This window comes from Opisthocomus hoazin, chromosome 25 (assembly GCF_030867145.1).
Source record: "Opisthocomus hoazin isolate bOpiHoa1 chromosome 25, bOpiHoa1.hap1, whole genome shotgun sequence".
NCBI classification, from domain to species: Eukaryota; Metazoa; Chordata; class Aves; order Opisthocomiformes; family Opisthocomidae; genus Opisthocomus; species Opisthocomus hoazin.
In genome coordinates this window covers 5,185,930-5,323,465 of record NC_134438.1, presented here as the reverse complement: position 1 = coordinate 5,323,465, position 137,536 = coordinate 5,185,930, and the positions used below count along the sequence as shown (strand labels likewise).

The window sequence follows — 137,536 nt, the reverse complement described above, 5'->3', positions numbered from 1 at the left end:
AACCCCAAACTGGCTTGCCTTTCCAGTTTACTGGGACCTTGAGGGACTCACTGGGATGGGGGATGGTCCAACCTCTCTGATCCAGCAAACTCCAGGGAGGGGGGCACAGCAGGGACGCTCTCAAACAAAGGAGCCTGGGTTAGAGAAGGACGTGGGGTGGGTCTGGGTCATGCTGCCCCATGAACAGAGCAGATCCCATTTGCTTCAGAGCATCCTGGGAAGGGACAGCCCTCCACAAACCCCTCCGACATGGCAGGGTGCAGGCAGCCCTTGCGGTTCTGGCCACCATCACGCTGGCCTCGGGGACCTCCTTGGGATATCGGCTGCCACAGCCAAAACTTGGCTGGTCCCCGTGCCACCAGGGCTGGGACTGGTCTGGCTGCAGGTCGTAGTGCTGGTCCCCATCTGCTGTGATGCCTTCAGCCAAACAAGCTGTTGGCTTCTCCACCTGCGGTGGGGTGGAGCATGGCAGTGTCCTGCAGGGACTCTGCATGAGATGGGGAGGAGGTTGGAGGAGGGGATGGGGACAGCAGAGGGAAAGGAGGCAGGTGAGGGTGCAAGTGAAAGCACTTAAGGTAAGAAAAGGAGGGGTGTGGCTGTGAGAAAATAAGGGAGGAGCTGGGAGGGGAAGAGGAGACACCAGCATTGGTCCTACAGGAGTAACTGGAGAGGAGCAATGGCCTTGAGGACACCTAAGGTGGCCTGAAGTCTTTGATGGAGGTAAGCGGATCTGAGGGGATGCTGAAAGTCAAGTGAGACCAGGAGTGTGTGCCTGGGGTGTAACTGGCCAACAGCACAGTGCACCCTGGCAGGGGTTTCAGTGCCCTGAAGTCCTTTCATCAGGGCTAGAGACCATCCTGGGGACCAGCAGTTACTGCCTGGGACTGTGGGCGTGCAGAAGAGCAAAGTGGGGTGCTGGGCAGCAGTGGTTGCCCCTGTGCAGTGAAGAGCAAACCCCTGAGCTCCCTGCTGATACTAAATGATAGAGAAATCTGCCTTTGGTGTTGGTGGAGTTTGGGGCTGAGCTGTTTCCTTCCCCTTCTCTTGCAGAGCCTCCTGAATCCCCACTTGCTGGCCCAAAGGTTGCCACAGCCTGGGAACAGAAATAGCAAAGGTGGCTTGTGACATTTTTGGGCTTTCTGAACACCTGGCTTGTAATGCAGAATGGCAAACCCAAGCTGCTGCTCACAGCCTTTCCCTGCCCCAGAGTGGGACCAGGCAGGGCAGGTGGTGACAGAGCCTTATTGGCGTCCCCAGCTGCTGTCCCCAGCCCTGGGTAGAGGTGACCCCCGGCAGGCTGAGGACAGTGGGGCTGGCACGGGCTCAGCCGTTGCGGGCTCTCTGCCTGCCCGTCCTAGGTAAGGTCCTGCTGGCAGCCCCAGAGATAGGGCAGGATTGGAAAAAAAACCACCACCGAAGGCAGAGCAACGTCCCGGGTTTGGCGTTGCCTCTGGGTGCTGGAGATGCAAGAGGTGACTGATGTGGTGCCAAGGTGTGTGAGTGCTTCTGCCAGCCCATCATGTCTTGTCCCGACCAGCCTCAGGTGCTGCTGCCGACTGGGAGAGTGCTGCCCACCTTGCACTGCAGCTACCATATTTGGTGGCCCCATGGATAGCGCTGCAGGGACCACTTCAGCTGAGGGCAGTGGGTGATGCCACTCTGTGATGGTTTTCCCCTGCAGCGCTGTCCCTAGGCTGGGAGGGACAGAGCTGGCACTGAGCTCCTGGGCTCAGCTCCCAGCGAGGCACTGGGCAAAATCGGGGCATCTCTGCATGGTTTTCTCTATTTCTCTCCCCTTGACAGCTCAGAGGAGACTCCTCCCATCACAACCTGAAAATAACACCCCAGAGGGGCCATTGCCCTGGTAAGGTCCCAGCTGGAGTACTGCATCCAGTTCTGGGCTCCCCAGTTCAAGAAAGATGAGGAGCTACTGGAGAGAGTCCAGCGCAGGGCTACGAGGATGGTGAGGGGACTGGAGCATCTCTGCTACGAGGAGAGGCTGAGGGAGCTGGGCTTGTTCAGCCTGGAGAAGAGAAGGCTGAGAGGGGACCTTAGAAATGCCTCTAAATATCTGCAGGGTGGCGGTCAGGAGGATGGGGCCAGACTCTTTCCAGTGGAGCCCAGCGACAGGACAAGGGGCAATGGGCACAAACTGAAGCAGAGGAAGCTCCAGCTGAAGATGAGGAAGAGCTTCTTCCCTCTGAGTGTGACAGAGCCCTGGCCCAGGCTGCCCAGGGAGGCTGTGGATTCTCCGCTGGAGATACTCAAGACCCTCCTGGACGCGGTGCTGTGCAGCCTGCTCTGGGTGACCCTGCTTGGGCAGGGGGTTGGACTGGGGGATCCCCGAGGGTCCCTTCCAACCCTGAACATTCTGGGATTCTGTGATTGGTGATGGATGTTTGCATCTGTGAGTCCTGCCCACATCTGGCAGCTCCCGATCCCAGCGGGCAGGTTGCCAGTCCAGGCACCCACTGTGCTGCTCCGTGAGTCGATGCCGGGGGACCCGGTGGTGGGTGAACCTGTTGCTCACCCCAGCTGATCATAGAATCAGAGAATCATATAGGTGGAAAAGACCCTTAAGATCATCAAGGCCAACCATAAACCTAACACTGCCAAGCCCACCACTAAACCATGTCCCTAAGCGCCACATCTATTCATCTTTTAAATACCTCCAGTGATGGTGACCCAACCACTTCCCTGGGCAGCCTGTTCTAATGCTTGATGACCTTCTTGGTGGAGAAAGGGTTATTGAGGATTCGGTGATTCAATGAATCAAACTGTGGTGATGCTGAGTGCTGGTGGTGTGAGCTGGCATGCAACTGGGATAACTCTGGAGCATGTGGCAGGGCTGCATGAACCCTACTTCCGCGCCCAGCAGAACCTCGGAGACACCCTGAATCGCGCTGGTGATGTCTCTTTGTTGCCTGGCTGGGTCTTCTAGACCAGACAAAGGAATTTTTAAAGCAATACTTGCTTAAAACTCCTGCCCCAGGGTGGCACTGCAACAGGCACTACCCCAGGGACTTTGGGAGAGGGGCTGAGCCCGTGTCCCAGCTCGGCCCCGGGAGCCCCTGCCTGTGGTCATTGCTTTGGGGTGAAGTAAGCGTCTCCTTGCGTGCGACACACAAAGTGGAAAGCTTGCTTACGTCCCAGCCCACCTGCTGCCTGCCCCGGCTGCTTGACTCAGCACGCTGCGAATATCGCGGTGACACGGAGGCTGGAAATGCTGCTGGGAGCCGGGGAGACGTGGTGCGGCAGGCAGGGCACTGAGCCGCCCCAAGTCTTGGCCCAGCTTGGCACTTGTGGTCGGCTGCTCTGCGTTTTCCATATGACCTCCCTGATTTTCTGGAGGTCTGATGTAAACCCCTGGAGAGGCACGGGCAGGAGGGGGGGAAGCAGCCGAAAGAAGGGGACAGCCCCACACGGAAACCATCTCCAGCTGCATCAGCAACCAGCAGTAATATCCTCCCAAAAGGGTTTTAGGCACCTCCTTTCTGCTGAAGTCCAGGGGTTTGGGGCATTTTTCCAGCCATTTGTGGTGTCTCTCATGGACTCACAGTCCACACGATTCACACAGGGCTGGATGTGGCCGTAGGGAGGTGGAGATGGCTCCTGCTCTCTCCTGTTGGGTAGCTTTGAATATATCCTACTGAGGAGTGGCAGTGGGAACCCTGTCAGTCCTTTGTGTCCCCTTCACCACCCCGATACAGGCTATGGGTGACTGCTCCTTGTTGAGATGTGTGATACCATCCCTTGGAGCCTGGCTCTGTCCTCTGCTCCGGTGAAGTGCAATGCTTGCACCAAGAACCTGATGATGCTCAGAACGAGTGGTGGCCCAGGTAACCACATGTGACATCCACCCTGCTGCTTTCACTGTCTTCCCGGGGTGCAAAGACCCCACCGGGCTTTCCAGAGATGTTCATGAGGACAGGCAAAAGGGGACAAGCATGGAGGATGTTATGGCTTTAAGAAGCCCTTCATTTATCCTGGACTTCTGGCATCTCTGCTTTGCTTTACGATGTGCAAATGGGGAGACCTCACCACCTCCTGTCTAATCCCCGAGCCCTGTTTTAGGGCTGCTCCTAATCTCTGAAAGCCTCCAGGATTTGTCCCAGCTGTCGGAGGCATCTCCTGTCTTCCCACAAGGACACATCAGCTGTTGTGTTGGGGAATGGCGCTGCCGAGGCTTCTCCCGTCCCACCTGGCAGGTCCTCGATGATGCAGTTTCCTAAACCGGTAAATCCGGGTGAATGGGTAGACCCGATGCTTTTGGGGTGCAGCCAGATTTATCTCTTTGCCATGCGGTCCTGTCAATAAGGTCAGCTGAAAGATGACCATGATGCATCTTTTGGGGGGTTTCAGTAACAGCGGCACGAGGAGGATCTGATCCTTTAAGGAAGAAATGAAGCTGTCATTATTTACACCTATGTTTTACCTGGAAGATAAATAAGGCAACATATCAATGGTGCAGAGGGCTGGAAATGTGGGTCAAAACCAACTTATAAAAAGTATCTTCTTCCTGTAGAGAAGAGATGTTTTCTTACTGATAAACACAAATACCCAGTATTTCAGCTAAATCCTGAAATATTTGGAGTTTCAGGCAAAAAATGTGTTGATATTGAAATGATCACTGAAATTTTAATGTTCAGCCTTCCCAAATGCCTGCAGGAACAGCCAGCACATCCCACTCCGTGTGCTCTTTGTTTTCATGCTGAGGTGGAGGAATCGCACTGGTGGGCATTTCATTTTGTTTCTGACACCAGACTCATTTTAGTTCCCTCACCCCAAGGTCCGGGGGCTGAGACACCCTGCTCCTGTCCTTGTTGGTGAAATGACTCCATGGGAGCAGTTTCTCCCTCCCCATCGCGCATCCACAAGTGAAGCCATCGTGGTGGCTAATGAAATCTTTGGCTCCCGAGTCTGGTCTCTAAGGGAATCCTTTTGACTTTGGACTTGGGCAACCTGCCACGATGCCTTTGTCATCTACAGCAGGCAGCACAGTGTTTCCACGCTTGAGCTTGCTCGACGTACGGCAGTCTTGCCGGCAATGTGCGAATAAACAAGATGCCAATATACTACGGTAACGTGGCCCAGATGAGTCTGGATGGTAAACCGTGTTGATTCACTTGCTCTTAACCTATGAGTCATCCCGTGAGTCAACAGAGAAAACAGCATCTAAACGTCACCGAGCAGGTTGAAAAACTCAAGTTTTAATCAAATCAAGAACTTCAAGCAAAATAATTGCATTGATGTTATTTTCCTGGGGAAAGTGTTTAATTTTCAGCTGCACTCACCCGAACTGAAATAGGAGAGAAATCTGACTGCTCATTTCCTTATGAACTAGAGTTTTGGTATTGATTTTTTTTTTTTCCAGAGCTCTTTAAATTGCTTTTCTTAACACATAATCAAAAGAAACCCTCTTTTTGTTTAGGTTAGACATCACAATCGCCTTTGGGAAAGAGACACAGAAAACTGCTGAGCAGAGTTGATGGCTGTGGGAGTCTGGAGGTGGCCATCTGATGGAAAAAGTCATCAAGGTATGGGCCATGTGAATGCTGAGGGGTCAAGGATGTCGCCAAGACCATCCAAGACCGGATGTCTTGGGTCAAGGTATGGAGAAAACAGAGCTTCTCCAATCCTTCCCTCTGGGTGCCAGACACACCAGGGAGACAAAGGCAGCTGGAGAAGGACAGACGGACAGTCTCCTCTCGCCCTAAATAGCTGTGCTGGGCAGGAGGGCTGTCCTCTCTTTTACCAGAACTGTTCCTGGTTCATGACCCACTTGGCACGTTTGAGCCACTCCAAGCTGCTCTGGGGAGCTGGAGGGTCTGCCAGTACCTATCCATGGCCCGCAGGCAGCAAAAATGGCTGGAAGCCCCGTGGCACCCTCTCCTCCTGCCTCAGGGACCTCATCCCTCAGGCATCCCAAAGGTATTTCGGGGAAGGAGGAGGCTCTATTAGTCATATTCCTCCTCACTGGTGAAAGTAATCGAGGAACATCTGGGTTATCACATAACTTTGGAGGAAACATGCCCTCCTCGAGATACTGATACCATTTCTTGGTGTCCTGGCTTTGCCCTGATGCCGAACGCTGTTTCTGAAATAACCAGAAGAGAAAAAATATCCCTCCCTGGAGCGGGAGGGTCGTGCTGCCAGGCTACAGACTCTGGACAGGATCAGAGCTCGTGGAGGACCAGGTCTGCACTCATGTTACCTGATCCCCATGTGATTTGCCAGGCTGGTAGCTGCGATGGGCTTTCTTCTCAGATTACAGGAGGAGCAGAGCTAGCAGAAAGCTTGGGGACTCCTTCATGCTCTTTCTGGAGATCAGCAGTCTGTCTGTGTAGACCACCATGGGCAGAGGTCCTTGGGTCAATGCCTTCATGCAGCCATCAGTGCTTGTCTGGTGCTGTCTTCCAGCCAGGAGCTGAGCCCAGTGTCTGGCCAAGCCTAGCACCCTTGTGACACCCTGATGGACCAAAAAACCAGCACTGCTGCCCTGGCCTCCTCTCCCCATCCCCTCTTCCCACCTGGTCCATGGCTCCTGCTCCAGCTGGGATGCATCCCTTGGAGCCATTCCTTTAAAGACCAACCTGGCCAATGTGGTTTTGCTCTTTCTTCTCTCCCTGCCTTTCCTGGGTGACCACAGCTCCCCCCACCTGGAAAACTACCCCCTTGTTAGCAAAGCTCAGATCATCTGGCCCTGTCAGAGCACATAACTTCATGCTCTGGCTGTCTCAGAGATGCCTCTTGACCGTGATGTCCATGTTTGGAGGTGTTTAATGCGGACCACGAAAATGTGAGCCTTTGGAGCAAAGCGCAGGACAGCCAGGCTTGCTTGGCTCCTCCATAGCAGCATCCCTGGAGACAGGCAAGTAGGTGGGGAACAGGAGAAAACACTTTGTCAACCTGAAATTGAGGAAGGTTAAGGAATTAGACCTTAGGTTACAGAGACAATTTTAGTAGCCTCTCATGCATAGCATGGCGAGAGAGGGGAACAAGTACAGGCAGGGAGTGAATGGGTTTATATCCTAAGGGACTAAGGGGGCTCTCCTGGGTCAGTGGGCGGCTTTGGGGCATATCTGAGTTGATGGGCTAACGGAAGGGTGGTGGGTGACAAGTCCTGGGGTGACCAGACTCCATAGACAAGGTCCTGGTCACATGGGTAGGACAGAGGCTCGAGGACGTGCTGCAGGGCTGGACAGTGATTAATCTTCTCCAGGAACGTGAGTCAGGGATACGGACATCTGGGTTGGTCCAGAGTTGCCTTCCAATGATTCTGGGACTGAGGTGGAGGCTGGGGGAGCAGAAGGATCTGGTGTTACAGTAGGGACTACAAGAGGACATGGAGGGGAGCATATGAGTTTGGGGGGGTCAATGCAGGATTAATAGGGAGGTTTGGGGTGGGGGCGGGTCTGGTGTTAATGCAGGGGCTGGAGGAAGGCATGGGCAAATGCAGGGTCAATGGGGGGGCTAAGGGGAGGACTTGGGAGGGCAGTGGGTGGCTGAGGAGGTGGCAGTAGAGGGGTTGGGAAGACCTTAGATAAAGGGGTGTTGGTGCTATGTCCCCACAGAAAGGTGACCTGGCACTGGCCTGCCCAGTCCCGTGCGAGCCCGGGGGGAGGGGGGATGGCGGGGGGGCCAGGACCATGTGCTGCAGTCCCATAGGAGGGGGTAGGGGCGTGCTGCTGAATGTGCAGGTCCCGGGTGGCTATTCCTGGCGGCCCCCGCCTGCGCAGGCAGATTGGTTTGCAGGGAGGTGACAAGTGCCAGCCGAAGCCTATAAAAATCTCCCAGCCCCTGTTCTGGCTCAGAGACCTGATTCCCCCCTCCCAGCACAGCCGTCCCAGAGCAGAGGCTGTCTGTCCAGAGTGGAGACGCCTGGTCCGGAGCCGGGACCCCAGCTTCGAGTCAAGATCCCAGATCTGGAGGAAAGACCCTTGGTCTGGAGCACGGACCCCAAAACAGAGTGGAGATCCCAGAGCAAAGACCCCTAAACATCCTCTTCTCCTGCCCCCAGGCTTTGCAGGAATGACGGGAAAAACTGGACCTCCAGCCACAGACCTGGCTCCTGCAGCTCCGGAGAAAGAGCCAGTGCCAACCCCAAAGGAAGGACCACCACCAGCCCCAGCTGCTGAAGAGCCCTCGGTCCCCACACATCCCCCTGCCACGGAGCAGCCCACAGTCCCCGCAGATGAGCCTGCTCCTGTCCCCACAGTAGAAGTGGCTCCAGCCCCTGAAGAAGGTCTCCCGGCTCCCCCAGCTGAACCCCAAGCCTCTGAACCTAAGCCTGAGAAACCAAAGGCAGGTGAGAACGGGACTGGACACTGAAGTGGGGAGGGGAGATATACAAGCCTGGGAGGGGGCATGTGGGGGTGCTGGGGTGAAGGGATGAAGTGATGAAGTCATCATGGATATTTTTGCAGTGGGATAGGGTTGAGGGATTAGGAGGATGGGGGAGGGGGTGGGGGTGTGAAGACCAGCACAGAGGTTGGGTGATTGCCCTCCAACAGCTCCAGTGCTCAAGAACATGTCCTCACATCTGCGTGTTTGTTACAGAGCTGCCCAGTCCCCCCTTGTCTTTGGCCGTGGAAGAAGTGAGCGAAAACTCGATTACGCTGACCTGGAAAGCCCCGGAGCAGACAGGCCAGTCGGGCCTGGATGGATACGTGGTGGAGATCTGCAAAGATGGAAGTAGGCTTGGGCTTTCCTGCCTCATAAGTGTGGAGAGCTAGTGTGTTGCTGCAGAGGAGTAGGATGGAGCTGGGCAGAACCTGGCAGCACTTTTCCCCAGGCACCATTTCCCTCTCTGTGCCCAAATGGGTTCATTTTAAATGGTCTTTCTTCCCCCCCGCCATGGAGCAGAGGGGCTTCCCATTGGCTTCAGATAGTAGTGCTGTCTTTAGCGGGGGGCTGGACCAAGTTTCATGTCACTACCATGTCCAGCTAGAGGGTGGAGAAGAGACCAACATACCCACTGAGGATGGTCTCTGATGAACTCCAGCTCTGCAGAGACCTGGGGTTGGGATGATGATGCAAGACCTCAGGAGGGAGAAGATGCAATTCTCCCATGTTTGCCCAAAATGGAATGCAGAAGGAATGGGGATAAGATGAGAGGATGAGAGAGGAGATGATCCTGGGCAGTGCAAGTGAGATGGGGCTCGAGATGCCTGGAAGGAGGATGGCTGCAGTGAATGGAGGTGGGCTGGTGGGTGGGAACCGTTACCTGTGGTTCTCTGGTTGCATTGCTGGTTGGTGGAATGGAGTAGGCAGATGAGACTTGTGTTTTGGATGCTCTCTTGAAGCCCTGCTTGGCTTTAGGGTGAGAGTGAGTGACCTGTGTGGCTGGAGGGATCTGCGAGGGAAGGCTGGGACTGGTGGACTGGGGGCTACATGAGGCTGGAGTGGTTTGGGAGACCCAGGTGGTCCGTGGGCCTTGGGAAACATGATCTATGACCCTTGGCTGTTTAGCTTGGGGCAGGCACGACCAGCGCCTGCTTGGCTGTGGGAAGCTTTCATCATTGGGCTTGGGGATCGGGGAGGTAACCATGGCTGGATGAGATGTGTGAGGAGGCCCTTGTGTGGGACAAGGCAAGATGCAGCCATTCCTGGAGGGTGCTGGCTGACAGCCACCCAAAGGTCACAGTTTTGGATGCTCTCCTAGCTTGCTTTGGACTTGGCTGGGTGACAGGAGAGCTTTAGTCATTAAATGAAAACCATGTGGGCTCTGTGACTGCTGTATTTGGGCTGGTGCGAGACTCTGGTTGGCTAAAATGCGATCAGATTTGAGTGAGGGCTGATTTGAGTAACGTCAGCAGTAAAGGGAAAGAAGAGCCGGCTGATCTGATAGCGTTTGACAGGAAAACCTTCTTGATTTGAAGGTGCACGTGGTGGCTTAGCAAATCTTTGCACACGTAGGTTGCTCTAGTTAATTGCCTGGGACACCCAGTCCTTTGGTGACTGGGGCAGTCTTTTTTCTAACTGGGAAACTTCTGAAGAGGCTCAGCACGTTGTAAGGCTGTGTCAGCTGGGTGATGTGGCAGGGTTTCTACATCTTGGCGGCAGGGTGAGTTTGAGATGCCCCCTTCCAAGCAAGAAGAGCAGTTGGAGAGGTAGAGCTGGCTGGTGGCAGGTGATGAGCAGAGCTTACCTGATGTGGAGAATGCGCTGGGGTGCATGGTGAGCCCCAACATGTTCTCCTGGGGCAGAAGGAGGAGTAGACTGGCTGGCAGAGTGGTCAGAAGATCTAAACTACTTCCAGAAATGCACCTGGAAGGTAAACAGGGACCATGTTTGCTGGCCTAATGCCTTTTCTTATTTACAAATAGCCTCCTACTCAACAGCTGAGCTTCTGCCATCATTTTATATCCCATGCTCCTTGGCAGGGTGGGCTGGACAACCTCCCCTATAAGATACCTTTTTCTGCTGGTGCCCCAAATCCTTCCATTTTTGCAAGGAAGGGGTTCTTTGCTTCTGGGTTGCATTCCATGTGGCTTAGTCCTGCTGTTTGGGGGTGTCTGTCCATTGCATGCCTGATGTGCTCTTTGGGGTTCGTTGTAGGTACAGACTGGACAGCTGTGAACAAGGAGCCTTTTCTTTCCACTCGTTACACAATCCAGGACCTCGGCTCTGGTGACAAGATCAATGTACGAGTGAAGGCTGTCAGCGCCAGTGGTGCCAGTGTCCCGGCTACTTTGGAACAGCCAGTCCTCATCAGAGAGATCCTCCGTAAGTACTGCTCCTGCCGTACGTAATTCCCCTGAGCTTTGTCAGCGGTACAAAGAACCCACAGTCCACCCTCGCAGCCTGAGCAGCCTCAGCCCTCTCACACACGGCAGTCTAGCCTTTGACCAAGATGTTATTCTAAATAACTGTGTCCAATCCCCTTGGGGTGGAATGGAGTAGCTTCCCGACCTCCACCACACAGGTGGTGAAGCTTTGAGGGTGAAGGACTCCAAATGCAGAGCCACTTTTTCCCATTTCACTGCAAGAGCTCAGAAGCAGTCTCACTTTTGTCCCACCTCATCTCCTTGGCCATGCTACATCTCTGATATGCCATCACATACACATTGGATGGCTTTGTTTATTTAGCTAAGGAAAGTCAAGAGCTTGTAGTCTGGAGCATGGGAACTTTAATCATGCCAAACTTGCTAATGAATGGCTTGCTCCCATGCTTAGCAAGACTCACATTCCTCCCAGGGTGCTGTGAATATGCTGAGGTTGATATATGATTGCAAGGTTGGTTTTCACTTATCAAACAGCAAATACAGACATTTTCCCTTTACAAGGCATTGTTAATGTGCAAGTTTTGCTGTTACTCAAAGAACACATCAGATGTCTCAGCTGCTTAAAAATAATAACAAAAGTTGTTCCAGGAACCAGCAGCTTTTCATAGGAAAAGGCTTGGAGAAGGCTATCAGCATCTGGAAAGGGTCCTGCTGAGTTCATCCTCTCAGTCTGCTCGGAGGAGGTGAACATGGCTTAGTGGTTGGTGTCTGCTGCTGAATTCACCTCCAGATCTCAAAGGCATCCCAACATACTTTGTGGGACTGGGGAAACTGCGGCATGGGGTACTGGCGTGAGTTGCCAAATACACAGCTTGTTCTTCCCACTTCTAGTCCTGTGCTGCACCCACCAGTGCAACCCTCCTGTCCCCGCTGCCTGAGCTTTGTCCCAGCCATCAGCTGAGAGGTGTAAAACCCAACGAACTGATAGACCCATGCACAACTTGCTCTTGCTCCATGCTAGCGGGGTTTTTCACTTCTTTCTTTTTGTTTTGCTCACTGAAACTCTTCCTCAGCACAGAGCACTTGCCTACTTTTGCATTTCATTTGAAATACAGCCCTGTGCACACTGCCTGGCTTTGCTGAGGAACAAACCAGCCCTCAGTGTCCACCTGCGTCCCTGTGTCCACCCCAGCAGCACTGGTGTGTGTCGGGTTCACGAATCCACTCCTCCCTGCCCCATCTGTTACCTTCTGGTCTTCACATTTTATTCGGGACTGCATTTTGTACCTCTCACCAGTTCATTTATAGCACCACAAGGGATTTTAAATAGCAGCAGTGCAGACGGCACAGAGTTTAAAAACAGGTGGGACGAGTGGGTTTGGGAAGTGGAGAGAGACGAGGAGAAACCAGATGAAGATTCGGTGTGGGAGTTGCGTTTTGCAGGGAGCTGGGGCAGGAAAAATGCCTTCCCACCCATGGCAGCATGTCACCTCCATGGTGGGATGCTCCATCCTCCACCCTCAGCCAGCCTTCTGCAGCTGAGCAAAGAACGCGTGAGCTGGGGAAAACACCCGTGAATTAACATTCCTCCGTCGAGGTCGGGTTTCTTTGCTGCGCTGAGACTGATGAGCCCAAGTGGCAGCATCGATGCACGGATCCCAGGAGTGAATGGCAGCAAGAGCAGAGGAGAGACTGTCTCAGCTGTTGGTCGGGCCATCTGGGACCGCCGGGCATCTCCCTGCCCTCCCCAGCCCACCACCGGCGTTTCACGCTCACAGCTGTTTAGCCATCGCTCAGTCCCGGTTTAATTCTGGCCGTGCCCCCTCCCCAGACCTAAGCTCCAGCATGTTTAATCCAGGCAGAGACACACAACTCTTATGAGGGGCTCACGCAAACCCAATGCCTCTCTAGAAGGATCACTGAGTGGCACCGAGCCGGTAGGGTTACACAGCTGCTATTTTCACCCCGGGAAGGAGACACACGCTCCATCAGCATGCTCTAGTGGGTTTTTTGCTTATCTTTGTTATGTTCCCTTGGGGACGATAGCCTTCATTTTAAGCCTGGGGCTTTCACGGCTCTGCTGTGAGTAACCATGCACCACCTTGGTCTTTCAATGGCCTTGAGCGCACAGCGAAGGTGGAGGTCTGGCAAGCCTTGTCTCTGCTCAAGGTTGGGTTGTGTAACTCTAGAAAGTCTGCTTTGAGCTGTGGGAGAAGTGCTTCCGAACTGGGAGATGCTTTCCTCTGCCTGGCTACCATGTAGGCTGTGTTGTGACTCTTCAGGTTAAGCCCGTGTTGGTCCCTGTGGCCTGGCTATAATGCTGGGGGTGAATGGTCCATCAGGGAGGTGCTGTTGGGCTGGTGACCTGGTATCTCAAGGATGGATATAATTTCGGGGTGCAGGCAATGCGTAGGCTGGCATGGCCCTGCACGAAGCAAGCACTGTCTAGGAGACGAGAGGGAAGAGGTGGCCATATTTCTGGGTGGGATATCCTGATGGCCAAGCAGAGGGTTGCGTGGGGTGGATCAGCCAGTTGGGGGCTGTGATTTCCTTGGCCCCATGACATGACTTTCTGGTTCCCAGAGCTCCCGAGGATCCGCATGCCTCGTCACCTGCGGCAGACTTATGTCAGGCGTGTTGGGGATGCCATTAACGTGATGATCCCTTTCCAGGTAGGTGGGCGATTTGGGATTTAATCCCCCAGGCTTTTTCACTGCAGGTTAGCTTCTGAAGTGACTTTTCTAGCCACCATGACATGCTTGGGGCCATCCACGGCCTAACTTGTCCTGGTCCCCACATCTCATGGCCTGAGGGTGGGAGATGGGGCAGGAACCCCTCTCCCATTCCTGCCTGGTCCCCATTTTTCTCCTGCTATGTCTTTATTGATGGTGCTGGTAATGGGACAACCCCAAACACACTAGGGCATGGGCTAGCTATTGCTGCTGTCTCAACCCATGAGCCTTGTTCAGCTCATGCTCCTGGCTGAGCCTGGCAAGGATCTGGCCACATACCACAGAACCCCACAGCACAACAGGGGGTTCTCCTTGGGGAGAGCAGCTGCCTTTAGAGAGCAGAGCAGCCCCAGGGCTGTATGATGGGGGAGGTGATGCTGGCACTGGTGGGCCAAGCTGGAGTTCCTCTCCTTGGCTGATCTATCACATACTGTCTGGGGCATCCCCAAAATATCTCCAGCGTGGCATCTGGGATGGAAAAAAAACAGCCCTGAAACACACTGGGGGAAGCAAGAGGCAGAAATCTGCCCCTGCAATGAGGGACATGTCCATGCCATGTCTCATAGGTGATTGGAGCCTGCGCTGGTCGTGCTCCAGGTATGACTCGGCCCTGGATGCTGAATTCAGCTTCTGCTGCTAGACTTGAACCTGGGCTCAGTGCCTGGGCAACAGGAGCACAGCTCTGCCTGCAAAGCCATGGGCAAGGAAAGCTGGGCTTGCCCCATGAGGGCTTTGGGGGACCAGCATGTTCCAGCATCATCCCTGGAGCCTGATGGCTTCCATCAGTGGGGCTGCCAGGAACTGGCTGTTTATTCCCTGGGGACTGCTGGAAGCGAGAGGTGGTATCCAGGCCACTGCTGCCTGGACAAAGTGGGATGGCTCTGCCCACCCGTCCTTCCCAGCAGGACCGGTTGGGACCATGTGCTTGAGTGGCTCCTAACGTGCCTGTGCGGGTTGCTCCAGGGAAAGCCACAGCCCGAGGTGATCTGGACCAAGGGTGGCCAGCCCCTGGACACCAGCCACATCAATATCCGCAACACGGACAAGGACACCATCTTCTACATCCGCGAGGCACAGCGCACTGATTCGGGCAAGTACGAGCTCACTGTGCGGATAAACGGAGCAGAGGACAAGGCTACTCTGGACATCCAAGTGATTGGTAAGGCTGGAGACTGGACCCTGCAGGGTCGTTTTGGGGCTCGTTTCTGCCCCTTGGTTGGGAGTAGCTCTTGTTCTGGGTGGGATGGGACAGGGCCAGCAACAAGGCAAGGGACTCTGGGGTTCCTCTTCCAGTGGGATCTTCTCCAGCATCATGGAGGTGAACTACTCTGGTTGGGGATGCAGGCTTTCTCCCAGCCCATGCCCATCACAACTTCTTATCCATCGTGTGCTGCAACAGGGTGAGAAGAGATTAAAAGCGAGGTGCAAGGGATGGTCAAGGCACAGAAAATGGGGGGAGCAAATTAAGATGCCTCTCTGTGCGGGTTTGTGTTTGCAGAGCCCCCGGGCCCCCCCCAGAAACTGAAGCTGGTGGATGTGTGGGGCTTTAATGTGGCCCTGGAGTGGACCCCACCGGCGGACAACGGCAACTCGGAGATCAAGGGCTACTTGGTCCAGAAGTCAGACAAAAAGAGTGGGGTGAGTCTGGGCACTCCTGGGCCCCCGTGCCCTGGTGCTGGGGATGCACTCATGGGAGAGGGGGAGCTGCACACCCTTGTCTCCCCCTACTCCTTCTTCATCCTTTGGACAGCCTGGTTTCCTCACTGCTCTCCTTTTAATTTTTCCACCCAGAAATGGTTCATGGCACTGGAGCGCTGCACCCGCACCAGCTGCACCATCTCCGACCTCATCATTGGCAACATCTACTCCTTCCGCGTGTTCGCAGAAAACGCCTGCGGGCTGAGCGAGAAAGCAGCTGTCACCTCTGGGGTGGCCCACATCGAGAAGTCAAGTGGGGTCAAGGCCCTGGCTATGCGGTTTGGGGTGGTGGTGGGCAGGAGGGGTCCTATTTATGTGGGGGCTAGTAGGGCTTCCTCGGTGCTGTGGTGATGCTGCTGGGCTGGTCCCTAGGCTGAGCCCTGCAGGGGTGAGGCTGTGCATCCTCAAGGCAGAGGTCCAGAGGTCCCCTGCCTTCCTTCTACACCTCCTTTCTCCTTTGGGTAAGGCTTGTGCCATGGGCAGCCCCCTGGGAGGGATCAAGGCACGGTCATCCTTGGGGTGAGATGGAAGCAGGTGCCAGGATGGGTGAGGAACAGCCCTGGCTTTGGCCCCACAGCTCAGGGCCAGCAGAAGAAGAGACCCCTGCAGTGGTCCATCTCAGGGCCAAATCTCCAAACCAGCATTCTCAGCCCCACTCTCCCTCCATCTGTTGCCATCCTGCTCCCTGGTAGCACACAGTGAGTTGGGGTCTATTTGACCTGCAGAGCTTACCTCCAGCTCCTATTTCTCTGCACTGAATTTTGGGGATGGAGTAGGAGATCCAGAGGGGTGCCTGGCCCTGATCTGACATGCTGCACATAGCATGCATCATGGTGTTGGTTTGCAGACTGGCATCTCCCGTGTCCCTTGCAGGGACTGGGCACTAACATGGCATGGTTGGATGAGAAGGGATTTATAGACAGGGCTGGTCTGAGCTGATGGCCAGGTCTTTGGGTCAGGCTAGATGCCATCTGGCTTATTTTGTGAGGGAGGAGAAGCATTTTGGAATACCTTGGGCTGAGTTTGTATGCTGGATAGCCCAGGAACCCTAGCTCTGCCTCAACCTAGAATTAATTATTTTCTTAGAAACTGCTTACCAGCCAGAGAAGATCCCTCAACGGGACATGATGGAGCCTCCAAAGTTCACCCAGCCCTTGACAGACCGAATCACCACCCGGGGCTACAGCACACATCTCTTCTGCTGTGTCCGGGGCTTCCCCCAGGTGAGTGGTTCCTCCATGGACAGCATAGCCTCCGTGTGTGGGCAGGCACCGGTGGGGTTTCTGCAAGGTGGCTGGAGGTTTTGGGAAATAGTTGGTCATGGTGGGTTAGGGTTGGATGAGGTTAGGGGGCTGCAGCTGTTCTTCAAGTCAAACTGGGGCAAGTTTAGGGTGTTTCTGCATGGAAAATGGAGGCTGGTCTTAATTCAAGCCATGTCCTTTTTCCTTCTGCATTGGGGGAGGAAGACTGGGGCAGTGGTTAGGGCTCAAGAATGGGAGATTTAGCTCTTCAAACTACTTCTGACTGTGAATTTCACCATGAGCACCAGGTTCAGGCAGAGCCAAGGCAAAGCCAGAGGGAGGTGGCTGCATTTTGGGGCCAGTTCTCGTTCCTCTCCCTGCTTTAAACAAATAAATAAATCCTGCTGCCTTCCAGCCCAAAATCATCTGGATGAAAAATCAGATGGAGATACGGGAAGACCCCAAATACATTGCGATGATCAAGCAGGGCGTCTGCTCCCTAGAAATCCGCAAACCCAGCCCTTTTGATGGGGGCATCTACACCTGCAAAGCTGTGAACGCCTTGGGGGAAGCCTCAGTAGACTGCAAACTTGATGTGAAAGGTAAGATTGGCTGAGGAGATAGAGGAGCAGGTCTCTTTGCCTGCCTTCTCCTGTTCTCATTTTCACTGTGCTGTGGTTTGTCCCTGTTATGGTGACAGGGGAGCCTAAGGACACTGGGCAGCCCTGTGGAGCTGGAGCTTCAGGCTTCTTGGGTTTATGGCCTTCAAGCATCTTGAAATCTCCTTCCCTCATTTTTGGCTAAAAAGTGGGGACGAAGCCAGAAACTGCAGAGCCAAAGGACCAGAGGTGCTGTTGGAGGCTGGGACAGTCTCTTGCTCCTCACTTCATCCGCCAGCACTTGTGTCCCAAGCCATCCCCAAGCCATGTGGGCGGTGCTTGCCGAAACCCCTCCTCTTGCATCTGGGTTGTTCTGATTTATGTTTTGGGATCCTGCACGGACTCTCCGGCTCACATTTCCCTGCCTCAGCAGAGCACCCAACCCAACCCTGTATGGAGATGCCCTGCTCTTCTCCCCTCGCAGACCCCTCTCCTGTGTGCTGCAGACCTGCCTCGGCATGCAGTGGGGTGCATGCCCACCCACCCACGCTACACGCATGTTCCTCAAGTAGCGGTGTGTCCTTAGACACCTGTCCTTTTTATTATTTCTCCTCCTGTGGCTTCCCAGCACACGCTTGCCCCGAGACATGCTCTGCCCTACTTCCCATGCAGGCAGGGCTCCGATCCGGCAGGCACCCAGAACTCTCGGTCCCTGCTGAAGCAACGGGGCTGCCAGTGTGGCACAGGGTCCATGCTTGGCTTTGCGGTAGCTGGTGCCAGGGCTTCCAGAGCGCTGACCCAGCTGGCCCCAGCCATGCTGCCCTGCAGGCAGGGCTGTCGGTGCAGCCATGCGAGCAGCACGGTGAAGTCAGCCAGGAGACTGAGCTTGTCGTTGTGCTGGGGACACAAAGCGCCCGGGAGTCACCCAGGCTGGGACCGTGGGGACAAGCTGGCCAGGAGCAGGCAGTGATGGTGGTGTGCATGACTGCTTGGAGCGTGGGTGCACAGGGATGGTGTGCGTAGGTGCACATTGGTGTGTGCGTGCAAGCGGGTTGGTCATGCCCTGGCTTGCTTTTGGAAGTGAAAAGGGGAGTGAAGCAAGGGGAATTCATGGAGTTTATATCTCCCGTGCTCTCCTGCAGTGCCCCAGTGAGGACAGTTTGGAGGGCAAGACGAAGAGCAAGGTAGGTCTGGGTCGGGGCTGTGGGATGGAGGGAGGGTGGATCACTTCATCAGGGATGGTGTGGATGGAGTGTCCTGCATAAGCCCTTGTCACCTGCTGATGGAGCCCCAGCTCAGGGCTACCTCATCCCACGGTTGGATGTGCACTGGTGGGGTGGGATGCTGCAGAGCCTGAGAGAAAACTGCCCCTTTGCGAGGTGGAGAGAGGACTGTAAGTATGGGCAGAAGGGGGAAGATGCAGCGGGGAGACTGGTGTGCCTGGCAGACATGTGGGCAGCCAGTGGGCAGAGCCCCAGTTTGCAGGCAGGGCTCAGAGGTGTGGGGCACTGAGTTGGATGCACATGGGGAGCAGGTGCTGGGACTGGGGCCAGGTATAAAGGAGTATGAAATAGGGCCGGGGGTGGAAAAACAGAGCTAAAAGGTTGCATCTGAATTTTGTGGGGCAGGAGAGGGTGGAAGAGCTGGGCTGGGTTTGTCTTGCATTAAAGCCATGGCTGGGATGTGGTTTCCCATCTCATCCCTGACCACTGGTCTCTCGGCAGCAGTGCTCTCGCAGGACTTGGGTCTCATTCCTTCACCCAGGTGGATGCTGCAGCTACTGTTCAGTACCATGGCACATGGTGATGCTCCCGGCCGTGACCGCTGCTGCCTCCGGGTCTGTCCCCTCCCTGGTGGTACCCCTGGGGACCTGCACCTCAGCCTGCCATGGCATGGTCCTCTCTGAATGTGTCCTTAGGTGTGACAATAAAACCAGCCCATCTTTGGTCCTCATAGAAAAACCTGCTATGTTCTGCTTGTTGTGGGGTTGGCTTGAGCAGGGGGAGGTAGTGGGGAGAGAGCTGCCAGGGATGCTACAGGTTCGCATAACATCCCACCGAACCATGAGTGGAAGAGATGGTTTTTGAGCTTGGAAAGAAAGGCCCAGCTTTATAAAGAATATATGAAGATGACTAAACCAGAAGCAACCTAACAAGGAAGAGGAGGAGGATGGAGAAAAGTTTCCTTCTGGAGCTGGAGAATTATTCTGGCTGTGGGGGGAAATAGCAACGTCAAAACTATGGCATGTTGATGCTTCTTCATCAAAGCACAATTTCTTTCTCCACATCAGTGATGCAATGATCCAGCCACGTGCTGCCACCAGCATCCCCTCCCCACAGTGTGAGACGGCAGGGGCAGGACATGCCCATGCGCTATCTGGAGCGGGAGGAATTGGCCCCGTTATCTACTGACAGCTCATGTATGGAAAGATGACATGTTACTCACGGCTCTGAGACGGCTCGGGTCAGATGCTGTTTATTAACAGAGAGCCCAGACAGATCCATCAAGTTGACTAAGTGCATTGCTAACCAGGGGTCAGCAGGGCACTGCAAATGTGGATGAAAAACCAGCCTGGGCACCTGCAGATCTGAGCCCAGTCTGCCCATGGTGCCACTGGAGAGCAAAGCCGGGCAGTGCTGATGGCTAAAATAGCTGACCCCTCTCTGTAGCGTCTGTCCTGCAGCCCCTCTGCTTTGCCCCCATCTGCTCTGTCACCACCTCTCCAGGCGTGGGAACAGGCTGCCCTGGGAAGTGGTGGAGTCACCATCCCTGGAGGTGTTCAAAAGATGTGTAGATGTGGCACTTTGGGGTGCCCAGTGACAGGACAAGGGGCAATGGGCACAAACTGAAGCAGAGGAAGTTCCAGCTGAAGATGAGGAAGAACTTCTTCCCTCTGAGGGTGACGGAGCCCTGGCCCAGGCTGCACAGGGAGGCTGTGGAGTCTCCTTCTCTGGAGATATTCCAGACCCGCCTGGACAAGGTCTGCTCTGACCCAGCCTGCTCTGGGTGACCCTGCTTCGGCAGAGGGTCGGACAGGGTGACCCACAGAGGTCTCTTCCACCCCCTCATATTCTGTGATTCTGTGTGACATGGTTTTGCAGGCATGGTGGTGTTGGGTTGATGGTTGGACTTGATCTTAGAGGTCTTTTCCAACCTTGATGATTCCATGTCCAAGTTGAAGCTCATGGGGATATTGCTGTTCCTAGGGGTTCAGCACCAGCCATCGTTTCCACCATCAGAGGGCATTGTCGTGTTAGTTTTTATCCCATCTGATGGTCAGACTGGTTTATTGAGGTGGCTGGGGTTAGTGATGATGCCGCCGGGATGGAGGTTGCGGTCTACCTGGCAGGTCGAGAACAGATCTTCCCCTGGCATGCTCACACCTGGCCTGGGACACTGATGGGGATGTCCTGGCCCCCTTGATGTCCCTGGCATGTTGGCACGTGGCTTTGTCCAGTGGGAGCCTTGGGGGACAGGGACTGGGAGCGGGTGGTGTTAGCAGAGGGTTTGCCTGTACAGAGGAGGAGCAGCATCTCCGAGACTGTGTCATGCTGCCCACTGTGCCCTTCCCAGACTCTTAACGCAGCTATACAGGACACAGACTGTGTTTGCAGCCCCACAGGGGCGTGGGATGTAACAGCTTCCACTTTTAGTGAGCTCTCCCCGGGAAAGGTCTGGAAAGCATGGAATGGAAAAATCCACTAGATGTTCTTTCTGTAAGCAATTGCTCACACGCCTTTTAATGTATCAGCATCCCAGTCACCGGGTTTCTGGGCACCTTAGCAGGGATCAGGCAAAGGCACCGGTTCCAGGAAAGCAGCCTCTTGCAGGAATAAGCAGCAAATGGAAATCAGACCCGTGCTCGGTAAACAGCAGCCCTGTCCTGAGGCCAAGCTACTGCTGTGCAAAGGGACCATGGACACGGGGTAGGGGAGTCCTCTCTGCAGTAGCCTGGGGTTGCAGCATCCTCAGGCACTACTGATAAAGGATTTTGGGTTCTTCCCCTCGAGGAGGCTGGGAGGGCGTTCAGAACTCCTCCATCACAATGAGGTCCAAGGGAAGGAATTGCGACTGTCCTTGCCATTGCTCTTCTGCTCTGCTCCCATTTTTCCCAGTGTGGTCTGAGCCAGGAGCCTGGATATGATATACTGAGGCTCTTGCAAAATGTGGAAGGCTGAGCCCCTCATCTCCTCTCTTCTTTTCTGCCCTCCTTTTCCTCTCAGAGAAATGGAGGAACACCCTCCAGGCTAAACAGACTGGCTGCAGCAGTGGGCGAAGGGGACACCCCGCAGCCACATTGCCTGTGCTACACGTGCATAGCATTGCTCTCCGCAGCCAGCTAACAAGCCACCCATAAATGTCACCCATCCAAGGTCCTTTTCCTCTCTGCACCCTCTCCCAGCCCCGGCAGGAACTTGCTGCAGTCACTTCGCCCGTTGGTGACGTCCGAGGGGCTCGACCCTCATGGGGCAGGGGAAGGGTCATCGGAAGTGTGTTTCCAATGGGAGGCTGGTGAACAAGGGAAGCTGATAAGAAAACAACCCCAATTAACTCAAATTAACTCTTCCCACCACCTCTTCAGCCCTGGAAGAGATCCTGCTGCAGAGCAGGGACTGGCAGCACAGCTGCCAGCATACATAGGGACCACAGAACTGGATGGGGGTGATGGTCCGTCTCCAGCCACCCCCTCCTCAAGTGCGACCAAGAACACACCCTGCCCATGGCTAAACCAGAGACAGACACATGGGGGTGAGAAAATGCCCCTGTGGCAGCATCAGCACTGACAAGGTGGCCTGCAGCCATCCCCCACTCACCCCGAGATGGGTGCAGGTGCCTCTCTGCTCCCCTGGACCATGGAGGTGGCTGCATCAACCCACAAAGTTTGGGTCGAAAGGGTTCGGCTGCACAGGGGGGGGTGGTAGGGAGTGACAGGGGAGAGATGAGATAAACAGGGCTGGGGGAGACTTGATGCTGCCTTTCACAGAAGACAGGCATGAGAAAAAGGGGGAAAAATAACTCAAAGCTAAAGTAAAAGGAGAGAGAAAACAATTAGAGGGGACACAGCTCCCTGGGTGTAAGTGACAGGGGCAGTGGGTGCTGCTGGGGTCCACGGGGACCTGTCAGGGCAGCAGAGGGTCTTTCTTGCAGAGAACTCTGTGGTTATGCTTAAGGGTTTCCTTTCCTCTCTGCCTACCTCTCCGGTAGCACTGAGAGTTGAGAGTTGGAGACCGACCCTTTGCTCTGTGGGGATGGTGGCTTCAGCACCCCGTGGGTGCTGGAATCGCCATGGGATGCCTTTTCCCATCTCTTCCCGTGTTTCAGCCCAGCTCACCTCTCCCTGGTTACAGAGGGGAAAGGGCGGGCTTGAGAGCTCCCAGCTTCAGAGCTGCAGAAATCACATTGCCCCAGGCTCTCCCGGTTCTCAGCAGCTTCGCTCCCACCAGGGCACCCCTTTGCCCCACTGCCCAGGTACCCCCATGGGTCCATGGATGTGGGGGCCAGAGCGTGAGGTGCCCCCAGCATCACCCACTGCTGCGCTCCAAGGAGCCAGAGGTCTCCATCAACGGCAGAGCACCTCCTGGGTGGTTTTTATCATTATATTTTATTTGCATGAAGATAAACTGCGCCTTTGTCTGTACAATTTCTCCTTAAATACTTGGCAATCCTTAAAAAAAAACAAAAAACAAAAACAAACGGGAAAAAAAAAAGAAAAGGAACAGTGCAGGCTACAATATCAAAACAGTACAATGCTTGTGAATAAATAACCCCCAGGGCAGCTGGGGCACACGGCTGTTCGGATTGCACAGGGCTGGTGAACCCAGCCCTCCCGGGTCCTCACCACCCCTTCCCCTGACGGCAGGAACGGCGGCCAGATGGGGACCAGGCGGGGCACGGAGGACTCCTCTCTGCTCTCCCCCAGCTCCTAGTTGCCCGGCTCGGCTGTGGTGGTGTTGGCGTTTTTGTTGGTTTTGCAGCAGAAGTACTGGTTCCAGATCTGCAGGAAGGCTGTCCGGAACTTCTTGATCCTGAAGGCGTAGACGATGGGGTTCATGGCTGAGTTGCCGTGGGTGAGGAAGATGGCGATGTAGGTGAGGATGTGCGGCGTCTCGCAGGACGGGCAGAACAAGGTGATGCAGTTGAGGATGTGCAGAGGGAGCCAGCTGAGTGCAAAGAGGAAGAGGACCAGTGCTAAAGACTTGGCGATCTTCAGCTCCTTCCCATAATACTTCTGGGGATCGTTGGAGCTGGAGGAGACCTTCTTGTTGAGTTGCTTGCGGATGAGGTTGAAGACTTCCAGGTAGATGAGCAGCATTAGCAACAGGGGAGGCAGGACCCACACGAAGAAGTTGAAGTACACCATGTACTCCATGCTGATGACCGTCTCAAACTGGCACTTGATGACAAACTCTGTGTGGCTGGCATTCAGTTCCTGAGCCGTCCGCATCTTGTTCAGGTTGTTCCAGCCAAACATAGGGGTCAGTCCCACCAGCAAGGAGACGATCCAACAGCAAGCAATGGCCACTGCTGCCCGCCGGGGTGTCACCATGCTCTTATACCTGTGGAAGAGACAATGAACGCAGGAAAGAATTAAACACAAGTGGGATGCACTGCCTGGGGGTTAAGACTGTTCTACATGGGGTGGCAGTGCCCGTGCTGAGATCGTATGATGCTCCTCACTCCTTTCCTTGGCAATCGGTAACAGCTTGTCCTGATAGATGTGTTAACAGATTGGTTTCTCTGCATGCCTTGAGGAACCTCACCATGTCTGCCACCACCACCTTCAGCCCCAGGGATGGGCTGAGACCTCAGACGTAATCCTGGAGCTCTGGAGGTTGATGCCAAGCCAGAAAATGCATTAGCAACCTGGAGTGTGCCTGTGTGTTCAACCCTTATATCTAGGGGGGGTTTCATGTCACTCTGGCAGCCCACCTTACATCTGAGCACCCTACAGCCAGAGCAGCAGATCACCCTTTCCTCCCCCCATGCACCAGCCATCCCAGCACCCTGTCCAAGACAATTGCCTCTGCTCCGGGGGAGGAAATCATCAGCAAAAGCTTCCTCTGGGACCTGCTGGGCTGGAGGAAGGATCTGCTGGTGCTAATGGACCTCTGGGGAAGCTTCTGGGCACAGCCTGTTTCATTTCCTAATGTGCTGGGCCGATCGACAAAACCCTCTTTCGTAATGGGCCAGTGCCAAGGGGTGGAGGAGCAGGAGGAGAGCTGTGCTCCGGCTGGGCTCTGCTCCCTCCCCTGATGCCACCAGGGAGCACGCGGGGGCTGGGCTTGTCTCTCCAGAGCTCTCCAAGCAGTAAGTGGAGCCTGCTAGATTGATTTTTCCCCCTGGCCCTCAAAGGAAACCTTCTCCTTGGAGGCTGAGAAGTTTCACAGCCCGTTATTGCTTTCCACCAGAGGGGATTGAACAAAGAACGTTTTTCTGACTCTTTGCTGGTTTTTTCAGTGATGCCGGTGTTAACCTGGCCATGGGGACCATGTGGAGGTGGCTGGCCAACCTGCATCTCCATCCTGATGCTCAGAGCTCCCTGCTGCATGTCTGCAGCCTTTACTTGTGGTGGAAAAAAGGAGCATTTCGCAGCTTTTTAATACAGCGAAGGACCCATACCCACTTTCCCTCCCGCTTGAAGGTCCCTTCTCAAGACCCATATCATAGGCAAGGTGTCAGGGTGGGAGCATGAAGGGGTGCAGGGTAGAGGGGTGGACGTCGGTCCCCAGAAGTCCAGAAGGTCCAGAGACACTGGTCCCCAACAGCTTTCCTGAATGAAACCCCTCTGCTCTGGGAAAAGATTCCTGGCATCCCGGAGGCAGCCAGGTCCCGTGAGAGCCGAGCCTGGAGCTGTAGGGTGATTTATTCCTTGTGTGGAGGAGAGAGGGCAGGAGACCCTGAGAAAGGCTCCAGGCAGGGAGAGCTGGGGCACGGGGAGGACGAGGGGTGGTGGGAGAGCACCAGAGCTGTGGGCCAGGCAAAGGGAATGGTGGGGGGGGGCCCATGGGAGCGGCGGGTAGCAGAGGGATACCAGAGGTTCCCGTGGGGCTGTGTGCTGGCCCGTGCACCCCACGTCACCGATAACGGCTCCCTGGGCAGGGCTGCTGTACCCTTCCAGCCGTGACACCCCACTCCCACCTCACCGGGCTTGAGTGGCTCAGCGGGGGCAACACTAGAAATAACAGCACCAACCCCCCCACCCCTCGCCTTCCCTCTTTGCAACCTCTGCAAGCTGTGTCCCCACTCCCAGGGGTTTCTAGGGTCTTCTACAGATTTTGCTGCACACGCTGCCATCCCGGGTGCTCCCTGCGCTGCAGAGCTGTGTGACAGCCATCGCTGGAGAGACGAAGCTGCTGAGCAGCAGCGGTGACACTGCGGTCCCCAAACACCCTGCCAGGGCTTGCAACCAGCACCCAGGCACAGAACTGCTCCCAAAGCACCCACCCCTTCTCCCCCTGCCCTCACGCCTGGGTTGGGGAGCACAGGGGGGAGAGTGAGCACCGAGACCCCGTTGTTCATCATGAGCCAGGGTCGGATCAGAGGACGCAGTGTTCACACTTGCAGCCAAAGCAGAGGGGATGGGGAACGGCTGCAGGGGGCCAAGTCCAGACAGTTCTGGCCCCCCGCAGCTCCAGAACATGGCGTGTTGCTGCAGATGGCTATCAGGACAGCTGCAGAGGTCGTGCAGACCTCAGGTCCCTGCATGCACAAAAGCTCGCACGGTCCGGAGCGTGGAACGCACACAGCAGAGCAACCTCCCCACACGCTGCTGGCTGCTCATCCCCCTCCCCACTTCAGTGCACATCCCTCCCACCTCCCCACTGCACGTCTGTCCTCCTCGCTGCCCATCCATCCCTTCTCCATACACATCCACCCACTGTTAACGCACATCCATCTCTCCTCTTCACTGCACATCCATCCCTCTTTGCCTCACACGGATGCCCCCACCTCGCTGCGCGTCCATCCCTCCCCCTCGCTGCACATCCGTCCCTCTGCTGTGGTCCGCATCCATCCCTGCTGGCTGCACATCCCTCTCCTCCACCTGGCTGCACACACCTGGCCTGACACACACAACAGTTGGAGCATCAGGACCTGGCTCTCCCCGCTCCTCGCTTCGCTTCACACCGTGAGGTTCAAGCGTCGCCCTGCAGAAGCAGCCGGCAGCTGAGAGCAAAACCTGTTCATGCATCCCCCTTCACGTGTGCACCACGGTCACAGGAACCATGGCTGAACCCAAAAAGTCCATAGAAAACAGCAACATTTGGGGCTGGGGCTTTTGTTCCTTTTGTTCCTTCAAGCCTCAAGCCGAGGGCAGAGGCAGCTCCAGCACCCAGCAGGGAGACGTGCTCCTGGGTGCCCACTGTCCCCTGTCAGCCCCACGTGGAGATTGCCAAAAGCCATAAAATGACTCTGAGTTCCTCCTCTGTCCGTCCCACAGGGTCTGGCCATGCAGCTCGCATGGGGGTCAGCTGCTCTGAAGGCTGCAAACCCTACTTAGAAGGAAGGAAACGCAAGATCCCACCCAATGCCCAACCCCACGGCACAGAGTGGGGGTCAATTAGCAGAGAGATCAGAAACAGACTTTGCTGTTCCCGTGTTTCTTCCTTGCTTATGTCATAGAGAAAAAGCCTTTCTCCTTTACCTCATTCTGCATTAATATGATAGGGCTGGAGTTTGGGACTGGACTGGGAGGCAGAAGCACTAGAAAATGTTGATAATGGCTCACAATTAATAAATAATCTTATTATTATCATCAGCACTGGAACAATTGCTACATCATTGCAATTTTATTACTCCTATTATTTTTGTTAACAGCTGCGACTAAAACATCCATGAGAATAGTCACCGCCATCATCATACAATTTGGGTTTGTTTCCTTTGTCTGTGGGGTTTTGAGTCTGACCATAATTGCCAGTTTTTCCTCCTGCCCTCCCTCACTTGTGGTTTTTGCACCATCCTTTCCCTACAGAGATGGGCATCACCCCAAGTCCTCCTGGACCTCCTGCCAAGGCCAGGAGAATGGAGCCTGGAGGGAGCACAGCAACCACCCAGCCTCATTGATACCCCAGTGAAATGGGATGGGCAGGAGCTTTGGTTTGCCGTGGAACAAAAATGTCTTTGAGGGTTTGGAAAATAATGCAAAGAGGCAAAACATCAGTTATTGATAGAGTGCTGTCTGCATCCCCAGAGGAAGGGCAAGAAGTGATGGATGGAGTCGGAGGCAGACAAATTGTCCCCAAGGGCTGTGCAGAGCTAACGGGGAAACATGGAGCAGGGTCCTCCAGGGAGAAATGCTGCCTCTTGGTGGGATGCTCCACATGTTGTAGCCAAACAAAGTTCCCTGGGCTGAGGATGAAGTCACGGGGGGAGATGCTGAGGCCCCTTTTCTCCAGGAGATAATTAAATAGTCCTCAGGCCCTCATCTTGAGGATACTAGCCACCCTCCTTTCCCTTTTCTCAGCACTCCCAGACTAGATTGAACTTCTGCCACGTCTTGATGTGGCCAGACCTCTGCATCCCTCTTCACTGCAGGCAAGAGGGCCCTGCTCAGCCCAGGACCTGCTCTTTAGGTGTCTGGCACTGGGTGGGTAAAGCCCCCATGGCCATCTAACATATCAAGACACATCTGAGAACAAAGGGAGAGCAGAGTATTCACTGCATTTCTATAGATTTCACTTTTGTCTTGGGGCCTGTCCCCCAAGAGAGAGATGAGGGCTCATTTTCCTAGATCTCCGACCCACTGGTCAATCAAATCTAATGCTCACAAAACATCCCCCCTTGTTTTGGTTGAAAAAGCTTCAAAGATTCCGGGTCTGGTTTGAATCAAATTTGTTTGGTTTTCAGTATTTCTGTGAATATCCTTTTTGTCCAGAAAATACTTGCAGTTGTCCAGGCAGCCCCGAGATGTGGCTTTGATGGTTCTTGCTCTGGTAGGGTTTATTGCAGTGCAGTTCCTGGGGAATTAATTCACTAATGAAGGCAAGGCCATCGCTAATGAAATGAAGCTGGAGCCAACGTGGTAGGAGGAAAAGAGGCCAAGCTGACATGAAGCTCGCCTGCACTATGAACGCAGCAAGGAAAAGAAGCCAGAGCGTGTCCTGATCTAATTGAAAATCTCTAGACAAAAGAGCTTTAATCTCCGAGGATTTTCATTTCTGCTCCTTTTTCCTGGCTGTATCTTTAAACGTGTCCTGGGCTGAGGGGTGCCAACGCCGTTTCAGCATGTTGCTCTCATGTTCACATCACTTCTGGTTTTCTACTTTGGAAGAAATCGGGGTTTGTGACCTCTGGTGGGTGTGTTGCCATGTGAACAGTGGCCTTGGGAGGGACAGATGTCGATCAACATCAGGCAAAGCTGGTAGCTGAATGGAGCGCTCCATGACAGCCTGTTCCTACAAATGCTCGGAAGGGAAGAGACTGGCCCTGTCAACATCTCCTTGGGGGATTGTCCTGATCCCAAAAATCCTAAACTTGTTGCTTGTCAAATGTCAGCTGGCAGGTGATGACGTAAAAGACTGGTCCAAAACCCATGGAGAGGTTTTCATGTGAGTCAGAATAGTGTGTCCTTCTGCAGCAAGGATGTTGCTGCTGGTTGGTGATGGAGCCCCTGTCCGACACCAGAATAGCCCAGCAGCCTCCATCAGCATATGATTTCACAGAATCACAGAATCACAGAATGGTAGGGGTTGGAAGGGACCTCTGTGGGTCACCTAGTCCAACCCTCCTGCCGAAGCAGGGTCACCTACAACAGGCTGCACAGGACTGCGTCCAGGCGGGTCTTGGATATCTCCAGAGAAGGAGACTCCACAGCCTCCCTGGGCAGCCTGGGACAGGGCTCTGTCACCCTCAGAGGGAAGAAGTTCTTCCTCCTCTTCAGCTGGAGCTTCCTCTGCTTCAGTTTGTGCCCATTACCCCTTGTCCTGTCCCTGGGCACCACTGGAAAGAGTCTGGCCCCATCCTCCTGACACCCACCCTGCAGATATTTGTAAGCATTTCTAAGGTCCCCTCGCAGCCTTCTCTTCTCCAGGCAGAACAAGCCCAGCTCCCTCAGCCTCTCCTCGTAGCAGAGATGCTCCAGTCCCCTCCTCATCCTCGTAGCCCTCCGCTGGACTCTCTCCAGTAGCTCCTCATCTTTCTTGAACTGGGGAGCCCAGAACTGGACAGAGTATTGCAGACGGGGCCTCACTAGGGCAGTGTAGAGGGGAAGGAGAACCTCCCTCGACCTGCTGGCCAGAGTCCTCTTAATGCACCCCAGGATCCCATTAATTTCCAACCTGACACCAACGTCCTACCACAGAGACACCTCCTAGTGCTCCAAAGGGACCAGGAAGACCCAGGTGCCCTATGCACTGTCCCCTCCCAGCACCTCTGGTTGGCTGGTCTAAAACAAATTTCAGCTGTGGGAGAAACCTGAGACATGCCAGCAGGCTCCAGGGACAAGAGGGGACAGGAGGACACAGTGGGAGAGGACAGAGCAGGTGGCTGTGGCAAGGCGGTTTGCACCATCCTGGGCTCACACTCCTCGCGTGACCTTGAGGAACTGATTTAAAAGGAGCTGAGGAGGAAAATCCCTGTCTGGCACCGTACCGAAGTCTGTTTGCTCAGGGTGAGTGAAAGCACAGCTGGAGGGGACAGTCGGGTGAGGACAACATTGGGTTTTCTACAGGTCACACTTCTGGTGGGTCTGCAGTGGGTTCCCATGGCAGGGAAGGTACCAATGGGAACCGACGCCTTTTACCCACCACCCCAAATCTCCACCTGGAACCTCTCTGGCACCCATCGAGACACAGCCCAGGTCAGGGCTGCCCTGCTCCCTTCATCACCAGCTGCCCCAGTCTGGAGCATACACTGGGACAGCCCAGGGGACTGCAGGAGAAGGGTGCTTGGTGCTCACTGAGCCATGTGCTGGAAGAAGAGGTGGGGGCAGGAGTTCCAAAGCTGGGAGTCTGTGAGCGGCTCCAGGGATGGATGTTCCTGATGGGTGCCAGGTGTCCCCCCCCATGCTGCTGTGAGTCCCCCTGTGTGCAGTGAGCTGTGATTTCAGAGATGGCTGTGACCACAGCTGGAGCAGGACCCTGCAGAGGGGCAGGGCAGGGCTGGAACCACCCGACCAAGAGTCAGAGAAGTATTTTCTCACCACACGTTGTTCTTTCTGCTTGGCATCAGCTCTAGGAGCAGCTGGCACCTTTCTAAGCCCTATAGCTCAGCCCACACATGGTGACCTGGAGTTACAGCAGCTCAGCACCCCAGGCTCAGCAGAGAGAGGAGTTGGGCATGACCAGCCATCTTCTTTGAGGAGCCCTGCTCCCAAAACACTTTGGGTCTCCTCCACTGCAGCAAGAGGAGACGGCACCACAGCACGAGGCTGCTTAATGCAAACCTTGCCCAAAGCCACCATAAGAGAGGCCAAAAGCATGTGCATGGGCATGTATAGATCCATAACTGCCCTGGGTTCTGTGCATCTCACTGAAGTCCCTCTGGGGCCAGTCCGTGTCCAGGGTTTGGTTCTACCATCCTAAAATGGTAGCTGTCTGTGCAGGAATTATTCTGCAACAAGTAACTGCAAAGTGCAAGCGGCTACGGTCTGGTAGAGGAGCTGGCAAGTCCACCAAATGTTTCTAACTGCTTTTAATAGCCAGTAATTCCTTAATGGATAAAAGTGAGGGTGATTATGAGGCTTATGAGAACAAATCCATCCTGCCAAAACTGACTGGTCCCCACACACCGAGAGACAGCGTCCCCAGGGCTTTGGTGAGTGCTTCGGTTAGCGGTGGGTGAAGCTGGAGCTGGCCACAGCTCCAGCAAACAGCAAGAAAGCGACAGAAAAAGGAGATTTTGTGCTTTGAGCTTTGTCAGAGCAGGTTGTGCACCGACCTGGACCTTTTGCAGCCCTCCTGGACCCCAGACAGGGTCTGGGGAGATGGTGTGGGTTCAGCCTGCCCTGACACATCTCCTGGGACCTTGGAGGCACCCTGGGGTCCCTGAGGACTGCAGAGAGATATGGACACATCCAAAAGCAGCCCTAGAGACACAAACATCCCCACAGGAAGCCAGGGAAATAAGGTAGAAAAGGGCTTTATGGGCTAAAATGCCTGGAAATGAGGAATGATGCTTCTACAGGGGCAGCCAGGCTGTGCCAGGGTATCTTCACCCCAGACTGGTAGTACAAAACATGAGAGTCCATCAGGGATGGCCTTCCAGTGGATGGACAAGTGTGGGAAGAGGTGTTCTCCCCTGGCTCCAGTGGTCCAAGGCCTAGACCCAGGGGCCAGACGCATCTCTCCCTACCTCCCCCCTCTCCACCTCTGCCCCTCTCCTGATGCCATCAGCCCTGTGGGATCAAGCCCCTGAGCCCACAGCACAGCTCAGTGCACCTTGAGCTTCGCATCTCCCATGGGGCAGCATCACCCACAGCCTTATGAGGCTGCTTGAGGGCTCATTTCCCTGCTCCCCAATACCCATACACATGCCTACACTGGCCATCTGGTTTTTGAGTCTAAACCTGCCATATTTCAGGTTCCAGCTAGGGGATCAAGTTAATTCTTCACCTGCTGAGCCAAAGAGACTTGTCTTCTCACATCTCTGGTCCCTGGGATGTTAGAAGCAGCCACAACATCACAACAGCCCGGATGAGTTCATTGCCAAGCAGTCACACACCCCTCCTGGGGCTGCTCCCGGCCTTGATGGAGAAGTAGCTGCTGGCTGGAGCTCTGCAGCCTGCTTTGTTCAGGATGGCTGTGCCGCTGGACTCCCCAGGCTCCAGCGGTGAATCACAACCCATCTCTGGGAACAAACCATCGGCTTCCAGTAACTGCAGAGCTTCTTTCAGATCACTTGCCTAGTTGTCTTCATCTCAGAGGTGGGATGTGGGTAACCTCCGTGGAGGCTCCACTGTGGACTTGTGCCATCAGCTTCCCTTTGGGCATCCCAGCAGCTCCCATGGCGACAGGATGCTGCAAGGGGGAGGGGGGGCACGGGAGGGCTGGAGATGGCAGCGAGGGAGGATGGAAAGCATGGGGACCTCACACACATCCTTCCCCTTTGGGCTCTTCCCTGGGTGTGGAGAAGACACTGCTGTTGCCCAAAGAAGGCAAAGGAGCGTGTGTTGTCTGATGCTGCTCAATGAGAAAGGCAATTTTTCTCTCATCCTTCAAGCAGCATCCTCCACCCCAGCAGCAAATATAAATCCTTTGTGAACATAAAGTTAATCTTCTTTCTAAACTGGGCTTGGTTTACAGCCTGTGGCTGGATCCTGACACGTTCAAGTGCTCTGTCACTGCGTAAGCAGCAGTTCTCGGCAAGGACCACTCACACGGTGCTCAGCTCCCTCACCCCAAATGTGGGTGGGCAGGGATCAAGCAGGCGGCTGGGGATGCCCAGGACATCTGATGCCTGATGGAAATGATAATTCAATTCGTGCCTATCGGGGAGTGCTGCCCTCTAACCCCAGGCAGACCCTTCATGCCCCAAAGGGAGCCGTGACACTGGCTGATGCTGTGGGCAGCACCGAGTGCATCCAAGGGTGCTGAGCGTCTGCACGGGGGTGGCCATGCCTTAGATGTGTCACCCTCCAAGTGACAGTCCTGAGGGTGCACCCAGTGTCCCTGGTCAATGGGGTACAAGTTGCACTGAGCCACAGATTTGCACCCAGGCAGCTTCAGGGCTCCCTTTCAGCTCCACCACGTGTGGTCACAGCCCTCCAGGATTTTCCTGGATCGCTGGCTTCTCCCTCCAGGACCCTGAGGTAGGTGGGAGGGAAACGATTTAACACTATTGGCAACGGCTGCAAAATCATGAAACAAGCTGCAGAATCTCAGAACTGGGGGAAAAAAAATGTGATGTTCTTGTCTTTTGGCTCCTGGTTTCAGCCAGCAGCATTTTTGAGCATTTCTCTGCAATGCAAAGCATGAGAAGTGCTGCTTGAAAAGAGAAAAGAAACAGAAGTGGAGTTTCTTCTGCAGCACCAGGACTTTGGGAATTAGGGCACAGAGAGAGGAGCAGCCCCGTCCCTAACAGACAGGGGGTGAAGTTATGCAAGTTGACTGCGTCGCTGATGGATGGCGTGCTGGACATGATGGACTTGTGCAATAAATTTACTGGACATTTTTGGTGTCTAAACAGTTTTGTTGTCAAAAATAGAAATCTGGTGTGCAAACATCTCCTTGGAGAGAAGTATGGGTCTCAGTCTAAGAGAGGGTCCTGCACACCCCCATCACACGGCTGAACCCCTTCTACGCTGGGAGCAACTCCTCCTCCAGCAGAAGAAAATTTCTGCCGGGCAAGAAGGTTTCAGGAGGAGACATTCAAAACCCACGTGCATCTCTCTCTGGACAGCATTCTGGAGGTGTTTCTCACTCAGCATTGTGGCGGGGAGATCGATGTACTTGGCCAGGAGTCTCAGGTCATCTGGCCTCACCATGCTGGACCGTTACCCTGTGGATCTGGCCACCTCAAAGGCTGTCACACATCAGCCCTGCCCCTGCCGTGGCGATTAGCCGGGAGCTGATTGTCCAGGCCTGGCTCTGCAGCTGGTCCTGCACGTCTCTGCGTGTCCCTGCATGTCACTGTGTGATTAGAGGAGTCAGGGTGATGTACTTACATAGCACAAAGGAGATGGGATAAAAGGCAGCTTTGGCTATCATCTTTAGCATAAATCCAGGACTTTGCTGGGCAAAAGCAATGTTTTTTTCAATTACTATTTGTATTGTACTTGAATTTTTCTAAGCATTGCATATTTTGGTTCTTTATGCAAAAGAACTCTCTTTGATTTGTCAAGCCCCCAAAATGGAGAAGGGAGGGGGAGAGGGGAGGATGAAGAAAGAAGGCAGCTTTAAAAGCCACTTCAGATGCCAAATCTGTCAAATGTGGGCTCTATGAGAAATGGAAATAAGACAGCAGATATAAAATGCCTGGTGTGACTGGGCTCCGAGAGCCTCGACGGCTCATACTCCATCCCGCAAAACACTGTGGCTTGCAGAAAGCTAGCCGTGCTAGGAGGAAGATGCCAGCTAAGGAAGTGTCTGGTACCATCTGCACAGCACCAGGGCACGTTGCCCTGTGCCACTGCCCTTCCCCGCACGTCACCATCACGCTCTGCGAACGCTGCTAATTCAAAGGACAAGATGGTACCCAGAGGAAATCTCCACCTGGGTGAGTCTGAAAAGCAGCGAGAGCCCTTAAGAGGCAGGAACAGATCAGAGATCCCGACTGGAAATCAGAGGGGTCTTGAGACCTGCTGTTGGCATTTCATCTGCGTTCAACGGCCCGGATAAATGGGAGGCAGGAAGCTGGAGATAGCATCTCCGGTGAAGAGGCATTAACCCAGCCACGAAGCAGGGCTGAGGTGGGTCTTTATCTCTCCAATGCAGAAGGACTCTTCAGAAAAAGAGATATCCTAAAATACAGCTGGAACAAGAGATTCGTATCAGATGTCTTTTAATTTCTTGGTTTTTAGACTCGTGCTTGCTAACCTGACTCTTGATTTTGCAGTCAACAACTGAACTCCTCGGTTTCTCAGGCTGCCACTTGTTATTGCTGTCCAGGACCCCGATAGCACGATTTGTCACTGCAAAGGGAACATTTCCTTTCTTGCACTTAGCCCGGTTCAAAGATTAGTACATTCAACCCTGAAAAATTGGCTGGAAGCTTGCAAAACGAGGGAGGTTGTTTTCTCTGCCTAATGTCTAAATGAGAATTAGGAGCGCCAACAAGATCTGCTGTTTCTAAACCTCAGAGGACATGGTAACCTAAACCAACCAGATCAGTGTCTTCTGTCCAATGCGTATTTCCCCTGATTAAAAGATCAATTTCAAATGCAAAAAGCAGTTGGATTAATTTAATTTTTTCTGCTAATGAGTTGGCTATGTGTACTTTCAATTAGTGAAAATCGTTTTGGAGATGGCATTTCGTGCTCTAGTTGACTTCCAACTTCTGTCCAAACACAACTTGCCACAAAGTATGAGTAAAACCTGTGTTATTCACCTCTCCACAACACCATAAAAATGGGAGAAGTGAGGATTGGAGTGCATATGTGTCAAGCTGTTAAGTTATTTATGTTGGGATGAATCTGTCCAGTGCAGATCCATATATCTCGATCAGCCAAATGAAATGCCAAATTGAAAGTGAAGGCTCCAGTTAACACCGCAATCAAATGTTCCCTCACTACAGGAATCGATCTTTCGCCAAGAAAACAAATAAAAAGTGGAAGTGCAAAGCAAACCTGAAGTTTATTACTTAAACTCTGTTTCCTCTTTCAGATTTAAAAGATTATTTATTCCCTTGAGGAAAACCGATTGACCTTGCTGTCTGGAAGGAAGCAGCTCAGTATTTCCATCGGGATGGCGGAGAGAAAGAGCTGAGACCAAGACCAGGAGTCACAGCAAAATGCATCAGTTGGGCATAAATTATGCCCTGCGCATCTTCCTAATTACCCTGGCAATTAAATCCAGGCAAGGAGCAATGGGCAGACATAGCCTGGGTCTGCCCAGGCAGCCTGGCTGGTGCAGGGCATGGAGATGAGGGATGCATCGGCCAGGCAGGATCGAGTCGTCCCCAAGCACAAGGACCGTGCTGGTCCCTGTGAAGCCTACGAGGGCGCCGGCATCCTCCTTCCCTGGTGCACAGGGGACAAGCAGTGCTGCAAGAAGGTCCCCAGGCTGCTGGAGGTGGAGCTGCTCTGCTGTGGCTGGACCTGTGGTGCTTAGGGCAGGGGATGGCCGTCGGCATCGCCGATGCTGTGAGCATCGTCGGAGCGGGTGTAAAAGCAAGATGTGGATGGCTGCTGGTGCCAGAGCATCCTGAGCTCCCTTTGAGAAAAGAGACCCCTCTAAGCCCATAAAGCACCTGTATCCCAGTAGCGCTGACTGTGGGGAATGATCTCCTTTAAAATAAACCCTGCTCGCCTGCGCCCACGCGGGCGTCCGCCTGGCTGTGTCCATCTGGACGCAGGCAGTGCTCTGAGCTCTCCCCCAGTCTCGACTGCTTGGTGCCGCAGGCCAGCAGACCCGTTTGCACTGAGACAAATGAGCGTCTCATTTTTGCGTGTTACAAGGTTCGAGTCACTGAGTGTTGTTACCAGTGCAAGAAAAGAAACAGAAATAATTTAGTCTGTAAGACTGCGCTAATTATGGCTGTGTCTGAGACAGCATTTCTCAGCATCGGCCCCTTGGTGCTTTCGGAGAGTTTGTAGCATCATTCCCTCTGTGAACAGATGGGGAAACTGAGTCGCCGAGGGAGCCTATGACATGCCAAGTGAAGCAAGATGAACTGAGCTGAACGAGAAAGCATCCCTGGCACCAGGAGCTGGCACTTCCCTTGGTTGAAGGAGGCCAAGAAAAACCATCCCAGTCTCTGGATGCAGGGAGAGAAATGGCCTGGAGGAGGCAGACAGACAGCCGTGCCAGCAATGTCCCAGCTTTCTCTGCTGTAGCCCTCCTTTGAGGAGCAATGGAAAGGTGTTATTGTCACCCCAGGCAGGGTCCAGAACTGGGGGATGTCACCTGCCTGCCTCTGTGTCCCTGCAGTCCTGCTGGGGCATGGCTGGTACCCAGGGGTCTGCATCCAACAGCACCGCAGCCGGTCTCAGGGACCGCACGGATGGAGGCTGGCGAGGCAGACAAGGGAACGGGGCCAAGGAGCAAATCCCCTTTCCTCCTCCAGCTCCTTTTTGTGAAGAGAGACTTTTGTCCTTAACAAAAATTCAACCAAAACATCCAAGACTGCAGCGACTGCTGAAAGCGGTCCCCTGCTCGGTGTCTGGGGGCGAAGCCCAGGCAAGGAAGCGATGGGGAGAAGGATGGAAAAGGCAGCGAGAGACGGGGCAAGGGCATAAAAGGGGAGCTGCTGTGTCCCACCAGGCTCAGCGCAGTGAAGGGCAAACCCAGACGCCGCAAAACTTTCCAGTGGCCGATCCTGCTCTGCGCTGCCCTACGTCACCAAAAATGGTCCCTCCTCCCCTATTCGTCCCCCATCACCCATCTGGCCCTTAGCCCATAGGTGATTGCTGCCTGTGCTCTATGGCAAGGAGGATCTCAACCCCTTGGGGTTATTTTACACTCTGTTGCTGATGGCACCACCAGTGATGTCTCCTTAAAACCCAGACCTGGCCGTTCAGCCGTCCTCCGGTTGGAAAGGCGGCTACGTGCCTGGTGGCAGGCTGCAGTGGGGCTGGGTGCTGGCGGAGCAGGGGTGCTCAGCTCATTGCTATTCTGCAGGACACCCCGCTGGCTGTGGGGCTTTTTTGTGGCCACCTTGGAGAGCATCAATTGCTCTTTCTTGCAACTGGGCAGCCTGTGCAAAAGCTGCGTGCCCACCCCGGCAGCTGGGCAGACATGCTGCCAGAGAAGGCATCTCCCTGCCAGGAGCATGGACAGCCTCTGGGCTGGCAGGTTTCCATTTCATGGGCTTGAAAGTTCGGGTCACCTTGGATGAGCTAGGCCTGATAAGGACCAGCTCCCTGGGACTGCTCCTCCCAGCCCATCAGCAGCCCGCACGCTGGGTTCTCCGCAGCTCCCAGCTCCTGCATTCATCCCTGCTGTGTCTGGTGGGATCACTTTGAAAAATCATTAATTTATCTCCAGGATAAACGAATGCTGCTCATATTAGCTCAGCTGTGCTGGTTGTCATTTCTCCAGGCTCTGAGATGGTGCTGTTGTCCCCAAGGGGACGAGCCTCTCAAGCTGTCCACGTGCCCCCCAGGAGTCTCTCACCAGTGTGGTCTCCTCCATGCTCCATGTCCCGATGCGATCTGCATCTGGGCTTCCCTCACACCCTTGTGGCCAGGACCCTGTAGGGTTTTTCCCTGTCCTTCCTCCAGCCAGAGGTTTTCTTCCAGACCATCCATTTCTTTCCACTCTGAAATGACTCCCGTGTGTGTCGCAAAGAAACTCATCTCCCAGGTCATTTCACCATGGTGCATCCTCCATGTTTTCCTCCTTTTTTCCATCCTTCTCTGTCAGGCAGTGACCTTTCTAGCCCCCCTGTCTCCACACCAGAATGTACACTGACTTTCTGAATTTCAGACCTCTCTTGACTCCCTCATGTCTGCTCTGACTGGTCCCACCAAATCCCCTCTCCATGCCAAGGCTCACACTGTGACCCATTGGGACAAGTCGTTCCTCCCCAACTATTTCAACCATGCCCATTTGGATGCAACAGCTCCGTGGCCCCCATCCCTGAGCCTTTGCCTAGACCTGCCTGCTCTGCCTGGGAGGCCAGGGGTTTGCAGGTCCCAGGCCACCCAGTTGGGTTGCTGCCATGTCCCCTCAGAGCACATCACCATGTCCAATAGTCCCTTGTGTTTGGGTACAAGCTGCTTTGAGATGTCATAGACAGGAAATCTCAGGTCTAGCTTCACTGATTGCAAATTGCAGCTGTGGGTCTGGGGGTCCCTCCAGATCAGACTTTAGAAATGGATTCTGGTGGGCTCTGTCCCAACTGTCTCCATCCAAGCTCATGGCCAAAATCCCTTTTCTGGTCAACAAAGTCAACCTGGCACTTTTGAGACACAGTTAAACTCATACTAACACCACGAATGGGCTAGACAAGACCCACTGTGATGCACCCTGGGGTGTAAAAGGAGCTGAGGGTGGCTCAGCTGCTGGTGGCCACATGGCACGTGTCGGACCAGAGCAAGACAGATGCCACATGCATATTCCAAGGGCTGGCAATGACACAGAGACCAGCCTGCAGCTCCAGAGCTGGTTTCTGGGGAGGGATTTGGTGCTGGCTCCATGGTAGAGGAGTGCCTGAGCCCGCCTGCACACCAGCCCTGACCCCATGAGTCACTTATTTCTGCTCTATCTCCTGCTCTAACCAGCAGCGGAGGTGGGACTGTTTCTGAAAAGACCAGGTGATGATGACACCTCCCACTGATGGAGTCACATTCTTCCATCTCAGGGGTGGGGCAAGACCCAGGACCCCCCATCAAAGGGCTCCTGCATGCCCTGAGCCAGCTCTAGCACTGAATGGCTGTGGTGACGGCACACACCATGATGAGCTGGTCCTGACTCACTCCTGACATGCTGCCTGCAGGGTCAGGCTGGGCTGGTGGGGACCAGGCAGGCTGAATCAGCAGCATTTGCTTTGGTAGAGGCTCCTTCTGTTGGGTGTTTCACTTGTCTTAGTGCCAGCAGCTGCACAGGGTCTTTGGAGAGCACTGGACGCCAAGCCCCAATGTGCATCACCATCGCCTCCACCAACCCAGTGTCCTTGGAAACACCTCAGTCACTCCAGAAAAGGGAAAACCATCTCCGAATTGTTCAGTGGTGCTGTTGGACGTGTGACAGTCTGTCTGGGTGTTCCCAGGTGATTCTGGGGCTTTGCCGCTCATCAACAGGTCTGATGGACTGTGGAAACAGGACTGTCACTCACTTGCAGTGAAGGACCTCACCTTACTTGCTACAGACACCTCCCTGTCCATCCCACCATGTCCAGGTGGCCCTGGCTGCTGGTGCTCCTCACCTTTGGCTCAATGGGGACAAGCTGGCTGGTGTCCCATCCACCCACTTTGAGAAGTAAGTCCTCTTGGGTTGGTGATACCCATCACACCTGAATCACTGCTATGTAGGTGGCAGAGCCTTGCTGGGTTCCGTCCACCCATCTTCACCTGGTTTGATATCCGTGTTCCCTGCAGGATGAGTTCATGAGCAGGAGCCCCCTCGCCAAGGGCATCATCCCTACAGATGTGCCTCAGCCCCTTTTGACTCTCTCAGAGGAAGGAGATGCTGTCACTTTTAATTAGGACCGACTGCTGAGAACAGTGACTTTTGGCATTCTTGACTCCAGGCTCTGCAGATCAGGGACTCGCAGCCCGAGAGGACCACCTGGCCTCCTGGATAACCCCACTTCATGGAGTCACTCCTGTACGGACCACCACGGCGTGGGCTGGGATCAGGGAGGAGCCTGGCTGCCGGGTGCCCTGGGCACAGCTGTGACAGGAGCCCAGCTGATCACTGCACCGGGCAGGAACAGAAGGGCCAGGTTGTCCTGGCAGAGCTCAGCTTCCATAACTGCTGTGCCCCAACCTCCACCCCTGCATGGTGGGGTCACCCTGAGTGAGCCATGGTGCTGCTCCGTGCCTCAGTTTCCCTGTCTGGAAACGTTCTATTGCCCTTGCTGGGAACATGCCTTCAAATTTACTGATGATGCATTGTGAAGGGTCAATGCTCTAACCTGAAAATCAGTAGAAACGGGAAAAAAAACCCAATGAAAATATTCCCAGAGCATGATTTTGGGGTGTAGCAGCTGAACACCAGCAAGAAGGACCAGGCTGTCGTTCTTCGCCCCGCAGCGCAATGCGGGCAGACGTGAGCTCTGCTGAGGGGACAGATGTCGGCTCACAGCTAACGGGGTCAGGGCGAAATGATGCCCTGGGCAGATTACCCAGCACGGGGACCACATCTCGCCCCGCTCAGAGATTCAGGAGCAGGGCTGGGATGAGACGGGGTGCTGCTGCCTAGGAAGCCTGTCCAGCATCTCTGGAGACCACGCATCTCCCACCGCCCCTCTAATCCAGAAAACTTGGGAATAACCCCAAATATCAGCAAGTCCGGAGCATCCCCGCACAGAATCCAACGCTCTTCTCCCCTTCCCTCTGTGCTACCGAGAACAGAGCATCCCACAGTCCGACCCTCGCTGCGTCCCAAGCTGGGAGACACCCGCAAACCCCAGCGTTTTCCCTAAGCGCCCAGGAGCTGGGGATGCTTCTTACAGCCCGAGCCGCTCCCCTCTGGCCGGCACGGCAGCGTCTGCAGCTTTTTCAAGTGACCTGATTTTGCGTCTGTCAGCAAACGTCTCGCGGCGCCGGTGCAGCAGCTGTGTGCGCTCCCGCCGAGCCTAATCCAGACGTCCCCTCGCCGAGAGAAGAGCCCTCGTGGCTTTGATCTCTGACTTAGCAGGCTCTTGGCTGAAAATTACTCTGTGGATCACAGAGTCATGCTGAAAACCGGCTCACCTGGGTATTTACCAGGACCTCAAGACCAACATAACTTGCCGGTAAATCCCTTCTCGTTTCCAAGGCTCTGAGTATTTTGGCGATACCAGAAATAGGCTCCTGGTCCTGGACCTGTGAGGTCCATCCATGCACCCCAAGTCTGGTTCGAGCAGAGCTTGGTGGGAAATGCTTGCTCTAATTTAGCACCCACACGCTGACCTGGTGTAGGGTGCTGGAAACTGCAGCTTGGAAACATCCTGAAGTCTCCAGCAAACCTCTCTGGACTGTGATTTCTGCCTTTTGTTCTCCATCCTTGGTTCAGATCTGCCTGTTCCTTGGGAATGAAGGTCTCCATAGATCACCCTCGTTTCCTAAAAATATACCTGGTGGAGGGCAGCAGGGGAAGAAACAAAAGAAGCAGCTGCAAAGACCTGCCAGTCCTCAGAATATCTGGTGTAGGAAAAACAGGAGTGTTTTCCTTGGACATTCAATCTAATTGGACTAATGGAGGTAGAAAGAAACCTAGAAGAGCTCCCAGGCACGAGAGCCCCCCCTGCAGCTCTCCGAGCTCACGTTCCTGGTTCTGAGTCACCTGGCTGCTTTTGAAATATTTCCTCTGAATTTAAAAATAAGCCTTGGAAGAGCCACGGTTGTGTTTATTGACTTGCCTGGCTGGGCAGGATCGCTCACCATTGCCCTCACTCCTGGGCTGCTGTTCTGGCCAGGCTGGCTAGAGACATCTCCAGTCACTCTTACCTCTCTGGGGACACATGAAACCCATCACCTGGCCAGCAAATTGCCCTCAGATGGAACATACATTTCTTTTCTTAATTTCATCCCATTGCTCTGAGTTGAAATATTCGTGCCAGCCTGAAAAATTCCTTCTGAGGTTCGATATCTCCGCATTTTGCTGGGTACCATCCCCAAGGGACCAGCTCCCACAGGCACTGGGGCCACCCCACATCCCAGCCCGGTGCAAAACCTCCCCACCCCTATCCTGGACACATCTGCTGGGTCTCAGAGCCCAAGTCTCTGGGGAAGTTTCCTAGCACTTAGTGTTGGGAGTGCTGGAAAGTCTTCCCATGGGCCTTTAGGTGCTTAAGTGCCTGGAAATTTGGGCCAAAGCAGGTCTAATCCCAACGTCCTCCTCATCCCCCATCCCAATAGGGTGCCCATAAGCTCTCCTGCCAAGATCCTCCATGAACTCTTGGAAAAGTGTGAAAACCATCTCAGGCGTGTGCCCTGCTCCATGACCCAGCTGGCCAAGGGCCACGAGACTTCCTAGGCTCCCCTGTGACCCAGCCCCAGCTGGCCCCACGCCTGAAGCTCTTGGCAGGCCTGGAGAGAAGGGGAAAGAGCGCTGCAATCCCGGCAAGAGCTCGAGCTCAGGCAGGAGCCTGAAAAACAGTGGACTCAAGGGGGAAAACTTCTCCTTTCCACTGCTGGGTCCATTCCAGAGCTTGCAGGCTACCCGCAAGTCCTCCTCACCTCCTGGCTTGTAGGTGCTGCAGTCCAGAGCCGAGGGATGCTTCTGCCATCCCTGGGCTGTTTTATCTCACAAGGTTCAGCACAGGGCACTTCTGAACCATCAGAAAGTGCCAGCGCTGTCCACAGAGCCACCCACAGACCCTGCTTTGCCCTGCTGCCCCCCAGCCTCCTGCCCTGCCATTTCCTAGCGATTTCCAGCCCGGTTTGGTCTGATTTCTGCAGCTCTGCAGCCTCATGCGGGTGTTTGAAACCTTCAGCAACACAAAACACAGCTTGCCCTGGCGGGATGCTCCTCGGGGTGCAGGGTGGGAATAGCAGGGCTGGGGGGGACACCCCAACATCGCAGCCCAGGCACAGAGGGTGGGGGTCCCCGCCACAGAGTGAGAGACCCCACATCTGAGGGCTCTAGCTACCACAGATTTGTCCATGTTTTCTCTTCCTGGCTCATGTTTCAAAGCATTTGAGGAAAGAGCTGGTGGTCCAAGACAAGCAGATGTGGTAGGATCCCCAAGAAAACCCTGAGATGGGACCAGGCTGCGTCCATGCACCCAGCCTCCCCGGCCAAGGGGCTGTGGTTCAGCGTGTCCCAAGGCCACCAACTCCTCCTGCCACGACCCTCTCCAAAAAGCCCAACACAGCATCTCAGAGCAGAGCCAGGGGACCCCAAGTCAGCCCCAGAGCGGAGGCTGATGCCAAAGGAGCTACATCCCCCCCACCCCCAACATCCCTCCGCCACCGTCCCCTCCAGCATCCTGCCCCTGATCGCTGCGGGGATGTTGAGGGGCCGGTTCCTGCCGGACACCCCCGGCCGGCTGCTTCCCCTCCCTTTGAACTTGTTTCATCTTCCCCCAAGCGTGGCTGCGAGAGGGAAGTTTGGGCTGGGCTGGGGGACCCTGCTGCGCCCGGCTGGGGGGGGGACGACAGGACGGGGGTCCTGCCTTGCCGCCGGGTGTGGAGGAAGGATGCGAGAGGGGAGATGTGAGCTTTTCCACCAGCACGAAGGCAGCGAACCTATTTTAGGTGGTTTCCAGCTGTTGAGAGCGGTTCCTGTGGAGGCTGGGGAGTGTGGTACCCTCTGCTCCAGCCTGCTCAACCCGAGCAGTGCTCTTGCACCCCTCCATAGTCAAGAAAAGGCCCCTTGGGTGGACGCAGCCTGCGCCAGACCCCAGCAGCCAGGAGGGATGCTGCCCAGGGGTTTGGGGCAGAGGAGAGGGTTCGGTGGGATATCCCGGTCCCCCGACCATGCTGGGTGTGCGCTGGGGTTACCTCTAAGAGCAGGAGGAAGGCGGTGCCAACTCAGAGCCACGCAGGACCCTTCTCCATCCCGCAAAATCTGCCTCCACCTTGCACGAGTGGCTCATGCGCCTCCGTGTTTCAGTGTCCACGGGAAACACGGCCGTGGGAGCGAGGAGGATGCCTGAGACAGAGCATTAGGTGTCACCTGAGCACCTCCTGCTGCCATCCCGAGACACGTTACAAATGTCTCTGGGCACCATTTGCTCAAGACGCGCTGTCAGCGAACACCCAACCCCAGGACTCGCTCTGCGGCCGGGTGCGTGGGCAGCGGACGGGTCCACGTGTTCGCTGGAAGAAGGAGCAAACCTGTAGGCTGTTACTCCCAGCTCGCAGTGCCCAAGGCCGGGGTGTGCATGGGCAGCCAGAGCCGGGCTGCGATGCACCATGTTCCCCCCCCTCCCTGCCAAGCTGCGCTCCCAGTCCCCGCTCTGCCTAATTAAACAGAGAGCCTAGAAAGTCCAGTGGTGACTTTGCTTCTCCTTCAGACAGCTCTTCCCAGCCAACAGTCCTGTCGTCCTCTCCCCCCAGTTGGCCAGTACGTGACAGGGACGTGGAAACCCTTGCACACCCCTTCTTGGAACCTGAAATACAAGCGGTGACTTGCTGGGGACCCCCGGAGTGGAGATGGCATTTGTGGGGTGGTCGGCAGGAGGACAGAGCAGGGGTGCACGGAGCCTCTCTCCCTGCTGCTCCCAGTCCCTGTTGGCTGCGGCTGTGAAATGCATTTCCCTTCCCCACTGTCCCCTCTCCCCAGCCTCGGCAGAGCTGGGGCTCCCTGTGAGCAGGCCGGGGATGTGGGGGTTCCGCGTGCACGACAGCCCACGAGACCCCCTCAGCCACGTGTAGGTCACGCTGGCAAGCACCCACCCCATGCCAAGCTCATCTGGGGACCTTCTCCGGCACAGGAGCGAGCTGTGGCGTGCACGCTGTCTGCTGACTCCATCCCCTCCGTGCCTGATGCTGGCTGGCCACGCGCCGCAGGGGATGTCCCTGCTCCATGTCCTGGCTGCCCTAGGGACATGGCTGGGGCAGAGATCCCCCCTCATTGCTCCCCACCTGCCTGTAAATCTTTGTGGGCTGCTATCGCTGCCCAGGACTGGATGCCATCGCTGCCTGTGCACCCCCAGGTCCCCGAGGTCTCCCAGGCACAAGTGGCCGTGTGTGTCTTGCCGGGGACCCAAGACCTGCCGAGTCGTCACAGGCTCTCAGCACCCAGCACCCATTTGCACACTGGTGGGTTCGGCGTTGCAGCAAGGAACGACCCCGCGCAGCTGCGGTTCGAGCTGTCAGCACTGTAAAAATGTTTTCGGTATCATCTTCTAGCATCTAGCAACAGGTTGGGAGAAACTTGAGGCATTTGAGGTTCAGGGGATATTATTTTGTGGCTTTTTCTGTCCTATCTGCGATCTCCAATGTTGTTTTGCTGTTGCTGTGTCTAGGGCACAAAAATCACCTAAAATCTCTGCCTTTGCCAGCCGACAGGAATTCACAACAGGGAAAGAAGGAAACATCCAGGGAGAAGCGAACAGGAGAGCTGGCAAAGCTGAACCCTTCTTGCTGAGGCTACGAAGCCTTTCAATATTAAAGTTGGCTACAAAAAGCCAGAGGGGAAAAAAATCTCACGACGCTGTGTGGTTGGGCACGAAACGGGACGACAAAATTCAGGGTCGATATTGGATGAGCAAACCCCACCCAAATTGCACAGGACAGGGAGCTCTAAGTTAATATTGCTTCTAGGAAATGCCCTGGGCTCAGGGCAGAAATCTCACCGAAAAGCCCGATTTGATGCTCAGAGGCAGCAAGGCAGGAAAAAGGACTGGGCTGGTTACAGAAATGACAGCCGTGCGCTAGGCAGCGTTGCTATGTATAAAGCCGCCGTCCTCCCACACCTGAATCCATCCCCACTGTGCAGGGGATGCAGAAGGACTGAAAAAGCACCGAGAGCAACGACAGGGTGAGAATCGCTTCGGCTACACCGACGGGCTGGAAGACGAGGATTTTTCAGGCTGGGAAAAAAAAAAATCACACTTTGTGAGGAAGTTTGGAACAGGCTGCGAAATCGCGTGTGGCAGGGAGGGGGTGGGCAGGGACCGTGGGCTTATTTTGGGCCCCCCCTCCAATCTTACGCTCCTTCGCCGAGCAGCCTGTGCTGGCCACAGCGGGGGGAAAATGTCCCCAAAGCAACAGATCTCTGGCCTGATCCGGTGGCCATGGGGACAGCGAGCACCCCGGAGCAGTCAGCTGATCCCCACGGAGGTGCCTCCTGTCCCTGTCTCCCTATCCGATTCCTGCCCTGGGAAGGGTCCTACGCTTGTTGAGCTCTGAGCAGCACCAAGGAGGTCTGGTACCTTTTGGGGGGGGTCTTGGCCCTGATGAAGGGTCGCAAACCGCTCCAGCAGAAGGGCTGGAGCCCATGTCTGCATTGGAAAGGTATCAGTGGGGTGACACGAGCTGTGTACGTGCTCAGCCGTCCTGGCTGGGCTGAGTTTTCCAGCAATGCTGCCAGGAGTGGGAGTCTGCCCAGAGCCAACGAGCCCCGCAGAGGTGTCCCTGCAGCCCGGGCATGTCCTCGAACAGAGCAAGCGGGACCAGTGACAGTGACCGCACAGCGAGGGGCCGAGCCAGGATGCATGGGCTGCGCTCGAGCAGCACCGATACCGATGCCGGCTGTCACCCCCCGGTCCCACTGCGACACCCCGGCCCCGCAGCTGCCTCCGGCGGGCAGGGAGCCAGACCTGAAGTGGTTAAATATCTCCTCCTGGAGCAGGAGAGTTCAAACACAGTGCGTCCCCCCCACTTACGCCCTACGGTATGTGCTTTGGGCTAGGCTTTGACAACAGATACAGACGATGAGAAGGGAAAAGACAGGGAGAGACGTCATTTGTGGGGCAGCCCCATAGCCAGCTGTCTCTGCTGGGTGAGCCTGCCCCATCAGACATGCTGGGCTGTCCCCTCTGGTCCCTCAAATCACCAAAGCTGTGTCCCACATGTCTGTGAGCAAGCAGGTTATCACCCCTGGCTCCCGGGCTCCCCACAGCAAGGGAAAACCTGGGCTGAAGACAATCGGTCGTCCCGGTTCCACTCCCTGAAGCACGGTGCTCTCCCCTGTGTGGTGGGACACACTTTGTCCCAGCCACAGGGACGCTATGAGGGGCCACTCTGCCCTGCCACAACGCAATCTCTGCCTGCACACCCAGCACCCCCCTGAACCCCCAAACGAAGCTGCCGGAGGCTCAGCGACACCCCCCAGCCCAGCCTGCCCTGACCGCTGCTGTGGCCAGATGCAGGAAAACCTTTCTCCTAGTGCTTCTCCAAGAGTCTGGGGCATCCTCGCTCCGTTCTAACCCCCACAGCAGACACCGCAAAGCCCAACCCGACACGTTTTCCTACCTGACGGGGATCTTCACCCGCAGGTACCGATCCACGGCGATGGCCAGGAGCGCCAGGATGGAGCTCTCGGTGAGGATGAGGACGGGACAGGCCACCATGAGGCAGCTGTAGAACTCCGTCTGCGGTCCGATGTTGATGATGATGGCCAGGGGGATGACCAGAGCCCCCACGGCCACGTCGGCCACCGCCAGCGAGACGATGAAGCAGAAAGTGGCATCCCGCAACGCCTGGTTCATCTTCACCGCCCAGATGACCAGGATATTCCCCGGCACGGACACCAAAGCGATGAGGACCTCGATGGAGATGTAAGCAGCCTGGAAGGCTGAGACGGGCTGTGCCATGGTGGCCGGGTCCCCTCCCGGCTGGCGCTGGGGTCCCTCGGTCACCTGCAGACGCGCAGGGAGGGGGTCAGCGAGTGGCATCGTTCTCCGCGCTGCGAGCCGGGCTGCAGCCTGTGGGGGGGGGTGGGGGGTGGGGAAAATAACCCACCTCTCCCGTGTCTGTGGCATCCCGTGGGGCTCCGGCCACCCCCCCCATCCGCTCCGGGGCTCGTCCTGCACCCCCCTCCAGCCCGCTTCGCAACCGGAGCTGCGGGGCGAGCGGGAGGCAGCGGCCAAGCCCCGGGGCGGGGGGGGGGGGGGCAGAGCGGTCGAGCTCCCCACCCTCACCTCCCCGCCCCACCCCAACCCCGGGGCCGTTTGCCACAGCCCCCGGGGCCGATACAGCCGGGTCGGGGGTCCCCGGTCCCCCCCCACCCACCCAGCCCCCGCGTCCTTCCAGCCGCCGACCCCGCACCGCGCCCCGCCCGCCCCCAACCCACCTCACCTCGTCCCGCAAACCGACGGCTTGTTTTGGGGTGTGCCCTCACCCCAAAACAGCAAGAGGTCTTCACCCGCAGGGTAAGGCGGGGGGCATGCTGGGGCGGGGGGGGGGGGGACCGGAGCGGGGCTGGGCTCGGTCCCCGGTGCCCGGCACCGTTCGGCTCCCGCAGGCTCCGCCGGCTCCCAGCCGGAGCGGGAGCATCACATGGTGCAGCCCTGCAGCCGTTTAAAGAGCGACTGACCCGATTTGGGGCTCGCCGGGGTCCGGGAAGCACCGGGGGGGGGTGGGGGGCAGGGCCGGGGGGGGTGACGGGGTGGGAGCAGCAGAGCCGGGGCCAGCCCCAGGCTCCCGGCACGGGTGGGCTCCCGGTTTGAGCACCAGAGCCCGGTTTTTGAGGTCGGGGGGGAGCAGAGGATCCGGGGAGGGGAGCAGGGAGGCAGAGCCGGAGCTGGGGGTGGGCGAGGACCCAGCGAGGACCCCGCAGTTTTAGCACCAGAGCCCGGTTTTTGAGGTCGGGGGGGAGCAGAGGATCGGGGGAGGGGAGCAGGGAGGCAGAACCGGAGCTGGGGGTGGGTGAGGACCCAGCGAGGACCCCGCAGCCGCTTCTGGGGTTCAGCCCCGGCAAGGGGCCGGCACCCCAAATCAGACCGTCACCAGCCCAAAGATCTGGGATGCTCACCTGGGCTCTGGCAATGCCTCACCCAAAATCACTGCTGGGGTGGGTCAGGAGCGAGCCCTGAAGCACCTTGCATCCTCCGAATGGCATCCCTGGGTGCTTGGGGGGGCTGCACCCCGTGCTGGGAGGGGGGAAGGCACCGGGCTGGCAGCATCTCTTGCACGGGGGGCTGTGCTGGCGGGAAAACAGAACTGCTGGGGCAGGCAGGGGGGCTTTCCAGATAAGGTCCGTGGAGGAATAATGGTCCCAAAATGGTGATGAGGATGGACCGGACATGATTTAAGGTCCTAGGAGCAGTTTGAGGAAAAATGGCCACCCCCAAAACTTCCCCCCTGAGCTGGGGGGGCAATGGATCTGGGGGCTCGCTCCGGCTGACGGAGCTGAAGCTGAGCAGCCAAGCCCTCTGGAGACCCCCCCAGACGTGGACCAGGCACCTGCAAGGCTCATCCTGCATAAATCGCTCCCCAGGAGCGGGACTGGGTTACCGGAGTGCTGCCGGGACCAGGACCAGCTACGACCTCAGGTTTGGGGCAAGGGGACTGTCCCACCCCCCATCTGCACCTCTCCTCATCCTTTCTCTCTCCTGTGATGACACGTGGGGCTGGAGTTGTCCCCTCCTGCTCTGCTCGGCCTCTGTGAGAGATGTCCCAACACCTGGAGCTGCCCCTTGGGCCTGACCCTCCGCCTTCTCCTCCAGCAGAGCCTGCACACCCCAAGGCAGGGATGGGACCAGCAGTGGAACCACCACAAACCCAGTGCTGGACTTCTCCATCAGCTGGTGGCCCGTGGGCTTCCCCCTTGCCTCCTTGGCCAAGTGGCCAGCGTGGGGCTGGGGGGATCGAGCATCCAAGGGCTGACTGTGGCAACGGGGCTGTGCCAGCAGCAGGGCAAGGAGAGCTTATTTGGGTTTGAACGATCTGTTTGCTCTGCGGAGAGAAAAATAAACCGAGGATGGCGGGCGCACGTAAACACCGTGCTATTTCTGGGAGGCGTTTGCTGGAGCATCTCACAGCGCATCTCCTCATGCGTCCTCCGCCGCGGCGAGGAAGCCACCACCCCGCTATAGGGCTCAAGCCCTGAAGCTGGAAGGCTTTAGGTGGGGTGGGTGCTCAGGACAGGGCACCGGGAGCGGAAGGGGCATCCCCAGAGACCCCCAAAGCCCCTCGCACACCGTTTTCCCAGGGCGAGTGTCCTTGCAGTCAGCCTCTGGCTGGGAGCAGAGCAGGAAAACCGGCAGGTTCATCACGGGAGTGTAATGCGGAAGCAAACGCGGGCAGGTCCCAGCCTAATTGTATGCAAATCTCCCAAACACAGAGATTAAAAACCACTCCTTTTCCTTAGTGGATTTGCAGTTCGTTCCCCTTTCCTGGACTCCTGCCCTAGCGTACTTAATTTTAGCAGCACCCCTAGAAAAACCCCCGTGTTATGCCAAAACCGAGCTGCCCGGCTGGGAGTCTGCCAAAGCGGGGGTAGGAGCTCTCCCACCAGCCCAGGCAAAGTGTCCCAGGGCCTTGCAAAGGCTCCAAAGATCGAATGAGCAAGCGCTGCTGCTGCTGGTGGCTGCAGGAGGTGGCACAGAGCCCGTTCCTGAGGGATGTGGCATCGTCTGCTTGTCCTCCCGGACACCAGGCTGGGGCTTGTGCTGGGCAAGTGTCAGCGATTCCTTAAAAACCCACGAAAGGCAATTTTCTGGTGAACATCAGGCACCCAGCAGGTTATTCAGGTCTTCCAGGCTTTTCCTGGGATTTGGAAGGAGAAAGTGGCCCGAGTGGTGCCACGGGTCGTGATGATCCCAACGAGGCGTCGGATGATGCTGCTACGGGCAGATACCCGCTGCCACCCGCGGTGCCGTGGGAGAGAAGGGATGAAGGGGGGCACAGAGAGGACACAGCGTGGCTTCAGCATTGCTGCTCACCTCCCGTGAGACAGCGACAGCAGCAAACCCGGGCCATGGCAGGAGGGAACGGTTCGTGGCCGGCTCCGTGCCAGCGTGAAGCACCGGAGAGTTCGGCGTGTCGGGGCCGGCTGAGCCATCCTGCCCGGCTGACGAGACCAAACCCTGACTGAGCACCCCCAGGGCTCGGCAGCAGACAAGAAATGCTTTTCCAGAGAGGCAAGTCAGGGCGTGGGTAGCTCATTTCCACCCGTATCTTCTTCAGCTTTGCTTAGAGGTTTGAGCTTTCCCCCTCCTGCCTCAGTTTACCTCCATGAAAAGCAGCTCCACGCAACCATCCCGGGTGCTCAGGGCGGGAGAAGTTGAGGGTTTCTCCACCTCTTCCACCATGGAGACCGTCCCACAGCCCTTCTGGTCAGAGAAAGGGGCCTCTTAATTAGGAAAGTTAATTAGGAGCATGACTGGAGCCAGCAGCACAGGGCTGTGTGCTTGGAGCACTGACATCTCCACGGGATGTTAATTAGGACGAGTGACCCCTCGAACGCCACGGTCCGGTGGGTCCAGACAAGATGGCACAAGGCGAAAAAAGAAGGAGCAAAGAAAGGGAAAACCCGGAGCTCTTCCATGGATGCCTCCGCTGCGCCGCTGCGCCGCGATGCTGCAGAGCGATGCTCCCCACACAGCACCAGCCCTGGGGCCACCGGTCCGGGGGTGCCGGGTGACACAGAGCCCCGGTGGGACTTCGCTCGGGATGCAGGGCTGCTCCATGGCTTGTGCCGGGTTTTTCTCCAGTTTGATGGGATACACGGCCCCGGGGAAGCAGTCTGGGGAGCAAGGAGCACTGCGCTTTTGCAGGGTGATGCATCCCCGTCTGGGCTTCGCGGCAGATACCCAGCAGCAATGACACAGCACAGAAAAAATTCCCAGGAGATAACTTGAACCAGTAAATCCCAGAAGGAACGGCAGCTTCCTTGTGGACTGACCCTTCCCACCAAGCGTGGCTGCCCAGAGCGGGTTTTAACGCAGGCTGGCAGCGCTGCCCACGCGCCGAGGGGGAAACCGAGTCACGGGTGGTGTCTGTGGTAGCCAGCAAGTGGGTGCCGGGGCGAGGACATGCCCCAGCTCCCCTCCACCTCGGGTAGATGCCATCTTCATGAGGCTGCGGGCTCCCACACGGTGGCTGAAGGGGCCAAGCCCCGCTCAGTGCCCTGCCAGATGCCAGCCAGATGTTGCCCGCAGGCAGCTGGGTCGCAGCCAAGCCGGGTGCCCTGGCACAGCAGGATGCGAGCAGGGTTTTGCGCTTCCCTAGCGGGGAGGAACTGCTGAGACATCGCTGGATGGAAGAGAAAACAAGTCCAAAACCCGGCGAGCTCTCCGCCAGCGCCGTCCTTGGCACGGCAGCGGGGTAGAGCAGAGGTCTGCCCCGCTCGCCGGCTTTGCGGCGCGGTCGGGACCGCAGCGGGGTGCCAGCGTCTGCCCCCACGCCCCGATCCAGGCCCTTTGCCTCTTCACCACTGGATCTTCCTCTCCACGGGCTGGGTTTATTTTAATCCCGCGGGAGCCCCGGCACTGTTATCACGCCAGGCTGCCAGCCAAGAGCTATTCCTGCCCACCGCGGCGGCGCAGGAGGGGGTTAAACCTTTCCATTGCCACAAATCAGTTTAGGGGACGGTTAAAACCCTTTGCCCCCGCTCCACAGCCAGCTCTTAAACAATCTTGGTGCTTTTTTAGCCTCCCTTTTTATTTGAGTTGGCCCATGGAAAGGCAGGACGGTGCTTGCTACCTCCGGTCCCGCGGGCACCGAGCCGTGCCCATGGGGAGGGAGGGGGGGGGATGCCGGTGGTGCAAGCGCTCTGAAGCACGCAGCAGCGATGACAGATCTTTCTGGGGCAAAGACTCGTGCGAAACAGCGACTTCCCAGGAAAGGAAAAGAAAAAGGGGGATGAAAAAGGGGGGGAAAACGTGGCTTCCGTGAGTCCTGGTTTGCTACAAGAGAGGAATGAGGGGGGCATCTACCCTTGATGGATCTCCAAGACGGTATAATCATTTTCTGACTGATCTTTGGGGAAATAGTGGGGAGAGGATGAAGAGCCAAGCAGTGCTGTGCCCAGAAGACCCCAGGGCCAGCCCTAGACCTGGAGCTGTGGTGACCTGGAGACAAGGGTTCTTACCCTCCCCAGTAATCCATAGGGGTGGTGGGAGAGGAAGATTTGGGGTCAGGGAGAAAGCAGGAGGCGAAGGAGTAACAGCGATGGAGGGAAGCACCTGAGGAGGACTGGGATGGGCTGATTCGGTGCCTCCGGGGTGAGGATGGAGAGGACCCCCCTCGTGTGGGGCGTAAAGGAAAGACACGTCCCCAAGGCTGCTGCTCCCCAAGTTTGTATTTCTCGCTTTAGAAACACGTCCCTTATCTCTATTTTAAAATTCTTTGTTTTTAGCTTCCAGCTGTCACTTATGGCATCTTTCTCAGCTGGCTGGGCAGCTCTCGATTTCAGTAACCGGGTTTTTTCCACCGCCCAAGCACTTTCAGACCATAACCACATCGCTCCCCTCCAACAGAAAAGCTTTTCTTCCATCCGACTCCTGCAGCCTCCAAGTCCTGCACTCTGCCGCTGCCTAAATTGTTTTCTTCCAATCAATCTAAGAATATTTTATTTCCAGAAACGAAGTCGGGACAGAAATTCACTGGGCAGGTCCGCTACATTGTAGGAAAAGCTGCTCAAACCCTTCCCACGCACCTAAACCTACAGATTCCTATTGAAGACATGGAAAAATCCTTATCAGCAGAGGCGAGCCACCTCCTGCCCTGTTCCCCTTCTCCTCTTCCAGCTGGGATCCTTTCCCCCGTGGGCCCGGAGCAGCACAAACATAACCCGAACCGTCTGAGCGCTGGTCCCCGGGGAATGGCTTCTCGGGGACGGCGACGCTGCAGCAGGACATGTGACATTTTGCATTGCACAGAGCAACCTCCGAGAGGATCGGCGACGACGTTCCCACAGCTGGCTGCCTTCCTCGGGGACGCGCGACCAGAAGTCCCCTGCCACGAGTTCGGAGCTGTCAGCTTCGACGGACACGGAGGCTGCTTCTCCTGCCTTTCTTCCCCTTTTTCCTGTGGGTGGGGAGGATTTGGGGCGCAGGATCCAGCCTGGGGCTCACCCAGCCTCGCGCTGGGAAGCCCCCAGGTGAATTTGTGCCCTGGGAGGAGGTGACTTGGTGCAGCGATGCCCTGTGGACCCACTGTCGCCGTGGGGTGCTGCATGGCTCCGGGGCTCAGAGGTGGTGGAGAAGCGGGGACCCTTCAGGGGAGGCTCAGTGCAGCACGGGCCAAGGGGTGTCAGCTGGGTGGCTGCAGCTTTTGGGGTGCTGAGAGCCCCCAGATGCTCTCCTAGCTCTGGGAGAGCAGAGAGGGGGCGGAGGGGGGTGGAGAGACCCCTCAAAGAAAGTTGCAGTCTCTCCCGGTGGGGTGAAAGCCAAGCTGCTCCCCAAGAGAGACTCGAGGGCAAGCGCGGCTGCTAGCGCTGAGGCCAAAACTTCCTTCTCTGGGACAATTTCACCTCCAGCCCAACACAAAAATCCAACGGAAAGGGTTTTCCGGGAAGTCCCCCCGGAGCCTCTCCTCCCCGGATTGGGATGTTTTGGCCCAAAAGATGAACAGGGGGCCTGGGAGGGGGCCAGGAACCGGAGGAAGCCAAACCCCGCGAGCTATTTTCAGTCCCCAGGCAGGAAAGGCACCTGCTGGGGTCATCACGCCGCAGGGAAAAAACAAACCTCGAGATTTTTCTCCCCGGGGGGTGGGAAATGAATAGCTGGGCTCATTCCTGATGGGGAATCGGTGCCGGAGATGGGGGGGGGGGGGCCACTCCGAGGGTTTCCAGGTCCCAATTCCCCCCCCACCCCCGCCTCAGCCCAGGGGCCAACGGCTGGGTCTGCACCCTGGGTCCTGCATAGGGAGGCGGTGGGGTTTTCCTTCCTCCTCCTTCAAAAAAAAAAAACGAAAGGGGGGGGTTTGGAAGGGGTCTGAGCTGCTGCCGGCCCCTGGCCGGGCTCGGCGGGCTGCGGGTGCCCTCTCCCGTCGGCAGCCCCGCACGGCCGCGGCGGCTGGAGGGGCTGCCGGCTCCCCCCCCCCCCCCCCCCCCGTGGGACCCTCGGGGTGACCCGGCCGAGGGAAGGGTGTTGGGGGGGGGGGGGATATCCTCGGTCAGAACCTCAGGGCTCCGAAAATTGGCGTTTCGAGGCGGTTTTTTTTCCAGGGGGTTGCGTTTGCTGAGTGGTTGAGGCTGGAGGGGGCTCAACCCCCGCGCGATGGGGTGTGGGGAGCCTCTCAAAACCTCATCCACCCCATTTCTGTTCCCTACACCAAAACCTTCCTCACCCCTCCCAGCCCTGCCTCACCCTCCCGGCTCTCATCTCCCCCTGCTGCGGTCCAGCTCCATCAGTTTGTTGGGGGGGGGGGGGGGGGTGGCACATCCCCGCGGTGGGTGGCCTGGGGACCCCCATGGGGTGCATGGCTGCCTGCCTGGCCCCGAGTGTCACCACTGCGGGGTCGGGATTATCCTCCAGCCGCTTGACCAGGCCGGACACCGCGTGCCGCGGCAGCCGACAGCTGAGCACGCGAGTGGGAGTTGGGGTGTTGGTGTGGGGCACGGCCCCCCCACGGGGCTGAACACCCCAGCGAGGGGGAAAAGCAGCAAGGGGTGGGGGGGGCCCAAGCCTGCGTGCTGATGGGGTGGGCTGAGCCGGCAGCCTCTCCCCGCGATGGGAATTTGCAGGGTGAGGCCCCCCCCGGAAGGGCTGGGTGCCCCTCCTTGGGGACTGGCTTGTCCGGCATCACCGCTGGCATGTCATGGGGAGGGTCTGCTGTCCCTTCTCCCCTTGGGCGTCCCACCCCGAAGCCACAAAATCCCCACAACCCTCCCTCCCCAGCTCTCCAAGTTACCGCAGGGTGCCCTACATGGTGGGGGGGGCACCCCTCCTTGTGCCGACATTTGCTGTCCCATGGGGTGGGGGCAGAAAAATGCAGGAGTCACCGGTTTATGCCCTGAAAGCCCCACATCGCTGTTACAGATTCCTTTTTCCTCCTGCTCACCGGACCCTGGTCCTGCAGCATCAGCCCGGGGCTGGGCCATGGGGGCTGGATGAGCCCCAGAGGGGACGTGCCCACCATGGGGACCAGATGATGGTCACCCACGCAGGAGACCTGGCTCCCTCCCGGCCCCCTCCATGGTCCCTGTGTGGCTCCAGGCATCCCTTCTCAGGGCTGTCCCCTGCTGAGGGACACCTCTGTCCCCGGGTCCCATCCCCGGGCCTTGTGCCACCCCCCTGGCTCAGGCAGCTGTCCCTCTCGGGGGGTCGAATAGCCACCATATGTCGCGGCTGAATCCCTCGCATTCATGGGTCTTCCTCCAAACACCCACCTGTCCTCCAGCTCGCCGCAGCCAGGCTCGCCCACCCTGGGGAAAACAGCCCCTTGTTGACAACCCGAGTCCCCCCAAGTGCCCCCCCGGTCCCTCTGTGACACCTGTGGGGACAGCCCGGCTGGTGCCACCACGCAGGGGATGGAGGAGCAGGGGGATGCCCCTGGCATGGGGGGATGCTGGATGGGAGAGTCCACAGTGGGGTTCGTTAGTGGGAGTCCTGCTGGGTGGATCCCTCCTCTGGCTGCTATTTGGGGCTGGGGGCTGGGAAGGGGAAGGGCCATGTCCAGGCCATGGGGTCATGGAGCAAGGGAGGCCATGGCGGGGTGGAAATGCAGGAGGTTTAGTGCTGGCAGTGGGGCAGAGCACCACCCTGTCAGTGTAGGCAAGCAGGGGAGTCAGGGCACCCAGTATGGTCCCTGGACTGGGAGCCACCAGGCTGGTGTGTCAAGGAACCCAGTATGGTTCATGAACTGGGCTCCAGCAGACTGGTGTGCTGGGGCAGCTGGTTTGGTCCCCAGACTGGGATCCACACTGGCATCCAACAGGCTGTAGGTCAGGGCACCCCTCCTATCCTCAGACCAGGATCCAGTGGACTGGGGACCCGCTCACCCACCAGCATCTCTCTGTTGATACCCCCCCCATCCCAGGTCAAACCTGGGGAAATAACCAATAACCAAAATACAGCCGTCCTCCAGCTGGACTTCACACCCACATCGTTATCCCTGACTTCATCGTGGGGAAACTGAGGCACAGAGACTGGCACCTGGGGCTGCGGGGGTGAGAGGCGAGGCGGGGACACCAAGCCCCACGGAGACACAATGCTGCGGGGGCACCAGCAGCCCCATCCCATCGCCCTCCCAACCCACCAGTGAAACCAAACTGGGCGAGCTGGCGCACAGGGGTGAGGAAGCTGCTGTTGGCCGGTCCTGCCACCACCGCTCCCATCCCCGCTGGGGACAGACAGCAGGACATCGTCCCCCGTCGCTCCCCATGGGCTGGACCTAAAACCAACCCTGAAGCCCCGGCAGGTCAAGACTTGGCTGTGCAAGGTCCCGGCTGGTGGGGATGGGGTTGGAGGGGAGGCTCTGCCGTGGCCCCATGGCGGCCGAGCAGCTGTCGCCGTCCCATATCTCCGGCGAGCAGGAACGTCGGAAATCCCGGGTGTCGGAGGAGAGGTCTGCACCGCATTCCTTGGCCGGGAGCGGGGAGAGGGCCAAGCATCTCCCCGCCGCCTGCAGCTGCTCCCAAATATGTTACGACTTGTCACCGCGGCAGGAAGGGATGGCGGCAAGCCTGGAAAGCGAGAGGGGACGCGGGGCGGCGGGGTGGCCCGGGGGACAGGGAGGTGGGTCCTGTTGGAGGTGGCATTTTGGTGGGACCCCTTTCCTGTGCCCAAATCCCAGCGGGATGATCTCTTTGCTGGGTCCTGGCCCCCCCTGCCCCGGCTTCTCTCCCCATCAGCGGGATGGTGCCCACACCCCGGGGGTGTAGATGCTGCCTCCACCACCCGGCTCGCTTCGCCAGCCCCTGAAACCTGCTGCTTTTGCTGCTCTTGCTGATGGAAGGAGCCAGCTGGCAGCATCCCCACCATCTCTGCTCCAGTGCGGGGACTGGGCAGCTCCGTGCACCAAGCAGGGGTGTGCAAGGAGCTCCATGCAGCAGGCAGAGACACGCACCGGGTGTGCGCAGCTCCGAGCACCAGGGAGCAGGGACGTGGACTGGTTAAGGCTCTGTGTGCTGGGATGGACACGCACCCAGTTTGCGCAGCTCCGAGCACTGGGAAGCAGGGGTGTGCACTGGTTAAGGCTCTGCGTGCTGGGACGGACACGCACCCAGTTTGTGCAGCTCCAAGCACCAGAGATGTACAACCAGCACGTGCAGCTCTGCGCGCCGGGCAGGGCCGTGCACCGGGCTGCAGCACGCTGATGTGCTGCCCCAAAACTCACGACCATCAGCCGTGGTGAGGAACACCCAGGGGAGCCCCCGGGCATCTCTCCGTGACCCCACACCGCGGACCTGGCCACCGGCTTGGGAAGCCCTGGAGCAGCACGGACAAACCCTCCTCGCTGGGATTTTTCTCAATGGACGGGTATTTTTAGCTCGGGGCTGGTGGCTGCCCGTCCCCGCTGGCTGGGACGGGGTGAGCCGTCCCCGCGAGGCCCCCGCCAGCCGGGGAAGGTCACCCCGTGACGGATCGCAGCACGTTCTGCCCGGGGCTCGCACAGCGTCGCCTTTGTGTGCCTCCCAGCCGCCACCATCCATCATGGGCTAACCTGACAGCCGGCAGCAGAGCCCTAATCCCCCGCCGGCTCCGAATCACCCGGCAGCCGCCGTGGGCACCCATGGGACCCGGGAAAAGCCTCCCCACTCATCCATTCCCCAGCAGTCATCTTTGTGGGGTGCTCAGGGCGGTGTGGGATGTGATGGGAGCCCTCCCAGTTGCCCAGACATTGGCGTCGTGGTGATGGCTGCTTGCTCGGTGGTTATGGTTATCCCTGATTTGATACCTGCTGGGATGAGCCCGCTGGACCCACGGACCCCAGACCCCGCTGTGCCCCCCCTGTTGTGTCCAGAATTAGGGTCATCCTTGGCAAAAAGCATCTGCTAGAGAAGCAGAGCGGCGGCTGGGCGGGCACAGCGTTGTCCCGACTCCCTGTCTTAGTGGCAGCGTGGCCAACCTGGATGAGACCCCCCAAAGGAGCGGGGTCCCCTTCCCCAGTCCCCATCCCGCGCTGGCACTGGCCGCCCTTCCCTCCGGGTCTCCATGGGCTGCCTCCTGCCCGCTCAGCCATGGGGACATGGTGGCCTCGGTGGCCCCGTGGGGCTGGGTCGACCCCCTTCTCCTGGACATGCCACCGCCGCAGCCAGCGCTGGCTCTGCTGGTGCTGCCCCTCTTTTATGAAGTGCTAAATGCTTGACTCCTCTCTCCTACGGGTCTGCCACATGCCCCGCGGGGCTGGTTATGTCACCACCGGGTTCCTCGTCCTCCAAACATACTCCTGCAATTAAAAAAAACCCCGTTTAGATGGTAGAGTCAGGGCGGTCCTGCAGGCATCCCTTGCCCAGGGACCTGGCTGCAGCTCAAGGGGCTCACCAGGGTCATGTCCACCAGCAAGCACCACTGAGAACGGTCTCCACAAGCAAGGCAAACTGCTGGGAGTGATGATGTGAAGCTGATGGGGAGCCCTGGGGCTTGGGTTACCCCCTCCCAAAGCTCTCCTGCCTGCTGCTGGCTCCTCTGCGTGCTCCCAGGGAGGAATCCTGCCTCTTCCTCACTGCTGCAGTGCTTTCTACGAATGCAGAGGCCAAGCTGGTGCTCCGATTTCTTCCCTTCTTGAGTATTTCGGGGGTTTGATTGATCGGGGAGCACAGCGGCTGTGCTGAGGGTGAGCCTCGAGGCTGCGGGTCCTGCTTTCTGCACTGCAGATTTTAATAGATACCAAAATCATGGGGAAAGCAAATCCCCAGGGCTGAGACCCCGGGAGAGCTGAAATCAGGGTGAAGACGTGCTATAAGGCTCCTGGCACCAAAGAAATCACTGGAAAGCGAGAAGAGCATTGTGGTGGTTTCCAAAAAGGCTAGAAATCCACCCAAAGTGAGCAAGGGTGCGGGGAATGCACCGCGGTGCAGCTCCTCTGGGAGGGGGGATTTGGGGAAGGAAAATCCCGGCAGGACGGGCCCTGTGCTTTGCTGACATTCTTTCCACTGACCGATCCCTCGGCTGGAATCTGGCCCAGGGCAGGAATAGGAGGAGATGGGAGATGGTTTCTGACGTTCCTGATGGAAAAAAAAATCCTGTCTGAATTAAAGACAAAGCTGGAGAGATGGGGTCGAGTGGCTGGAGCCCATAGGGAAGGGCTGGGGATGGGTTAAAATCCCGCCCACGCTGCTGCTCATGCCCTGTCCATGAACGTGCCCCAGTTTTCCCACTGGGAAGGTGGGAGCAATGTGTTTTTGCCAGGAGGGGGGTGTGGCAGGATGATGTTGGGGCTTTGGTTATCCACAGGTACAGAAGATGGTACTGGAGACCAGCTTGGATGAGACAGTGCAGGGGCAGGAGGGGAATCCAGCCCAGCTTGGCATCTCTGCTGGGGTGTGGGGACACATGGGAGAAGGGGTCCATTGGGTTTGCTGCACGGGAGAAGCCACAAACATGGATTTCATGCAAAAAATGCCAATCTGGCATAAGGGACTTGACCAGGGACCTTCAGGAAGCCTGTGGCGGAGGAAAGGCTGGGCCTGGTGTGGTCCTGCCTGCTCCTGCCTGCCTGCTGGCTCCATTCCTGCGGGACGGGCAGGAGGGATGGGCAGGAGGGATGGGCAGGAAGGATGGGCAGGAGGGATGGGCAGGAGGGATGGGCAGGAGGGGTGGGCAGCAGGGTGCAGGGGCTGGCAGCGGGATGCGTGCTGCATACCGTGGGGTGTCCACAGGGAAAGGGCTGGACCCCGGGGTGCTCCCTGCGTGGGGACATCCCTCCTGGGGCCGGATTCTTCTGCTTCTCCATGCCAGAAGCAGGATCAGGCCCTTACGCTGCGACGTGGGCCGTCACGATGGGGCCATGGGCAATATGGGGGGCAGAACGGGAGCGGTGGGGGGCCGAGCGGGGTGGGGAGGTGGGAAAGGCTGAGCAGCGGAGGATGCTGTGCCGGTGTCAGGTCTGACGGCAGGGAAGGCACGGGTCTGGGGTGCCGTGGGATGGCGGGGGGCAGCCATGGAGGGATGAGGGTCCCCTGGCCTGCCACGAGGCCACCGCGGGCTGCCCCCCGCCCGGCCATAACTGAAGGCACCAGATGATGCAGGAATGCGGGAGGGAGCTGGCAGCCACCCGCCCTCCTCGGTGGCACCCCTGGGCTCAAAGCAAGCCCTTGTTCGCGGGGCGGCCGAGCTGCCCTCCCCGCCGTGCCAGCCCCCCCGGACCCCCCTGGCGCGGCCGCGGTCCGGGCAGCGTAATCCCCGCGGGGAGAGCACATGAAATCAGATGGACAAGTTTTGATGTGAGGCAGCAGCTTAGAGTGGGCTCAGGTTTCCTTTGGGTTTTCTATATTTGTCTCCGTGATTTAATGCCAGCGCTGGGGTTTAAATGGCACCAACCAGTTGGCGTGGGGAGAGGGAGCAGCCGTCCCCGAGCCGCGCACACATCCCCGAGCCGCCCGCGCGCCCATGGAGCTCTTCGAGACCAACCCTTATTTTTTCCCAGACCAGAGGTTTTACGATGGGGAAAATTTCCTGGGTTCCCGTTTGCCGGGCTACGAGCCAGCGGCGTTCCCGGAGCGACCCGAGGTGGCCCTGTGTCCCGAGGGCAGGGTGGCTTTGGAGGAGAAGGACTCAGCCCTGCCCGAGCATTGTCCCGGGCAGTGCCTGCCCTGGGCCTGCAAGGTCTGCAAACGGAAAACGGTCTCCATCGACCGGCGGCGGGCGGCCACCCTGCGGGAGAAACGGAGGTTGAAGAAGGTGAACGAAGCCTTCGAGGCGTTGAAGCGCAGCACCCTGCTCAACCCCAACCAGCGGCTGCCCAAGGTGGAGATCCTGCGCAGCGCCATCCAGTACATCGAGCGCCTGCAGAGCTTGCTCAGCACCCTCAACCAGCAGGAACGGGAGCAGAGGGACCTGCGCTTCCGCCCCGCCGCTCCCCAGCCCGGGGTAAGTGCCTCTGCGCACCCCCGGGACCCCCGGACCTGGGCTGGGGACCAGCGTGGGCTGATGTCCTGAGGGGTGATGCCCTGTGGGGGTGATGCTCTATGGGGGTGACACCCTGTAGGGGTGATGCTCTATGGGGGTGACACCCTGAGGGGTGACACCCTATGGGGGTGATGACCTGTGGGGGTGATGCTCTATGGGGGTGACACCCTGTAGGGGTGATGGTCTATGGGGGTGACACCCTGTAGGGGTGGTGGTCTATGGGGGTGATGCCCTGTGGGGGTGATGCTTTATGGGGGTGACACCTTATAGGGGTGATGCCCTATGGGGATGGTGCCCTGTCGGGGTGGTGCCCCGAGAGGTGATGCTTTATGGGGGTGACACCTTATAGGGGTGATGCTCTAGGGGGGTGACACCCTATAGGGGTGATGCTCTAGGAGGGTGATGCCCTATGGGGGTGGCACCCTATGGAGATGATGCCCTGTGGGTGTGATGCTCTATGGGGGTGATGCCCTGAAGGGTGATGCTCTGTGGGGGTGAAGCCAAGCAGAGGCATAGGGGGCAGCTGTGGGGCACTGGGTCCTGCTGGCAGCAGTGGGACCCCCAGCCCTGGAGCAAGGCAGATGCTGTTGTTGTGGGCTGGTAAATCTGTCCTGCATGAAGGCTCAGGGCAGCGAGGAGCCTGTGTGCTCAGATCCCCGGGGAAAGGGGCTGATGGGGATCTCTCCCTGTGCACGGATGTCGTGGAGGCTGCGTGGTGCTGCGCTGGGCACTGCATGGAGCGCGGCAAGTGTGCCTGGCTTGGGAGGGATAATAAAGGCAAAAATGAGATGAGATAAAATAAAGTAAAATTAAAATAATTAAAATAAGTAAAAATAACATAACTTGAAATAAAATAATAAAATAATATAAAAATAGAATAGAATTAAATAAAAATAGAATGAAATGAAACAAAAAGGAATGAAATGAAATGAAATGAAATGAAATGAAATGAAATGAAATGAAATGAAATTGAATTAAATTAAATTACAGAAAATGAAATGAAATAAAATAAAAAAAAATGAAATAAATAAAATTAAATTCCCGTGCTCACAGACACATGCCCACACTCCTGGTTCTCCCTGTAAAGTCCCAGGGAGGCACAACCCACGGAGCCCCCGACCACACACCCCCACCCGCTGCATCCCTCTGCACCCCACCGGTATCAACGCTCCTGGGGGCAAAACCCGCAGCCTCCCCACCCTCTCCCCACTGCCACGCGACTGCCGGTGCCACCACACCCTGGGGCATGGGGACTGCTTGGACGGTCGGCGTGGCACGGCGCACCGGGCAGGGGAGAGGGCAGGGGACAAGGGGGTCGGTGCGGGGCCACCTCCGCTTTCTTGGACCGAAGGTGCCCGTTCGAGAGCCTGGCGAGGATGCTCGCAGCAGTTGCATCCTGCCGCAGCCCCGAGCGGAGATGCTGCAAGCCGCAAGATTTTTGGTGGTTTAACCAAGTTTTCGGGAGGTGTTTTTATCTGCCCTCTGCTTGCTGTGGGGATGTTGGAGCACGCAGTTCCCTGGAGCGCTGAGGCTTTGTGTATCGCAATGTATAGCTCGCTATAGCTATAGGTACAGATGACATAGACAGATGTAGATTTAGATGTACATATAGGCATTGATGATACAGATTATATAGGCAGATGTAGAAGCAGATATAGATGGTGTAGATATGGACATGGACATGGATATGGATAAGGGTATAGGTGTGGATGTGGATATGGGTACAGCAGGACTTTAGAAGAGGCACAGAGAAGTGGGATTCACAGAGATTCATCTCCTTTCAGACTAAGGGGTTTAAGGACCAAACCAGCAGGTATCCGGGTAGCCCAATATTTAGAGCTGAATAACAGACTGAAAAAGCTTATAGGGTCCATCCTATTCTTGGGAATTACTGATGTAAACCCAGTGTATCCACTTGGGTTTGACATGGGTGGATTTGTTGGCTGTCACTGCAAATGTGCCCGAAACCACGTTCCTGTGTCACTGCTGCTGCTCCGAGCCATCCCTTCTCCCAGGCATAGACAGGGGTTCACATATTGAGTGCAAAATCCAATATTTTGGTGAAAAAAAAATTGTATCTGTAAGCATTTCCTACTTCAGTGGGAAATAAATCCAAATGTTAATTAATTGGCCTGTGCTCGTAGAGCTACACGAGCTTGCAGACCCGAAGTGCCATTTCGAGTCTTCTACAAATAGTTGGGTCCTTGGGGTTGCTCCTATAAATTGTATTTTGGGTTTAACCTGGGCTGGCATCCACTTCCAGATAGACACACACGAAAAAGGCTGGTTCAGAGTTTTGCTGAGCAACGCGCTCATTTTTCAGGCTGTCAGCTCTTTTCTCTGAAATAGCCATCCAGCCTCAAACCCACAAATCAAACCGCCAAAAGATCTTCCCCAGAAATCCCCTTGGCATGGCCTCAGGGTGTCCAGGGTGTCGTTTTTTATGAGCCCGATGAGATGATTTTCAGCAAAAAGCCATTTTGCCCAAGGACTTTTGTCCGCCTCTAGCCTTTTCTCATAGTTACTGGGTTAAAAGACACTTCTTTTACCTGCAGTGAGCGGATGGCCCCGTTTCTCTTGTCTCCAGAGCCCTGAAAGGAGTTTTTTCAGCCTTTATGGTTAACGAAGCATCTGGCCCCGATGGGTCGTGGGGAGCCCGAATGCCGTCAGCACCTCCAGCCGCTTTGCCGGTGGGGAGGGATGTGCCCACCTCCGCAGGGTCGTTGTGCTGTGGTGATGGGGCACCCCGGGGTGTTTCTGGGGTGCCTGGTGGGGCTTGGCCGGGCTGGAGGCGGTGAGACCCACGGTCGGCATCTCGGCTCCTTGCAGGCGGCCAGCGAGTGCGGCTCCGGCAGCTCGTCCTGCAGCCCCGAGTGGAGCAGCCAGCTGGAGTTCGGCACCAACCCTGCGGGTAAGGTCCTCCCCGCGTCGCCCCGGTGTCCTGCAGCCCCGCTGGGCTCTGGGGGGGGACAGCAGTGGGGTAGAGCATGGCTGAGCCAAACCCTCCCAAGCAGGAAATCCTCGCAGTGGAGGACAAAAGGAGCCTTGTCCTTCTCTCCCCACCCCGCTGTTGCAGAGAGATGAGCTTCCCCCAGGCTCAGAAATCCCCCAGCACCTCCTTGGCTCGATGCTCAGCGAGTTCAGGCTTCTCCCACTGCCTGATCTCCCCGAGATGCCTGCTCTTAGGAGCTGAGAAACTGGACTGCAGCAGCCCGGGGGCCCAGTGACTTGGTCCCCATCAAGGGTTCCTCTGTCACCGTCCCTTGGGGGGTTTTGCCCTCTGCGGTGCTGAGCATTGCCGAGCATCGCTGCCCCAGGCTCCTTTCCCTCCCCACACCCCCTCTGCAGCTGCTGATTTTTTTTCCATTATTGCAGCTATCCACACCCCCTCCAAATCCACCTGTTTTTTCTCCCCAGAAGGCAGAAACTTAAATCTCATTTCCCAGCGGGGAATAAAACCTGAAAAGCGTCCAAAAGTTTCACTCCCTGTTGCCCTTTCCAGGGGAAGGTCTCATCCCCCCAGGGTGGGAGCTGGGAGCAGATCCCCAGGTGACTCTGGCCTTGTGGGGGATCGTGGTGTCCCCCCGGCACGGAGCCAGGAGCCATCCCCAGCACGCAGTCCCCGTCCCCAACAGTCGTCATCCCCTTGCTCTCCGCAGATCACCTCCTGGCCGACGACGCGGCGGAGGACCGCAACCTCCACTCACTCTCCTCCATCGTGGAGAGCATCGCCGTGGAGGATGTGGCCGTGACGTTCCAGGATGAGCGGGTTCAAAACTGAGCTGCCACAAAGCCCGGCGGCAACTCGAGCTGGTTATGGGGTGAGAATAAGATGCTGGAAGGGTCCAGCCGCTGGAAATCATATTTACCCCTCCGGCCTCGTGGACTGCGCTGCTGAAACCACTCGCCTGCTTCCCGACTCCTCGCGAAACGCTCCCGCCAGCTGGAAGATGACGATGGGGAGCGGGGGGATTTCGGCAGCGCCGTGGCCCCACGCTGGCGGCGGCCCCGGTTCCTGCGAGGGCGGCTGCCCGGCGCCGGGCTCTGCTGCGCTCCCCGTCCGGGGGCGATCGGTTTTTGGGGGCCAATGTGTGTGCTGGGTTCGCTTGCTGATTTTTTTTCCAAGATGCTCTTCGACCAACGTCTCTCCCCGGCTGGCATCCTGCGGGCGCTGAGCCCTGTGGAGGCTGCCCGCGCCGTCTTTTCTACTGAACGCTGTGTGGAGTTGCCATTTGTTGTTGTTTTTTTTTTAATTATTATTTTTGCTAACTTATTTGGATTTTTTTTTTTAAATAAAGGCATTCTTGTTTGAATTGCTTGGAGCTCCCTTTACTGGTGTCCCCCTCTGCGCAGGTCTCCCCTAATTCCCAAGTTCGGGATTTCTCTGTCTCAGAAAATCCAGCTGGACCTCAGCGCAGTCGCTCAGCAGTCGGAACTGGATGTCCCACGCTTAAACCAGCCCTGCAGAGACCAGTGATTTCACTGGTTTGTAACTGGGGCTCAGCCTTGTACCCCAGAAACTCTTGGGGGAGCTAAAGATTAATTATATTTTTAATTTGGGCTCTAGAAAGAAGGCTCGAGCCAGCACTGTTTTAAAATCCTGTTTATTGGAACACACATACATCCTTTCCTGACCCGATCCAGGGTTCGGAGTCCATGCAGTACCAATAATATGACAAAAGAAATAGGGCATTGATATAAAGGGCTCACCGACTCTTCAAATTAAAAAAATATTTAATACTGTATTAGGCAAATAATACACCGAAAAGACATCGTGACTGTATAGCCTCTCAGATATTGCACTTCCAGACAGCACATGATAAGTATAAGGTCATTCCAGCCATCAATAAATATCACATCAGAAATAGGGGCCACACAAGGCAAACGTGGCATGAGGAGACGAAGAGATCCTACCCTACGGGGGAGAAATGGGGAGAGTTAAGAGCCTCCTGGATCGATCCCTGCCCGTAGCGTGGAGGCAGGAGGGGAGAGCACCTCCTCCGCACCCGGAGGGGAAGGGATGGGCACGTCCCGGGGCGGTGGGTGCCCCCGCCGTGTCTCCCCGGGTGCCCAAGGAGGGTCCCCTGTCTCGTGGGTGCCGGGTACCGTCCCGTCCCGGCCGGCAGCGAGCCCTATGGGGCGGTTCCAGCCCTTTCCCCACGCAGCCCTTCGTGGCCCCGCCGCTCAGGCGCAGCCTCCCCTTGCGTGGTGTCTGGCAGCACCCCAAAACGCAGCACCCCGACCGCCCACCCCCTGGCAGACAGCCACTCTCCTTGCCCCCACCATGGCCTGTCCCCCTCTGTCCCATCAACGCTGGCCCCAGCCCCTCGGCCCATCCTGGGGGCAGCTCCTTGCCCATCCCCCCCGGCGTGAGGATCATCCCAAGCCTGAATCTTCCTCGGCTTCGACTCCTGTGGGCAGCGGTGTCCCTGATGCCTGGGGCTCGGGCGAATCAGTGCAACAGCCCACGGCGTGTTGGCAACGCGAACCAGGCAGGAGAAAAGTTTCCAAATATCGCAGCCCACTTTCGGGGCGTCTCTGCCGCTCCGCGGGGTTGCACCGCGCTTCCGCCGGCGACGGGGCGAGCACCCAGCGAGCGCACCCGTAGCCCGGCCGGTGCGGGGAGAGGCGGGCGGACAAGCCACGGGGAGCCGGGGGGAGCGGTGGGGTGCACAAGCAGAAGGGAGAGCATCCTTTCCGGTCCACGGCAGCGAGACTGCGGCGTCTGTTGGTTCGGGCCGAGGAACAGGCGCAGGCTGGGCTCTCGTCCCGGAAGGCAGCCAGCACGTGGCCGTACGGACAGTGGGGATGTGCTGAGAAACGAGTGGGAAAGGCCCCGTGAGGATCACAGAATCACAGAATAGTAGGGGTTGGAAGGGACCTTTGTGGGTCATCTAGTCCAACCCCCCCGCCGAAGCAGGGTCACCTACAGCAGGCTGCACAGGACCTTGTCCAGGCGGGTCTTGAATATCTCCAGAGAAGGAGACTCCACAACCTCCCTGGGCAGCCTGTTCCAGTGCTCCGTCACCCTCAGAGGGAAGAAGTTCCTCCTCATGTTCAGACGGAACTTCCTGTGCCTCAGTTTGTGTCCATTACCCCTTGTCCTGTCACTGGGCACCACTGAAAAGAGCTTGGCCCCATCCTCCTGACACCCACCCTTCAGATATTTGTAGGCATTTATAAGGTCCCCTCGCAGCCTTCTCTTCTTCAGGCTGAACAAGCCCAGTTCCCTCAACCTCTCCTCGTAGTGGAGATGCTCCAGTCCCCTCACCATCCTTGTAGCCCTCCGCTGGACTCTCTCCAGTAGCTCTTCATCCTTCTTGAACTGGGGAGCCCAGAACTGGACACAGTACTCCAGAGGGTGGCGGCTCTCCTCCACCCGTGCACCCACAGGCCAGCAGACCCAGCCGGAGTGGGTAACGAATCCTCCTGGCACAGGGGAGCCATGCCCCAGGGTCCCAGGAGCCTCTCTGAAGTGCTGGACTATCCTTCCTCTCCCCAGCAGCACCTCCCACGTAGGATGGCAACCTGGGGTCCCCTGGGGAGCTGTCTGTCCAGGGACTGGACAAACCGTACATGGTTGGGATGCTGAGCATCCCTTCTGCGTCCTCTCAGGGTCCTGTGAGCCTCAGGCAGCAGCGGGCTGCTCCCCCACCACTGAGGTCTCCGTGCTCCTCTGTGGCAAGCGTGAAGGCAGACACGCTGCCTGGGTGACGCTGGGCCTCACGCTCTCCTCTCGGTCCCCATCCAGCTCCGAGGCCTCGGTCCTTCTCACACTTACCCAGGGCTGGGCTGGTTCCCATCACGCTGACCCTCAGCAGGAGTACGTCCGGACCGTGGAGGTCTCCAGCCTTGGCGACCCAGAGGCACCAACTGGAAGCGAGTCAAAGAGCAGGGTGTGCAATTAGCAACTGCTCCAATTAGCCCTCGGCTTCCCTCCAAAGCATTTATTAGGCAGCATCTGTGCGCTGAAGCCCCGCGAAGATGAGGGTCAAAGGAAGGAGCACATTTGGCCAACTCTGATGCTCCCAGGGCTTCAGGGTGTTTGGAAGGTTTCCACCCGCCATCCCTACTCTTGGGCAGCGAGCAGCCTGCTGCCCGTGTCCGGGTGCTGTCAGACCTAGGGATTTTGCCCCTGGTTTCACTGTCCTCGGCTGGGTGGGAATTGCAGCTTCCAGGGATGGGGTGGAAAAGATTGAGCAGAAGTTTGACCCCAACCGCTGGATGGAAAGCTGTGAAATTTGAGCAAATCTGGAGACAGGAGGAGAGCTGAGCCCAGGGCTTGGAGTCAGGAGGTGAAAGCACAACTTTTTAATTCGCATTCAGTCATTTCTGAGCCTGCTGAAGCCAGCTCTGCACCACTGGGGACGTGGCAGGTGGCTTGGGACAGTGGCACCAAGGTACCTGACCCAAGGGACAAACCGGGGTGGCCTGGCTGGAGCCTGTGCCTCCCCACAGCTTTGGAAGGGACCAGGATACCTTGTAGAAAGGAGCTGTACGGTGGTGGGGCAGAGCCTGGGACGTGTGCTCAGCTAAAACACACCTGACACCCCGCAGCACTGGTAACAACCACGTCAGAGCAGGTCCCTGCCCGCCCTGGGACAGCGGCTGCTCGTCCGCGCTCGGACTGAATCGAGCTGTTAATCCAGACCCTTTGGGGACGGCTTCCAAAACACAGGAGGAACAAGATGGGCTGAGACTGGGCTGCTGCTTCCTGACAGCCCCCAGCGCTACCCCAGCAGGCTCTGATCTGGATGCCAGACCCAGCGTGGGTGACACACATCCCCGTGTCATGCCCTGACCCAGCCCTCTCCTTTGTCCGGGTGGTTTGAAATCACGCACCAGACCAGGGTCTGAAATAACCCTCCCAAAAAAGAATTTACAGCAGACAACAGCTCAAGGATCGCACGGATTCAGCATGGCAGGCGATCAGCAAGCCTCTCTCCCTCTCCTCTCGTGGTGGCACATCGTTCCCCACACACGCCATGAGGTCTGTGCTGGGGTGGGAGCGGACCCTGGGGAGAAGGGGGTGACCTACCTGTGGGAGCGGACCCTGGGGAGAAGGGGGTGACCTACCTGTGGGAGCGGACCCTGGGGAGAAGGGGGTGACCTACCTGTGGGAGCGGACCCTGGGGAGAAGGGGGTGACCTACCTTCCGGGGGCATTTTCTTGGCAGGGGCGGATGGAGGGGGCAGGGGCACCAGGCTGGTGACGCGGAAGCCGGCGGGCAGCGTCTCGGCCGAGCCGCTGAGCATGTTGATGCTATGGATGTCTCGTGGGCGGAAGCGCTTTCGCCAGGACGGGGTTCGACGGAAGGTCTTGTCGTCGCCCTGTCAAGGAAGAGCAGGTTACAGGCCCGGCATCATTGGCAGCAGGACCTTCCATCCCTGTGAGATACCAGCACTGCTTCCACCTAACTAAGGGCGTGCTGGTACAAGGAGACCAACTCAAACGGTGCAGAAGTATGTGATCAAATTGGGCCAAGGACATAGGAGACCTCTCTGGGATCCCATGATGTAGGTTTTATCTTTTCCAGCTTGCCTAGCTCTTCTCTCCAGCAGGCCAGCAAAGATGCCTTGGAGACATCAACACACAAGCCCCGATAAGGACCTCGAGGAATGCATCTAACCTCTTCCAGATAACGTCTTCTGGAAGTGACTGCTTCTCTCTATGCTCTAAAGAGTCCTGCCTAGCCCTGCTATCACATCTCATGGAGGAGAGCTACACGTAGGAGAGATCTAGATGAATTCCCACCTTCAGTGACTCAACATGAACAGCTTTCTGGCTGCTTAATGGGGCATCTCTAACCCACCAGCCCGCTGCAGATGTGTCATACCCAGAACATCTGCGACTCTAAAACACAATATTAAAGTAGCTGGCAAGGAAAGCCAGGTGAGTTTACTTCAAATTCAGCCCACCGAGGATGAAGCTAGAAATGATGCACGGACTCTTCCTCGTCTGCGTCCACAGCCTGGCAGCACATTCCTCACGGCCTTGTCTAATAGTTTTAGCTTATTCCATGGTTACCGCTCTTGCGACTGCTCTAGGGAGTCTGTGAGGCACTACTCGACTCCCTGGACAAGGAGGGAGAGAGCAGAGGTTCTGTCTCTCCCGTTTCTTGCACAGGAACACGTGCTCAGCATGGGGTGGACATGGGAGAGGTTTGGTACTCACATCGTCCAGCCTCCGATCTGTGCCCAAGGCAAGCAGGTTGTTGAACTCCCTCTCCAGCACTTGCCGAGCCTGAAAACAACAAAAAATGAGCATTCCCCATCGATGGAAATGGTTTCCAGCACAAACTCACATCCCAGGAAAGTCTGAGAATGACAGAGAAAAAGCCCGTGTGCCACATGAGCGCTCTGCTTCGACAGGCAGAGCTGGGTTGGTGGGACTGGGGGAGTCACACCGCAGCCGTGCCCCATGCTGGCCACCCTCCTCCAAAACCCCCCAAGGACGCTGCTCTCACCTGAGTGTTCTGCGTGGGGATCTGCAACACGAGTGCCAGACTGTTGTGGTCGAAGTTTTCGTCGAGGGCCAGGAGCGCCCCGTGCACCCCGCTCTCGACGAGGTTGTTCGCGTACTCGCGAAGCCCGATGGACTGGATCCAGTGAATGACCTGGTCGTTGGTCCACACCAACACGTCTGCAAAAGGGCAAGGGCACGACTCAGAGTCAGCTCCGACCACGCTGGTGGTGGTGCGGGGACCTGGTGACGTCCTGCAGCCCTCGGGCACAGCCCCAGGCAGGTCCTGGGACTCTCCTTCCCGAGCCAGCCGCAATGCCGGGTGCTCAAGGGCCAGGAACAGCTCGCTTCAATTTACCAAACTAAACGCTGAAGTAACAGGCAGAAAACAAGGGTGAAAATTAATCCTGAGGACCCACGGCTGCTGGTGTAATTAGGGACATTATCACTAATGAGATGTAATCTAAGCAGCAGCCAGATGCGCAGGGAATCTCAGGACAGCCAACAAGGGGAGGCTGAGCAAGCCTGGGGGTGATCTGAGCATCTGAAAGGGGCAGGAGAAGCCGATCTGATGCTCGGACTGGATCTTTTCTATCTCGACACCCTTCTCCCTCCTCATGCCTGACTGGGGTAAGCTGCATGAAGCCACTTGGAGCAATCTGTTGGGGAAATATTGACGGGAGGTCCCCCCTGGAGCACAGCCCTGCAGGCGTGGTTGCTCAGAAATAATGTCTTTCCCTAGGCAAACGCTGCGTTAAAAATAAGGGATAGGAGAGAGATCATCCCTGGGCATCCCTTGGGAGGTTCCTCATCTCCTTTTCCAGAGCTGGATCGTGTATGCTGCTGCTGACCTTTGATTTCATGCTGGGTCTCTTCTCGCCTCCTCTCGAGCTCTTTGCGGTCGTAGTTGAGCCTCTTCAGGCACATGATGCCGTACTGCAGGCTGGTGCTGCAAGGACACGAGATGTCACCCAACCCTCAGGAGGCTTGGAGGGACCTGACGAGGGATCCACTTCCCTGCTTGCTCTCCATGTGCCCACAGAATGCTTCAGTACAGGGTTGAGTCAGCACAGACACAACCCAAGGGGAAGATCTTAGCTGGAAAACGGGGAATGTCCCTCCCTTCCATGGTAATTCCCTGCTCCACAGTTTTTCCCTGTTCCACGTGCCTGAGCGCACGGATCCAAATAACAATACTCTGTGCTCGGTGGCTGGAGAGGGAAGGGAGAACCAGCCCACGGGGGCTGCTCCAGGCTGAGGGGTTCGTCCCCAGAGCAGGGAGGGCCCTGGCAGGCCCACAGACACAGCCCCATGGGTTGAGGTGGATGGTGGTACCCCGTGACAGGGCTGGATACTGGTGCTTGAGCAAGGTGGTTGGGATGGCATAAGCCTTCTCCAAGCTGGGCTGCTGGCAGATGACTGTTCTGCCTGCCAGTGGGGTACTAGGTGGGATGAGCCTTTATTTTTGCCTGTGGTTTGCTCCACAGCCAGGAGAAGGCTTGGTCCTCTGCAATTTTTCTGCAAGAAGTGTGACGAAGGAGAACATTTGCCCATATGAGCTGCCCGAGACCATGTGGTTAAGTTTAGCCTAAAAGAGCCATTCTCCAGCACCAGGTCTGGCTGGAACAGGGGAGAATCCCTCCTATCGCCCCATCCTCTGCTCCATGTGCAGACACTGCACCCCAGGGACCTCCCGAAGAAAAGGACTCACCGGTGGAAGCTGTCCACCATCTTCAAGTGCACTCTGAGATCTTTCTTGGTGAGGTGGTCCAGCATCCGTGCATCAACAAGACACTCCATGAAATAGCTGCGATACTGCGGGAGACCCAAACTGGGCAGCCACTCATTCCCAATCCACTCATGGTTCATGTCCCCATAGGCCAGTGTCTGCGGAGAAGCAAATGGAGAAGCTAGGAAGAAACCAGGGCTTGGTGGAGCTGCAGACTCCCAGGAGACCAGTGACAGTTCAGTGCTGCAGCCTGGGGGTCACAGTCCTGAGGACCAAACCTAGGCCAGAGGAGTTTAACCCTAGTTTGTACTGAAGGAGCTGGAGGGAACAGTCCTGTTGGCCATGGTCTCTGTCATGCTGATGTCCCTCAAGGAGACAAGGCAGTAGCCAAAAAGCAAGCACAAGGGATAGCTGGACTTTATGACCAGCTTCTTCTGGAAAAAGCATCTTCCTGAAAGCTGAAACAACTAACTAAGAAGTAGGTTTCAGTGCATTCCCAACTCGTTTTTAAGAGGCTTAGAAATCAGCAAAAGAATTACTTTACGACTTCAAAATGTAAAAAAAGTCAGTTTTGGGCAGAAAAATATCCATTCGCTTTCACTGCAAGCTGATTCTGGGTCTGGAAATGAAATAAAATCCACCAGAAGAAAAGTAAAACATTTGAGTGTGATAAAACCAGAAGAGATGGATCCAAGCAGGACTCAGGACTCTTTCCTTCCACCTTTTCAGTGCATGAAAATGGTCTATATCCTGAACTTGGGGCTTAAAAAAAGGTGAAAACTAAATGTCTGTGCAGGTGGAAACCTGCGTCCCACGCAGGGTGGCTGGGCACTCTTGGGTGGGGGTTTTTAACACAGTATCTGTATCTTATCAGGGCCAGTCCCAGACAAAGTCACTGCTTGAAGCAGAGAAGGACACTGCTCGACGCAAGGTCCCAGGAGGACTACCCGGTACTTGAAAGGGGGCTCAGAGGAGCAACCACAGGGTGCAGGGTCAGAGTCCCACAAGGACCTGGTGAATACTGCTGCCCCAAGCTCCCCTCCCGGCTGCCCCGTGACTGTCCAGCTCTCCCTCCCACAACCACCCCACACCCCACCCAAGGAAGAGGGTGACACGGGGACCTCACCTGTGCCCAGCTGCCTTCCTCTGTGTCCTAAGCGTGACACATGCGGCATGTCAATAGAAAGGACAGGTAAAGTCAGTACCCGGCGGCCCTGCACTGTGGAAGCGTGTGCCATGTGTGCTGAGCGTGGGAGGTCTCAGCACGGCGTGACCCAGAGGGGCCGGGGGCCGGTCTCACGGCTGCACGGCGCAGGGAGCTCAGCCTTGTTGATAGGGTGCTGGGGACACCCCAGCTCTGCTGGGCCCAAGTTTCACCCCGTCTCTCAGTCAGGTAAGGAGGGTACAGGATGGGGCTTGGGCTGGAGATGGCACAGACACCGGGGCTCACACATCTTTCCTGGGAAACACGGGTAGCTCTTGGGTCCCCCAAAGACAGATGGATGCAGAGAGAGACCTCGTGGGTCAGAGTCCCCAGAGGGGCTGCCCAAACCAGTTTGCCCATTGTGTAGCTATTTCTTCCCTTGTTAACCTGCACTGGTCCTGCTCGACCCCACAAAACTTGCCAAGGGAAAGTGTCACGGCCCTGCCGTAACACTGAGCTCTCCATCCCCAAAAGGCACCCACCAGTTACAGGTCTGTGCTACTCGACCAGCAGACACAACCTTCAATAAACTGCCCAATTCACACAACAAACCCAAAATGCTGCTCCCACTCGGAGACATGGACATGGGGTCCAGCCGCAGAGAGGGGCGTATGCCTACAACTGTCCAAAGGAGTCAGAGCTTTTGGGAGCACAGCTGCATCCCTCCAAGGGATCCCAAGCTCTCAGCCAGAGTCATAGGCACAGACAGTGGGGACAACATTTGGGTGTGCTAAGGTCAACGGGAGATTAGACAGTGCCTTCTTTGGCTGTAGGATAACCAACGTGGGACTCAGTCTCCTGCATCTATCGGAGACCACTCTTGGTTTTCGTCTTTCCTTTAACTCACAACCGACAGCCAAGCTACTCTAGAAACCCAGCAAAACCCACAAGGGTTTGACAAAGAAAAATACATCTGATGGTTTTTAAACCAGTTTTAGAAATTTTGGGGATATTAAAGGTTGAAAGATGGTTTCTGAACAGGTGTGTGGTGCTGGTCAAGAGCTGACACACGAGACGCAGCAAAGATCCCCTTCCCTCCCCGGGTTAGTGCGTTAATGCATGCCCGGAGCTCAGCTCAGTAACCGATACGCTGTGCGGCAACAGTGGGGCCAGCCAGCCTCACCGTCTTGGTGGAAGTCGCCATGTTCTCCATCTCCTCGTGGGTGACCCAGACGTTTCCGGAGGACTGCAGGGAAAAGAGCAGAGTGGTCAGGGTAAACCACCACAGAGCTGTGACCTCGGTTGACAACCGTGCTGGAAACAAGCCCAGCTTGGGCTGATGGAGGACCAGGCCACTCTTGTGCTTGGGGCTGTGCTGGGGAGGTCTCACAGTGTCCTTGCAGCTTGGGCTGGTGGCACCCTGCTGCTCATGAGGACCCTGGGATGTCCATGGAGCAGCGGAGAGTACAGCAAGGACCACAGACCCTTTGGCTGCCTTTATACTTTGGTGTTACGCTCAGGGGCCCTGCAGGCTTGTCTGTGACAGCTGTGACCCCAGCCACGGCCATCTGAGGGGACACAGCACGCTTGGGGCTTTTCTGCTGACCACATTTCTACAGATGTGTCTTGGCATTACTGGGGCACCATTAATCCCTCAGGGGTTTTGGGGACCAGCACAAGACACGATCCCTCCATCCGTTCCATGTCCTTTCCAGGACGAGGCTGAGATCTGAGGTTGCTTTGACTTGCCCGAGGAACTTCACACGGTCCCAGGAAAAGGCTTGTATGGAAATGATGGAGAAAACGGCTGCGCACAACCAGGCTGGCCCTGTAAATCACGTGTGTGCTGCCTGGGTGGGACTTTAGCTTCTCTTGGGCAGACAGTCCCTCAGCTTTGCTCTTTCACAGAATCATTGAATCACAGAATGTTCAGGGTTGGAAGGGACCTCTGTGGGTCATCTAGTCCAACCCCCTGCCGAAGCAGGGTCACCCAGAGCAGGCTGCACAGGGTCAGCCTCTTGCTGATGACCTCTGAATGTGAGGACAAGAGCATTGGCTGGTGCCTCAAGACAGGAAAGTGCTTCACACTCGATGACTGCAAATGATCTTTGTGCCTGAGGACACGTGTCTGCTGGTCTGACTGGTCCATGAGGGAACGTCACCCCCTCCGCGGCCATGCTTGCCTGGGACCCTGGGACTCCCTGGGGACTGATGGACCACTATAGTCCCAAGGAGCCAGGAAAAGGGGAGAAACTTCTGCCCCATGGAGGGTCTGTCTGGGGGAAGAGTGGGTCCATGGCATGGAGTGCTTACCGTCCGTGAGGTGGGTGGTGCTGAGGGGCTCGTGAGCGAGACCATCTCCTGGATGGCCAGACGCAGCTTCAGGCGATGCAGGGCATTGCTGATGCCAATCTCCCTCTGGATTTCAGTGTCAGACAGGGCTGACATGATGGCTCCACTCTTCACGTTGGCTCGGCAAGCGGCAACGTACCAGGCCGGCATCCCCACCCAGAGCTGCCAAAACAGGGCAAAGCCAGTGACTGTCCAGTTGATCTACCCTAACTTCCTCTGGTAGGTTCAAGGCCACCCTGTCTGAAGCTCAGTATGAAAGTTGGATAGCCAGGTGGGGCTCCTTTTTTGTTTGTACCTTGCACAGATGTCCTGCGGCCAGCCCAGCGTCCCTATATCTGAGGGACACAGCACACAGCAAGAGCACCCACTGAGCCTTTCAACTCAAAGCTGAGGTGTGGGCTTGAGGAAACTCCAAACCACAACTCTACAGAACATGTGAGGGATCTGGGGATCTGCTCTGCTCCCCCGGGTTTTGCAGCCACCAACCACGTGCATGGAGCAGGATGGCGGGACTGCGGGGTGCTGTGCCGCTGCCGGGGGAGCACACTGCAGACCGACGGCGGCTGCAAAGCTGTCGGTGCGTGGGGACAGTGCACGGGCGCGCTCTGCCTCACCTCCAGCCAGGAGACAACGGTGGGGCCATCCCAGTGAGCAAAGGGCAATCCTTTCCTCCGAGCTTCTTCCAAAAGTTCGTGCCTGGAGGGAACAGAAGCAGAAGAGTGATTTATTGGGGACTTACGGGGAAGGGAGCAGCTCTTGAAAGGGAATAGACCATGGGCAGTAAGCACCAGCTGGTAGCAAGGCAACCAAGGAGCTAAAAGGGCTCAAGAGAGGGTGAATAAGAGGAGCCTGTCCAGTAATTCCCAGCCCTGTGCCACGGTCTCTCAGCCATCAGGCAGGACAGTTTCTTTCTGGGGCAGGGAAGGAGGTTCACTCACTTCTTCCGCAGGCGCCGATCCTTCTCGGCCTGAGCACCCAGCTTGCCAAGTCCCAGCGGGTCCTGCATGCCCACTTCCACGTCGGTCAGCAGCACTGGGGGGCAAGCAAGACATCCTCACGTCAGCGTGATGTCCCATGGGTTCGGTGTGGGCACTGCCACCGTCCCCATGCCAAGGTGTTGGGGATGCACAGTCGCAGCACAGGAGGTGACAGTCTCCATCTCCAACCCACCCCACAGCCCCCTTGCATCCCTGGGAAGCCCAAGGGGACCCCCGCCTGCCACCCCTCCATTTCAAAATGCTCAACATCGAAGCAGTAAAGGATTTAGGAGTGGAAAAGCAGCTCCTACCAAAGGGCTCTGCAAAATCAAGAAGGTCTCATAGGGAGGGAAGCAGGTTTGGGGGCATTTCAGACAAGATACTGTGATGGGGGGGTCACTACCCTCACCGCAGCTCTTGCAGAGCATTAAGGCTGACACCATGCTCGGGATGGAACGGGCTGCAGGGCAGAAAGCACGGGGAGGCCGCAGGGACCCCTGAGTCAGTGGCCCCAACACCCCCAAATCGGCAGGGGTGTCCCTGCTCCTCCGCCTGTCACCCCAACAGCACCCCAACGCCAGGCAGTGCCAGGAGGCATGCAGAGAGCCCGGCCTGAGAGGAAGGACGCCCGCCCGGCACGGATGGGAATAGGGCTGCTCACGGACCCTGCCCCGTGGCCCCTTCTCTGCTCAGCTGAATCAAGCGACCCTTCTCTTTTTTCCCGAACAAGCGCCCGATGGAGGATTTGATCCCCTTCCTCTTGGAGCCCTTGTGCAAGGAGTCCTGGCTGCTGTTGCTGCTGGGGTTGCTGGCCTGCTCCTCCAGCGAGCTGGGGATGGAGGAGGGAGAGGAACAGCAAAGCCTTTAGGTTATTCCCGAGCAGCGCACAAGCCATGGCAAACCCCATCCCGTCCCACAGTCCCACGCTTGCCCCATGTGAATCCTCAAACCAACGGAGCAGGCACGAGTGTGAGATCCAAAGGGCGCTCCACGTACCTCTTCCCATCCTCCTGGCTCAGTGCAGGGTGGCCCAGCTTCTCCAGCCGCAGCGTCCTGGGGGAGGATGGGGGGGATGTCTCGCATTTGATGGTAGTTTTATCCTCCCGGCTTTCATCCCGAGCTGCGGGCGACTGAAAAAGCAGAGGAGCCATGAGGCGGGGTGGCCAAAGCCCAGCTCCATCCTTGCCCTGCTGCCTGCCTCTCTCTTGCTCCATGGAGGCATGGCCAAAAGAGCCACCAGGGCCCTGAGGCTTTGCCACGCTCCAGGATTAGCCTGAATGAGAGCTCTGGCAATGGCTCAAGATGCCCAAGCGGATGGGGAGGATGTGGCCGTATGGCCAAGATCCTGGGAACAGGGAGGAGAGAGGATGCAGCCCTATGGTCCAGGTCAGGGTGTGGGGACAGAAGCTGCTGTCCCTCAGCAGAGGTCTCTGAGGAGCACAGTTGGGAATGTCCCAAAGACACCCTGTCACCAGAGGTGGGACACAACGTTTGAGGACCCAGTGGCTTTCTGAACCTCCCCATGTCCTGCCAGACCCCCCAGGCTGCCAACCGGCACATCTCCAAGCACCTTATGGGATCCCCATGATCCTCCTGCTGAATCCCTGGGGTCCCCAGCTCCATCCCGCGCCTGCTGCACCCTGACCTGGTGTGGACAAAGCCAGGAGCAGGCTGGAAAAGGGGCTTGGACAAAAACCAACGGGATGGCAGCCACTCACTAGCAGTTTCCTCCGGTGCTTCCTCAAGTCGCTGGGCTGATTGCAAGGGGGAAAGCGAGAGAGACACAGAAAGGGGGGCAGTTAATGGAGAACCCCCGCGCAGAGCAGCCCCGGGGCCAGGCGTGCCAGGCTGGGAGACAGCAAACACGGGCACCCTCGTTCCACATCACCCTCCCGCACGCCCACGCGGATGCCAGGGCATCGCTCCCCCCCCAGGCAGCCATGCACACCCCCCCGTCCAGCCCCCCGTCTGCCCCATGTGCCTCCTCACCAACGTCATGATCCCCATGCGGTCGAGGTCCTGAGCGGCACTGCGGGAGGAGAGCTTGGGGGTGGAGCGGCCGCTGAGCGGTGGGGACGAGCTGGCCAAGGACAGGGCCGTCAGCGAGGTGGGGATGGAAGCCCTTTTGCAGAGCTGGGTGAGGTTGAGGCCTTCCATGCTGCCGCTCGTCACGCGGGTCTCCAGTTCCTCCGCGCGGAGCTCGGTGGACTCCTTCTCCTCTTGGATCATCCTGGGGGGGCAGTGGGGCTCAGGGCTCCTGGCTCCCCACCTTTCTGGGGAGTCATCTCACACCCCACAGCCGCAGGATTTCCCTACCCTGGGGAAATGCACCTTGGGGGCTGTGCCTCAAGCCCCTGACCTCCAGGAATGGCAGCAAGACCCATCGGGATTCACATAAACCAGAGCTGAGACACACCACGACGGCTTTTAATATTCAGGGGGGGCTTTTCTTAAAGTAATGAGCCAGCACTGGTGCAGCTGAGGGGCAGGGGTCACATGCAGAAAGGACCAAGTCGTGTGGCAGGATGTCCTGGAGCCATTTCCCTGGCTGAAGCTGGACCAAGACCTCAATTTTAGGGCATCAGAGACTCCTGGTGCCCCCCTGCCCCCCTGGAGCCATTTCAGAGCAAGGCAGCTGTGGGTTTTGGCCATGGTTGCTACCTGATCTCCTCGTTGATGGCATCCAGTTGCTCCTGGAGCATCATGGCCAATGTCTGGGCGTCCGAGTGCCCGCCGGGGGAGAGCACATCCATGGAGCTGAAGAGCGTCTCGCGGTCGTCCTCGTCCACATCGGAGATCTCGGGGTCGCTGTCGAAGGCGTGAGGCCCCGTGGCCAGGACGCTGCCTGCCTGGGCCTGCTCCCAGTCCTGGGGAAATAAGGTCCACTGGTCCCACACGGCACCCCCATGTCTCCAAAAGCCAAACTGGATGCATCCACACAACAGTTACACCTCAACGTAATCCCAGTGGGGAAACCATTCCTACCACATTACCTCCATCTACGCACCAGGTTAAGGAAATCGCCCCATGTCCCCACACTGGGGACAGGTGAGACCAACATGCAAGGCAGGAGGAGACCCCCACCCCAACTCTGGCCCCATGCTGGCATGAAGATGGATTACCTTGGCTGGCTCCTCTCGCCGAGCGGTGAAGCGGCCCTTCTGCGCCCGAGGCAGGCCCGGGGCTGCCCCAAAGGGCTCGGCGGGGGCATGGACCACGGCGCTCAGTGGGAAGCGCAGGTCCGTGGCGCTGCCCATGTGGGACCTGGGGAGGAAGAGCCCTGTTGTGGACATTGCTCCATGGAAGGATGCCTTCTTTCCCAGGCTGCTCCCCTTGCAGCCCAGGCTTGCTCAGGACAGAGGAGGAAGATGAGGCCGCTCTGGGATGCCCACCCCAGCGATGCCTGCCTGCTCGGCGTGAAAGGATGTAAAACCAGGCTCCAGAAAAAGGTGTCCCATTCTCCCCATGCTGGCCCTGGAGATGTGCTCGCAGACTGTAGGAAGCTCAGCCCTGGGCCCTACCCGGCTGCTACCTCCCACAGAATCACAGAATGGTCGGGGTTGGAAGGGACTTCTGTGGGTCCTCTAGTCCAACCCTCCTGCTGAAGCAGGGTCACCTACAGCAGGCTGCACAGGACCTTGTCCAGGTGGGTCTTGAATATCTCTAGAGAAGGAGACTCCACAACCTCCCTGGGCAGCCTGGGCCAGGGCTCCGTCACCCTCAGAGGGAAGAAGTTCTTCCTCATGTTCAGACAGAAACATTTCGCTGCAGTTGCCACTGGGGCATCCAGCCAGTTCTGGCCAAACCCACCCTGCACAGTGGGTCTACTGGGAAGCCGTGGGCTGAACAGTCCCCTCCTGTCCTCCCCTTGAGACCAGCTTGCACCTCCCAACATGTACAGCACATCTTGTGCCTGTCTTCTCCATCCCCACGGCACAGAACAGGGGCCAGCCAGGGAGCTTTTCTCCTTTGTTTTCTTCAATATTTTAATGAAAAAAACCCCCAATGAACAAAATCCCATTTGAAACAGATCTTCCAGGTGTCAGGACATGAGCATCGTTTGGGATCTCCCAGCAGAAACTGGCTGGGACTTCTTCATCCTCTTCCTCCTCCTCCATGCTGGGGCTGGTGCTCAGGAGCGGGTCCCCATGCCAAGGAGCAAGGCAGTGGCTGTTGCTGGGCACGAGGCCACTTTTTGCCACTCATGGTACTCGTTGCTTATCTCCACATTGCCTGGTTGCTCTTCCTCACCCTGAAGACCCAGCCATGCTGAGGAGCAAAGCGTCTTCCCGGAGCACGGGGTCATTACTCCCTGTATGCACTGCCACAGAAGGTATGAGGGTTTTTTGATTTAAGATGACAAAAGCAGTTGTACAAGGCAGATCAGTGTTTTTCCACCACGGCAGGTCCGGTTTCCAGTGCAAACACAGATCTGGGCTCCCTACCCCAGCATCCTACTAAACCCAGGAGAAACCACTACCACGAGCAGCTTGACTCGGTGTCAGCTTGGTGTTCGCAGACGAAGGCACAGCCCAAGTTTCAAGGGGACTTCAGCTGCGGAGCTGCTGACAAGCTGCTCCCGAGCTAAAAACAGATAAAGGCGCCTTAGACAAAAGCTGACATTTCAGCTGGGGGGGATTATTCTGGCCTCTGTAACTCAATCTTTCTGCTGATTTTTCCTCTAAGAAATAAATAAATTAAAAAAAAGTCCATCCTGTTCTTACAGACCCCTACAAAGAGGTCCCACACATGCTCCAGCCACTCCTCTGGCACTCAGCTATCCTTCATCTTCACAAGCTCTTCCTCATTCTCCCTGTGTCTTCTCTCCACGACAGACATGGGGCCTTCAGGCCTTCTCCTCTCTGCCACAGCTGCTGACAGATTTGAAGCTCCTTTCCCTTTTTCCCAGTCTTCTTGAGAGGTGAATTTTCCCCACGGGTGGTCCCTCGCATTGACCCCTCGTTGCCTCCAACCCACATCAGAAGTGCTCAGGGGAGGACGCGGTCTCTCAGGCAGATGCAGCAATGCAGCAGGGTGCGTGTCATGCTGGCACCCTCCTTTTCTAACCCCCTGGTCTCTCGCAGGGGTGCTGGGTATCCCAGTCAGTGCCGGAGGCTGAGACCCGATGGATTCACCTCTCCTCCTGGAACTCTGGGCTGGGACCTCCCTAGCTCCCACCTGACTTTAAATGAAAGGGTGTGGGAGAACCATTGCAGAAACGAGGGGGTGGTCATTCTCCTTTGCCTGCAACACCTCGAAAGAGACTCCTCCTTCTCCACCAGCCCATCCCCAGCACACCACAGGGGGAAAGGCGTTTGGTGAACATCCAGCTTGCACAGAAAACTGAACCCTAAGCCCTTTGTGCAGAAAAAGAAACTACACACAGCGGGTTTTCGCCCTTAGAAGAGCAAATGTTGGGCCAAACTATGCTCAAAGGTCTGTGTCCCACCCCAGGACACATCCAAGGTGGAGACGGCACAGCCGGAGGTGACCCTGCTGCGATGAACCACCCTGCAGCCCGGCACTGAGGCTTGGTGACACCAGAAATGCCTGATGCCAACAGCATTTTGGGGCCCTAAAAGCAAAACGTGCCCAAAGCCGTGGGTGCAGGATGCAAGTGGGGCATGCACAGGCTGGTGGGGTTTTGGCAGACGGCCCTTACCTTGTGTGCACGCTCTCCACGAACACCCCGCTTCTGGTCTTCAGCTGATCGACCTCCAGCCTCAGTTTGTCGATCTCATCGGACAACCGTCGCTGTTCGGGGCGAGACAAGAGACAGGCAGGGGTTGGTTTGCTCTGAAGAGCAGCCAGGTTTGGGGCAATCCCCATCCTTTGCTATTTCCAGGTTTATATTCCCTTTAGAAATCCCCATTCCAGGTTTAAAGCGCCTTTGACACATCGGTAAAGAAACAGCTCATGCAGGCGACAGCGAATGACGACGCTGGGGCGATGCCACGAAGGGAAGGACAGACAGACAGACACACGCGTGCTCGCGGCGATGCCGGTGTGTGAGGTGAAGGAAAACCGGTCCCACCAGGATGCTCTGGTTTTGCTCCAGACCGCAGGCCACCTTTGCCTTGGCAAAGGGCTGGCGGCGAGGGACCCGCCAGCCAAACCTGGCGCTGGCCCTGTCCCTCCCGCTGCCAGCCCTGTCCTCATCGTGAACCTGTGCCCGCGCTGAGCGGCCGGGCTGGCCTGCGGGAGATGAGAGGGGGGAGGCAGGGAGGGAGACGGGATCCCCCCGGCACGGCAGGATCCAGTCCTGCGGGCAAACAGGCTGAACCAGGGCGGGCAACGTGCAGGCAGCGTCGCGCGAGTCTCCGAGCTTTGCCTGTGCCTGGAGCCGAGCAGCCGTGGCTGGGAAGAGCAAGCGGTGCCCGCACATCCCTGCCGTGGGCAGGGAGTGTCTGGCAGAGCAAGACCCTAGGCAAGGGGGAAAGCAGCCCCCCGATCCCCCCAGTCATGCATGAGACACGGGCACATCCCAAAAGCTGCCGTTGCTTCAAAAAGCTGCAACCCTCCAGCATTCCAGCACAGGCCAACATGGACTTGTGTTGCAGACTCTACTTTGATGCTTTATCTGAGGGCAGGGGAGGTGCGAAGACCTCCAGGGCCTTCTGCAAGCTGGGCGTGGAGCAGATCTTCCCCCCGGGTTCGAGTGAGGGGGTTGAGAAAGCCTTGGGAGCGAAGGGGACGTGGCTGCCCGAGCAGCCCTGTCCCTCGCAGCCAGGCTGCACCGAGGAGCGCTGGGGTAAACCCTCTTCTAGACACACAGAATCACAGAATCACAGAATAGTAGGGGTTGGAAGGGACCTCTGTGGGTCATCTAGTCCAACACGGGCAAAGCCACCCCGGCCTTGCTGCTGTCCTCGCCGGGGGGCTGGAGACGGATGAGAGCGAGAGAAATACGGAGACGGGACTGAACGTGCCTGCTAGGGAACCAAACTGGGGGTCTCTGGAGAGGTGGGTGGCAGCTTCCATCCAGCCACTGCGTGGGTTAGTGTGTGGCCTCCGGCTGCTGGGCGCTTGGGGATCCCAGCTCCTCCGAAACTGGGGCATTTCAGGAGGCGCGACTGCCACTCGCTGGGGACTGGGAGCGAGGAAGCGCAGTCGCTAAGGCAGGCTCCCTGCAGCGGCATTTACCTTGTCGTGCTGGTGTTCCTCTATCTGCTTTTGGGTATTTTCCAGCTCTTGTAACAACGTGTTCTTTGAAAAACGAAACAAAAGAAAAGGGAACAAAAACAGGAAAGAAAAAGAGAGACCGTTTAGAAAATGGCTGTGCGGCCTCCCGGGAACGGCCAGCGTGGAATCGCCGCGTGGACGGTGTGAGGGACGCCTGGCAGGAGGGACGGCAATGGCTCCCCCATCTACTCCTCACCTACCTGCCCGCAAACCAGTCTTCTCTGCAAACGTCCTGCTCCTCAAGCAGGGCTGCCGTAGCTCAACTCCTGCCCCACACCGGAGCCGGGGCATGGCCACGGAGGGCAAGGGTGGTTAAAGATTTGATGGGCAGGGCTTGAAGACCAGGAAATTCATCTGAGAGGAGATCAACTCCTTGAGCAGCTGGATCAAGGGCAAAAATGTCCCCTACATCTAAGCTAGGGAATACACGGGGGAAAAGAAAGCGTGCTTGCAACTGCCTGATCTAGGGCTCTTTTTTGGGAGGTGCTGGCAGCCAAACAGGATCATTTCTGCCTGCAGAAGACCTGGAGAAACTCTTTGGGTGAGCCAGTGCCGGCAGCAGGCTGGGGAGCAGAAGATGCCCCTTCGCCAGGTGCCACTGCTCTGGTCCCTGTTGCTTGCTGGGGTGGGAATTTGGACTCAGCCCCATGTGTTGGGTCCTGCTCTTTACCCAGAGCCACTCAGACCTATCTGCTGAATGACTGGACACGCTGGCACAGCCGGGTCTGGTTGGGGACGGGAGGCTGGGGACAGCAGGGGAGACAGACCCAGTCCTGGAGGCATCAGCTGAGGGATGCAACCCCTCTGTGCTCTGACTTGCTCAGGGGAGCCTGGTCCCTGCTGGAACCCAGACCGAGGTGAATTATCAAGGCTGGATGTCCCGTTGGCACTGCGAGGTTAATCCTTGCTCTGAGCCACCCGCTTTCCCAGCTAATTGCACTCACGCTGGGGCCGCAGCAGCTCCCACTGGCTCCTCAAAGGAAAGCCCAGGAGGAGCGAGGTGGGAGCTGGGAGGCTGCTCATGGACTCTGCCCTGGCCTGGAGAAGGCGGGTCAGTCCAGGTTTGGGGGACAGGCAGGTTTCAAGGCAGCATATGGAAGGGATGGGCAGGTGGGAGAGGATGAATGCTGCATTTTCTCCTGCGAAATGCAGTAGGGTTGTGCTCCGACAGCCGGGCGCAGGCTGCAGTCGAGGCTGCGCCAGAAAAGACACAGGGAAGCGAGGGGATGGAGGACAAGTCCTGCTGCTGTCGGAGATGAAAGGCACTGGGGAGGGGGTCTTACCGGGCGAGGGCTGGCCGGAGGCAAGGGTGCGACGCAGAGCACGCGTCCCTGCGCTCCCACCAGCCCCAGCGCCCGGCTGGCATCCTGCATGTGATAATTTCTCCATCCCTGCACACGTATTTCCAAATCCCTGTGCTGTGCCTGGCTGAGGCTACGCACCGGAGGGGCTGCGGACCCCTCGAACCCCTCCCAGCCCCCCAGAGAACCCCTTGCCCCCCAGCCACTACCTTCTCCTCCAAGGCCGCCATCCTCTCCTTGAGGTGCAGCTGCAGCCGCTCGTTGGACTCGCTCAGCAGACGGTCCACCGTGTCCGAGAGCCGCTTGTTGTGCTCCTCGTTCATCTTCTCCCGCTGGCGGGCCTGCAACGGCAACCAGCGACCGGCCACGTCAGATCCAGCGGATCTGCTCCTCCTGCCATCCCGTGCCTGCTGGTGCAGTCAGAGCTGGCCCATCAGGCCCAGGTTTTGGGGACAAATCCACCCCTTCCAGCACAGATCGGACCCTCCGCTGAGCTCTGCTGGTCTCTGCCATTTCCCAGCATGAACAGGAGAGAGGATGGGATCCAAAGAGATCCTGCCCGCCTGATCCTCAAGGAAGCTTCACCTTGTGCCTCTGCCAGGGACAGGCACACCGGGGTCACACTCCAGACCCCAAAGGGTGCCGATCCTCTGGATTTGCAAAGGTGTCTCCAAATGGCTGCCCTGGGCCACAACAACCAGGGGCTTCCCCAGGGGCACACGCTGTAATGCCACCCGAGTGACCGGAGAAATGGGCATCGCAACCTCCTGCGTGGCAGCCCAGCCACCGGCTCAGGAGCACAGCAGGGACTGTGCATCCCCTGACACATCGGCCACGTCGCTGTCTTTGTCAGGGGCAGCACCCTTGGGTCCCAGCACCCATCAGTCTCGCCCTGCTGCTGATCCAGGCTGGGGGGCAGAGCAGCTGGAGCTTCCCCCTCCGCCCTGCATTTGGGGCCCCAGCTTGCCCCAGGAGGTGACGCTGGGAGAGGAGTGGATGTGGCACGCTAACAGCAAGACTTGGATGCCTGGGAGAGGGGGAAATCACAGCAGGGAATGTCATGAGCTCCTGGGTGACTCTAGATGAAGAGATCCTGGATGGGAAAGGATTAACCAGGCCCTTCTCTCCATCCTGCTTCAGAGCAAGCCCACCCTTCATGGTGTGCCCAGGTACCCAGCCACCATGGCAAGGCAGAGCCAAGGCTGGATGATGACCCGCATGGACCCCCGGTCCCGGCTGAGCCGCGCTTACCCTGGCCAGCTCCTGGTTCTTCTCCTCTAGCTGGCTCTCCAGCTGCCGGAGGTGCTCCTCGATGCTCCCGTGCCTCTCTTCTGCCTGGGAAAAGCAGAGCAGCCCTCTCGGATGATGCTCCCCAAAACCACGAGGGTCCTCCTGCACTCCTCCCTCTGCCCCTGCATCCGTGTCGTTCCCCAGGGATGCGGCACTCTCTCCCACCGCCTGCATCCCCGCCGCGGTTCACTGCGTGCTGTGAGCCACAACAGCCCTCCTGGCAGGGTGATGGGAGGTGGAGGTGCTCTGTGAGTGACCTGGCACACGTTCCAGCGCCTGGGAAAGGCAAGGCTGGCTGTATCCACACATCCCTCCAGGCCTGCACCCTCCAGATCCAGCCTGGGTCCTTCCTTTTCCTCCTCATCCCAGAGTTGCCCCAGCAGAAGCTGAAGGCTGCTCAGATGGACAGGGCCATCTCTGTCTTGGAGAAAGGAGCTGAGGGAAGGGAGCAAACCCCGCGCATGGAGGACACATCAGGAGCTTTAAAAACCATGCATTGTCCCTGCAGTCATGGGGGAGGCAGGGGACAGCAAAGCTCAGAGGCTGGGAATAAGAGGAGGGTGCTTGGGGCTGCCAGGGGCTCCATGGCTGCAGGGAGCAGCCAGACCTTCCTCTTCCTCTGGCTTCTCTGCTCTCTCCTGCCCCGGCTGCTCCCGAGCTCCCCGCACGCTTGCCTTGGTGAGTGCTGCGATGCGCTGGGCCAGCTCCGCTTCCACCTCGGGCAGCGTCTCTGCCTTCCGCATCGTCTGCTGCAACTTCTGCTCCGCCAGCTCCAGCAGCTCCTGCAGATGCCGGGCTTTCTCCTCGCACTGCGGAACAGGGCAGGATGGGTGCCCGGCACCGAAGCTTGCCTGCTTGTCCCACCCCCAATGCCTGCTTCTCCCTCCCAGGTCCCTGGGGTGGTGGGGAGTCTTTGGGTCCAAGCTCTGGTACCTGGCGGTGCAGGGACTCCTTGTTGGCCAACTCGCTTTCCAGCTTGTCATTGAGGTCATGGATGGAGGTGGCTTCTCGCTGGGCTGCCAGGTAGCGTTTCTCCAGCGTGGTGATCCTCTCCTCCATGTCTTCTTTCTGAGCCAAGGCCTGGGGAAGCGATGGGGCTGTCACATCCTGATCTGTCACCACCAATTTGGGAACAACTGGGCCACCCAGCTCCTGTGAGCCTGGGACATCCCCGAGTCCAGGCATGCAATGAAAACTCTGCTCTGCCCAGGAATGAGGGACAGCAGAGTGGGAGATGAATAATGCAAGAGTCAGGCAATCACAGAAGAACCTGCCCACTGCCCCAGGTCTGCAGCACACCTGGGTATCTCGGTGTCTGCTTAGAACCTCAGTGAAGTCCTGCTGATGGACTTGGGGACAACCTCCCAAAGGCAGTGGTCTCTTTTGGAGAACACTGGCCTTCACCCTGCATACAACAGGGGTCACAATCCCTTCCCAGCCCAGAGCATGTGGAAGCTGCTGTCAATGTCTCTGCAGCTGCAACAGGCTTGGCAGTGTGAGAGGGCAGGGTCTAACCTCTCGGAGGTCCCTCTGGTACTTGCTGCTCATCTCCTCCGATTTGATCAGATCCTTCCTGGCGGTGCCCAGATCCTCCTCCAGCTCGGCGACGCTGGCAGCCAACGCAGAGATGCGCTCCTTGGCCTGGACCACTTCGAAATTCTGCTTCTCCAGGAGCTCCTGCAGCTCCACCACCCGCCCTGCCTCATCGTCCGGGTGGACAGAGCCGTTGGAGAGCCGCTGCAAGGCAGCAGAGAGGGAGGCGGATGCCGGGCTGCCCCAGAGCACGGGCTGGCATTGCGTGCAGTTATGCAATGGGAGAACACGGCCCTGCAGGGACCCAGGGAGGTGGTGGGGAGTGGGGACGTGGGGCTCTGGGACCCCCTGTCAACAGTCTCCACTAGCCAGGGATGTGGCTTCTCACAGGCACGATGGAATAGGGATGGCTGAGGGCTTCCCCACAGCATCTCAGGGAAGCAGAGCCCCTAGGAGCGCCCGAGCAGGAGCACAAATTGCCCTCCACTCAGAAATGGCCTGTATCCACCGGGAAGGGCACTTCCCAGGGGGCTGGACCCCGGGGAGAGGGAAAGAAGTTTCAGCACCCTGGAGCCTGGGACAAGGGAGTTGGAGAAACGACGGCCTCGGTAAGCACGGTCAGAGCAGGGGTTTCTGGGGCTCTCACCTTCCAGGGAAGCTTCTGAGCTGGCTCCTTGGGCTCCCTCTCATCCCGCTCACCCGCAGGGGCCTCCCGCACTGCGCCTTGCTGCAGAGCTGCCACCTGCGTGACAACAGCGATTAATTAATGAGAGAAAGCAAATGAGAGCAGCTGGTACGGCCGGGGGTGAGGCCAGCCCTGGTGCACCCAGGTCTGCACCCGGCTTCCCGCTGGCTTCCCCCCTGTCATATTCAGTGAGTGCCTATGGCTGGGGGGGGACTGGAGGGACAGGGTGGAGAGGAGAGGGGAAGGCAGAGATGCTGTGAAGGCTCAGCACTGGTGGAGGATGAAGCCCCATCTCGCATGGACACCATGGTACACAGAATCACAGAATCACAGAATAGTAGGGGTTGGAAGGGACCTCTGTGGGTCATCTAGTCCAACCCCCCTGCCCAAGCAGGGTCACCTACAGTAGGCTGCACAGGACCTTGTCCAGGCGGGTCTTGAATATCTCCAGAGAAGGAGACTCCACAACCTCCCTGGGCAGCCTGTTCCAGTGCTCCGGCACCCTCAGAGGGAAGAAGTTCTTCCTCATGTTCAGACGGAACTTCCTGTGCCTCAGTTTGTGCCCATTGCCCCTTGTCCTGTCACTGGGCACCACTGAAAAGAGTCTGGCCCCGTCCTCCTGACACCCACCCTTCAGATGGGTGCATCCCACACACGCAGAGCCTGAGCCCTAGCAGTAAGGTTTTCCTGGCGAGGCCTCAGGGACCTGAGACCTCCATCCCCAGACTCCCTCCCAACTCGTTTCACTCCTTTGCAGCCAGCCAGACTTCAAACCCGGCGCAGACACAGCCAGCAGGAGCAGGGGATAAACACCGACACTGCACCCTGCTGCGCTGGGGGAGGATGGGGAAAGGTCCCTGCGAGGTGACCGAAGGCCGGGCACTGCCTCCCCAAGGAGCCTGGGCAAGCACCACGAGACACATCCTGGGAACGGGAAAGAGGAGTAAAATTTGGCCAGGCAGAGGCTGTAACGATGGCTCTTTCCTTCTGGCGGTGGTGGCTGGACACAAACTTCAGGAAGGAAAGCGTGGTTCACCACCTCCAAGATGGACAGGGCTAAATGCTGGGGACAGAGAAGTCCCCTTGCCAGGGCCTGAGCAAGGAGGGGAACGGGGGACGCAGGACGGGGTGCTCCGAGCAGCGGGGTTTGGGTCTCTGCTGAGGCAGGGGAAAAGTCAACAAGCAAAGTCACTCTCAGCCCCTGTAAATGATTCAAGGTCAGGTTTCTTTTGTCAGTAAAACGAATACCAAACAGCAAAACAACAGAGGAAACCTTGCCCATGAGACAAAAGTTTTCAGAATATTTACAAGGTTTCCTTAAACACAGGCAAGCCTCCATGCAAATAGCAATTTTAGAAGAAAAGCCTTACATTAAAAATGCCCAAATGCCATTTCTCCAATCTGCACGCTCATTTGAGGGTGGTATTTCAGCAGATTCAACGTGAATTCACAAACGTGGCAGGGAGCAGCCCCAGCCCAGCGGGCGCCGCAGCAAGGGCCCAGGGCAGGCTGCCCCAATGCCTCTTACCTGCCGATGGGCATCCACGAGCTGCTCCTCCAAGGTTGCCACCCGCTCCAAAGCCGCTCGCAAGCGTTCCCTGACCTGCAGCCGTGTAAGACAGCAAGAAAAGCCATTTTTTTTATCCATGATGAGGGTGTCCAGGACCTAGGCAAGCTCCCAGCCCCTTTTGTCTGGCTGACAGCCAGGCTCAGGTGGATTCACGTCCAGGGGACAGGCTTGGGGATGCTCCAGCCCATCACCTGGGAGAGCAAAAGCATGTTGGAGAGGAACAGCCCAGACCAAACTGATTCTTGCAGGAAACCCATGGCTGGGGCAGCTTGAAGATGTCTTTTAGCAAAGCAAGGAGCTGCTCGAAGTAAATGAATCAGGAGGAACAGTATGAGTTGTAACGCAAAGACTGAACCAGGGTGCCAAAAGCCAGTGCTCACCACCACCATGTGAATGACCAGGGAAGCCAGATCCCCATCCCCGACAGCCTCAGACCCACAGCATCCCCTCAGCAGCCCCACTGGCTCCTAAAACAAGGGTGCTGCAGCTTTTGGATACCCAAGTCCTTCCTCCTGAAAGACCCCGTCACCGCCCAGCTTAACAACAAAAAATGGCAACCAGTGGGAGGGAGAGGGAGGGCTGGGAGAAGGTCAGCGCTGAGCAGGGGATGCTCATGGAGCGAGCCAAGAGAGAGGTCCCAGCAGCCTGTCTCACCTTTTCATCTAGCGCCTTGTGATGCTCAAAGAGTGACTTGAGCGCCTTGAGCACCTCGACCTCACTGGAAACCCCGGACGGCGACTGGGCCTGACGCTTGACCACGGTCATCCTCAGGGACCGCTCATGCCTCGACACCAGGCACTCCAGGTGCTCCAGCAAGAGCTGCAAGAGGGCAAGCGTGAGGCTCTCACCACCCCGGGGGCTGGCGATGCCGGAATCAGCCCGGCAGCCTGCGGTGTCCCACATTTCTGGGGGCTGAAAGCCAGAGAGCAGGTTTTATACGCTTACCCGGGTGTTATTGCGCTCGGCTTTCAGCTCGGAGATCTCCTCTTCCCGCTCCAGGAGCTGCTCCCGGCACGCACTGAGCTCCCGTGTCAGCGTTGCAAACTCCTGCAGAAATCAAGGCATGGCCGTGAGCAAGGAGAGCTGGATGGAGACGGAGCCAGCAACCTGGCCCCACTGCTGGGACCTCCAGAAGAGACCATTTCCCATCCCATCCCAACCAGTGAGAGACTGGGAAACCAAGGGGAACACTGAGAAATGGGTGGAGAAGCACAGCCAGGCTGGAAGGTGGTCTATTCCTGGCTTGCCTAAGTGCTTTGGACAAGGCAGAACACAGCATCCCAATATTTATCCATTTGGTTTGATGTCCAATAACACAAGACACTGCTCTGCAGCTCCAGAGGTACCTGATGGCATTTAAAGCATCCCAGTCAAGGTCACCAGCATGCTCCCATCCCACTGCTCCCTTGATGCAACCCTGCAAAGCACCCACCTTGGAACATCCCATCAGGCTAAAACTCACTGCCAAGCCACAGCCGGGCAGGATGGGTCCCCTGCCCCCAAGCCAGCCTCTGCCATGGCCTCAGGACCTGGCATCACCCAAAACCTCCTTCCAGAGGAAAGAGCAAGACCTGCCCCAGTCCAGCATGTGCAGCCCACTGAGCTTCCTACGGGGCACCCCCAAGCCCTGAATCCCAGCTGAGAGAGATGGGGCACAGCAGGAGATGTGGCGGGTGCCACCAGTCCTTGCTCCAGCACCCCTCCAGGGTCACCAGTCACACTCTGGTCACCTCCAGCAAGGTGAGAGCCAGCAGGGAAGAGCTGTGCACAGAGCAACGCCAAAGCAGAGCTGCAAAGTGGGGGGAAAGGAAACCCACTGCGACGTTCCTAGGACGCAGGAGACTGGTCTTTAAAAAATGAAGATGACTGCGTTGAAAAAAGGAAAGCCAAGCACTTGGGTTAGCCCAGGAGCACTCTCCCACTGCGCCCAGTTGCTCTTTCAGTCGCCAAGTCATGCCAGGACTAAGTGACATTTTGCAGCTGGGATTTTTTGGGGTGAAAAATGCAAATGCGGAAACACTTCATGAATTTACACCAGTTTCACAGTGTTGTTGAGAAGAACTTCAAAAGGGAGAGGGTTTCAGAAGAAGCTGAGAAGGATTTGATTGAGCATTAACAAATCAGATTTCCACTGGGGGCTGAGAGCGGTTTTAGAGAGTGAAATTCTCTTCCACTTCAATTTTCAAGTTAAACAAATAAAACCCCTTCAAACTGCAGCAAAACGTTGAGGTTTATGTTGAATCAAATGCTCTGCTCAGCTCAAAGTGAAACCTCTTGCAACAGCTGACGTTCCTCCAAGAAACCCAGAGCTTTTTAATCTCTGTTTTTCCCCAAATACCCCTCTCCCTTCCTACCCCACACTGCTCACGCTGGTGTGGTTTTTCGCCCGGGGTTGGCAGGGACGGTGGTGTCACTGGTGATGCCGAGACCCCACAGAGGGACAGGACCCGAGCACGCCGCAACGTGGAGGAAGAGCAAGAGCAATCGCAGCGGTCGAAGTCACTCATCGTCCCTACAAAGAGCTGCTTTTCTGCCCATCACCGTGCCTCAGGGCTGCTGCCACCCGGCATCCTCGCCCCAGGGCTGAGTCCCCCGGCTCCTTTCCTGCCCCATCCCTTCCCCAGGGACCACTCCAGCCCTGGGACAACCGCTGTCCCCATCTGTTGCCCCCCAAATCGGTCACAGCCCCCCAAACCTCCATCACCAGCCCCTGCCATGCCCAGACACCACCCCACGCTTGCTCTCGGACCACCCCACAGCCCCCCAGAGCGCAGAGACCCCCGCTGCAGACCGCTGTGCCTGTCCCGGAGCCGCGCTCTCCCCGCCGGTGGGGATTCAGGCTGGGCACAGCCCAGCAGCACGCACGCGGCCAGCGCACCGCTGGGTCACGCAAACCCTGCGCGCAGGAGCGAGCAGCTCGCGAGCATCCCCACGGATTACATCGGGGCTGGGAACGCCGGTGAGCGGAGAGGCAGCGAGAGGGGTCAGATTAGGTGCCCGCGCACCGCTGGCTGCTGCACATTTAGAGATGTCACTCCCCGAGTCCTTCGATACGCCAGGAGACAGGCAGCAAGGCTTAAGGAGCTCAGCAAAAGCATCCTCGCAGGCGTGATGGCCCCAGGAACGTCTTCCAGCAGCCCAAGCTATACCAGCAGGTGACACATTGGCTGCCAGCACCGGGGCAGGGACCCAGTGGATCCAAAGCCCCCCGATCTGCAAAGGGTGGAAGCCTCTTGCTCTGCCCCGTGGCTGTCAGGGGAAGCTGGGGCTGTGGACGCGGGACAGGCGGCACAAGGCATCCGAGGCAGCACGGGAAGAGGGATGCCACGCTGGGAGCCCTGATCACCAGCGCTCAGCCCTCGCCACCCCACGTTGCCCACACGGCTGGCCAAGCTGTACAGATTGCGCCTGCAATCAGGCTCTCATCCTGACAGGCAAGGGGATTAAAAGAGAGAGAAAATCCGCCGGGGAGAGACAGGCAGCCCCCACCCCGGCCAGCCCGCTGCAATCCACGGGTCAGCGGGTCAGAGGGGGCTCCCGGGCACAGCACAAAGCTCCTGCCCGGCCCCGGCCCATCGGGGTGCCCCTCTCCGAGCCCCCCACCTGCCAGGGATGGCTGGTTGGATCCTCTGCTGTGCACCCCCGTGAGGCTGCCAGGCCTGGAGCATCCCGTGGCAAATAAAAGACACCACGATAAGCGTCCTTCCTTGGGGAAAGGCTGCAAAAAGGAGCGTTTACCACCAAAAATAGCAACACCCCTGCAGCGAGATGGGACAGCAGCGAGGGTTAGCTGAGTACACAGGGCGGGGGGCAATTGCAAGCCTGATTTTGATGCCTTGGGAATAAAAAAAATGGGAGTAAATGACTCCAGCACCCGCCTGTAGCTACCCCCATCAGCCCCAGCTGTGCCAGACATCTGCCCTAGCACTGCCACCTTGCTCCAGGGCCACCGGTGGGCACCAGACACGTTTGGGGACCACGAGGACAAGCTGTCCCCAGCTCCCAGCTGCAGAGTCTCACTGTGGAGCGCAGCTTTCACCCCCATCTGCAGGTTTGCCATTGCCCTAAGGCCCAGGGAAGCGGCGATAAAGAGGATCCGGGTGATTTTCCTCTGCCCCGGCCACGGCCAGGAGTCTTCCAGGAGATGCAGAAGCGTCTGCCCCTGGCTCTGATAAGCTCTCAAACTAAGCAGGGACACCTATAAACGGATTAGAAAGTGAAGGAGAAGTGCCTGATCTTCAATCAAAGGACACATGATGAGACACAGCCCTGGGAGCCCTGCGGGAAGCCCAGCAGCCCGGGAAGTGGCTAATTTGGATTAAAACCAAACCACCCAAAGCACAACTGCCTGGGCTCAGCCCCAAGCCCCAGCACAGGAGGGAGAAGGGTGGACAGATGCTGCTTTCGCCGTCGGAGCAGGCAGGGAGACCCGGAGCACCGCACAAGGGAGTGAAACGGGGCGTTGAGGCTCGGGGCTGGGATCTTCGGTCAGCGCCAGCCGTGTTCGGGGTTCGGGGTCTTCCCCTTTGGCTGCGTCCGTAGGGAAGGCACAGGGAAGAGCCGGAGGGAGGCCAGAAACCAGCTACATGGAGACGGCTGGGAAAGCAAGGAGCAGTTTAGGAAGCTCAGAGGGAGAAGGCTCGTAGCATGAAAAAGCTGAAATGCGAAAGTCCTCAGCCCAGAGCCATCTCCTGCCTTCCCCCGTGCTGTCCGCAGCACAGACAGGATTCAGTGAGATTGCTCCAAAATGAGCAAAATTCCCCCGTTTGTGGCAGGAGCGCAGCTGCTGCTCCAACGCACCCGAGCCTTGGGAACAAACTGGCTCCGGCTGCGGGATTAATGGCATTTTAAAGCCCCTAATTGGAGTGATTGCTCCTGACGGGCCAGGCGTGCGGCGGAGGGTGGTGTGGGAGGACGCCCGCGCTGGGAAATCAGCCCTGCTGCCTCGGCACACGAGGGATGGAGCCCCACCTGTCTGTCTGTCCACACTGGGAGGTGGCAGACCCACCACCCCGGTTTCTCCTTGCTGTCCCAGGAGAGGTGCAGAATTACGAGAAAGCCCGAAGTCACAGTCAAGGGGACAAACACAACCCCAGCACCGTGTACCATGGGATTACAAAGATTAAATCCTGCCGGGTAAACCCAGGCCTTCGACCATCACCCACCCTCAGCGCCGGGGAGCGCGGTGGCACGTCCTGGACCTCTCAGCTACAGCACCACGACCCTGCGGGGATCATCCACGGGGAACTGGTGTCCTCCCTTCTCAACATGTGGTCACGATGTGTATTCCCACCCAGGATTGCTCGGGGAGGAGCTTTGTGCAGTCGAGCAAGGAGGAATCCAACATCTCGGTGCCCTGGTCTTGTGGGATCGCAGCCAGCTCCAACGGCTCAACACTGAGCCACCAGATCCTTCCATCCTTCCCCAGAATCTTGAGAAACTTCAAAGGTCTCACCCAGTGGGTGCTTTCCCCCCGCTTGGAGCTGCTGAGGTTCCTCTTTTCACAAAGCTTCTTGTAAGTGTGAACTTTAGATGTATTTTAAAGTAAAATGGGAGCAATTTGGGGTGATCATTTGATGCCAGGAGCTTTCCCAGCTCCTTGGGGACCTCCAGGGAGCTCAGGGGGTCTTGGGCAGTCTGCCCACCCCATCAAGCCCAGCTCTCGGCTCCCTAGAGAGCCCCAGGCAGCCCCAAGGGGCAGCGAAGGCGCAGCAGAGAGGGGCCTGGAAGGAGGAACTGCGGGAGGTTTCCATGGCCATCAGCAGCCCTCAGCACGGCAGCCCCTGGGAAATCTGGGACCCTGTTCTCCCCCTGACACCGCTGGGGACAGGAACTCCTGCCAAAGCCCCAAGGCCTGGCAGGGCAGGGAGAAGTGCCAACCCAGGCAGGACCCTGATCTGGGAACACATCTGGATACACCTGGAGCCTCGCATTTCGCATCCCCGGGTGGCACCTTCACCCAGGAGAGCAAGGGGGGACCGAGCTGAGCGGCCAGGCAGGAGGGAGCCGGCAGCCATGCCAGCACCCCGGGAGGCTGCCGAGAGCACCTGGACCCTGGGCAGGGCTTGGTCCTCGGCCGCATGCCCCCTGCACAAGCAGGGAGGGCAGAGGGATTGGAGCCGAGAGCTTTCAGCCCGATTAAGTCGCATTCAGTGCTCCCACATGAATAAATAAATCATGTAAGAAGCATTAAGGCAGCTTAGTCTCCACGGGAAATCGCCCTGGAGTTCTGCCTTTTGGGGGCTGAGGGATGCCCCCATGGACTAGAGACGGGGGCGGCTCGGCCACCAAGCCCCGCACGGGCAAGGGGGAATGGGAGCTACAGGCAGGAGCATCCCTGGAGCGTCCCTGCCTGCCCCGCGCGTGGGTTTGCCCCAGACACACACGTTCCCTGCCTGCCCCATCGGTGGCTCTGCTGGTGCTCTGGATCCCGCGCCGATGCGGTGGCATCCACCTGCCACTGTGCCCTGAATCACAGAATCACAGAATGTTCGGGGTTGGAAGGGACCTCTGTGGGTCATCTAGTCCAACCCTCCTGCTGAAGCAGGGTCACCCAGAGCAGGCTGCACAGCACCGTGTCCAGGCGGGGCTGGAATATCTCCAGAGAAGGAGACTCCACAGCCTCCCTGGGCAGCCTGGGCCAGGGCTCCGTCACCCTCAGAGGGAAGAAGTTCTTCCTCGGGTTCAGGCAGAACTTCCTCTGCCTCAGTTTGTGCCCGTTGCCCCTTGTCCTGTCGCTGGGCACCACTGGAAAGAGCTTGGCCCCATCCTCCTGACCCCCACCCTGCAGATATTTATAAGCATTTCTAAGGTCCCCTCTCAGCCTTCTCTTCTCCAGGCTGAACAAGCCCAGCTCCCTCAGCCTCTCCTCGTAGCAGAGATGCTCCAGTCCCCTCACCATCCTCGTAGCCCTCCGCTGGACTCTCTCCAGTAGCTCCTCATCTTTCTTGAACTGGGGAGCCCAGAACTGGACAGAGTACTCCAGATGATGCAGATGACTCTGAAAGGACGCAGAGTGCCACATCCCCAGCCGCCATCCACCCAACCCTCCCCAGGCGCACGTCCTCCGCATGGCTGGGGCTTGGCTCCTCGGTGACACTGGGGAAGGGCTTCCAGCCTCGTGGGTGGTCACTGATAAGCCCAGGTGACCCCAAAAAAGGGTTTCTTCAAGCAATCCAGCCCGAATCCCGTCCCAATGGGGTCTGACACATTGCAATAAGCTGCTGGGCTAAAGGGCTCACAGAGAAGGAGGAAGAGGATGGGACAAGCCCGTGGAAAGCAGCACCCCGGGGAAGAGACTCGCCGCGTCCCACTTACCTGGTACATGCACATGCTGGGATTAATCCCATTGGGCAGGTGAGCGCCGTTGGGTTGGCTCCCCGCGTTCATGCCGAGCCCTCATCTCCCACGAGGGCGGCCGGCACAGCCCCGAGGGTGAGCGGCACCGTGGGCACCGGGGGCTGCCGTGCCCGGGCGCAGAGCCCCCCTGCCCGCCCCGGGACCGGCAGGGCAGCGGGAGGCAGCGGGACCCCAGGGAAATTCCCCATCCGTCGCTAATCACATCCCTCGTCGCCCCGGCGGGAGCGGGGCACCCAGCGCTCGTGGGTGCAGGCGCTGCCACCGGGTCCCGCTGCGCTGACCTGGTTTGCTCCGTCTGCACCGAGCCACCGAGGACCCTTTATTGGAGCAGGAGCGGAGACTAAATCCGTGCGGTCCCTTAATCCGAGGCGGCTGTGGCGGGGCGGGCTCAGGGTGACCTGGCTTGCTCCCTGCGGCGCATGCTGGCTGGGGAGCTGGGAGCAGAGGGGACAAGAGCCCCTGCCACAAGAGAGGTGGGGGAGGGGGCCCTGCATGCACCCAACGCTTGGGCACGTCTCAGCGCATTTCTGAGGACAGGGGGCAATTCATCCACGGGGACCCCAGGAGCTCTCGGGGAAGCACTGTTGGGTTTTTTGCTTTCAGCAGCCTGGGCTGTCCCAGCTCTGTGTACAGGGACACGGGCTGCCTTCCTCCTGAGCTGCTTTCCCCCATCCAGAGCGGAGAAGGGATGCCAAGAGCTGGCCGACCACCAGCCCAAGCTCTGTCCTGGCTTGTGCCACCAGTTGTGATCCAGCAGTCATTGCCCATCTTCCTAGCCCCAAAGCCCAGCACCCTCACAAGGAGGGTCCACGATCTCAGCACTGGCACAATCAGAATAAACATTCGAAGCCTCCTGCTTCCCCTCTTTGCTGGGCTCCTCCCCACATCACACCCACAACGGAGCAGTGCAAAAGCCCCCCCAGATCCTGCTGCCCCCGACTCTCGGCCCTGGGATGCTGTGTGCTGCCCTACAAGGGCAGGGAAGGTGGGCAGCTTGGATGCACCCTGTGCAGCTCCAAGACGTTGATCTACCCCATCCTCTTCTGACCCCAGCAGCTTTGCAGAGGCCGAGCTCAGGTCCAGGTCTCTGGAGTACCTGGAGTGGGTCCTGCAGGTGGAGGAGCTGGGAGCAAAGCAACGCCAGTCTCTCGGCAGAGCCAGAAGCCCCAGCAGAGCCATGGCAAGCCCGGATTTCCCCATAGCCTGGGCTGCTTGCTCAGCACAGACCCCTGGCAGCCTCCCTGCCCGCTGCCCAGCTACTCTGGCTCAGGGAATAAATGGGCCCATTGCAACACCCCGTTCCACACTCTGCACCCAGCTCTGCCTCCAGTGTCCCCTCTCAGGACCAAGCTCGAGACAAAGCAAGTCCCATCACCTCACCAGGCGACGGGGCTGATGGAAGGATCCCTCCTGGCAAGGGAAGAGGCAGGGAGCAGGGGCTTCCCTCCAACAGTGGGGACGGAATGTGGCTGATGTCCCCATTCGGGGACTCTGTAGGTGCCAGTGGGGACTCGTGAGACCAAGGACTGCCTGAGGTCCCAAGGAGCTGGCCGGAGGCAGAGAGCCAGATCTGCTACCCAAAACGTGTTGTCTGCTCCTTAAATACTCTTTGGTGCCAATGGGCAAGTGTGGTCTCTGCATCTGCCTCCCTGTTGCCCTGGGGTGTCCTCAGGAAGGTTTTGCCCCTTGTTCATACCCATTCCCCTGTGAAAAATGGGGGATTACGGCCTCACACCTCACTGTATGAACTCACAGACCAACGAGGGGCAGAGAGAAGGAGAGATGTTCCAGCTGGTTGTGGCTTGGCCTGGGAGAACCTGAAGGTTTTACTATTGGCATGAGGTCCAGCGCACCCAGAAGCATCACCACAACCACACCAAGCCAGTCTTCCAAAAGGCATGAGCTAAAAATCACATCCGAGCAGCCGACCACCCTCGTACGCCTCCATGAAGGCAGGAGCTCATCCCAGGGCCGGCTCCTTACCTGTGGGAGGGCCGAGTTGAGTTGCCTCTGGAGCTGGTCACGCTCCCGCAGGGTCTCCTGCAAGCGGCTCTGGGTGACAGAGAGCGTCTCGCGGGTCTCCCGCAGGGTGTCCAGCAGCTTGTCCCTCTCATCCAGCATGTTCACCATCAGCTGCTCGAAGTCGGCGTCCGCCTCGGAGCCCTGCGGGGGACCCAGAGGGTCCCCCTCGCTGATGGTGGGCATCACCTCGCACATCATGGCGGGGTGCGACGGGCAGGCAAGAGTCCTGGAGGTGCCCGGTGGGGTGAGCGGTGGGTGCTGTCGAGCTGCAGGGCCCCGATCACATTGCTACGGGCTCCTGCAGGTCAGGGGAGCCAGCGCTGGAGGGGGCAATGGGCTGGTGAGGGTGCAGGGATCCCCCATCCCTTCTTCCTGGGTGCTAAAGAGAAGCTGGCATCACTCCAGTGGGGACGGACGGACGTCCTTGGCCACCGACAAGGTCCTCGCAGTCTTAAATCCCCCTGCTCGACTACTTGTCACTGCCAGGGTCCCTTGTGTCACCTCTCTGATGCCTTTCAGAGGGGCCGGAGCATCAGTGAGCCATGGGGATGTTCAGAGGGGGACAAAGCGACCCCTGAGGACTTGTCCTGACGGGGAGCCCAAGCTGGCAGCAGCACAGGGAGGGTCCGGGGGATATTTGGGCTGCCCGGGCATGCTGAGGAGAAGGCTGGTGACAGCGGGCCGTTGTCCCCAAGGCTGGATGAGACGGTCACTGCTCAGCTGGGAGCGTGCCTCCGTTCGGCATCACAGCTCTTCAAAAACACAAGTGGCGACCTAAAGGAGAGGGGACAGAGATCAGATCACTCCTGCTGCCCTCAAAATGCCCAGGGCACCTGCCCAGCACCCTTTACCCCCCCACTGAACCCAGGAGGGCTGCAACAGGCGGGCTCAGCACCCACCGCAATGGCCTGTGTCCAGCTGCTCCACCCTGCACCCATGTGCTCACTACACCACATCCAGTGTGGTACCAAGCTGCAGGGAACAGGATCCCCGGCACCCAAAATCCTGCCATAGCCTTTGGCATTCGCCCACCCTGGGCCAGGACCCCATCCCCTCTGCGGAGCGGCTGGCTGCCGAGGGTGCCCGTGGCCCACGTGCCCTCCAGCTGCAGAAACTCTCCATTCGCAGAAAAATCAGGCTCAAAGCTGAGTTTGGTCCAAACCTGGTGTGAAGTCACAGCAGCAAATGAGTTGAACGATCAGGTTAACGTTCACTTCCGCCTGTCCCCGCGGCGTCAGCGGGGACACAGGCGGTGGGACTGGCTGTTCCGTGTTAACTGAACTTCAGCGCGTCCTCCGTCAGTCAGACCCCGAGCCAGGGGACGGAGGCAGCAGCATTCCCGAATTACTGCCCGAGCACAAGCACCGTTCTCCAGCTGGGGCCAGAGACGAGAGGCTGAAGGGCAGAGGCAGAGCTGCCAATTTGGGCAGCAGCCTGGATTCAGGCTGGATTCAAGCACGGGTGGACCCAGGGACTTGACCTCAGAGGGGATGCTGGTACCTGGCCTCCATTTCCACAGCCCAAAACGACCGGGGCGAGAGGCTGCCATGTCCCCCATCCCTGCCACAAGCAAGGTGCCAAACGGGGATTTCTCCTGACGCAGCCCTTTGGGTGGGCTTCAGCCCCCTCCAGCTGGACGAGGGTCCCCAGCAGCGGGGGTCCGTGTGCCGCTGTCACCCCAGCCGCCCTAGGGACCTGCGAGGCTTTGTCTGCAAGGGGACAAACCACAGGCAGGACTTGAGCCAAGCATCAAAACACGACGTGGCAAGCTCAGTGCGAGGGCCGCTGGTCTAATGCCGGTGCCGGGATAGTCCCCATAAAGTTTTCAAACCTTTACAATGGATGTAATGTTTGAGGTTAGGTCTGAATATCCTTATATCACCCCGCTTTCAAAACACACACATGGACAAAAAGGACCTGCACGCAGTCATGGGTCAGATCAGCCCGCTCTGGCCCCTTGGACCGGAATCAAAGCTCGTGTTCAAAGGCTCGGCGGGACAGCGGGGCCCTTCTCCCCTCCTCAAAGGCAGCGTGCGCATCGAGACGCCTTTGTGCGCACCCAGACGCGCAGACCCGCGTTGCCGGGGCCGGGGGAACCGTAGCTCCGTTCTTGGGGTGACATTGGCTCATCAGCTGATGGGAAGTTTGACACAAAAAACCCTCTAAAAATAGAGAAGCTCTGGCAAAAGCACGAGCCCCTCAGTGTGCATCCAGTGTGTTACGCTGAAAGCCAGCTCCCGCGTGCTGGGGACGTGGGACAGGGTGTCCCACAGGTGTCTGCCCCACGTCCTCCTTCTTTACAGATTTGAGTTCCTCAAGTGGGATAAAACCTGTTACGGGCACGTAACGTTGTCCTGAACCTTCGAGGCTTGTTCACGCTCCTTCCTGGCCCTTGGGACATGGATGACGGGATAACTGTGTCTGATATCCCATCCCCACGGCATCCCTGCAAAAAAAGAGGCTGGTGGAGGAAAAGCCACGGAGCGAGGGACCACTCATGCCCCCTGCTCTCCTTGGGCTGAGTAGGACATGAGCCCTGTTCCCATAATGAAGCAGGTAAGATGTTTTCCAGTCCTCCTTCCCGTAATTAGCAGCCCCAGTGGTACCCACACATGAGCACGGCCTCGCTGCCAGCCTTCCTGGAGGACGGGTGCCCCAGGCTCTGGGGAGACTCGGGGCCAAGCAGACCAGAAATCAGCCTTACCCCAGGGCTAAGCCCCACTAATTTGGGTGCAAAACCCAAACGAGGTGACTTTCACACCCCATCTTGCTCCTGTGCCTCTGCTTGTGGAACGAGCGTGGAGAAAGCATGTCCATGCCGTGAAGAGCCAGATAGCCCCACGAGCATAACGTGAAGAGCAAAATCAGCTGCGTGGCCACGTCCCCACCTCGGCTGCTGGTCAGGAATTGCATGAACTAAGAGGTGAATTAAGAGATATCAACGAAGGCACGGAGGGAAGAGCCCTGCAGGCACTCAGGGAGCAGAAATGCTGCAGGGAATGGCCAAGACATAAATCTGACAGGAGTGATGATGGGATGGAAATTCATCCCAGCTGCAAAGGAGAGACTTGCTTACCATGAGGAGACTCTGCAGGCGCCCATCCCAGCAGGGCCGTGGCAACTCCCTGCACCCCAGGGAGGCAATCCACAGGGCTGGACCCACACGGTGCAAGAGGAGGCACAGATTTACCCCATGCATCACCCAAGGGCTAATTATCTTTTTGCTTCCCCCACAGTTGAGCCCGTACATGGGTGGTTGGGGTGGTTTGGGTAAGCCCTTGTGCTACTTTGCTTCACTGCAACCTGCTCCTGTACACAGTTATACCCTGTTATATCTGCTGTGCTTGGGAAGGGAGGCTCGGCATGAGGAGCAAACCCACCTCAGCCTGGGGAGGGTGATAACAGCATCACGGGGACCTTGCACGGCACTGATGCTGGCCCAGGACAGACTCATCCCATCCCGCTGGTCCCCAAAAGCATCTGTGCTCTGCCCTCCTGAGCACGCTCAGCAAAGGCGTGAAACAGCATAAAACTAATTCCCTGTGACAGGCACCGCCGGTCTCCCAGTGACCCAAAGCTCCTCCACGCCCAGGGCTCGGGGGACGTCTGCACTGGAGGGTGGTCACCTTCTCACCTTGCATCCCAGGCCACCAAGCGTGGGTAGTATGGAGGATATGCTCTGGCATAAGGCAAGGAGAGCTGCTACAACCCTCTGCAGCTGGAGAAGCACTACAGGCAGGGGTGAGACTCCCTACCACCACAAAGAGCGTGACCTGGATAGGCTGGAAAGCTGGGCAGAGAGGAACCTAATGAGGTTCAACAAAGGCAAGTGCAGGGTCCTGCACCTGCGGAGGAACAACCTCATGCACCAGTACAGGCTTGGGACGGACCTGCTGGAGTGCAGCTCTGTGGAGAGGGACCTGGGCGTCCTGGTGGACGACAGGTTAACCATGAGCCAGCAGTGTGCCCTGGCTGCCAAGAAAGCCAATGGGATCCTGGGGTGCATCAAGAAGAGTGTGGCCAGCAGGACGAGGGAGGTTCTCCTTCCCCTCTACACTGCCCTGGTGAGGCCCCATCTGGAGTACTGTGTCCAGTTCTGGGCTCCCCAGTTCAAGAAAGATGAGGAGCTACTGGAGAGAGTCCAGCGGAGGGCTACGAGGATGATGAGGGGACTGGAGCATCTCTCCTATGAGTAGAGGCTGAGGGAGCTGGGCTTGTTCAGCCTGAGGAAGAGAAGGCTGAGACGGGACCTAATAAATGCTTATAAATATCTGAAGGGTGGGTGTCAGGAGGATGGGGCCAGACTCTTTTCAGTGGTGCCCAGTGACAGGACAAGGGGCAATGGGCACAAACTGAAGCAGAGGAAGCTCCAGCTGAAGATGAGGAAGAACTTCTTCCCTCTGAGGGTGACGGAGCCCTGGCCCAGGCTGCCCAGGGAGGCTGTGGAGTCTCCTTCTCTGGAGATATTCCAGCCCCGCCTGGACAAGGTCCTGTGCCCCCTGCTCTGGGTGACCCTGCTTGGGCAGGGGGCTGGGCTGGGTGACCCACAGAGGTCCCTGCCAACCCCTGCCATTCTGTGATTCTGTGATTCTGTGAAAGAGCCGCCAAAGGCCCCCTCGTCCCCGCCTGAAGCCCCTGGGGAGGTGGCAGGCAGCCAGCCCAGGGCTTTCAGGGCTCTCCGCATTCCCCGTGACACTGCTGCACTGCCAGCAGGTCCCCGGCAGGTAAATCCAGGCTGATGCTCTGCCACCCCTGTGAGTGGCTCTGGGAACAATTCCGCCACATGTGCTCAGCTCCTGGTTGAAACCACAGCAAAGCCCCAGGGCAGAAAACATTCCCTGCTCAGCGGAGGCACCGGTCACCTCCATAACTGTTACCGACACCGAGCCGCCTCGCATCGCTGTCACAGAGCTGTCCCACCAACAGCCAGTGGGCAACTCTCCTACCCCACGGACACGGGAACGATTATTCCTGGGTACAACCACAGCAGCTTCACTGCAAAACCAGAGCAACAGCAAAACCACAGTGCCAGGAGCTGCCCAGCTAACGGGAAGGACCATCACCCGGGGTCAGGGCGCTTGCAAAGCTCTTATTTGTGATGCCAAGTGAGGAAGCCAGGACCAGGCTGGGTTTGATACCTGCTGTCTTCGAGCCCTTTAGAGTGGGAAGTGTCTGGAGAGAGTCCAGCGGAGGGCTACGAGGATGAGGAGGGGACTGGAGCATCTCCCCTACGAGGAGAGGCTGAGGGAGCTGGGCTTGTTCAGCCTGGAGAAGAGAAGGCTGCGAGGGGACCTTATAAATGCTTACAAATATCTGCAGGGTGGGGGTCAGGAGGATGGGGCCAGACTCTTTCCAGTGGTGCCCAGCGACAGGACAAGGGGCAATGGGCACAAACTGAAGCACAGGAAGCTCCAGCTGAAGATGAGGAAGAACTTCTTCCCTCTGAGGGTGACGGAGCCCTGGCCCAGGCTGCCCAGGGAGGTTGTGGAGTCTCCTTCTCTGGAGATATTCCAGCCCCGCCTGGACGCGGTGCTGTGCAGCCTGCTCTGGGTGACCCTGCTTGGGCAGGGGGCTGGGCTGGGTGACCCACAGAGGGCCATGCCAACCCCTGCCATGCTGGGATTCTGTGATTCTGTGATTCAGGGAGCAGCAGGCACGGGTGAGCGTGGCGGGGGGTGTGCACAGGCAGGGACACGCGCACATACAGCAACACGCATGCGTGCAGGGACACGCACACACATGCAGGAGGCTCCTGCCTAGGCTCAGCTCCCCTCGACACAAGCACCCCTCATGTCCATAGCACCCCAAACCTTGGCATTTTCTCCGTTCTCCAAAAGCAACAGCAAATCCCCCTTTCCCACGCGCCTCTTCCCCCCGCAGCCCATCCACAAGATGCCCTCCCCACGCAGCGAAGCTCAGCATTTCTTGGGCAGATCTGCACGTCCAGCCGGTCGCTTTGAAGGACCTTGGGGCTGTCCGTGTGGAGGACGGCCTAAACACATCACACCCTTTGCCGGCGACTTTCGCAGCCGCGAGGGCAGACCCAAAGCAGCCCTTCGGCGCTCGATGTCGGAGGGGTCTGAGCCGGCTCGCAATTAGCAGCAAAATGCTGCCTGTGAATCTCAACCTTTGGACTGTTTCTGGTGAAACTACGTAAATGCTGCTGCCTGGGTTTAGAGGGCCTTAACTGATGGGATAATCATTGGGTAGAGGAGTGAGGATGCGAGGAGACAGCTGGTGAGCTGAGAAAACAGACAGCGTGCAGCTCTAGCCCTTTCCTGGGTATTTTTAGTCCCGCGGGGCTGCCAGGCACAGACTTGCTGGAAGCAGGTTTGTTGCCAGTGAAAACGTGCTTGCTTTCCTATCCTTTCCTCCCTCTCAAAACGATGCTTTCCCCATTCTTTGGGATGGAAAACAGCACAGCCACGCGCTGCCCGCCCGGAGAGGCCGGTTCGCAACGATGGTGCCCAGACATGGAGCAGCTGACGAAGAGCAGAGGGGTTTTTGTTTGCCCTTGGGCTGATAATTTGCTAGGCATGGCTCTGTGGCAAGCCACGCTGCCTGCAGGATGCTCGGTCCGCGGTGCAGAGCACGGCACCTGCCCAGCGCCCACGGAGCACCCCGGCTTTCCCTTTTCCACGAGCAGCACACCCAGCGTTTATCTACACGCAAACCTGCCTGTGCACTGAGGCAGAGACAAGCTCGTAGTTTTTTCTCTGAACAGCTTCACTCTCATCTCAACCCTGACAAGAGAAAGAAAAAAACCACCATGGCTCTGTCAGCAAGATCATCACCCCAGCAGGCAGCTGGCAAAGAGGGTTTAACGCGCACCTCGGAGGCAACAAGCTCCCGGAGATTGATCATCCCATAAAAACGTCAGCTTGATGTTTTCTGCTCCTGGAAACTCCTCATCAGCCGCCCAACCTGGCCTCAAAAGAGCAGCGCGGGCACAGCGGCAGAGCCCACACCAGCGGCCGTTGCTTGCAGCTCTCGGGCGCGAGGACGGCTTCCCCTCTGCTGAACCCCACGTCCCGCGCTGACCCCTCCCCAGCCAGACTCGGGAGGACAAGAAGGGTGATGCCCTTTGCTGCTGGTTTTTCCTTGCAGCACTTCTTTGTTCCGCTCTTCCCTTGCGATGCTGCGCTAAACGTGACCACGTGGACAGGCTGCGGAAGGGCCGTCCCCTTACGTTGCCAGCAAGCTCGTCGCCATCGCTGTTCCCGCAGACGGAGCCACGTCCCCGCATCAGCCCTTCCCACCCTTGGTGGAGTGGGACACTGCTCAGCACACGCTGAGCCGCCGATCCCCCCGCTCTGCCCCAGGGAAGGGCAAGTCCTGACCCACCGAGCCACGGGACGGCTTGCGGATGGCGGAACAGGAACATCCTCAACATCTCCACCACGGAGCCCGCTTTCCGTTTCACCCTCAGTGCGAGACGTGGTAATTAGAGGGTGAGAAAATGGAGGTTATTCCTGCGCAGAAGACAAAAAAGATGCTGAAGTGCCCTGGCTCAACAGTGGAAATCGCTGCTTTAAGCACAGAACCTAGAAATGGAAATCTTCACCTGCAGCAAGTCTCGGAGATGCCTCTGCCAGACGCGGGCCACGGGCTGAGATTTCACCTCCCAAGGCCTTTCTCTCCTGAGACCGTAGGAGAGCTGCTGCTCATGCCTCAGTGTCTGGATGGGGCTTGTCTGCATCGGAGACGGCCAGCTGAGCTCCACGTGTGCCAGAGGCTCCTCGCATCCCTCTCCACAGCCCCACAGCACCCGAGGGTCCCTCCTCATCCTTCCTTTCCTCACCTCACCCACATGCTTGGTCACAAACCCTGTTTACGCTCCACAGGATTCTTAAGTTTTACAAGCCTGGACCTGAGCAGCCCTGCCTGCAAGCTCAAGCACCCTGGCTTCTCCATCCCGGGCGATCCACAGGGAAAAAGCTGCATTTCAACAAGAAAACCAATCGGCAGATAACGCCTCATCCCAGCATCTCTCCTGAGTCCTTACATTTACTCCTGGGATGCACTGTGGCCTCTGGGGACCTCCAGTCCCCGGAGAAGGACGAGGAAGATCCAATTTACCACGGGGCCCATATGGTGATGGTGCCTCCACATCCCCTAACGCAGCCCCGCCGACGGCAGGGCGCCGCGCAGATGGTACCGCGCTGACGCCAGGGACAGCCCGCGGCCAGGACACCCGGGGATAATAAGGGAAATGAGGCATTCTGGCTAGAAATAAGGTGCCAATTATTAGCAGCAAAGCTTTAGATTCACATACTAACGGGTGAGATGGATTCGTAGAGGGAGAATCACCACTGCGGAGATCTGCGCTATGGATGTGACTGGGACCTGAGAAAAGATGTAGCGGTGTCTTCTCTCCCGTCCAGGCATGGGAAGACACCCAGGGTCCCCACACCTGCAGCAACGTGGCCTCTGCTCCCCAGGGGACAATGCCCAACTGGTCCTTGCTGGAGATGCCACCCTGGCAAGACAAGACACTCGGACAGCATCTCCAGGTTTTGGACCCGTCTCAGAGGTGGCAGGGAAGCAGCGGGTGCCCCTAAAGCATGAGGACAGAGGACACTGCAAGCAACAAAAGACAGCTACTCCCAATCTCTTACCTTAATGGGCACGCTTCTGCCCCAAAGGCTCGCTCCAAAACCAAAAAATGGTTCCTATCCTCAGCCCTTGCCCACCCCAACCCCTTAAGCCAGAGGAGAAATGTGGAGGAAAAATGTCCAGATCTGGCTGTTTCTTTGCAGGGAGCGGTAAGCGTTGCTATTCTACTGATATTTATAGTTCCCTGTGGGAGGGGAGGCATTACACACCACTTCCAGTGGGTATTTTCAGAAAGCCACCTGCTCCTCGCCATTGTGCAGAAACACAATTGTTCCGCCACAAAAAGCTCGTCAGACGATGAGCCGCAATCTCTGCCGGGTGCTCCGGCGTGGGTACGGGGTGCACGGCGCGGAGGACGGGGACCACCCCCAGCAGGGGCTGGCACCTAAACTCGGTCACGCACGCCAGTTACAGGACTGTGTCTCCCCTTGGGGAGTGTTGCATCGGTCATGTTATGGTTCCTGACTCAGTTTCCCTGCTTCCAAAACGGGCTATGTGTCCTCAGCTGACCCCAGAGCAGGGCCTAATCTGAGTTTCTTGCAAGAAGGAACCTGGCACGTGAAGGGACTGCTGGGGTGAAGACACAGCAACACGCAAACCTCCTGTCTTTGCACTTTGGGGTGAGATGACAGACGGGAATGAGCCTTGGAGGGGCTCCAAACTGGATGATCCCTCTGACAAGTGGGATCCCACAGCCTGGCCAAGAGACTCAGCAAGTCCAGACTCACATTCAAACTTCATCTCTGGATTTGCAACAGCCAAAAACACGAGTGAGGGGAGAAAGAACAACAGGTCTGAAGGTGCTGCTAAACCCCCAAGGATCCCAGTGTGGCCAGGAGCTCACATGGGGTCCCAGCAAGCGTGCTGGTGAAGCAAGGGAATATGGTCACTGGAACAAGCACACGAGCTGGATTTCACCCTGCTGCAGACCTGTCCCAGCAGACAGCAGGGGTTACCCAAACCCATCAGAAATGCAAACCAAATCCCCCAAATCCTGTCACCACAATCCCACTCCAGTGACCCGCACCAGTAACACGTTGTAGTGGATTTCCACAAAAACCCGGCAGCATCGCTGAAACAACGGGACTGCCGGCAATCACAGAATGACAGAACCCAGAGTCCCAGCATGGTCGGGGTTGGCAGGGCCCTCTGTGGGTCACCCAGCCCAGCCCCCTGCCCAAGCAGGGTCACCCAGAGCAGGGGGCACAGGACCGTGTCCAGGCGGGGCTGGAATATCTCCAGAGAAGGAGACTCCACAGCCTCCCTGGGCAGCCTGGGCCAGTGCTCCGTCACCCTCAGAGGGAAGAAGTTCTTCCTCATCTTCAGCTGGAGCTTCCTCGGCTTCAGTTTGTGCCCGTTGCCCCTTGTCCTGTCGCTGGGCACCACTGGAAAGAGTCTGGCCCCGTCCTCCTGACCCCCACCCTGCAGATATTCAGAGGCATTTCTAAGGTCCCCTCTCAGCCTTCTCTTCTCCAGGCTGAACAAGCCCAGCTCCCTCAGCCTCTCCTCGTAGGAGAGATGCTCCAGTCCCCTCCTCATCCTCGCAGCCCTCCACTGGACTCTCTCCAGTAGCTCCTCATCTTTCTTGAACTGGGGAGCCCAGCACTGGACGCAGCACTGCAGATGGGGCCTCCCCAGGGCAGAGCAGAGGGGGAGGAGAAATGCCCGCGGAACACCGATTCTTTCAACGGGTGAGCGGTTGGGAAACCACTCTGTGCCACGAGCTGGACTCCCCGGAACAGAGGAGAAGGACGCGCCTGATGCACGGCACCGAGCTCACCTCCCTCCTCCGGGATGTGGTCTGCACTCGGATCCACCCACAGAGACAAGGAGGGGTATTAACAGCAACCGGTCCGACCCCAAAAAGCCACAACACTGGTTGCCATCATTCCCTGTATCAATAGCTGGTCCGCTCGCCGTCCCTGTGTGCCCATGCGGCTGTTTCATCCTTATTTTCTATAACTTCGCAACCAAACCCCACGTCCTCTGCTCTGTCAGGACAAAGCCTTTGACTTCTGCTTCGTTCAAGGCTCAACAAACAGCAGAGGGAAATGCAAGCACCACGGCCCTTCCAAAAAGGGCAGGTCGAGGTGAACCAGCCCCTGGATGAATGTGCAGGTGAAGGTGAGCTCTGGGATCCAGCAATCGGGCTGGTTTCCAGCCCAAGGTGGACGCAGACTCCTTTGAGAGGGAACAAGGCATGGGCAAGCAGCCTACAACCACAGGGACAACACGGTGCGCTCATCACAGAGACGGCATCACTGCCAAAGTCCCCTCACCTTTGGGAAAGTGAGGCTTCGTGGCTCAGTTTCCCCACTAGCAGGGTATAACTTCAGTCATCGCTGAGACTCGGAGGGATGGCTGGTGATTTTCCACAACTTCACTTGAGGTTTTGCCACGGGTACATCCCTCCCACCCCCATGACACTTTTGATGAGGAGTTATTTATCAAGAAGAGTGTGGGCAGCAGGACGAGGGAGGTTCTCCTTCCCCTCTACACTGCCCTGGTGAGTCCCCATCTGGAGTACTGTGTCCAGTTCTGGGCTCCCCAGTTCAAGAAAGATGAAGAGCTACTGGAGAGAGTCCAGAGGAGGGCTACGAGGATGGTGAGGGGACTGGAGCATCTCCCCTACGAGGAGAGGTTGAGGGAACTGGGCTTGTTCAGCCTGAAGAAGAGAAGGCTGAGAGGGGACCTTAGAAATGCCTACAAATATCTGAAGGGTGGGGGTCAGGAGGATGGGGCCAAGCTCTTTTCAATGGTGCCCAGCGACAGGACAAGGGGCAACGGGCACAAACTGAAGCACAGGAAGCTCCAGCTGAAGATGAGGAAGAACTTCTTCCCTCTGAGGGTGACGGAGCACTGGAACAGGCTGCCCAGGGAGGTTGTGGAGTCTCCTTCTCTGGAGATATTCCAGCCCCGCCTGGACAAGGTCCTGTGCAGCCTGCTCTGGGTGACCCTGCTTGGGCAGGAGGGTTGGACTAGATGACCCACAGAGGTCCCTTCCAACCCCTACTATTCTGTGATTCTGTGATTCTGTGATCTGGGAGCCTGACGGCCCGGAGCCGGGGGCTCTCCCCCTCGCTGCCAAACCAGCCCCTGCCCTGCTTTAGTCACACACCGTGAGCACTCACTGGTGCTAATTTATGCAGCGACGGGGGAAGAGTCACCAGCATGAAGAGGGTGGGGGGGGGGGGGGTGCTGAAATCTGCGCCGCGAGTGCACCCGAGCCCTGTGAAAAGACGCAGAGGTGCCTCTTCACCCACCCAAGCCCCGGCACCCACCCCGCAGCAGGCAGCTCGGGCTTCTGCGCGCAGCCCGGGGGACGCGGGCGAATGCTGCTTGTGAAGAAACCCCACGGCAAGCCCCATGGGCGTCCCAGCACAGCGGCCGCTGCCCTGAGCAGCTTGCGTGCCCCATCTGCCCAAGATCCAGGGTTTCCACCGCGTCGCCCAGCGTGCTGGCATCTCTTCCACACCCAGGAGCACCTCCTGCACCCGATGCACGGCCCGCTGTGCAACGAGCCTCAGCAATCATGATCGCTCCCACACATCTGCTGCACATCTGCCCACTTCCCATCAGGAACTTTGGCCACCAACCCCATGAACGGTGGAAAGGGAAAGCGGCTCGTTGAGCTCCCCGGGGTGCAGACGGCACCCGCTCCCTGCCCAGCTCAGGTTGGTCTTCGGCATTTTGCCACTATCCTTCATGGGATCACAGATTTTGTGTGGTGCTGAGGAAGAGCCCGGGGGGGGGGGGGGGGGTAATTTGGAGAGCCTGAGAAGAGGCAGCCTGGCCTCTCAGTGTGAAATTTGGGAAGGATTAGCAGGTATTCGGAGCTGCAGAGGACAAACTGGGGAAATGCCCAGTGCTGCTGGCTCCAGTTTGAAGCACAGCAGATGCGGAAAGCAGCCCCTGCATCACATTCAGGGAGGTTTTGCAGCCAGCACAACCTGAAAGGGAAAAGCACGACCTGGAGCACGACCCACACCACGGGGAGGCCTCCAGAGCTCAGCAATTCACCATCGACCACTTCAGCACACCAGCAGAGATAACGGCGGTGAGCCCTGCGCCCTCCCCGTGCTCCCCAGCCCGCCTGCAGGCAACGCAGGGGATGCATCAGGACATCGCTTTCATCCATCCTCCCAAAATACGAGAGGTTTCAGTCCTCCCCGTTCAAGAAGAATGGTGACATCTTGGCTTGGGCATTGGATGACCCCAACCGAAGGCAACTCAGATGGTTTTGGTAACTCGAAAGATTTGGAGGGGGTTCCCCTTGTATCCATCCCTTCTGCTTTCCCTTGTGCTAATTAACTTTCGCAAGTTATTTAATCCCTTCGCTGATGGCGCAGCTAATTACTGAGCAGCTTTCGCCGAGCTGCAGACGTGCCTTGCTGGGGAGCGGGATACCAGCGTGATTCTCGGCTCCGTGCAGTCACGCTCCAAGGACGGTTGGGCCAGATCCAGCACCAGGGCAGCTCTGCAACATCCACGGGGAAAATAAAACCTGACATACTCCACGCATCTCCACCCCTTCTGGGACATGGGGGTGGTTGGGACCTCAGAGCTGCGGCTGCTCAGCTTCATGTAGGGCAAGGCAGGATCACAGAGTTGAATCCTTGCCTGGTCGAAACATGCTCTTCCTCCCAAGCATCCTCATGCCAGGGATAACCACAGCCTTCCCCGGCCAAGCCGTGGTCCTTTGGTGCCTTGGCTGTCCCCTCGCGTGGTTTGGAAGGGGTGGGGGCAGCTGGCAGAGGAGCACAGATGGCAGGACCTGTCCCAGGAAGGAGCAGGCAGAGATGGAGACAAAGCACAGCACGGCTCCCATCCGCCCCAGCCCCGGCTGGAAGAACCCTGCGGCCGCTCCCACGGTGGCCGTGCCCGCGGGGACCAAGCCAGCCGGGCGTCACCTCCCGGCGTCTCGTCCCTGCGGTTCACGGCAAGTGACAGGACACGGCATGGCAGAAGCAGCCGCGCGGGGACATCTGAGGACAGCGACATTTGAGAGGTGGCCGGGGGCAAGGCGCAGACACTAGAGCTCTGTCTGCTCCTGTCTCACCCGCGTCAAGCAAGGCCGCGTCTTCAACCCACGCTCTTTGGCTACGCAAAATCAGCCCACAGACGAAGCTCGCCGGGCCCACAGCCTCCAGCCATAGCAGCAGGAAAGCACCAAGGGCCGGCCTTGGCCGGACAGCACTGCAGGAAGGCTTCTCCTGCATTTATCTTGCTTTTTAAGCCGTGTTTCGTACAAGAAGGAGTTTTTGGTGGTCCTGTCTGTCCCTGCACTTCTCCAAACACCACGAAACAGAGGGCTATGTTCCCAGCTCACTGCGCCAGGGTGGAGGAGGTCCTGAAGATGCTATGCTTTGAGAACGGAGTTGAGAAGGAAAACCCAAGTCGTTGCCCTTTAGGAAAAAAGTGTGGCAATAGCTCAACCCTTATTAGCCATCAGAGAAACCACAGAGAGCACCTCAGAAATACCCTGCCATGGAAGAATCACAGAATCACAGAATCACAGAATCACAGAATAGTAGGGGTTGGAAGGGACCTCTGTGGGTCATCTAGTCCAACGCTCCATCTGGAGCTCACTCCTCCTGGATATAGCCCACAAGGAAGATATAAGGGATATATAAGTCCAGTTCCCTCCAGAGATCCCCAGTACTGGAGAAGATCAGGAAGAATAAATCAAGCTTTTTGTGAACGACGCGAGCTGCCTTAGACCCAGCAGGGAGCTTTGAGCAGAGCCCCCAAGGGCTTCACCCAGCTCTACCAGCCCCCTCCTTCCCAACTCTCTTCAATAACTGCACCCCCGTACCCCAGCTAATGACCCCCCTGGCTTATGGGGCAGAAAGGCCACCTCCTGCAGCCCAGGCAGGCAGAGCAGGACCGGGTGGCCTGAAGAGAAGAGCAGCCTTGAACACCAGCCAGCTCCTCACCCAGTGTGGTCCCAGCGTGCTGGTGGCTGAGCCACCAGGGACGGGGTTCCCATCCCAGCTGGGAGCCTGGGTGTATCAGTGGGGAGGGATGGGGTTGCCGCAGGGTGACTGTGCCCTCGAGATGTCCCCAAAGAGGCCAGGGAACGTGCCGGCACTACGGGGCATCCAGGGATAATGCATCTGGGATGCATTCAGAGGAGTGTGGCCAGCAGGTCAGGGAGGTTCTCCTTCCCCTCTGCTCTGCCCTAGTGAGGCCCCATCTGCAGTGCTGTGTCCAGTGCTGGGCTCCCCAGTTCAAGAAAGATGAGGAGCTACTGGAAAGAGTCCAGAGGAGGGCTATGAGGATGATGAGGGGCCTGGAGCATCTCTGCTACGAGGAGAGGCTGAGGCTGCTGGGCTTGTTCAGCCTGGAGAAGAGAAGGCTGAGAGGGGACCTTAGAAATGCCTCTGAATATCTGCAGGGTGGGGGTCAGGAGGACGGGGCCAGACTCTTTCCAGTGGTGCCCAGTGACAGGACAAGGGGCAATGGGCACAAACTGAAGCACAGGAAGCTCCAGCTGAAGAGGAGGAAGAACTTCTTCCCTCTGAGGGTGACGGAGCCCTGGCCCAGGCTGCCCAGGGAGGCTGTGGAGTCTCCTTCTCTGGAGATATTCCAGCCCCGCCTGGACGCGGTGCTGTGCAGCTGCTCTGGGTGACCCTGCTTGGGCAGGGGGTTGGGCTGGGTGACCCACAGAGGGCCCTGCCAACCCCTGCCATGCTGGGACTCTGTGATAAGTGAGCATGCTCCAGCCCACGCTGTCGCCATGGCCATTCGGTGATCCTGGCACTCATCCTGCTTGCCAAGGTCCCAACGGCAGAGGCCAACACTGACTTCACCCCTGTTCCTTTGCACCAGCACCCGATCTAGCAATGCTCAGCACTGTGCTGGATGAGCAGAGAGACCGGCCAGAGGAAATATCGTGCCCCAGCACCACTCCCCTGGTTTGGGGGATTTGCAAAAACAGCGTAAGCTTCTAATTGAGGCACCTAACACGGAACCGCTCCAGACCGCGTGGGGAGTGTCGTGGTTTGCAGTGGGGTGGCAGCTCTTCTCTGTGTCAGCAGAACGCTCATCTGAACATTTATTGTCACGAAAAGCAGCGCTGGGCATTAGTTCAGCTCAATTTCCAACTCGTTCCCTCTTAAAATCTCCGCTCCGCGGAGCTAAGCTAACGCAGTCAGCTCTGCGTCCTCGCCGCCAGCACCCAGTGCCCCCGGGCAAAGCCCCGTGCCTGGCACCGACAGCCCTGGGAGCCTGTGCCCTCGTCCCCACTGTGCTTCCTGCAAGGCCCCACGGCCACGCCGAGCTCACCCAAGCAAGGTGGTGGCCCCAACCATGCCATCATGGAGCCTGGCCTGTGTTTCCATCCATCACCCCCAAAGGGCGTCCAAGCAGCATCCACCCCCATCACACTCGTCGGCACAAAGCCCCTCGACACCGCACTTTGCAACCCCCCCCCCCCGTGCTTCGAGCCGCTCCTGCACACGCTGAGCTGCGGGAAGCGGCCCCGTGGCCAAGCACTGGTGCCAGGGACGATCGCCCGAACCGCCCCAGGAGGAGCTGAGAGCAGGATTTGGCTGATCCGTGGGAGACATCACCAGGAGAGGGGGGAACCGCGTTTGCAGCTCAGCAGGCTTTTAAAGAAATTAAACGTAGGTAATTACGTTGGTGCACGAGTGGCTGGAAGAGACGCGGGCGCGGTGGTTTCCATCCTGGTCCCTCCGTTCGAGCACTGCTCCTGTGGGCCAGGTAACCTTAAAATCTCTGGAAGGGGGATGAAGGGAAGGAGATGACCCATTGCGTTGGCAACACATGTGCTGTCTGAGCTGCCAGTGTCACGCACCTTCTCTGTTCAAAGCAAGCAGCAAATTAAAGCTCACAAGCACACGGAGACGCACATGGGAGTCCCTCTCCACACCAAACTCCAGCACAGCAGCTGAGCCAACATTTTCTAGAAGGTTTAGTGACCATTTTTGCAGACAGCTTTAAATTTCTTGCTTCTTTACGACACGATTTTGGACCCTGGGCATCCTACAGCGCCCTGTTCCTGCAGATGTTAGCCCAAGCAGAACCCAGCTCCGCCAGCGCTGGCCTAGGGATGGCTCAGCCCGAAGCAGCCCGTCCCCAAGACCCACCACGTCACCGTCGCAGTGCCAGCGCTGTGCTGCAATGCTGCAGTCCCTCCAGGGCAACGTAGGGGAAAAAAAAGAACATGTGTCAGGGGTTGGTGGGATGCTCACCCGAGCAGAAGCAGATCCCTGCCCGGCCTCCCGTGCCGTGCCCTCCTCACACCTTCTCAAGCTCCGACAGTGCCCGCAGCCATCAGCCCACCTGAGATGACCTTTACCTGCCGTGCAGATAGAGGGGCATTCGCCGAGCGATGCTCAGGACGTTCACACCTGATAGGGAGAGCTCTCTGACCTTGTCTCCTCCAGGTAAACGCACCAATTTATCTTAACCGGTTTTGGAAGGGGCCTGGTTTGGACAGCCGCAAGCCTTTCCCTGCTGAAGTACGGTGACTCAAGGCCAGCTCATCTGAAGCGATGCTTGCTGCTGGGTTTCACCTTGCTACCACCCACAGTAGCACCTTCAGCCTGGGCAGACAGAGCAGCAGCACCTCCCTGACGCAGAAATCCACACAGCGCAGGAGCTCAAAGGGATTGAATTTACCCTGGAGCCAGAATCCCGACAATGGGAGGTGGGATTTTTAAGCACTGTCCTTTGCAAAGGGCTTGGGCCTGCTGAAGGACGTGGTGGACTTCAGGCTTGACTCGCTCCAGGCACAACATTGACGGCAGCGCTGGGTATGCACAGTAACACCCACCCTGTAGATCTGCCATCACCATGGCACAGCATGACGTGCTGTCCAAGGACCCTTACTCCCCTCCAACACCACAAACACACCCGCCAGTCACCACGTTCCAGCTCAGCAGAGCCACCTCCACCTATGTGGACCTGCTCAGAGCTGACACCCCGCAAAACTCAAGGGCTGGGGTCATCTCCAGCGATGCACTGCATTCTTAGAAGCGATGCAGCACACAAAGCCTCTCCCGAGGTGCTCCCACCCCAGACATGGAGTCAGCCTGAACAAGACTCTTCTCTCCCTACAGCCAAAGCCACTTTCCTCCCAGGAACTGGGTCCCTGTGGCACCTTTGTAGGCCCAAACCCCTCCATGCATGGAGTAGGCAGATACGAGCCACCTTGCTCCTAGATCTCAAGGGATTTCCGAAGAGCACTGGCCAAGCCTGAGGGCTGAAAGACGAGAAGGACCAAATTGTCCAGAGATATGGAGGAACCTAGCTCCTGAGGCCCAAGAACTGAATACCCTCCCAGACTGGGTCTCACCATCTCCTCTGCCCTTCGCGAAGCATATGGCCACCCTCTAGCTGTGTTTGATCTGGTGAACGTGGGGCAGGACAAGACAAGAGAGTTTCTGGGTCAGTCTTGGTCTCGTGAGGGGAAACAGATGGGATTTCTGGTGGGACTGATGTTCTGAAAAGCAATTACACATGAAGACATCCCCAACAGACGATGCTGTGCTCTGGCCCAGAGCCCAAGTCATCCTGGGTTTGGATTTTAATTAGACTCGTTTTGGTATATGTTCTCTACTTCCCTCCAGATAATGATTTAATTATTACAGAGATGTCTTCAAATTAGCAGCTTCCTCAGTGGATTATTCAGCTGGGATCTCCTCAATTACAGAGTCCATCTCACCGCCACCAAAAGAGAGGCTGGAGAGAACAAAGGAAAACCAAAAGCCTTCCCAGAAAGAGAAACCATGCAAGCACCCAGCTCCTGAGCAGGGGCCACTGTCAAGCCCTTCTCGTACCGCTATTCATGTCTCACACTTGGTTAAGAAACATGAATCTAAACCACACCCCAAACATCTGCATCATGCATGACCACGGTGGCATCAAGGCTGGTCTTGTCTTCCCACCACCAAGCCTTCTTACCCCGCAGACCGCAAGCAGGAGAAGAAACCAAGCAAGGTGAAAGGGATGCGCCATGAGCTAGGACACAGAGCCACTGCTGTGTGTCCCCCCTAATGGGATCGCACGGTGAGGATCCCCTAGGAGAAGGGAGCCCATGGGGACCCGGTGAGACCCCGCTCATTGCTAGGCTACAAGTGCCCTCGTGCTCTCTGCAGGGCTGGTGCCACCCAGCAAGCCCCTCGTGCTGGGAAGGACCACAGGGGAGAGGGGAAGGCAGGTGGGACCAGGCAGGGAACGAGGCACGGCCCCTGACGGCAAGCCAAATCTCCTCCTCCAGCAGCGGGACTCGGCAGTGGCCATGCAAGGCTCCAGGCCTGAGGGACGAAGGCTGAAGAGAGAACAGCAGGACAGGTTGCCCAAAAGAAATACCAAATGTATACGCAAAGTGAAGGACACGGCACGGTGAGTGTAAAACCTTCAGCGTGCAGCTCTGCAACACGAGTTGGTGCCAAGAAGCAGTAACTCACCCGCAGAAAAGCTCAGTCCCCAGCCAAACTGCCAAGCAGACAGGTTGCTTCCCCACTGCGAGACCTGCGCAGAGCACCTCCATGCTGCAGGGCTTCAGCAAACCCTCCTCCCCAGCCGGGCACGATCCCCCTCCCCAGGTAGGCTGGGAAAGGACGGGACACGCTCATGAGCAACCCCATCCCCTGGTGCAAAGGGCAATGAGCTTCAAGGACACACCAAGCAGCACTTTGGTCCTTTTCCACCCACGTACTTGAACTACCAACTGCACACTGTGCTTCTCCCAGGATCCCCGAGATTTCCGTCACCAGTACTACCAGCGAAACAGATTCTGCAGCAGCCACTGGAAAAGCTCTACCACCTCTCCCTGCTGTAGCACCGACAGCCTTGGGAAATCTCCGCAGGCTCCTCTGTCACTGCAGCTCACACTCCAACAGATCAGCTTAAACCAGCTGCAGCTCCTGCTGCTGCAGGAAGAGCCCTCGAGCACAGCCACGCGCCGGTCTGCGGCTGAAAACACAGCCCAGGTCTCTCCAAACCCAGACTAACACCCCGTCGGCGAGGCCAGAGCGACTCTCCTCCTCTGCTTCCCTTCCTCCAGGCAAGAAAAGCAGCCAGGCAGCAAAAATAGCCAGGCCACGCAGCCCGTTATCCCAGCTAACGCGCTTGGGGATACAGCCCCGGTCCTCTCGGGCTCCCGGTGGGATCCACAGCCCTGTTCTCAGGGTGGTGAGCCCCAGCCCATGGCACCATCACCGGCCCCCTGCCCCGCGCCCGCCGGGGCATCGCCCGGCTCTGTCCTCCCCGCCAGCCAGCACAAGCCCCCGGGTGTGCCGAGCTCTCCACCCCACCAGAGACACCAACACGTTCGAGAGCGAGCGGGGGGAGAGAAAAGGCCGTGACGACACAAGCCCTTTAGTTTCATTTCCTTACGAAACCAGGCTAAAGAAGATGGGAGTGGAAGCGACAGACAAGAGAAAGAGAGCAGAATTTTCATTAACCCGATCAAACTGCCTGGAATACGATAACAGAGGCAACGACAGACACCTCCCCTCCGGCCGAGGACAAAGAAAGGCTTCCTAGGTAGGAAGAAGAGGAAGAAAATTGGAGTAGGAGAAAGGAAATGACTCAAAAATGGCTGAAATGTCAGATGTTATTAAAAAGCCTTCACCTACAGAGAAATAACGACTGATGAGAACAGGGATATGACGGGGGAAGCCGAACAGCTGGAGCACAAGCGGAAAGGGGAGCAAGCACCCGAGAAGGTCTCCGCTTGCCACCGAAAGCTGCCCTGGTGTCTACAGTGGTGGGCTGGCTTCTGGAGGCGTGCCTGGGGCGATCTGTGAGAAATGTGGGGTGCGGAGAGGCCGTGCCGGCAAGCAGGGCAGCGGCAGCCGCAGGAGACGGCAGCCCCGGGCTCGCCTCACCCCCCCGCAGACCAGCGAGTCCCCTCGGAGCTGCGGTTAAACGCCTCCGGCTGTCGAAGCATCCTCCACCGAGGTCCTCGTCCTGCTCTCTGTCACCCTCGGGTCACGCTGCCGCGGGTCCACGTCGCAGGGTCCCTGCTCTGACTGCTCGAGGAGCGCGGACGCTGCCTCGCTTTCTCAGGGTACTGGCAGCGTCGTCAGCACGGCCGGGAACCCAGCTGGCAGAATCCCGAGCGGAAAAGCAAATCGAGCAGTCCCTCCGGCACCCCTGCGAGGGGACACCCACGCCTGCGACCCCCCCAGGGACCGTCCCACCTTCAGAGCCGGAGCATCCGCAGCCGGGGCCGAGCGGAGCCGCAGCCGCCCGCTGCACCCGGTGCCCACGTTAAGCAAGCGTGGCCCTCGCACGGCCCCGGCTTTTCCAGGCTGCGGCCATGGCGAGCGGGGAGAGGAGCGTCCGGGCGGTATCGGGGTCCTGTGCAGCCTGCTGTAGGTGACCCTGCTTCGGCAGGGGGGTTGGACTAGATGACCCACAGAGGTCCCTTCCAACCCCTACTATTCTGTGATTCTGTATCGGTGCCACGCGGCACTGCGGGCTCACCGGCTCCCGCTCCAGACCAAGGCAGCTCCATCCCAGCCCGGGAGGTTGAGCCGAAGTCGCGCTGCTCTTGCTCTTCCAGTGGCGACGCAAAGCCCCTTCCCCGCTCCCGGCGCGGAGACAGCCGGAACCTCCCCGGCCGATCGGCCTCTCCGGCGTCTCACAAGCAGCGGCGCGAGAGGAGCTCTGCAGGCAGGAGCGACTCGGATTCCCCGCAGCAGCCTCCCCTCTTGGCATCTCTCTCCACCGCTTCCCCAGCCGCCCGTGAGCTGCATTTGCAGACTACATCCCACCGAACCCCCCCCCTCCGGCAGAGACCCCGACGTGCCCACCCCCAGCTCCCAGCCCGGCTGTCCGCGGGGGCACACACACGTGTGCCCAGCCTTGCTTTGGCTCCGCGTTAATCTGCACACAGCACGGCCCGAGTTGCTCTGAACCTGACCATATTCATTTTTTTGGAAAACAAGAAGAAGTGAGAGCCAAACCGCCCGCGTCTCCCCGCTGGAGCAAGGTCGAGGCCGGCAGGGAGCCGGGAGCTGCGGCTGCGCAGAGACCGGACTCTTTCGAACCCAGACCATCACCTCTGGAGGAAGACACGGAGGCCATAAAGCCGTCACAGTGGCCACCATCGCCTTCTTAGCAGCATCCTCCTACCACCACCAGCCTGGACCAGGTCTCCCCAGCCAGCCGGCTCTGGTTACTGGTGTTCTTAGCACCCATCCTGTGCCCATGAGTCCTCACAGATTTATGAAAGCTTCGGGTGCCACCAAGTGCGCTTGGCAGCTGCCTCAGAGCAGATCAGCCTTAATCCAAGCCAGTGGGGATGGAGAGCGGCAAAAGGAGACCATCAAGGTCTCAGCTGCCCCAGAGACTGGTTAATCTGGGTACTCCCAGTCATTTAGGGACAAATCCTGCAAAATCTCACGCTTTTGGGAGAACAGGCTCAGGCAAACCTCCAGCTCCCCAGTGACTAGGTGGGAGCTGACCCATGGTCACTCTCCTCATGTACACACCTGCACTGCAGGAAAGGTGAAAAAAAAGCTCAGGGTGAAGGCAGCAGCATGGGAAGATCCTTCTGGTTCCTTCTCCACAACAGGTTTTTGGCATTTCGAGGCACACCAGGTCAGCCCACGTGGAGCCAAGAGTCCTTGGAAGGAGAAAGTCCAGGCACTGCGCGATGGAGGACCTGCCACATCTTGGTCGGACAGAGCAGGGTGGCTCTTCCTGATCGGCCACTACACTCGTCCCCACCCTGGGGCAGCAGGAGCATGTCTGGGGTGTCTCCAGTGGTTGGATTTCCTCCTCCTTGCAGTGGAGAGAGGAGGAAACCACGTGGCACCAGTGTCTGCCAGCCCCGTGGGGTTGGTGGCTGGTTTCCTCCCTTTTCAGCCTCCAAAATATAAAGTTGTGGGTTTTTTTCGCAGGACTGGGGGAATCGTGTCCACGGCTTGAGCATATTGCAGCAGGGTGGAGAACTCCCAGCCACCAGCCAAGCCCGTTGGCTGTGCGTGCCTCGAGCCCGTGCTCACCCACCGCTCTGGGCTGCATTTCCAGCTCGGAAACGAACCCACCCAGCAGCGTAAGGGTTGATCGCATGGAGAGATGAGAACCCAAACAGCTTCAATCCAAAGTCTCCTAAAGAAACGCATCAGCTTAGAGCATCAGTCACGTTTTATAGCCTCAGCACCTCCCAGCGATGCTGAAATTCAGTTCTCACATCCGTCGCATCCAGCACTGCTCCAAATCCCTGTCAGCGCCACCAAGCCCGTTTGCTGCTTCACCCCAAGATGACAGCAAGTGACATTCGCCCTTGGCTTCACTCACCGAGCAACCGATGAACTCTCCCTGCCCTGCCAGCAAGCCAGGAAGGTCAGGAGGCTGAAATCCGCTGGAGAAAGGCCTGCTTTCCTCCGAGTCACGCACCAGTCTCCCCAGTGCTCTGTATGAACTGAAACCACCAGCATGCCCTCTGCATTCACCCGTTAAAGAGAGACCCAGCTGCCCAAACCAAAGCAGTCCGGCCCCTTCCCCGTATTCCACATCTCGCAGCCAGACTTGTAAATGTAAATTCCATATTTACTGCAAAGAGGATGGAGCAGACACCTGGGACACAGACGTGGAGGGTTAATGGTGATGAAGCACAGCACGCTGCAGTTTTCAACAGCCTCTCCAGCACGCAGCTATTTGGACCCAAGAGCATCCTCGTGGGTAACGCCGGCCAGACGGGCAATTCACCTCCGCTCTCCTCCTGGCAGGGACAGCTCAGGGGCTCAGAGGGCTGGAAGGGATTTTGGAAGAGCCTTTCCCATGCCCTGACCTGAGATGGGAACAGCCCTTGCTGGCCACCACCAGCACACTTGGCCAGCCCTTCCCCGGGAAGGTCACCAGCAACGGTGGCATTTTATTTGGCAGCCGCTGAGGGTCCATCTCTTTGGTGACAGGATGAATTCGGGGGGGGGGGGAGATTTTGCTTGATGCCACATCAGGGATGAGTTTCCCCTCCTGGATCCTGCTGCCCTGAACGCCGCTGCACCCCTGACTGTCACACCTCGCAATACCCAGAGTAAAAGGAATAAATGTTCATTTATCCCGAAGATCGACACTGCCACTGCATTACTTAAAGACCAGATCTCAAGAGCAGAATTTCACCTTTTGCAGCGTTAACAGATGTCCTGCACTGAGCCACGCAGCAATACTTAAATAAAAAACGGTGGCTGTAAAATAGCCAAGTCATTTGAGAATTAAAGCACTGGTATTTTTAGGCAGCGGGAGTACGTGTGGGAGAGATCTCAAAGTGCAGGCTGATGCCATTTGCTGCAGGGCAGTTAGAATGAGATTTATTGACGACATGTGATTTGAAAGCGACACCAGCGCTTATGAAGAGCCATGCAGTGATCAGCAACGCTGGGGCTTATCTCCACTTCATTTTAAGAAACAAAATTTCTTTATATATGTGTAAACACAAAGGACGTGCAGAACGAAAGCCATTTCTGCTTGCAGAGATGCTCTGATTGCCACCTCCAAAAATGGCCACCGCTAAAGTCTTGTTACTAAATTAATTAGAAGCAGATGATCACAACGGGAAAAAAAATGCTCTTTTTTGAATATGGTAGCCCCAAAATGTTGGCAACAATCGAGTGATTATCATCCAGGTTTTGATGCTGGGGAGGAGGAAGGAGAAGTCTTGTCTCTCCGTCAAACACTAGCTGCTCGCTGGATGTCAGACACGTAACAGCAGCGAAGCAAAGCCTTTCCGGATCTGGGCTCGAAGGAAAGACAGCCCAGATCGGGAGGGATGAGCCTTCTGCCTCCAGTTAAACACTCAGTGGGTTAAAATGAGTTAAGCCATGTTATTCTGCACATGGTGACTGGAGAGCCCAAGCCCCTGCAGGGGTTCAGGGAGGTGTCTCTCCAAAGGATGCTGGCAGTGACCTCAGAGACCCCGCTCCGTCCCCTGTGTCCCAGGGAAGCTCGTGGGCCCCTGCCTCCAGGTGCTGCGATGCTGCCGAGGAGGACAGCAGCTCCCAGCAGGCAGATGGGAATCTCCAGGACTTCCACCCCTCGCTCTCTAGCACAGCCAGGTTTTCCAAGCGGCAAAGCAGCAGCCAACGTTTGGTTTGCTCAACACTTCCATGGGTCCTTCGGGGACTTGGGTCCTTTAGGGTCTTGGGTTCACAGCTCCTCTGCCCCCACAAAGCCTTCTGCAATCCTCCCGAGCCTGCCTTTGCCCAAATGCCCGGCTCGTTTTTGCCATGCAGACTCGTCCCTGTCTGTCTCCTCACTGCAGAAGATCAGGTCCCCCTTCATCCACGCCAGCTGCACATCCATGATTGGACTTCATCACCACTGATGCCCCCAGCCCCATAGCAACTGCGACGGTGGCATGGGGACGGGGTCTCCACTGCAACCGGCACCTCTGCAGGGGGATGCAGCTGGCAGCGACACCACCCTCAGCCGGTGTGGGAAACATGTTACCGGCACAACGGGATGGCAAAAGCACCGGCAGCACCACGTCCCAGTGATGCCCACACCGGCTGACCCTTACTATCCCCGGCCAGAAACCAGCTGCGGCCACACTGGGAAGCTCCACAGAAACAATCTCTCGTGCAGACACTGGTGAAAAGCAGGATTCTGGCTGTGCCACCCTCACGCCGCATTCCCAGCACCCATTCCCGAGAGCGAGGAGCTCAGCTTTGCAGCACTCCAGGGAAAGCAAACACGGGGAGAAGATACTCAGCAGCACCACAGCTACCTCATCCTGCAGAGAAACCGGCCATCACACCGCGGCGCTTCCCGAGCCTCAAAACCCTGCCGTGCCCGGATGAGCCTTGAAACGCTGCCCTGCACTCCCCAAAGCCACATCTCGCCCGGGCAGCCCCACAATCTAGCAGGAATTTCAAGGCACGGTGCCTTCCACCACCCCAGGGATGCAGGGCTCGGGTCTGTTCCCCAAGGACAGGAGGGTGCAGAGCCCTTTTCCCCTGGGGCTCTGGCCTGATTTGAGCTCCCCGAGTGGGCTCGCAGGACTGTGAGCCACCCAGGTGCTTTACGAGAGCTCGCTCCCCCGAACGAGAACATCATCTCGCCACCTCGCCGGGAGAAATCACACTCGCACAAGGTACTTGCGCATTATGTGGGACAGTTCGGGACCAGAATAACTTCCCCTCCTGGCTGATCAGCGTGTGAATAAATCAGCCACAGCCAAAAATAACCTCTGGACCTTTTTTGACTCCTTCCTGCAGAACAGTTTGGGGGGATGCTAGAAAGAGGCCAAGATCGAGTTAGTACGGCTGCCAAGCACTGAATTACAGGGCGGGTTAACCGGATGATTGAGGCTGCGAACTTTGTACAAGCCCATCTTTCCCCTCACTGTCTGCAGCCCCTGGCACCATGAATTTCTGCATGGGGAAGAGCCGTAAGCACCAGCACCAAGCCTATTTAATTCATGATGAAGAGCTCGAGATCAGATTTATGACACCTGTGTTAACGCCACAGCAAGGCTATAAACACCCTTCCGGCTTTTGGAAGCCAGAAAGGCCAAGCTTTGGCAGCAGAGGATCCGTCTGAGGATGCACTGCGCTAACCAGACTCCCAGAAAGGCGAGTGCTGGGCCGGCAGCGCGGCCGAACGTCCCCCTTTCCCCAGGCTCCAGCCATCCGATGCGCAGCCCAGCTCCTGCCTCTCGGCTCGTGGAAACCCCAGGGCACCGCGCGGCCGCCAGCCCCGCAGCAGCACGCCGCTTCTGTCCCAGCACATCAGCCGCATCGCGAACGATGCCAGCCGGGGGGGTAAAACCCATCTGTAATTATGGAGAAAATTAACATCTGACAAGAAATGGTGAAAACGAGAACTTAAAATCAGTTCAAGAAAGATGAGGAGCTACTGGAGAGAGTCCAGCACAGGGCTACAAGGATGGCGAGGGGACTGGAGCATCTCCCCTACGAGGAGAGGTTGAGGGAACTGGGCTTGTTCAGCCTGGAGAAGAGAAGGCTGCGAGGGGACCTTAGAAATGCCTCTAAATATCTGCAGGGTGGGGGTCAGGAGGATGGGGCCAAGCTCTTTTCAGTGGTGCCCAGTGACAGGACAAGGGGCAATGGGCACAAACTGAGGCACAGGAAGTTCCGTCTGAACATGAGGAAGAACTTCTTGCCTCTGAGGGTGATGGAGCCCTGGCCCAGGCTGCCCAGGGAGGTTGTGGAGTCTCCTTCTCTGGAGATATTCAAGACCCGCCTGGACAAGATCCTGTGCAGCCTGCTGTAGGTGACCCTGCTTGGGCAGGGGGGTTGGACTAGATGACCCACAGAGGTCCCTTCCAACCCCTACTATTCTGTGATTCTGTGATTCTGTGATTTGGGGAGGGGGTGCCTTTCCCCGCTGTGCCATCCCGCCCCGGCGATGGATCCTCTCCGCGCCGGGAGCCGGGATGGAGCGGCCAGGCGGGACGAGCATCCTTCCCTGCTGCACGTCCCCGCGGCACAGCGCTCGCTGTTGAAGAAATCGGCCGCACGCTGCCAGTGCCTCACCTCCCCGCTAAGGAGCTGGGCCCAGGGGTGGTGGTCCGTGGCGTGGCACTGCCGACACGGCCCGCTGGCGTGCAGGGGCTTGGCACAGCCGATGCCAGCTCCGAGGGTGCGAAGGAGAGCGGCATCACGCAGCAAAAAACCCTGGGAACTGCTCTCTCCTGGAAACAACGGACAGGAGGATGGGGGAAATGAGCTCTCATCTGCCACTTATTTTCTCCTTTTTTTTTTGGATGCAATTAAAGGCAGCTACCCAGCCGGCAGCTCCTCGCGCTTGCTAAGAGAAGCGTGGCAGAAAACTGGGAGCTGAAAAAAAAATAAAATCTGCATTTCAGATAAATTCCAGCCCTGGCAGTCCTGCAGGATTACAGCACTGGAGACAGCCACCCGTGAGCTGGCTGAAAACACCAGGGTGGAGATTCAGGAGTGGAAGGGAGGGCAACTTGGAGGACACGGGGTCAGCGCCCTCCTGGCCAGTGACTTTTGGCCCTGTCTTTTGGAGAAGGTTTGGCACCCAGCTCCAAACTCCCTCCACCTCCCTGCTGCGGGGTGGCAATGGCTGCGCTGCGCAGGGGCTGGGGCAGGCGGGGCTGCTCCACGCACCAGAATGGGAGCGAGATTCCATCTGAACATGAGGAAGAACTTCTTCCCTCTGAGGGTGACGGAGCCCTGGCCCAGGCTGCCCAGGGAGGTTGTGGAGTCTCCTTCTCTGGAGATATTCAAGACCCGCCTGGACAAGGTCCTGTGCAGCCTGCTCTGGGTGACCCTGCTTGGGCAGGGGGGTTGGACTGGGTGACCCACAGAGGTCCTTTCCAACCCCTACCATTCTGTGATTCTGTGATTCTGTGAGATGGACACCCGCTTCGTTCCTTAGGGCATCCTCACCGTGCAATTAAACAGAGGGCTTTACGACCTCCCCACAAGGATTTTCATCTGCTTGACCGCCGCACAAACAGGAGCAAAATCCAATTATATCAGTGCAACTTTTTTTTTAGCAAACAGCCTTGAATCATTTTTCACTACTTCTGCTCCAGATGGGCCCGAATGCGGACCTGTCCCCCAATGCTGCAGTTGTTTCATGTGATATTTTCCCTTCCTCCCTCCCAAATGCCAACTCGTGTGAGCACACCCACACGTGCACCCACCTCCAAGCCTTTTGGCATCCTTTGCTCGCAGAGGAGCCCTTTAAGAGCTGAAAACTCCCAACCACATCCCTCAGGAGCCTGGCCAGCGCTTGGACCCACCTGTGGAGCCCACACCAGAGCCCTCACCCTTGGTCCCTGCTGACCGTCACCCCCACTCTTGGTGCTTGGCCTTTCACAGAAAGCTTCTGTGAAGTGGAGGGTTGCTATCGTATTTAACAACTATCTGGGAAGAGAGTCAGGCAAAGGATCCATTAACAGCCCGGAGACCTCCCAGCTCACTTTCAAGAACCGTCTGGGAAACCTCAGACACACCAAAGCATGCTTTAGGAGAAAATTAATTGTAAAATAAGGTTTCAAGGTTTGCTGAAGAATCCAGTATCTTTCTGTTTTGCTGGAAACCATGAAATGGCACTGCCCAGGCAGTGGACAGGCCCACGCCAAAGCCACTCCCTGTCCCCAGAGAGGGGAGACCTCCAGGAGCATTTCCAGTTGGGTCCCAGTTTGGGTTCAGCACGCTCTGAGGCTCCAGAGCTGCCTCCCCCAGCTTCGGGGCGAACTCCCACCTCCACCACGGCATTAGGCTCTTTCCCAGCACTGACTCACGGCCACGATCTCCCCACCCAGCTTGCACTCACTCAGCCCCCTCCTCCTCACATCACCGTCCCTGTCCCTGTCCCCCCCACCAGCCCAGCGGGAGCTGCCTGAAAGGGCAAGGCTTGCAAAAACGGCCCTCAAAAGATACAGACAAGGAGTTTTTCTGGGTGGTTTTTACTCCCGGTACCTTCTGAGACAATTGAGACATGCAGGAACCCAAATCTCCAGAAGCTCACTCCCCCAGCATCTGAACTTCAACTGCTGGTGAGCACCAAGGCGCAGCTGGACCGAGCCACCGGTGCAGAGCGAAACCCGCTCGCCCTCGCCACGAAGCCAGAAAGCTGCACGGGGACAGATGAGTCGATTAATCCCACATCTGCCAAACCACAGCTGAGCTGGCCACCCCGGAAAGCCAGATCCATCCATCAGTCCCACCACCAGTGCCTCAGGAACCTGCCAGTTTGGGAGCTCCCTGCCATCCTCCAGCTGCTCCTATGGGTCCCAGACAAACTCTGGTCTGTCTCCTGGAAAAGAGACGCAGGAGGAGCCTGCGCCAAAGCTGGGAAGTCATCCGTGCACTGGAGCACCTCCGGGCGCGGAGGGGACGGCACAGCCTCCTGTGCTGGCAGCTCCCTTGCAAATCTCTGGGGAGGTCCCCAGAGCTCAGTCCCATTTCCCAGCCAGCACTGCCCTGAGACGCAAGGAGTGGCTTCCCCAAGAGCACAGATACCTGAGGCTCCCAGACCGTCAGAGCTACGAAGACGCCAACTTCCCATCTCCTCTAAAGCCTGGGCAGCACCAAGAAACTCCCAAACCACACCGGCACGTTCATCCAGGTACCAAACTCCAGCTCACACTTTGCCTCCCTCCCAGCTCGCGCTCGCAAAGTGGCACAGCGGCGTCAAACCCACCAGGAGAACCTCATTCCAGCATACAAGCAGATGGCGGCAAACGAGCTTAAATGAACGCTTTGCCAACCCTGACTTGGCCAAAACCAGGGCGTCCCCAGAAGGTTTTGCACAGCTTTAACAAAACTCAGCTTCCTAAGCCAATTGCTGTTATAATGATGCAATTTAGGGGATAAACAAGCCCTTAAAGGGCTGGTGTTATTCAGGAGAAAATCACAGTGTCTGGAGGCAGCTTGCCACGGCCGTGAGAAGGTGGCACCAGCTGACAGAGATGGGAACCCGTGTGAGCACAGCTGGAGCCAGTCAAACTGGCCGGATGCTCACCGGGCTGGTCCAGCCCCGAGCACAGTGCCAAGCTCCAGGCTGGACCAGCTTGGTGAGCATCCACCCAGTGCCAAGCTCCGGGCTGGACCAGCTTGGCGGGCATTTACCTGGTGCCGAGCTCCGGGCTGAACCAGCCCCACAAGCATCTGTCTAGCGAGCATCGCCATGAGCTGGTCCAGCCTGGAGCTGGGTGCCAGGCGGGTGCTCACCAGGGCTGTTCTGGCATGGAGCTGGGTGCTGGGAGGATGCTCATCAAGCTGGTCCAGCATGGAGCTGGGTGCCAGGCAGGTGCCCAATGGCTCGCAACTGGACCAGCTTGGTGAGCATCTGCCCAGTGCCGAGCTCCGGGCTGGACCAGCCCCACAAGCATCTGTCTAGCGAGCATCGCCATGAGCTGGTCCAGCCTGGAGCTGGGTGCTGGGAGGATGCTCACTGGGGCTGATCTGGCATGGAGCTGGGTGCTGGGAGGATGCTTGCCGGGGCTGATCCAGCATGGAGCTGGGTGCCAGAGGATGCTCGCAGGGTGGATGCTTGCGGGGCCGATCCAGGCCTGAGCTCGGCGCTGGGTGGATGCTCGCAGGGTGGATGCCTGCGGGCTGTGATCAGTACTGAGGGAGGCGGGAGGATACGGCACTGGGAAATCAGAGGAGCGGGAGAAGGCCAGGGTAGGACCGGTGTCACCTGCCCTCCCCGTCAGGGTAAGGTGGAAGCCTGGGGCGGAGGGTCAGGGTGCAAAGGGACAGCTTGGGACCATACTGGGGGGCTGCCAGGGGCACAGAGCAGCTGAAAATCAAGGAAAGCCCCTCCCCACTCCTGGGTTACAGGAGTCACTGCCCCCCCATACCATGCAGCCTCCGGGGTTGGGGGGGGGGAGATGCGCCCACCCCTTGGCCCCTCCTGCCTGCACCCAGCGGATGGGGCAGCACGCCCGCCTGGCTCAGCCCCACGGCCGGGGGACAGCGGCGTGGGGGGCAGAGGCTTGGCCTGGGGGTAATGTCGGGGGCCAGCAAGCCCCCCCACGACCCAGCGGGGGGGTGAAGATGACATCCCCCCCAGCCCAGACTCAACCCAAGGGAAACGGGGGGGGCTCAGCACATCCCCCGACTCGGACACCCCCTCCAAGGGGCAGCGGGGTGGGAGCCAGAGCACCCCCGGCCCGAGGTACCCCCCCCCCCGGGGGGCAGAGCATCCCCGCGGGGCACGGCAGGGCAGAGCATCCCCAGCCCAGCCCCACCCGGGGAGGCAACGGGGAGCGAAGCCCCCCCGGCCCAGCCCCACGGGAGCCCCACCGAGCATCCCCGGGGGGGCAAAACGGGCAGAGCCCCCCCCGAGTCCAACCCCACCGGGGGGGGGGTGAGCATCCCCCGCCCGGCCCCGCGGGGGGCGAGGCATCCCCCGTGGGCAGCGGGGACCCCCCGGCCCCGCCCGCACTCACCGGCCGCCGAAGTCGCTGGAAGCCGCCGCCGCCGCTGCCTCCCGCTGCCCGCCCCGCCCCGCCCACTGCGTCACCGTCCCCGCCTGGCCACGCCCCGCTCGCCACGCCCTCCCGCCTGGCCACGCCCCGCGGGGTAGGGGTCGGGGGGGGGCTGGGGGTGAGCGGGCGGCAGGGACCTCCTGGAGGGGGGGGGCAGGAAAACCCCTGGGGGGGGCAGAGCACTCCTTGGGGGGGGACCAGGAACCCCCCTTGGGAGGGGGGGCAGAGCACTCCTTGGGGGGGGCAGATACCCCCCTTGGGAGGCAGAGAACTCCTTGGGGGGCAGGAACCCCCCCCGTGGGAGGGGAGGGCAGAGCAGTCCTTGGGGGGCAGGAAAACCTCTGGGGGGGGTGGGCAGAGAACTCTTGGGGGGCAGGAACACCCCCTTGGGAGGTAGAGAACTCCTAGGGGGCAGGAACCCGCCCCTCTCGGGGAGGGGGTAGAGCACTTCTTGGGGGCAGGAACCCCCCTTGGGAGGCAGAGAACCCCTTGGGTGGCAGGAACCCCCCTTGGGAGGGGGGGCAGAGAACTCATTGAGGGGGCAGGAACCGCCATGGGGGGAGGCAGAGCCCTCCCCCAGGGACCCCCTCCAGCCCCTGAGGCAGGCACAGACCCGGGCTGTGGGGCAGCCGAGCCCTGGGTGCCCCTTTCCCTGCCCCACGCCGCATGGGGGGCAAAGACAGCGCCCAGCGGTGAGCCCCATGCTGCCATGTCCCCCTCCTCGCCCTGCCGAGGCCCAGCTCCGAGCCGGGGGGGGCCGGGGCACGTCGTCCCTCCTGATTTCGGCAAAACCAATGGTGCTCGGCTCCCTGGCTGGGGACAGCCCCTCGCACCCCAAAACGGGGTTGGAGACAGGCTGGCCGGGAACTGCAGCGGGAGCAGCCGAAGAGCTAACCCGCCCCAGCACCCTGCCTGGCACCCGGAGGCATCGTTAGCAAATAAGCAATTAATTTGGGGGGCCTGAAACCACAAGATGCTGCTCCTACAGTCGCACAGACATCGGCATCCTTGGGTGTCGCTCACCGAGGAGCCCTCAGCGACGCAGCTGGGAGCGAGCGGGATCGCTGGCGTCAGCAGAGAGCAGCATGGGTGCCACCACAGTCACAGAATCCCAGAGTCCCAGCATGTTCGGGGTTGGCAGGGACCTCTGTGGGTCACCCAGTCCAACCCCCTGCCCAAGCAGGGTCACCCAGAGCAGGCTGCACAGCACCGCATCCAGGCGGGGCTGGAATATCTCCAGAGAAGGAGACTCCACAGCCTCCCTGGGCAGCCTGGGCCAGGGCTCCGTCACCCTCAGAGGGAAGAAGTTCTTCCTCATCTTCAGCTGGAGCTTCCTGTGCTTCAGTTTGTGCCCATTGCCCCTTGTCCTGTCGCTGGGCACCACTGGAAAGAGTCTGGCCCCGTCCTCCTAACACCCACCCTGCAGATATTCAGAGGCATTTCTAAGGTCCCCTCTCAGCCTTCTCTTCTCCAGGCTGAACAAGCCCAGCTCCCTCAGCCTCTCCTCATAGGAGAGATGCTCCAGTCCCCTCCTCATCCTCGTAGCCCTCCGCTGGACTCTCTCCAGTAGCTCCTCATCTTTCGTGAACTGGGGAGCCCAGAACTGGACACAGCACTGCAGATGGGGCCTCAGTGGGGCAGAGCAGAGGGGGAGGAGAACCTCCCTGACCTGCTGGCCACACTCCTCTGAATGCACCCCAGGATCCCATCGGCCTTCTTGGCAGCCAGGGCACACTGCTGGCTCATGGTCACCCTATCGTCCCCCAGCATTCCCAGTCCCTCTCCGCAGAGCTGCTCTCCAGCAGCTCAGCCCCAGCCTGTACTGGTGCCTGGGGTTGTTCCGCCCCAGATGCAGGACCCTGCACTTGCCCTGGTTGAACTCCATCAGGTTCCTCTGCACCCAACTCTCCAGCCTGTCCCGGTCTCGCTGCATGGCAGCACAGCCTGACGCTGTATCCATCATCCATCATCTCACCAGGTCCTGTCAGGGAGACCCAGCTCGTGCCTCAGCGTATTTGCTGGAGGCCTTTGGGGAGGTCTCTGCTAAATCCCCCCCAACCCGCCGGAGGAGCGAGTGCACTGGGTCTGAACATCAGCCAGACTCAGAAACAACTGCCGCCACGTCGCTTTTCTCACGTCCTGGTAAAATTTCACCCGTTTTCCACGTGCCGGAGTTTTCAAAGCCAAGAAACCTCCACTTTTTAAAAAATCATACTGTGATACAGTTCTCAAACAACGACGGTGAGTAGTGCAGTCCAAAGAAAATGTTTTCCAGTACCGAGGAGGTGGGGTAAAGCCGTCGGCGCCAGGACCTGGGTGTATTAACTGCCATTCCCCTTAATTCGTATCAATTATTTTAAAACCAGATGAATTAGACGTCTGGAACGATCAAAACTCTTCTCCATCATCAGGTGTGTTCTTTGCTGATAAAGTGCTCTTAACGTATTTTAAGAAACGCAGAGAGAAAATATGGTCAGGAACGGCAGTCACAGACCTCGTGAGCTCCTGGCCATGCCTGGGAAGCAGAAGAAACGTGGATTTCTCTGCACCTCGCTCCGACAAGGCGCAAGAGCCGGAGCCAAACCTCTGGAAGTGTTCCGCTGCAGCCCCGGCCTCCCAAGAGCCGAAGCGCCTGCGGTGGGCTGGCAGGAAGGGAGCGCAGGCGGAGAACGCGGCACGCTGGGGCTGTTCAGTGGCCAGCAAGGGAGGGAGAGCGTGAAAGGGCTTGGGCTCTTCCGCCGTTGGGTGAATCCCAAAGAGGGAAACGGGACAGAATCACAGAATCAGAATGTTCGGGGGTTGGCAGGGCCCTCTGTGGGTCACCCAGCCCAGCCCCCTGCCCAAGCAGGGTCACCCAGAGCAGGCTGCACAGCACCGCGGCCAGGCGGGGCTGGAATATCTCCAGAGAAGGAGACTCCACAGCCTCCCTGGGCAGCCTGGGCCAGGGCTCCGTCACCCTCAGAGGGAAGAAGTTCTTCCTCATCTTCAGCTGGAGCTTCCTCTGCTTCTGTTTGTGCCCATTGCCCCTTGTCCTGTCGCTGGGCACCACTGGAAAGAGTCTGGCCCCGTCCTCCTGACTCCCCCAGCCTCCCAGTTTGGACACCCCCAAGGACTGGCCGGGTCTCCCAACCAGCACCCGCTCTCAACAGCACCCAGATCCGCGTTCCAGCGTGGTGCAGGCCCCAGAATCGCCGTCAGACTCTGTGTTGCTGCTCCCGTTGTCCCTTTGCAGGTGGTCTTGGAGCGATTCCTGCCCCGGGGAGGTGGCATCACTCCGTCCACGAGCACCCAGCGCCCAAAAGAAATCCTAAACACGGTTCCCAGCCGGCGCCCGCCCATCCCTGCGCCTGCGGCGAGGCATCGCCCACCGCAAAGGTGCCGGCAGCGTGGGCTGCGCCCGGTGATGGGTTGGGGGGTGGCGGTGGGTGCTCAGCCGGGGCACCCCGGGGTGCTGGCGGATACCCAGGGGCGGGGGCTTGGCTGGCGCGGGGGGCTCGAGGGGCCATGGGGAAGCGCTCAGGGGCTGTGGGTGCAAGCGAGTCGTTACTGGGAGGGGCAATCGCCTCACAGCCTCTCGTTACTGGGAGGGGGTGAAAGTGGCTCAGAGGTCCTGCTTACTGGGAGGAGTGGGGAGGGCAGTTATCGCAGAGATCCTCATTACTGGGAGGACTGGTGGGGGGGCATCACCCCAGGGGCCCTTGTTACTGGGAGGTTGGGGGGAGCAATTACTTCAGAGGCCCTCATTACTGGGAGGACTGGTGGGGGGACACCACCCCAGGGGCCCTTGTTACTGGGAGCACTGGGAATCCAGTTATCCCAGAGGCCCTCGTTACTGGGAGCACTGGGGAGCCAACTACAGGCCTCTGTAACTGGGAGGACTGGGGGGGGGGGGGGGGGCAGGGAATCCCCTCAAACCCCTCCTTCCTGTGAGGGGGCGATTGCCTCAGAGCCCCTCATTACTGGGGGGGAATCCCCCCGGGGCCCTCCTTACTGGGAGGACTGGTGGGGCGGCTGCCCGCAGGCTGCCGGTACTGGGAGGACGGGGTGACCGGTCCCGGGGATGCTCGTACTGGGAGCACTGGGCGGCGATGGGAAGGCGGGAGTCACGCCGCAACGTCACCCACCGGCTACCCCGTGACGTCAGAGCGGCGCGCCAGCAGCGTCGCCGCGGGGTGACGTCACGGCCTGGCGCGGGGCGTGCGGGGGCGGCGCTGTCCCCGCTGTCCCCGCGGCCCCGCTGCGGCCCCGGGCGGGAGATGGCCCCGCGCGGCCGCCCCGCCGCCGCCGCCATGCCCAAGCGGGGCGCCCGCAAGCGCCTAAAGTTCCGCGCCGACGACGTCTGCTCCGAGCGCGGTGAGCAGCGGGCCGGGGCCTGGAGTGGGGCCGGGGCCTGGAGTGGGGCCTGGGGGAGGGAGGTTGGAGGGGCCTGGGCCTGGAGTGGGGCCTGGGCCTGGTGTGGGGCCTGGGGGAGGGAGGTTTGAGGGGCCTGGGCCTGGGCCTGGAGTGGGGCCTGGAGGAGGGAGGTTTGAGGGGTCTGGGCCTGGAGTGGGGCCTGGGGGAGGGAGGTTTGAGGGGTCTGGGCTTGGCCTGGGTGAGGGGAGGTGGGAAGGGGAGGGGAGCCCGGTCCACCCGGGCCTGTGGAGGGAGAGGGCTGCCTCCAGCTGGGGGTGGGGGGGATCTGGCCTGGTGCGGGAGCGGGGACTGAGCTGCCTTGGTCTGGAGCATGGGCCTGGAGGATCAGCCAGGCTGGAGTTAGGCGGTGTGCGAGGGGGGTGTGGGGGGAAAGGGGGGGCTGGGCTGAGCGGGGAGTGGGTCCCCTGGGCCTGGCAAACTGATGGGCTGGGGCGGAGGCTGGCTGGGGGCTCCTGGCCTGCGCCTTTCTGCTGGCGCTCCTTTCGCTGTTTGTGCACCCCCTGCTCAGGGCTCTGTTCCGGTGGGGAGTGTCCCCTTGAGGGAGCGTGGCTCTTAGAGCTTCCATCCTCTCCCCTGTAATCCATAATCCCGCTGACGCTGTGTCTCCTGACTCTCCTGCAGTGACAGTGGCAGATTATGCTAACTCAGACCCAGCTGTCGTGAAATCTGGACGGGTGAAAAAGGCTGTGGCCAATGCAGTTCAGCAGGAAGGTGAGTGTACACCGGGGAGCCTGCCTTCCCCAGGCTGCCTCCCCGCTCTTCTGGCCTCTGCATGATGTGGGAAACTCCCCTCCCGAGGCCTGAGAACCTCTATCTCAGTGCCTGAAATGAGTCTGCACTCCTCTGCAGAATCAGGGGTAGAGGATCTTAGACAAGAGGTTTTGGAGAAAGCGTGTTGGAAGCCCAGTAAGAATTGCTGAGTCTTTGTTAGTGCCTGAAATGGAAGGCCTTTTTCCATTAACTACAGGGTGTTATCTCCTTCTTGAAGCAGAAAATAATATGATAGGAGTCTTAATTACTTCATTATTTCCTGTAAAACTGTAGACAACTTTATTAGCAGGGAAAATTCTTTACAGTGGGAAAAAAATTATGGTAGTTCTGGCAGATGTGTTCCCTGGTCTGCTGCAAGGAGATTCTGCTGAGGGTGTTGCTGTTTCTTTGGTGAATGCTATAAACAAGCCCTTTCCTGGAAGGATATTGCGATAGTCTGTTATCGACTTCCTCCGTGGTTTGTAGCAGCCTGAGCTAACACACCCTGTCTGCTTGGGAGCTGTCAGTCTGTGGGCCTGCACTCAAACGTAGCTGGTTGCATACGCAGAGTCCATTGGAGGTGGATGTTACTACATCTGATGGTGATGACTGAGCCCTTCAAGAGAGAGTAGGAA

At 58.0% G+C, this 137,536-nt stretch overlaps 5 protein-coding genes across 12 annotated transcripts in view; 3 read left to right on the top strand and 2 right to left on the bottom strand.

Annotated features, from left to right (window-relative positions):
• Positions 1–7,823: 7,823 nt before the first annotated feature.
• MYBPH (myosin binding protein H) lies at positions 7,824–18,958 on the top strand. Of its 4 annotated transcripts, none has more exons than XM_075442742.1 (11): positions 7,824–8,308; positions 8,560–8,694; positions 10,561–10,728; positions 13,311–13,399; positions 14,423–14,618; positions 14,958–15,097; positions 15,251–15,410; positions 16,244–16,380; positions 16,814–17,000; positions 18,140–18,181; positions 18,762–18,958. In XM_075442742.1, exons 1-10 carry the CDS (start codon positions 8,032–8,034, stop codon positions 18,148–18,150), a joined length of 1,500 nt encoding a protein of 499 aa, XP_075298857.1. In that variant the 5' UTR covers positions 7,824–8,031; the 3' UTR covers positions 18,151–18,181; positions 18,762–18,958. The 4 variants fall into 4 exon arrangements, with proteins under 4 accessions (XP_075298857.1, XP_075298859.1, XP_075298858.1 ...); XM_075442744.1 differs by having other exon boundaries at positions 18,725–18,958; XM_075442743.1 differs by having other exon boundaries at positions 18,722–18,958.
• A 3,630-nt stretch (positions 18,959–22,588) lies between these two features.
• ADORA1 (adenosine A1 receptor) lies at positions 22,589–48,156 on the bottom strand. Of its 3 annotated transcripts, none has more exons than XM_075442765.1 (3): positions 47,929–48,156; positions 47,104–47,555; positions 22,589–23,554 (listed from the first exon to the last, which is right to left on the bottom strand). In XM_075442765.1, the coding sequence occupies exons 2-3, from the start codon at positions 47,523–47,525 to the stop codon at positions 22,921–22,923; spliced, it is 1,056 nt and encodes a 351-aa protein (XP_075298880.1). In that variant the 5' UTR covers positions 47,526–47,555; positions 47,929–48,156; the 3' UTR covers positions 22,589–22,920. The 3 variants fall into 3 exon arrangements, with proteins under 3 accessions (XP_075298880.1, XP_075298881.1, XP_075298879.1); XM_075442766.1 differs by having other exon boundaries at positions 47,104–47,489; XM_075442764.1 differs by lacking the exon at positions 47,929–48,156 and adding an exon at positions 47,593–47,729 and having other exon boundaries at positions 47,104–47,489.
• A 12,917-nt stretch (positions 48,157–61,073) lies between these two features.
• Positions 61,074–65,428, top strand: MYOG (myogenin). The gene is made up of 3 exons (XM_075442772.1): positions 61,074–61,553; positions 64,422–64,503; positions 65,252–65,428. The coding sequence occupies exons 1-3, from the start codon at positions 61,074–61,076 to the stop codon at positions 65,371–65,373; spliced, it is 684 nt and encodes a 227-aa protein (XP_075298887.1). The 3' UTR covers positions 65,374–65,428.
• Positions 65,429–67,316: 1,888 nt separating this feature from the next.
• PPFIA4 (PPFI scaffold protein A4) lies at positions 67,317–131,756 on the bottom strand. 2 transcript variants are annotated; one of them, XM_075442733.1, is made up of 31 exons: positions 131,700–131,756; positions 100,160–100,972; positions 91,763–91,864; positions 91,472–91,636; positions 90,776–90,850; positions 89,209–89,304; positions 88,545–88,766; positions 87,963–88,109; positions 87,704–87,838; positions 86,991–87,074; positions 85,949–86,080; positions 84,400–84,462; positions 82,919–83,010; positions 80,379–80,520; positions 79,918–80,123; positions 79,246–79,486; positions 78,975–79,010; positions 78,253–78,386; positions 77,922–78,085; positions 77,218–77,311; positions 76,894–76,975; positions 76,241–76,441; positions 75,111–75,173; positions 73,910–73,936; positions 72,766–72,941; positions 71,906–72,003; positions 71,059–71,234; positions 70,767–70,835; positions 69,745–69,922; positions 68,374–68,465; positions 67,317–67,405 (listed from the first exon to the last, which is right to left on the bottom strand). In XM_075442733.1, exons 2-30 carry the CDS (start codon positions 100,394–100,396, stop codon positions 68,407–68,409), a joined length of 3,696 nt encoding a protein of 1,231 aa, XP_075298848.1. In that variant the 5' UTR covers positions 100,397–100,972; positions 131,700–131,756; the 3' UTR covers positions 67,317–67,405; positions 68,374–68,406. The 2 variants fall into 2 exon arrangements, with proteins under 2 accessions (XP_075298848.1, XP_075298849.1); XM_075442734.1 differs by lacking the exon at positions 78,975–79,010.
• Positions 131,757–135,971: 4,215 nt separating this feature from the next.
• The window catches only part of TMEM183A (transmembrane protein 183A), a 13,448-nt gene continuing 11,883 nt past the window's right edge, over positions 135,972–137,536 (top strand). Inside the window, exons 1-2 of one of the 2 annotated variants that reach the window (XM_075442762.1) lie at positions 135,972–136,091; positions 136,773–136,862. In XM_075442762.1, the coding sequence (XP_075298877.1) occupies positions 135,995–136,091; positions 136,773–136,862 (187 nt within the window). In that variant the 5' untranslated portion in view covers positions 135,972–135,994. The remainder of the gene's footprint in view (positions 136,092–136,772; positions 136,863–137,536) is intronic. The other variant, XM_075442763.1, reaches the window with a different exon arrangement.

What these genes read in the sequence shown, in the direction of transcription:
- ADORA1 (XM_075442764.1), bottom strand. Translation starts at nt 47,640, where the DNA reads ATGGGGGGGGTGGCCGGAGCCCCACGGGATGCCACAGACACGGGAGAG. An exon ending in ATGCCACAGACACGGGAGAG is followed by an intron (nt 47,490 to 47,592) that starts GTGGGTTATTTT and finishes GCGCGTCTGCAG; the next exon opens with GTGACCGAGGGACCCCAGCG. An exon ending in CGGGTGAAGATCCCCGTCAG is followed by an intron (nt 23,555 to 47,103) that starts GTAGGAAAACGT and finishes TCTCTTCCACAG; the next exon opens with GTATAAGAGCATGGTGACAC.
- MYOG (XM_075442772.1), top strand. Translation starts at nt 61,074, where the DNA reads ATGGAGCTCTTCGAGACCAACCCTTATTTTTTCCCAGACCAGAGGTTT. An exon ending in CCGCCGCTCCCCAGCCCGGG is followed by an intron (nt 61,554 to 64,421) that starts GTAAGTGCCTCT and finishes GGCTCCTTGCAG; the next exon opens with GCGGCCAGCGAGTGCGGCTC. An exon ending in GTTCGGCACCAACCCTGCGG is followed by an intron (nt 64,504 to 65,251) that starts GTAAGGTCCTCC and finishes TGCTCTCCGCAG; the next exon opens with ATCACCTCCTGGCCGACGAC.
- MYBPH (XM_075442741.1), top strand. Translation starts at nt 8,032, where the DNA reads ATGACGGGAAAAACTGGACCTCCAGCCACAGACCTGGCTCCTGCAGCT. An exon ending in GCCTGAGAAACCAAAGGCAG is followed by an intron (nt 8,309 to 8,559) that starts GTGAGAACGGGA and finishes TGTTTGTTACAG; the next exon opens with AGCTGCCCAGTCCCCCCTTG. An exon ending in GGCCCACATCGAGAAGTCAA is followed by an intron (nt 15,411 to 16,243) that starts GTGGGGTCAAGG and finishes TTATTTTCTTAG; the next exon opens with AAACTGCTTACCAGCCAGAG.
- PPFIA4 (XM_075442733.1), bottom strand. Translation starts at nt 100,396, where the DNA reads ATGATGTGCGAGGTGATGCCCACCATCAGCGAGGGGGACCCTCTGGGT. An exon ending in AGGAGTCCCTGCACCGCCAG is followed by an intron (nt 87,839 to 87,962) that starts GTACCAGAGCTT and finishes CCTGTTCCGCAG; the next exon opens with TGCGAGGAGAAAGCCCGGCA. An exon ending in GCATGGGGATCATGACGTTG is followed by an intron (nt 79,011 to 79,245) that starts GTGAGGAGGCAC and finishes CCTTGCAATCAG; the next exon opens with CCCAGCGACTTGAGGAAGCA.